The sequence below is a fragment of the Bemisia tabaci genome, chromosome 2 (genome assembly GCF_918797505.1).
Source record: "Bemisia tabaci chromosome 2, PGI_BMITA_v3".
Lineage (NCBI taxonomy): Eukaryota > Metazoa > Arthropoda > Insecta > Hemiptera > Aleyrodidae > Bemisia > Bemisia tabaci.
The window spans coordinates 79,139,096-79,283,274 of record NC_092794.1 but is presented as its reverse complement, the minus strand read 5'-3'; the positions used below and the strand labels follow the sequence as shown (position 1 = coordinate 79,283,274).

The 144,179-nt window shown below is 38.8% G+C and overlaps 2 protein-coding genes and 1 long non-coding RNA gene across 5 annotated transcripts in view; 1 reads left to right on the top strand and 2 right to left on the bottom strand.

Moving 5' to 3' along the window:
• Positions 1–16,073, bottom strand: part of NP15.6 (NADH dehydrogenase [ubiquinone] 1 beta subcomplex subunit NP15.6) — a 17,855-nt gene extending 1,782 nt beyond the window's left edge. Inside the window, exons 1-2 of one of the 3 annotated variants that reach the window (XR_011899194.1) lie at positions 15,295–16,073; positions 5,167–5,261 (exon numbers count right to left, since the gene is read on the bottom strand). Coding sequence is in view for 2 of the 3 variants with exons in the window: in XM_019048780.2 (XP_018904325.1) it covers positions 15,319–15,825 (507 nt within the window). In the remaining variant the exon portion in view is untranslated. Of the gene's footprint in view, positions 1–5,166; positions 5,262–12,487; positions 12,759–15,294 lie in introns of those variants that run through there. The other 2 variants (XM_072296359.1, XM_019048780.2) reach the window with 2 other exon arrangements.
• Positions 16,074–41,805: 25,732 nt separating this feature from the next.
• Ubr3 (Ubr3 ubiquitin ligase) lies at positions 41,806–134,394 on the bottom strand. Its single transcript, XM_019048775.2, is given in 29 exon segments — positions 41,806–42,158; positions 46,676–46,947; positions 56,470–56,814; positions 58,545–58,816; positions 60,217–60,420; positions 62,522–62,783; positions 65,127–65,292; positions 66,922–67,061; positions 72,826–72,975; positions 75,666–75,802; positions 77,676–77,863; positions 79,041–79,348; positions 83,892–84,100; positions 90,678–90,875; positions 97,649–97,799; positions 107,530–107,958; positions 109,117–109,387; positions 110,277–110,458; positions 112,288–112,443; positions 113,683–113,909; positions 116,804–116,983; positions 119,112–119,340; positions 120,493–120,626; positions 123,395–123,527; positions 127,268–127,394; positions 128,115–128,258; positions 128,977–129,190; positions 133,881–133,932; positions 133,934–134,394. Coding segments are annotated over 29 exon segments (5,814 nt in total). The 5' UTR covers positions 134,150–134,394; the 3' UTR covers positions 41,806–42,040.
• On the top strand, positions 42,165–45,640 carry LOC109035216 (uncharacterized). The gene is made up of 2 exons (XR_002009214.2): positions 42,165–43,179; positions 44,035–45,640. It is a non-coding gene; the product is annotated as an uncharacterized lncRNA (long non-coding RNA).
• Positions 134,395–144,179: the final 9,785 nt, after the last annotated feature.

Sequence of the window (144,179 nt, the reverse complement as noted above, 5' to 3'; positions counted from 1 at the left end):
TGCCCGAGGAAAAATAAGATGAAAGGGTGACGGTGACGTCCTAATCATACACCGAAAAAATATGCTGTGGTAAGATCCCAGATGTTACTATAGCAACTTTTTTTTTGGTATACCATTTCGACCATTGAGTATAGAGGGGAAAAGGCATTCAACTTCAGCGCCCGTTGATTTTTTAATTCAAGAACAACGTTAATTCTAAAATGTTGTCATGTATTTTGTAATTTATTTTTAGTAAGTACCCATGAACAATGAACAAGCGCAAAAGTCAGATTTTGCCTAAAATTCAACAAAGATATTTAAATTCAAAATTAATATAAATCAAAAAGTACAATAGCAAAATTTCTAATTAACTTGATATGTATATTAACATCATGAACACACTGAGCGATCAAAACAGGCGACAAACAATGATACTGAAAGAAAAATTATCAATGGCTACGAGAGGAGGTAAATAATCTTGCAGGCAATGATGATCTCATTCTTTATATTCACACAATTACATATTTGGTTCGAACTCTCAGGGGAGCAAATATGGGCTGCAGATTTTTGTCCTAAAATCAAGTGTAGCGTTAGTACTAACTACTAATAGGTCAGCATGCGTGCAAAGTGGCGAATCATATTTATTTTGTGCCATATTCGTGAAATTCCCTGAGGAATATTGGGTATTGTGCTAAGTCTATAGGCTTGTAAGGAATTATGGGCAGGGTAAAAAACGATCATCGCTACGATACTGAGGATTTGAGAAGCCTTTGGATCGATGAAAGATCTATGAAAAATTATTTTTTCATATTCACAGAGAAGCGAGATGTCAAGTGTGCTCCTCAGCGTATCAATTCTGTATTTCTCGAGTACCGATTTTGGATCTCCAGATTTTGAAACCAGATCGTGTTAATAGGTATACTTCGTGAAGCAATTCAACGTTGCAACATCCCTCCCTTCCACCATCCCCCCCCAAAAAATAATCATCAGAAAATTAATATTAGTAAAATCATTGATCGTTCTTAATGATTAATCATTAAATTCATCAAAATTATAATGAGTCAGTTCAGCTCGGGAGGGATTTGCCTGCAAATAGTCGAATCTTACAGTTTTTGGTATGAGAAGAATGATGCGCATGTTGAAATTTCACGAAAAATTGTCTTCGCGGAGATATAACGCTTCCTTTTTAGGGGTCCTCGAAAACGTGTTTGAACTGATCGCCGTGAGTCTTCGAATCCATACGCGTCATAGACGGGAAGATGGCGGCGCCGAAACCGACCTGCTTTCTACCGCCACGCTGCCGATGTTGACATCACGATTTTTCATTTGAGGTTAATTAAGTTCTGTGTGAATGTTTCATATCCTACATACATCTGTATCGCATTCTGATTGAAAAGCTTAGAGAATTAAGAACAATGGATATGAATCTCAAACAAAGTAACTTACATAACCTCCAATTGACCAACAAAAACATACCGCCAACGCGACGCCGCCGTGCATTATTCCACTACGCATTCCGTCGCCATATTGATCGTGACGTGTACATGCGAAACCTACGAGCGCGCAGTTCAAACGCCGTTTCAGGCCTCCCTGATTTTTGCCACTTTCGAATAAACTTTTCTCCCGTTTGCAGTCATCAAAAAAATTTAGGAAAAAAACTGTAAGCTTCGGTCACTTACTACTTTCGAATGACACAATAAAAAAAAAAAAAAAATGACTAAACTGACTCATTTTCAAGCCCTGAGGCAAATAGGTAAATTATAAAACCAGTATAGAGTGTGAATTTTCCATTGTCCGTTTTACCATACTGAAGTCAAAGATAGGGTAAAATTGACTTTAAATTCGTGATCAGCGACCCAAAAAACACCTGCAAACATATACCACCAATAAAGGAAATACTATAATTAATGCCGCCTGAATCGGGCTCTGGAACTGATGTGCGCCGTGACTACCAACTCCCGCTAAGAGCGCACGATAGACGGCTTTTGCGGGTTCCTACCGAGGTCATTTTCGTGACCCGAAGGATCATAGAGAGTGGAAAGTCAAATTGGAGGTTAATGTACCATGATGGATGAAAGAAATGGTAACTTTTTCTCTTGTTTATTGTCCTGAAGATTCATCAACTTCGAGGAAATTTAACGAAATTTGGCCAAAATCGTAAACTTTCAGGCCTCTGAGCGACCTCTAAATTTTCAAATTTTGAGTCGAACTTTTTTTTGGTATATTTTTTCATTTAATGGAACCGATTGAAGATGTGTCGTCATAACAGTTCAGACTTTCCCCGAATGAGCCGCACCCTAGTGGAGGTGCGCAAGATAATTGGAATTTCTCCTTTTAATGTGGTCAAGGGACGAGGGCTTCCCTTGGACGGAAATGCGGATAGCGATAATGAGGATAGGTGTTTTGGGTATATTTTAGAGCAGTCATTATTGGAATATGAATTACATATTTTACTGAAAGAAAACAGAGGACGTGGTCCGACGAGATGTGTTGGCGAACTAGCTAATAAGGGGAAGGGGCTGCTATACGCAGGTGCTTATCAACATTGAAATAGGACTCGCAGTATGAGTCGCCATAAAGCGACGTTGTCAAGATTATGATTAATTACAGGGTTCAACACTCCCCCTTAATCTTGACATTTCTCTAATAAAAACGCTTAGTATAGTATGGGTACTACATTAAAACCTATGTGTCCTTCTTACGGAAGAACTCTACTCCTCATCGTTACAAAAAGAAACTTAATGTTATTACAAGTAAATAAATTTTTAATAGTGTTGTGTAAACATAGAAAAGAAAACATAGAATTATATGAAGATTTCAGAGAGTGTTTGAAATATACACTGAAAAAAAGAAATAATGAAAAGCATGGTAAATAGAATTATTTCAGAAATTATTTCACAACCCTATCTCTGAGTGATATGAATTTTAGTTTCGGGAGGGGTTTGGTGAGCATATCGGCAAGTTGTTCGCTCGATAGACAGTATTGAATTTTGAAAAAACCCTCCGAAAATTTCTCATGCACGTAATGGTAACGGACATCTATGTGCTTGGATCGTCTATTGAATTGACCCTTTTTTACAACTCTTATAGTCCCTTGGTTATCTTCTTTCAAAATGCATCGAACTAGTTTGTCCGTCAATTCTTCTATGAAGGATTTTAAAAACAATAGATTTTTCAAAGTATCCGCCAACGCAATATACTCACTCTCTGTGGTTGACGTGGCAACTATTGGTTGCCTTCGGGATGCCCAGCTGACTGGGTTGTCGTTCAAAAGTACCATATATCCCGAGGTGCTTCGCCGGGTGATTAAATCGTCAGCGTAGCTGGCGTCGCAGAATGCTGATAAAGTTAACTCAGATTCGGTTGACCGTTCAAACATGACACCATCCCCAGTGGTGCCCCTTAAGTATCTCAGTATTCGTTTTATGATATCGATATCAATTTTCTCAGGCTTCTCCATGTGACGACTTGCGTAGCTGACAGCAAAAGAAATGTCAGGACGCGCCTTGTTACTGAGATAAAGCAAACTTCCAACGGCTTGCCTGTATGGGAAATCGTCGGCGGAGTTTCCGGTTCTCTCTATCATCTGACCGGGCTCCATCGGCGTTGAAACAGGTTTACAGTCACTCATGTTAAAGGAATTTATGATTGAGTTCGCATACGCTTCCTGTGACAATTTTAATGTATCGCCCTTGACCTCGATTTTTATGTTTAAGTAACACGTAGGGTTCTCCTCCAATGTGAGCTTAAATTCTCTCTGCATGGCTTTTACTAAATGATTTTTCTCATCAACATTTTTATTCACAACCAGACCATCGTCAACATGAATGGCGAGCCAAAGTGTGCCCTTAGTATTTCTGAAAACGCACCTATCAGATTTCAGCTGTTTTAATCCACATTTCGCAAGAAAGTCAGTCAATCTTTTAAACCATTGTAAAGGCGACTGTTTGAGCCCATAAAGTGCTTTCAGAAGTTTGAAAATTTTATTCTTATACTTAGTATAACCTTCGGGTATTTTCATGAAAACATTCTCCTCTAAATTTCCATACAAGAAAGCACATTTTACATCAAATTTCAGTATTTTATAATTGTATTGGAGAGCTAAAGCAAACATAATTTTTATTGAACTTTCGTTCGTTACGGGACTAAAAATTTCTTCATAGTCGAAGTCGTCTTCTTTTTGCTCATTTCCCCGAACGCATAAATGAGCTTTGTATTGACCATTATCTTTAATTCTAAATACCCATCTATTAGACAGTACTTTTGCCCCTTTTGCTTTTTTTTCGTCCACTAATTTGTAGACTCCGTTTTCTGCTAACGAATTTATTTCGTCTTCGATAGCAGTTTTCCATTTGTGACCATCTGGTCCAGTTACTGCGTCGGAAAATGTCAAAAGGATACAACTACTCGGTACTGGATCTCCATAGAATTGAGATTGTTTTGTAACACGTCCAGCACGTGTTGAGACTTCGTTTTGTTCTTTTTGAAGATTTTCTTCCTCTGTCTCATTTTGAATGTTTTGAAGAGGCTCTCCCTCCGTCTCGTTTGCATTATTTTGATGAATCTCTTCCTCTGTCTCATCTTGATGCATTTCAACCTCATTTGCACTAAAATTTTCTTCTGATTTTTCTGATTCACTCTCCTCTCTTTTAAACAGATCCTCAAATGGATCACACACATTTTCTGCATCCAAAAGTTTATTGTTACTTGGTTTTATATATGCAACGTCTCTTGATACTATTATTTTTTCGTCTTTTTCGTCCCAAAGTCTATATGCATTACTTGCGTAACCAACTAGAGTATACTTTTGACACCTTTCGTCGAGCTTTTTCAAATGTTTTAAATTCTTGGCGTAAGCCATAGAACCAAATATTTGCAGATATTAAGATTTGGAGTTTTATCATACCATTTTTCATATGGTGTACAATTTAACCAAGACTTAGGGCTACGGTTTAGAAGGTGTGTTGCAGTGTAAACTGCCTCACCCCATAATTTCTTATCGACATTCCCTTCAAAAATGAGTGCTCTAGCACGTTCCGGGAGCACTCTGTTTGTTCTCTCTGCTGTCGAGTTTAATTGGGGAGTTGCCGGGGGGCTATAGTCCAAAACTATTCCCTTTTCTCGGCACCAGTCTTTTAAATCTGCACTCATATATTCTCCACCACGGTCACATCTTATTTTACTTACTTTTAGATTAAATTTTGTCTCAGCTTGTGTTACGTAGTCTCTTAAGTTCTCAAAAAGTTCACTCTTGTATGTCAGCAGAGAGACCATCAGAAATCCTGAAAATTCATCAGTAAAAGTTGCAATATAACGTTTATTGTCCCATGTATCAGGCTCAATAGGGCCACACAAGTCTGTATGTATTATTTCTAATTTCCGTTTTGCTCTTTCTCTTTCTTTTCCGAATCGGGTTCGAGTTAGTTTTGCTCGCAAACTAACATCACAATTATCTTCTTTGTCACACATGCTCAGAATGTCCTTTTCAGTTAAATTAATGCCTTCGGCCATTTTTACCAGTTATAACATGTTATTTTTACCCAAATGCCCCATTTTTGCGTGCCAATCTAATGCAGGGCTAGTGAGGAAAGCGGTACCTTTCATATCCTCGTCTTTAATTGCACTTGGTTCACAAACCTCTGTATTTGCAATAAAGAGACCTGATTCATCCTGAGTACCTTTAAATACAAACTTACCATCTTTTTTAATTGTTACTTCATTTTTATCAAAGAATACCTGACCATCCTGCTGGGTTATTACACTTATGGAAATTAGATTTCTAGACGCTTCAGGGATATAATACACATCAAGTAAAATAAATCGATCAAAATGAATCACTCCTATTCCTCTGGCGATCAAAAATTCGCCCTCTTTGGCAACACCAATTTTGTGATCACACTTAACGAATTCAGTGAAATATTCCCTAGAACGACAGATATGTGACGTAGCACCGGAGTCAATGACCCATGTTTTGACGTCACCGCCGTGCAAATTGTTTGCCATAAGCACAGGTTTACCATTCTTATTTCTCTTATTTTTCTCATCACTTTCATTCTTATCTCTAAAAAAACATTGTGCCTCTAGATGATTAGTCTTCTTACAAATTCCACAAGGAGGATGAGACCCTTTATTTTTGTTATCAGTTTTATCACGCGCACTGCCATTTTTATTTCTACAAAATTTGGCAACATGATTCGGTTTGTTACATAGATTACAGACAATTTTATCCCTACATTCTTTCAAACGGTGCCCTACTCTATTACAATTGTAACATTTCAGCACTTGTGCTCTGAAAGCTAAGCCTTCAGGTTCAGCCTTTTGGCTTTTGTGCCAATTTTCCTCAGCCACGAGTCGTGATTTTAAAGTTACCAAAGTTTTACTCTCAGTAGCTGTGGCTTCCCAAGCTGCAGAAAAATAGCTGTAATGACTAGGTAGGGTTGTTATAATTTTAGTTATTAACATTTGCTCAGACACGTTTCCCTTAATAGCATTCAATCTAGTGTAGAGATTCTCCAGAGTACTCACATGGCTCATGATGGAAGTACCTTTCTGATATTTAGCGTTGAAAAATTCCTCCAGAAGTTGGCATCTTTGTTCGGTGTCATCTCGTTCGTAAAGTTTCAAAAGTACATCCCACATTGCTTTTGCGCTGTCCCAGTTCATGAGATGAATCATCACACTTCTCTCCACCGTTTGGACGATCACTTTTTGTGCAAGAGCGTCTCCTTTCTGCCATTCCTTGAGTTGTTTTTGGTCCTTCTTTCCATCTTCTCCATCCGCTGCAGGTTTCACACTTTGTCCCGTCATTATCTCGTACGCATTTCCAGCTTTCAAAACAATTGTAACTTGGAATTTCCAAAACTGAAAATTACTGGTATCTTTCAGTTTTTCAATGTCTCTAAGTTCATCGCGCTTGATGTTATCCATTTTTAATTTTTACTTTAGTCTTTCAGATTTCACAAAGTTCAGAATGATTTTAATTTTTCTTATCTTTCAAAAGTTCAAAGAGTTCCGAATTTTATAAAATTCAAAGTTATTTTAATTTTTCTGAACTTCTAGTTTCACAAAGTTCAGAATTAAGTACTGTCACTTTAGTTCTTCACAAAAAATTTTAATTTTTTTAATTTTAATTTTATTTTTCACACATTGGGTTTTAATTTTTAATTTTTAGGTATTTCATTCCTTCACAAAATTGGTTTTAAATTTTTTAATTTTAGACACAAAGAACGGGGTTTTAGTTTATATTATTCGGTGCACAACATGATGAAAGTAGTTTTCAGTTTCTGCCCTTTTCTGAGCATCGAGTCACATTATTCCACAGGAACCACAAAACACATTAATCCACAGGACGACAATACCGCGTAATCCTGGGCCCATAACCTAATGAGGATAGGTGTTTTGGGTATATTTTAGAGCAGTCATTATTGGAATATGAATTACATATTTTATTGAAAGAAAACAGAGGACGTGGTCCGACGAGATGTGTTGGCGAACTAGCTAATAAGGGGAAGGGGCTGCTATACGCAGGTGCTTATCAACATTGAAATAGGACTCGCAGTATGAGTCGCCATAAAGCGACGTTGTCAAGATTATGATTAATTCCAGGGTTCAACAAGCTTAGATTGAGCTGAGCGGCCTCTCTGCGGATTCACCCGAGTCAGGCACGAAACTTCGTATTTCATTATGTCCATTTTAACTTTGAGATGTGTATTTATCTCATTTTCTTGTGGTGAGTTACCTGGAGTCTCGGCCAAAAGTAGTAATATTTAAGGAGTCATAAAATAGGTAAGGAAATGTTGTCGTACCTCATAGAAAGTCTATAACAAAGGTTACTGCTAGCAACTTTGAAAATACTCGTTGATTTCTAGAAAGTAAGGCAATGTTGTGGTGTGCGAGTTGGACGCTGATTATTTACTTTCAAAGATCTCGGCTGTAGATCTGCAAATCCGATCTGAGTATGGCACATCTACATGAAATCAAACTATTTGCGATTCTCTACTGAGATTATTCCATTCCACTCGATGGATGGGCGATAGATGAGCCGAAATTGGAATACAGTGTTCAAAAACTGAGTTGAGAGAAATATATCCGTTCTAGCCAATCAGAAAACTTGATTCACTGGGCGAAGAAGAAGGAGGGAGTAGGAACCATAAGCCTTAAAGAATAAATTGTTTGCATTTGACTCAGCTCTGACCAGCTACCGTGGCGCAGTGGATAGCGGCGTCGATATTCAGTCGTGATCGATCCATGTGATGGCGGGTTCGGATCCCGCCGCTGCCCTGTCGATTGGGTAATGAGAAACATAGCTTTAATCGATTTTACCGCATCCACTGCCTTAGGTCCGGGGTATCCTTATCTATCAGTGAATCTATGTCCAAATCTATTGAGATTACTTCTGAATTGCTCGGAATCGGTGTCTCATACAGGGTGTTTCAGACCACCCGTACCAGGCCTTTTTCTCGGTTGGTTTAGGTCGTACGAAGTCGGAGACCGCGGGGTTGAATAGGGAATTGACCCCAAGGAATCCGAATATCGTGGTCCCGAACCCCCCCCCCCTCCGACCCCCCTTTGGAGGTAAATGGGGGGTCACGATGCTAAAAGTCACAGGCAGAAAGTAACCCCCTGAGGAGGGGGGCTTCGCCATCTCCAAAAATTTCTCAAGATTCCTCTTTGGTCGTAAAATTGATATCGATTCTCCAGAAAAAGACGGTCTCCCAAGTAATCGACCCCGAGGAGCTCAGGGAACATGAAATATAGAGTCCTCGGAGTCGATTACATGGGAGACCGTCTTTTTCTGGAGAATCGACGTCAATTTTGCGACCAAAGAGGAATCTTGAGAAATTTTTGGCGGGGGCGAGGCCCCCCTCATCTGGAGGTTACTTTCTGCCGTTCAGGTGGGTCAATTAGAACTCTTAGGAGTCACTCAAGATGTAATTGTGTTCTGCTCCTCAATTTGGATGCAATCAATTTGCGATTCGGAAAGGAGGCCCGATTTTTAAAATAGGGCCCCCCCCCCCACGGTGCCCCTGAACTCACTTTAAATGCGACTTTGTTGTACATCAAAAATTCAAGTTGGAGGTTGTAGTGGGGTACCCCCTGATGGGTTTTTGGGCAATTTCGAAATAGGTTGTCGGAGCTCCTCGAAAAATAATCGCATTTTTGTGGTTTTTTAGGGGTAAAATAGCAAAATTGGCCTCGGGGCGACAAATTAAACCCCCTCTCCCTCATCCTTGCTTTGACCGATCTGAATTTTTAGTATGTTTTTACCTGGTATAAGATGGGACTTTTCTGAAATTTTCATGCCCATACAATTTTTTTTGCTCCCGCGGCAGCGTTGCCAAGTTGCGGACTCCAAAATATCGAATTGAATGATAAAATGAAGGTTTCGGAGTGTGATTTCCATTCAAAATCAAAAATTCAAATTGTAAGTTGTAGTAGAGTACTGCCTGATGGGGTTTTGGCCAATTTCGAAGTAGAGTGTTTGAGATTTTTGAAAAATAATCGAATTTTTGCGGTTTTTTAAGGGTAAAATAGCACACTGAGCACGGGGCGGCAAGTTAAACCTTTTCTCTCTCATCCTTGCCGTGACCGATCTGAACTTTTAGTATGTATCAACCTGGTATAAGATGTGACTTTTCTGAAATTTTCATGCCCATACAAAATTTTTTGCCCCCCGCGGCAGCGTTGCCAAGTTGCGGACTCAAAAATATAATTTGTAATTTTTTTATTCTTCAAATTGTCGAAGGTATTTTCTTTACAGTAAGAAGTCTTCTGGATTCGAACTATCCAATCCGCTGTATGAGAGGAGGTCGAATTCAGGGACTTCATAGCGTTATTTGAATCGTTGTTATCCACCCATTTTATTTGTGTTTTTATTTTTCATGTTTTTGGGAAAAATTCGGGGGCAAAATTTCAGATAAGATGTTCAAAGGATTGACTGCAACAGGGATAAGGTTTGGGGGGTGGGAGAAAGTTCTCAAATTCTACTTTCTGGTGATGGAGTAGATTTAAGAACTTTCTGTCAACCCGAACCGCTTGTTTTCCCCCGACTCATCGCTTTATCCGGCCTCTCTTTTTGAGTTAGCTGCACCCATCAAGTAAGTAATGGCATAATTTTCATGGTACCTAAATGCATAGAGTACAGAAGAACCGTAATAACCAATTCTGAACGAAATAAAAATCCAGCGCTTGAGGTTGCAACGGGATTTGGGTCATTTTGACGAATTTTAAATCGAAAGCTGGCAACACTGCAACTCTAAATTGTTCGAATATGCCTTTTCTTATCGAAAACTCTCAGATTGCACATTTTCGTGAAATTTTGGAGGAAATCACACCTCGAAACCTTCATTTTATCATCAAATTCGATATTTTTGAGTCCGCAACTTGGCAACGCTGCCGCGGGGGGCAAAAAATTTTGTATGGGCATGAAAATTTCAGAAAAGTCACATCTTATACCAGGTTGATACATACTAAAAGTTCAGATCGGTCACGGCAAGGATGAGAGAGAAAAGGTTTAACTTGCCGCCCCGTGCTCAGTGTGCTATTTTACCCTTAAAAAACCGCAAAAATTCGATTATTTTTCAAAAATCTCAAACACTCTACTTCGAAATTGGCCAAAACCCCATCAGGCAGTACTCTACTACAACTTACAATTTGAATTTTTGATTTTGAATGGAAATCACACTCCGAAACCTTCATTTTATCATTCAATTCGATATTTTGGAGTCCGCAACTTGGCAACGCTGCCGCGGGAGCAAAAAAAATTGTATGGGCATGAAAATTTCAGAAAAGTCCCATCTTATACCAGGTAAAAACATACTAAAAATTCAGATCGGTCAAAGCAAGGATGAGGGAGAGGGGGTTTAATTTGTCGCCCCGAGGCCAATTTTGCTATTTTACCCCTAAAAAACCACAAAAATGCGATTATTTTTCGAGGAGCTCCGACAACCTATTTCGAAATTGCCCAAAAACCCATCAGGGGGTACCCCACTACAACCTCCAACTTGAATTTTTGATGTACAACAAAGTCGCATTTAGAGTGAGTTCAGGGGCACCGTGCCCCGTTTACCCCCCGAGGGGAGTTAGAGGAGCTTCGAGAACATGTAATTTGGATTTCTCGAGGTCGATTACCTGGGAAACTGTCTTTTTCTGGAGAATTTACGTCAATTTTGAGACCGAAGAGAAATTATGGAGGGGGGTACTGTCCCCCTCTTTAGGGGATCATTTTTGGGCCTTGGATGGTCCGATTTTGGATTTTTAGGGGTCAATTCCACGTGAAATTTTTCGTGCTTTTAAATTCTGATGTGATCTATCCGCAATTCGGTCGGGAACCGTGACTTGTAGCATCGTGACCCCCCATTAACCCCCCAGGGGTGGTGGGGGGGGGGGGGGGTTTCGAGACCACGAAATTCGGATTCCTTGGGGTCAATTGCCTATTCAACCCCGCGGTCTCCGACTTCGTACGACCTATACCAACCGAGAAAAAGGCCTGGTACGGGCGGTCTGAAACACCCTGTAAATACGCAACTCGTATCTGCTATCAAGGTCGATAGATGAAGAAAGTAAATCATCACCCTGTTTTGCTGCTGGGAAGCATCGAACAGAACTGTGCCTCCCCCCCCCCCCCTTTTTACTTTCTCGCTCCCTTAGGGTAGAGAGGAAGTATTGTCATCCTCCAAGAAAAAAAAAAAGAAAAAAATTGAAATTTCATCATTTCTAGACGTTTTAAGGTCCCAGGAGTCAAAATACCCATACTTGAAAAAATGTATGTCCGTCCGTCCGTCCGACGTCCCCCAAAACTGTCTACAGCGATATCTCAGAATCTATCTGTTCGATTTCATCTAAAATTTGCAGAGAACACCATATCTAAGGTCTCCTTATGCACATCAAACGATTTTGGGGTACGCTAAAATTGGGGGGGGGGGGCTAGGGGCCAAGGTCCATTTTTAGCAAAATCAAACGGAAGGCTCCTTTTGAAGGACTGTACATTTTGAAAAATGCCTTTAATTCTTAAACAGTGGGCATCAAGCACATCACGCGTCATATAGCGAGCAGAGTACTTAGATCACACGGAGAGTTCACTTTGACGGACTGTCGATTTTGAAAAAATGCCTTAAATTCTTTGAAAGTTGGCACAAAAGCACCACCTGGATCATTAATTTAAGTTCCTGAAGGATCTTTGGACTAATTTCATAATTGCAGAGGGGCCGATGGCAAACACTCAATTCTCCGATAAATGAGTCGGAACGCTCCTAGGTATTAGCAGCAAAAGCTTTGAGTCAGGTGAAACCTGGGATTTAAAGTACAATCTCCAAAATTACTCCATAAGTATACACCAAGCAAGATAGGTACTTAAATACTGTGAATCATCGAAGCTAACACTAGAACTGAAGCTTAGATCTTTATTGGAAACTGATATGTTTCTTGTTAATGGACTTAGAATCCCGACAGATTCCATCATTCGTGGTTCCTTTTCACGAGGTACTGAACACAGATATAATAATAATAATACTGCACGAACATGATTGATTTAATGATTTATGATTACACAAAAGCGAATTTGTTTACATATCACGGTGTTCCAATTTATTCATGTTGTTGTAGTTTAAAACACGAGGATACGAGCAGCTAAGGAGGTGGCGCTCTCTGTTGTTGTCGTTTTGACTTACGGGGATGGGCGCTAAGGAGGTGGCGCTCTCGGCGGGCGGGTGGTGAACCATTTCCAGCGGGGAAGTGCGACCGCCAACTTTGAAATTTGGGATCGATTGCCCGAGTGTAACCTGTTTTATTTTAAGACTATTTTAACATCGAATAGTAATGCTACCAACTGAAGTAGGTTTTTGATAGCTTTTTACCGTGCTTAAGAACAGATTATAAGATATGATCTATCTAAATTATGATATCAATGAATCCAATAGATCCCAATGAATCGTAGAATAGCTAAGATTTTTAAGGATCGCTGTCTTTACTAGAAAGTATCATAAATCAATTATTTAATTGAAGATTCAGGCTGACCACCCAGAGTAGATTGCTGAACCAACAAAAAAAATTTACTTGAAGCTGCCTCATGATATCGACAAGTTGATTCTAAATATATGAATTCAACACATATCGTGAAGAGATTTATGATAAAGTTTAGTGGTTTCATTAAAAATTTCAAAACTATTATCGTTCGATCAAAATTCCAATCGAACTTAATGATTATGTGAAGTTGGTAGTATTTTTCTGAATAACCCAGTAAAAGCGTCCATGCCGGCGCGGAGCGCTGGCAAAAGCGAGAAAGTCTTGTGCGATCCCCGCACCATGATGGGGGGCGAAGCCCCCCCCATATGCTGGGGCTCGCGCCGCGCATAAATTGGCCGGAGGTCAATTTTTTTTCTATAACATGTCGGGGGTTTCGTATCTTATCTTTTCAAAGAGAAAAACTGAGGCGTCCGAATCTAGGAAAGGCAGGCGTATGATCGAGGGACCAATAAGGATGGAAATAGGGACAAATAACTGGTTTTCTAATGACCTTAAACTCATTCAACCTTCTATACTATAAGCTCCGAGACCTGCTAAATTAGCATACCTGGTGACACTTAGTTCCAGTATTCTACTGGACCGGTTTTTATGATTTTTGCTGCTATCGACAGGCAATGGACCAGTAGACAAGGTACGAATTTTAGCACTCTGATACATGTTTTGTAACTAAAATTTCACGTAGAATACGCTGCGCACGGCAAGAATTACCGAAATTAACTCCTTACGAAAATATTTAATGATTTTTGATGCGTGAATTCAAACTAACCACTCATGAAAACTCAATGGTCTGCGTGATTCACATCGCGCGCTAAAAGTTATCATGACTGTCTCTGCGATATAAAAATCTGGCAACCTCAATCTTGACGCTTTGGCTCAGCTATAGCAAATTGCTAATAGTTTGAAAAACACATGGTGGGAAATGAACATTGCTCGATTGAGAAGCTTGCTGAAACCATTGGAGTGCGCGATTGGACTCACGTAGAGCTTTGAGTTTCTTGTGAGCAGACAGTTCAGATTTCTCGTAACCAATGCGAAATAAAAACGTTAATATCATAGTTAGGAGTTGGGTTCAGTAATTTCCATTGTGCAAATCGTGTTTTAAATAAAATTCTGGTTAGGAAACATGTATCAGATTGGTTAAATTCGTACCTTGTCTAGTGGTCCATTGTCTCTAAATGAGTTCGCTTTATTCAGATTTTGAAAATATGACCCAGCATTTTATAAATTACGTCATCAAGTTTTGAATTCTCCCATTTAAACGATGTAATTTTTTAATGTTTGTCATAGTTTGTTTGAGTGTTTTACTAGGCCGATTTCCATGATTTTTGCGGTTATCGACATGCGATGGTCCGCAAATGAGCCTGCTCCAATCAGATTTTGGAAATAGGCTACCCAGGCAAACCGAGACCCCTTTCAAATTTAAAAGGGAGTGGAAAAGGTTGTGAGGTTCCCACTTATTTATGCTCATGTAACTCGTAACTATTGACTATTTAAGTTTCAATATGTTTTTCTATAAATGTTCGACTGTAACTTAGAATAATTTGTAAGTTAAAATATTTATTTCATATAATGACAACTTTTATCTCGACTCCTCCCGTTTTGAAGATATAACCATGTTAAATTTCTTTTTGTGCGTCAAAACAGCAGAAATTGGAGTCATGGCAACTAATGTTCAATTATAAGACTTTCAATGTTAGATTCAGTGGTGATGTAGGTGTTTATACAGATTCCATCATGAAATGTACTTTTTTTTTGAACAGCGCACCAGTCTGTGTACTTCTCTACGTCACAGCCAATCTTCAAGATGGCTACCTTGCCACCACCTTCTGTAGTTTCTCTATGATTACCACCATCACCATCGAATGGACAGTTCAAGCTTGTAATAGGCACTTTTAAGCAAGAGAATTCAGTTGAGTTCTTGGGTTACCACCAACATCCATTCCAAGAGGACAAAATTCCCTCTAGACAACGGCGCACCAGGAACATTTGATTACTATGTTGGCAGCAAAAATGACAGCACCCAAAATTCCTGACCCACCTCCCGGGGTGAGCTGAAAAGTGAATGGTAGTAAACGTTGTGCAAAATGTAATGATCAGCTGAGTCCTGTTTTTGACTTCAGCGGAGCATTTTCTCTAAAAAATTGTACCTCTGCTGATCTAGTTGAAAAAGTTGACCGAATCTACTCAAAGAAATTCGCCTGATGTCCTTTGAAAAAGAGAGACAGGTGCATAATTGTGTTATGTACTACGAAGTCAATGAAATATTCTAAGCAGATACTTAAGATGACATACCTGAACAAGATAAGAGTATTAAACTTAGATGATTATTTCAACGCCTTCTAGCTCCTCATCTGATGGTAAAGGTATTGTGGCAGGATCCACGTAGTTTGGATCAACATAGGGTAGACCTGCCTTTTCTCTTTCTCGGATCTGTATGTAAGCTTCTCGTTGTGTCCAGTCCAACTCCTGATAATCCGGATAGTAAACCCAACACATAATAATTCCGACGAGGACTACAGAATATGAACAAAACATAGCATGATGATATTCGTTGAGGTCCTCAATTTCATCTTCATCGCTAAAACCATGTGTAACCCAATCCTTTGTAGGAGTAATAGGTTGCTTCAAGATATGGGATGGTGGTGCTAGAATGGGCTCATCAAGTACGGGCACATCTCCATCTTTATTGCTTGTTGACTTAGAAATGAATCTGTTGGGCGGAATTGGTGCAAATTTTGGAATCGCCAAGCTCCTGCTTCTACACTGGGAGAGCTTAGAGAAAAGAGGTCTTGAACTCCTTACAAATCCAGCTAGAGATGCCATGTTGATTAGGTACTTAAAGATGTGGATCTCACTTGGGTGTGATTATTTGGATTTCTTGATTATCTTCCACGGACAACAAAATATCTCGATGTTACTGCAATATAATTGAACACAAAAAAGCCAAAGTAGAGCTTGACATAGCTTGATTAGAACTAAATAACGTTCAAATAACGTAGGTCTCTTGATTCTTTGAGAGGATCTTGACGATAGAGTACCTGTATACATAGGGAGAGTAGCGACAGATCGGTTGATCATGATGGAGGGCTTAGGGCCCAAAAGTGCAGCCACCCTTCTGAGCAACTTCTAACACACAAAATTTCACTGCCAGCCTACAGATTTCAATTCTAACCAAGATGGCTAAGAATGTATATAAATGAGCGTTCTTTCGCAAAAATAAGTAAATTTATGCAAAAAGTAAACCAAATACATGCTTTCTAAACGACGGTTCGTAACGATTGTATTTGTAAATCGCTCTGGACATTCGAAATTCATAGGTTGGCTGCCCTTTTGGGCCCTAACTTTATTCGCGGAGGCATCGGTGCGGTGAAGGCCTGATGGACTTTCGGAGTTTCAGATCTGTCGCTACTCTCCCTCACAGATTAGTCCAGATCGCTAACATCGGCGGAAGAGCGTGAGTAGAGTCCCTTTATACTGAGAGTCAAGACAATTCGGCTCATGGATGTCACAAACGGTAATAAAGATTACAGAAATTGAACGTTTTTCGTAATCTTTGATCGGCCCATTCTCAAATGCCTTTCTCCGTTCCTCCTCTCATTCCGTTTGTTCCTTGCCGAACCCGTAATTCCCTGGTCCATTCCAGATTATAATCTTTGCAATTGGTGAAAATGTAATCTTCATTCCCGTTTGTGACACTGTGGAGGCCTAAAATACGGGAACCAATCAGAAATGGATTCAAATTGTCTTGACTCTCAGTATAAAGGGACTCTAAGCGTGAGTAGTTTTGTGAAAGCCATTTGGCGGGAAAATCCATGGGCATTTAAAACTAGGAACCAAAACTGAAATTTTGGGTATTTTCAGCAGATTTTCGGCGGGAGAATACCCATTTTTCAGATTTTTGTCAGATGAAACGTTCCGAAGAATTCAAGAATTAGTTTCTCAGTAGAATTTATGTGGTTTAGTATTTCCAGATTAAAAGATGCAGCACTTTCCCCCTTAATTTGGAATGTCCATCTCTCATCTATTCTGGATGAATCGATCTTCACCGCCAGATTATTATATATCATATTTTTGAAGTTTAAAGCCTTAGAAACCGAAAATTAAAGAAAAATCCTAGCAAAATGAGACTTTTGGTTCCTAGTTTTGAATTCCCGCCAGGCCCCCATGAGAGCAGTTAATTTGCTACCAACTGTTGTAAGAGTATTGAATCAGAATACTTAGCATAACAGTACTTGATAAAATCTTATTTGATCAAAAACCATTATTACATATTACTATTTATACTTTATTAAAGCTTTATAATCAGATTCAAGAGGAAATTTCTCTCGCCCCGGTCAAGTTCTTTCACTACTGGTAGGGCCATCAATTTTCTAAAGTTGCCTAACCTGTAGCAAAATTACTCACGCTTTCGAAGCATTGCAGAGACAAATAGAGACCGAGCACGTTGGGTTTTCAGTGAGGCACATCTAATTCTCGGGGATCCAACGGAACAACAGTCATGTATTTTCTGATTTCGCCTAAAGTTGACTGATGCTACTCGGCTGTTGGCATTATGGTGGCTTGTTTACATTCTTCCTAATCAATTGCAAAGCGGAAAATTTTCCAATTTTTCATTTGAAACTCTTCCAAATTGTTATAAAATGACCTATTAGAAGGTAAAAAATTAATTCGCCCCTTTTAATCAACATTTGTGATACTTTCGGTGGTTTCACTTTATGTAGTGAGAAGCAGATTCCTCGAGACTCTGAGCCTGGTCCGCAGATTGTTCAACTTCATAATGGATAATTTTAGTTATCGAACTTTCTTTTGACTTTAAATGGTGTATAATTTTTTCTAGACTGTATCAATACCTTGTGATCAAATTCTCAATCTATTAACCTCCATATCATGTCGCAGGATAGAGATATTTTAGCTATTTGAGATCTGTCAAGAACCTGATCACAGCAGCACTGCCAGTCTTACAGATACACTGTATTGAAATTTGACGAAAAAAAATTTACTGTCTATGTCATAAGCTGCTCACTATGATAAGTATTAATCGTGGATCAAATGCTTGATGTCTCCAACATTCTATCTCTAAGCCTGATGTAGTGCGTTGAAAGCGGAGTGTTATGGCTGCGAAGCGTCGATATTTGTTGTTAAGGAGGCGTGTAAATGAAACGTTTGGATAAGCTCGCAAGCTGTACGAATTCTTTTGTGTGTGGAAAATAACTGAATGTCCAGAATTCTAAACATCTGACTGTATCTCAAGTACCTAAAAGAAATGTTGGTCAGGTCAGAGTTTGTGAATCCTTGGCAGCAGTTAATGCAATTCTTCTACTTATTTAAGGCCTTCGCTCATCAAAGTTAGGTAAGTAAGAGACCGCTCAGATCCATCATATTATGCTTGTCAGTATTAGCCCATAACTCCATAGTGTAAAAATCCTTGGAGGGTGAAGTGCCCATCATCTGATGGAGTTCCTGAGATTTGTTTAAGAACTTTTCTTCCTGATTATTCTCTCAATTTTACCAGAATTGTCTCTTCCACCACCATCATAAAGTATTTCAACCTTGCATTAAATGAGAAATGATGTGTACGCTATTAGAATTCCTAAAATTGGGAGTCGTGAAACAAATAAAGTAGCTTCACCGTAAACATTTGCTAGCTCAGTTGGCAGTAAAACTCTCATTAATTCGGTGAAAATAAAAGTAAATGTTTTTTCTTCGCTCATTTCGATGAGGAAACACATTGAATACATATAAATTGTGATACTGGATGCAACTAATACTACTTCCTGTAAAATTGGAAAATGTGTAACTCGAAAAAAGGAAAGAGGATCTCACCAGAGTGCTCTCTTACAACTTATAGATCAAAATTCGTGATATTTCGGCCCTTAAAGGTTCTTTCATCATTCAGAAATAAAGAAACTAAATTTAGTTTGAACAGGCATCTTTCAAGAAAGAAATGTGACAGCTTATTTGCAGTTTTTAGCTTTTTCATAATGCGTCAAATCTACCTCTTGACGAGAACAGGCGAAGATTCAAACCGCGCACTACTTATTGTTGGTTTACATTTCTCACTTACCAAACTTTAATGAGCAAAGTTGTTAAGTACGTAGGAGAATTTCAGTAACTGCTGCCAAGGATTCACAAACTCTGACCTGACCAACATTTCCTTCAGGTACTTGAGATACGGTCAGATGTTTAGAATTCTGGACATTCAGTTATTTTTCACACACAAAAGAAATTGTACTGCTTACAGGCTTATCCAACCGTTTCATTTACACAGCTCCTTAAAGACACATATCGACTCTTCAGTCGAAATGCTCCGCATTCAATGCATTACATCAGGCTTTGGGATAGGATTTTGGAAACAGAATTATTTACAGAGAATTATCTTGAAAAAATTACACACCATTTACAGTCAAAGAACATTTCGATTGCTAAAATAATTATCTATATGGTATATGGAAGTTGAACAATCTGAGGACCAGGCTGTCTCGAGGAATCTGTTTCTCACTGCAAGAAGTGAAACCACCGAAAGTATCACAAATGTTGAGTAGAAGGGGTGAATTAATTATTTACTTGGTAAAAAGTCATTTTATGACAAATTCGGAGAGTTTCAAAGGGAAAATTGGAAAATTTTCCGCTTTGCAAGTGATAAGGAAGAATGTAAACAAATCGCCATATTGCCAAAAGCTCACCAGATGCGACTAGCACCAGTCAACTTTAGGCGAAATCAGAAAAATGATGACCGTTGTTTTGTTGAATCCGCGAGAATTAGATGTGCCTCACTCAAAATACATTGGCGGAATAGGGCGTGCTCGGTCTCTATTTGTCTCTGAAGCATTGGCTAGATTGGACGTTAGCGATCTGGACTAATCTGTGCTCTCCCTATACAGGTACTCTAGTCTTGTTGACGAAATGACGATAGACCTGCAATAGACCAACCATAGAGTACAATAGAGTCGCAAAGTACTGGATCGTCGATGAAGTCACTTTTGGAGGCTGTTTTGTCCAGTTCTCCGGAGACTAGTGTGCGGTGACTCGCGATGTATGGAACGCCGTTAGTGTCAAAACCCTTTTCTTGCGCGCGGAAAGAAAAAACCCGTTTTCGATGAAAATCTCTGAATTTCCGGATTCCGCGCCGGTTTTCGATATATTTGCGCCGTTTGTGTCAAAACTATTTTTGTCGGCGCGCCGCTTCAAATCTGTTCCGCGCGCGGAATTTTCGATATATCGATTCCTACTCGCCGTTTGTGTCAAAACTATTTTTTCCGGCGCGGCGCTCCAAATCTGTTCCACGCGCAGAATTTTCGATATATCGATTCCTGCTCGCCGATCGTGTCAAAACTGTTTTTTCCGGCGCTGCACCAGAAAATAATCCCGCGCGCCACTTTTTCGATGTATCGAAAATTCTGCGCGCGGAACAGATTTGGAGCGCCGCGCCGGAAAAAATAGTTTTGACACAAACGGCGAGCAGGAATCGATATATCGAAAATTCCGCGCGCGGAACAGTTTGAAGTGGCGCGCCGACAAAAATAGATCGTATTCGATACATCAAACGGCTGAGATTGTATCGATATCGATTGGTTCAAAATATAAACATAGCCTCAAAAGTACATTCAGAAATCTGAGAGAACGGGTCTTTTGTAACAGATTTTTTATTCTTTTGCGTACCTAATGCCAATTAAAAGTGAAATTGTTAGGAATTGTCTCATTTTCAGCTTTTCCAACTTAAATCCTTACAGTTTGGTTTGAGGTTATGTGCTATTGTTTTGAACCAAACGATACATCGAACCGTTATCGATTACGGTCTATAGTTTTGACACAAACGGCGAGCAGGAATCGATTTATCGAAAATTCCGCGCGCGGAACAGATTTGAAGCGGCGCGCCGACATGAATAGTTTTGACACAAACGGCGCAAATATATCGAAAACCGGCGCGGAATCCGGAAATTCAGAGATTTTCATCGAAAACGGGTTTTTTCTTTCCGCGCGCCGGAAAAATATTCCGCGCGCCAGAAAAAATTCCGCGCGCGCAAGTAAAGGGTTTTGACACTAACGGCGTTCCATACCGATGGTTGCTGAGAATCGTTGCTGAATTTTGCGCGTCAAAGCGTCCAGCCCACCTCTACAAACTAGGGGCCTCAAAGAGGCTCATCGATGGAACTGTTGACTGTTGCCTTTCAAAGATCGTCGGGCCGACGATCTTTGAGGGTAACCGATGTGTTCGGGATACATCACAGATCAGATCTTGAAAGGGTATCCCGGGATAAGCATGTCAAAATGCCCTTGTGAATGGATTTTTATTTTAACCATTTTAAGTCATCAAGGGGGTCCTAAAACTTAGGTTTTGGGGGGTTTCAGCCCCCCCAACCCCCTCCGCCCCTCCCCTCAGACCCCCAAAACCGCTTTTTTGGGCTATTTTTGACTATGCTAACGTCATTTCCTCAGAACTTTCGTAAATTTTGACTAAATGCACTTAAGTGTCTAATTCATGAGGTAGGACAATAATATCGGGTGTGCCTCTTCTTATTTTTTCACACGGAGTGATAATGGGTGCCGAAATGGGCAATTTCGGCGTTTTGAGGTTAGAAAATTGCGTGCTTGGGTGTTGCGCACCACACTGATCGACTCGAAATTTTGACTCAAGGTACTTAAGTGGATCACTTAAGAGGTGAGACGATAAAACCGGATATTTCTCTCTACATTTCTCCACGCCTAGTCATCAAAGGAGGCTAATGGTGGCATTTAGGCAGTTTTGAGGTTAGGAAATTGCGTTTTTAAGTATGGCGCACCACTCCGATCAACCCGAAATTTTTCCTGTATCTTATTGGATGTATAAATTAAGAAAAGAGACAATTTTTGTTTGTGTGCATGTTTCCATACGCCACCTAGCCGCGAAAAAAGGAAAACAATTATTTTTTCAAAAATTTTACGAATTTTTTTAGGGGCTAAAATATTATCCGATGATAATGATTTTTTTTCTACACAAACTAAGCTAATTGATGTAGATTCTGACAAATTTTGGTTCAATTCTATCGAAAATTACGAAAGTTATGAGGAAATGACGTTAGCATAGTCAAAAATAGCCCAAAAAAAGCGGTTTTGGGGGTCTCAGGGGGGGGCGGAGGGGGTTGGGGGCTGAAACCCCCCAAAACCTAAGTTTTAGGACCCCCTTGATGACTTAAAATGGTTAAAATAAAAATCCATTCACAAGGGTATTTTGACATGCTTATCCCGGGATACCCTTTTCAAGGCATTCCGTGCCGAAATGGCTGAGAAATAGAGGAATTAGTGCCAGTTTGAGAGCCCCAGTTTGTACGTGGGCTGGACGCTTCACGCGCAAAATTCAGGCATTGGGCCGATGACTTCCACATTCAAGCCACATTCAGCTCCCACTCTCAGCGTGTGATTGCGGTGTAACTCTTAGAATTCAGGATTAAACCCTAAAAACTTATGAACTCCTTAAGTCCCGTTATACGCACGTGGTAAACTGTGAAATGGAACTGAAGCAATGCCCAGAAAGTTGAGTAAAACAACAAAAACATAAATTTGAATTTTTTTTCTCAAATTTTGGTTGAACACACAGCCGTACCGGTTGAACAACAAAATAAAGGGGGCGTATCGTTTTGGGCCTTTTCCGGCCCCACCTAGATTTTGCTGAATGTTTCGTATTTTCAAAGTGCTAGTCCTAGGTAGACTTTATGCCAAATATTTTACCGAACGGAGCCCATGCAAAGGTGCAACAACGCCTCAAACCCAGAATCTTGGCATCGAAAAATAGTTATTTTCGTCGACTTTTTCGACTGTTATCACTCTTTCAGCAGATGATTCCTACGTATTTTTTTTCGTACTTTCCGTTTGTGGCCTTTTTAAAGGCCTCCGATAAATTTTAAGAGGCCTTATGGCCCATTATTGCCATTTTGGGCCCATTTGAAGGGTTTTTTTCAATTTTACTCACGCAGAAATCAATTCAAACTAAGAACCGTGTACGTTTTTGGAAAGAACGCAAAAAAACGAATAAATAATGTTCCGTTAAATTTTTTCCTACGCTGCCAAATTTTCGAGAAAAATTGCTCCAAAAAGCCAAAAATGGCAAAAATTCCTATGAATCTATTACCTGCGTTAGGCGTGGGTTACAAGGGGGGGATCACATTATCAGCGTTTACGTTAACGGAACGTCTCCGTAGTCAAGCTAAAGTAACGTGGTCGGATTGGCATGCGATATATCGCATCGAGTAGGTCAAAAATCTCGGTAGATTTAGAATTTTTAGCCTAAAAAAGGACGAAACCCCTGCACACGAGGTTAAAGAATAGACCCAAAAATCGGCAACCTTCAGAGACATAGAGTCCCTTTATACCCAGAGTTAAGACAACTCGATTATCAGCTGACTGGCAGCCGGCCTTGGCTGGCCATGGAGGCCGAAATGAGTGCACTCAAACGAACGATATTGAGGGATAAGGATCAGGAATCCTGCGATGTCTGTCACACAAAAACAACATTAACAAATTGATCAATTAAAAAGAAAATGAGATTAGTTTGTGAATAATTTCTTAATCTATTTTCATTTTGGACCGATGGCAATAACAATTTACTCTTGATAAACCACAATTAGGTAATATTTTCATTATTCTTGTTCACATTCGAGGTACCGCCATCTTGGTGCACTCGTTTCGGCCTCCATGAGCGAGAACCAATCAGAATTGGATTTTTTTTTAGGCCACTTTCAGCCCAACCCTGGCCCAACCAAAAGTGAGTTGTCTTAACTCTGGGTATAAAGGGACTCTACAGAGACATGAAAGCAGGAATAGTGTTTGAAACAAACCTCGAAATTCGATACAGAAATCGATTGCTGAATTGAATGCGAGGTTTTTTTCCAAACGGTATGCTACTTTCGTTTCTCTGAATTTTGCGAATTTTTGGGTTTAGAACGATTGTTTAGGCTCATGCGCGGGGCTATCGTCCTTTGTTCTGCTAGAAGTTCAAAATCTGCCGAGATTTTCGACCAAAAGATGCGATACATCGCATGCCAGTTAGACCACCTCTTTTGAGCTTGACGAATCACCTTCAATGACCAACAAGGCTAGCTGAACTTCGTTTGGCGCCTCTGCCAACGGGAGGGATTTTTGAGACACGAACACCCCCCCGGTTCAAAGGAAGATGTTATGGCTGTTAGAAAAATAGTTCAAAATCACTTTTAAAAACAACAACTTTAACCGATTTTGAGGAGCTCTGTTGGGAACAGTTATATAGACGCCAGAAAAAAAGAATTCTCAAAAATGTTGAGCACCTCAGCATGTTGCACCCCTATTCTATAGCCTAGATAGCCTAATTAGTCCAGTACCACATGTGCATTCGTGTGCAGTTTCGTGAGTAAAATTGTTGTGATATGTCATTCTCTTTTTGAGGATGTCTAGAATCAGAATTTCGATGGTGTCAAGTTCAAAAATTGAAGTGACGCCCAGAATTCAAGATGGCGTCCAAGATGGCCGCCGCCATGGTGAAAGTTTTAAATTTTGCGGATAGCGTCGAGTCAGATGTCGATTCCTATGTAAAATGACACGAGGAATCCGAATATCACATTTAAAAAACACCCTCGACCCAAAGGAGGGCTCCAAATCCAAGATGGCGGCCAAAAATACCACTCAGGGGTACTAATTTGCCTATACGGGTCCAAGTGCATAGTGATGTATCAATTATTAGGTTTTCGGGGTCGTAGAGTCCGAAAATGAGGTCCACTTTTCGCTGCGGCCCTCCAGAGACCCTAAAATCAAATATGGCGCCCAAAATGGCCACCGATTTTACGGCTGAAACACCAATTTTGCGCAGCTATGATAAGCAATACGTTCAAAATTTAGTTTTGTGGGGCAAGGAGTTCGAATAGGAGATCAAATATTTATTCCTACAAAAAATTAAGCCTCCGAATCGAAAATGGCTACCGACATGGTTGCCAGTTAGAGGCGCAGGCCGGTAAATGACTATTGATATTAAGGGGATTTGCCAAAGGAGCTAGGGGTTTCGATAAGGGCCGTTTTTCGGCCCATACACTGAAATTCTTAAATTTTACGATTTTTTTGCTTCTTGGGAGTCTAAATTTTACGGAATGTGTCATGCTTTTGTCATTTTCGGCCTATTTAGGGGTCTTATGCTGGCCTAAACATGAGTCTGAAGGCTAATTTTTGCGGAAAATTCGGGTTTCTTGGCATTCGACGCGCTGCGCCCGCTGTTTCATAACGATCAAATATCATCGGAGGAGCAAATTTTCCTTCAAGTATGTTCATTAAGGGTGTAAGATATAGTCACTCTGGCCAACTTTCGTCGATGGCAACCCTTGCGCTCATAGTTAAAACGAACTTTTTAGAATTTTCTTGTTTTTCATCATCATTATTAAAATGGCATAAATAAGGGCTATTCTATGGAACGCCGTTAGTGTCAAAACCCTTTTCCCTGCAAATTTTCCTTCAAGTATGTTCATTAAGGGTGTAAGATATAGTCACTCTGGCCAACTTTCGTCGAAGGCAACCCTTGTGCTCAGTATTCGAAACTCACAGGCGCCAACGCGCCAAATGCGCCTCAAACATAGGTCATTGCTTCTAAAAAAGAAGGCTCTGCGCCAACGTGGCCCTTAAAAATTGCCCCTTTTCCCAAGTAGCCAAATCCAACCAAAAAGTTGCAACTAAGTTTCAACTTTGTTTCAACTTAGTTGCAACTAAGTTGTAACTTTCTTATCATTAAGTTGCAAGAGGTTTCAACTTTCAAACAACAAAGTGAATACTTCTTCAGATAAGTTGTAACAAAGTTGCAACTTCCGATGCATCCCCCAGGTGACCCACGGGGGGCGGGGGGAGGCGCGGGGGGAGGGGGTGGGGGAGGCGCGGGGGAGGGGGTGGAGCGGGGGAGGGGGGAGCGGGGGGTGGGGGGAGCGGGGGGTGGGGGGAGGAGCGGGGGTGGGGGAGGAGCGGGGGGAGGAGCAGGGGGAGGCGCAGAAATGGAAATATATGGCAGTTTACACTCATCCTTGCACAATGTGATAACTTTAAAGCTACTTTGAAAATTTAATTTTTTCCAATCACTATTTAACATTGTGTATTTTTACGTAAGAGAAAACTCACAGAAGACAAAACTTTACGGGCAAAGATGAACATTTTGAATTGAGAATATTTGTCCTGGTAAAAAAGACAACTACCCCTGTGACTAGGAGGGTACATAAATGGAACGCCCTCAGGTAGTTGCACGACTACACCTATGTAGTCGCACGACTACGACTAGGGTAGTCGCATGAATACATCTCGGGTAGTCGCTTGACTACCTAGATGTAGTCGTGCAACTACCTGTGGGTGTTCCAACTACGTACCCTCCTAATCACAGGGGTCGTCTTGGCGACTACCCAACTTGTGGAGTGCATATGTCATGGAAACATGCTCAATAAAATAGAAAATGAACAAAAATCACTCACCAACTTGCTCGAATCAGTAATCCACTGGGTCAGGAAAATCCAATTGACAACAATTAATCCAAATTTCCAATTAGAACTGGTATAAGTACAGAGAAACACTTGAAAACACTATGGGTGCATGGTAAAAAAATCTTGAGCACTCTTTAGCGTAAGTGAAAAATTAGCACCATGATTTAATAGCTGATCAATACAGAACAGCACTCTCAGAAAAGCACTGACACAACACCATTTTTCAGTTTATTTTTACTTCTAGGAGAAAAATGCATTTTTCAAAAGATCCGACATCATCGGCCATCGCTCGACAGCAATGAATGGGATAAAAATAAAGCTTAAATAATTTCACAATTTACTCCGATCATTGATGATAGTAAGGTAGCCATTGATTCTCTACCCGACGTCCTTGTCACACATAACAAGGAAGGTCAAGAGCACAGAGCAAATGGCACTAAGCAGCGCAATGTACATGTGATATCGCAAGTTCCAGAAGTGTCGATCTGCAAAAATACAAAGCGAGAAACAGATCATCATATTGATCCACCTACAATTAATGACCGTCAATAGAGACAGACATTCAAATACGTTATAATAAATAAGCCACCATTTGTTAACAGAACAGAGTTTTCGTGAGAGTAAGACCCTTCTGTCTGGAGGGACGAGGAACTTCCTTGGACCTTTCCTTCCGAGAAACACTTAAAAATGGACCACTTTACTACTTACAGGTCTGAGCTGCTGAATGAATTACATTACACCAGTCAATAAAATTTTAAACTCACGCCCTCACCGTCGAATGTTGACGGATGACCTGATCTATCGCTGAATATACATAGGATGAGAAGTTGACACATCTGAAATGTTGAGGGGTTCATACTTGTTTCAACTCTAGTGCTACTAGATATTATTAAAATTAGATAACTGCCAGATGTCCTACAGGAGATGAAGTGGGTGCAACAAAACTTTTCGACTTGAGATAGAGCCCGCAACTGCTGTTAGGAATAGCACATGGTAGTAAATGCATACACAAACAAAGAAAATAGAAATCACAATTACTTTGCTAGTTAGGATACCTAAATCAACTGACTCGTAAATCGGCAAAGCCAATTAAACTCAAGTTACTTTATCAGTTGCTTGACAATCGGTGACAGGCTCATTTGTGTGTCCGTCGTCCCGAGTTTAAAGGTGGAAGGAGAAGGGAGAGTATTTACCTGTGTTTGATGAAGTTAGGTACAGTGAGGTGGATGCCGATGATACGAATCACGAAAAGAACTAAGAAGATCAAATATTGGATTAATTATTTCATTTTCAAAGTAACGGCATGAATGGTCGGCCGTTGGGGTTGCTCACGGCTTGGTGATTTGAAATGAATTGGTGTTCCAAGTTGGATACCGGATAGTTGGGCGGTGGACCGTTCCACCTGTTGACTTTTCATCTGGGTTTCGTATGAAAATGAAAATCAGCCTCTAAAAGCATTTAAGAACGCCAGTTTTTGTACTTTAATCCCTGCTTGGAATTATTCTGCTGATAATTTTCTTTGATAATTCTTTTGATAAATATATACGTCCCTTGAAGTATCGGCAAGGAACGATTATTCCTATTCCAGGAACGGGGGCAGATAAATTGTATACAAGATAAATCGTATACTCCCGTCGAAATCAGATAAATCATATACAGATGGATGGTGAGAGGATAATTCATATAATTTGCCAGTTTGTCAAACTGTTGGGCGATCGCGGTTCTGATTTCTGATCATTCATAATTTCCTAGCCCTTCTTGCTCACAAATAATGTAAGGAATTTTTTTTACCTAATACCACCAATAATTCTCATTTGGATTATTATTAATTATTTCTGCACTAATATTTCCAAAGACATACATTTCACATCTAGATAAGGTGGATTGCCAATTATCGATACTATCCACAGACTGTCCAGCTTTTTGGGGTAACGTAACCAGTCTGTTGGCTTAAATTTTAAGCGTCTTTGAGAAGAACTTAGTTCATTCTGACATTGTTGAGTCCATATAAATTTAAAAAATCCTAGTGAAGAACTGTGTGCAACCCGTTTAGGAGTCCCCAATATTTTGTGTCAATCTGTGTGGCAGTGACCGTTCGTCTGTCCTGATTAGGACGGAGGCCAATTTTTAATAATTTTAAATAAGTTAAAGATACAGTCCTACAATTTTAGTAGTGTCTTGCCAGTGGGTCAGCTCTTTTAGTATTTGTGTCTCCAGATATCCGTCGAAGTTCATCCATGTGGAGCTCCTGTACCAAAGTGTCTTGTGTCCCCGTCCTTGACTTCATTCGTATCTGTTTTTTCCGAGTCACTTGAACAGCTTACTCTTATTTTCATTTAAAATCTTCCAAAAGGTCTGATGTTTAATCTCAACAGTTTATTTATCATAATTTAGTCAGGCCAATTTGTTCATCCTGCATGAATCATCTTGTTACGTCTCATTCCTTTCAATACGTGTGTAGTCCTGGCAGCTTGATTTGGCTTGACGCTAGTTTGTTCACACTTTAAATTGAAGACCCCACTAACTCCAGTTGAGAAATCAAGAGATAACGAGAGTATAAGGAGTCTCCGACAAGGAAGCTTAGCCACTGAAAGTTTCTTGATAACCCAGCATTTGGATAAATGATAACAGCAAGTCAAACCGCAGGTTTGCTTGGTTTCAAGAAACCTTATTGGCAGCCTCTAAAACAAGCCACTAATTAGTGGCAATTGCTCCAAATCCTTGGTAACTAACATCATCACTCTATCTTTGAGCAGAGGTAAGTGAAATTGTCGTAACATCTTATGTCGTTAATAACTCTTGTAACTGATGTCGCAGCTGACAATGGAAGTAGAGAAAAATAGTCTCATATTTGAGGTTTTACATTTTCTGCTATCGCTGTCCAAATTACCAGAGACCTGAGTTGTTGGAGAGACCCACAGCTCAGCAAAACTTCGGCCTCTGCCTCCTAAAATTTTTCCTTTTCATCATTGGGCCTTATTTGTACACTTCAGTACCCTGAAAAGCCGCTTTCTGCTGACTTCAACTGGTCAAGGGCATGGAGAAAGGCAACAAAATACGTGATAGAAAGATAACTTCAGCGGCCTCGTCATATCGTTGGGTTTGTTCTAATTATCTTTTGTGAACATTAAAAAAAGTCGCTTGGTACCAAACGTCAAAATAATCAACGACTCTCGGGCCATCCTAGTCACCTTATTGGCTACTAATCCCTCAGTAATGATCACCATCTCTTCTTCCTTGAGGGTCCGAGGGTGAGATGTGTTTCAGATATTCTCAAGAATATCGACATTTCAAATAATAAATGTCAAATTCTGCTATCTATATTGCCCTTTTGCCTTTTCTGAAATGAGGTTAGTTTAAATTGTTGGTAGATTGCTAACAAATCATAACAAGAGTACAGTTTGATGTTCGGTACCCACCAACCAACAATTTGATGCTAGTATGCAATTTACCCATCGGACACCCAGTATATAAATTACCGTGTATGCGATTTATACTAACTCTCCAGGAACACCTTGACAAGTGTTAGGTTATGTCATGTTTATATTATTGTTTATCTCCCACATCTGTTTCTGTTCAAAAGAGTTCTACTGGTTCTACCTTTTTCCTGTAAGTCCTTTTACTCAAAAATTGGCACAATCAGTAAGTAATTTTTCATCATCACACCCTTGTGTACTTTAATTCAGTCTAATGGCATCTATCGATTCCAAGTATTCAAATTAAAAATTGAGAACTCGCTTCTTGCCCAAATAGTTTGCCGACTGTTACCTACTGAGAGACAACAGCTCTTTCACCCGTCCGTTCAATATACTGACATTTAGAAGCATCCTCACTGCGTATCCTCTGTCATTCTCTTGAATTGGCTGGCTAATTTATTAGCAAAAACTTGAAACACCTCATCCCTAGAAATTTGACAAATCGCACATTTGCAGTGGTGCGCTGGTGTTGCACTTATTTCATCCCTTTTAAGGCAACAGATAGTTGTTAAATTTTAAAATACTACCAAAGCTGAAGCAAGAATAAACCGCTCTGCTTTTCAGATGTGCCAACTTCTCATCCTATGTATATTCAGCGATAGATCAGGTCATCCGTCAACATTCGACGGTGAGGGCGTGAGTTTAAAATTTTATTGACTGGTGTAATGTAATTCATTCAGCAGCTCAGACCTGTAAGTAGTAAAGTGGTCCATTTTTAAGTGTTTCTCGGAAGGAAAGGTCCAAGGAAGTTCCTCGTCCCTCCAGACAGAAGGGTCTTACTCTCACGAAAACTCCATAGAGAAAAAAAAGGAGGTGTTTGCATTTCGGGCATCTTGGAATTTTTCATAGAGTATCTATAGCTTTGATGACGTCATTGGGTACAGCGACGTTTTTATCCTGTCGATTTTCTTGGAAATGGTGTAATTTAAGGGAAAAAGTCATTCTATAAAAAGTGCTTGAAATTAAATAAAGAGTTGATTTAAGTAAAAAAATCGGACATTATGGTCCGTTTTTACAGCGTCAACATAACCCTCAACGAGCGTCTTGTTTACATTGATGACGTAGGTGGGTACAAATCCTCAAGATGCAAACACCTCCTTTTTTTTCTCTATGCGAAAACTCTGTTCTGTTAACAAATGGTGGCTTATTTATTATAACGTATTTAAATGTCTGTCTCTATTGACGGTCATTAATTGTAGGTGGATCAATATGATGATCTGTTTCTCGCTTTGTATTTTTGCAGATTGACACTTCCGGAACTTGCGATATCACATGTACATTGCGCTGCTTAGTGCCATTTGCTCTGTGCTCTTGACCTTCCTTGTTATGTGTGATAAGGACGTCGGGTAGAGAATCAATGGCTACCTTAATATCATCAATGATCGGAGTAAATTGTGAAATTATTTAAGCTTTATTTTTATCTCATTCATTGCTGTCGAGTGATGGCCGATGATGTCGGATCTTTTGAAAAATGCATTTTTCTCCTAGAAGTAAAAATAAACTGAAAAATGGTGTTGTGTCAGTGCTTTTCTGAGAGTGCTGTTCTGTATTGATCAGCTATTAAATCATGGTGCTAATTTTTCACTTACGCTAAAGAGTGCTCAAGATTTTTTTTACCATGCACCCATAGTGTTTTCAAGTGTTTCTCTGTACTTATACCAGTTCTAATTGGAAATTTGGATTAATTGTTGTCAATTGGATTTTCCTGACCCAGTGGATTACTGATTCGAGCAAGTTGGTGAGTGGTTTTTGTTCATTTTCTATTTTATTGAGCATGTTCGCATGTCGTGCGTTGAGCATATGTCATCCGTTGTTACCTTGCATGATGCAAATGTAGCTGGAAGATTCTCCTACACATGCGTAGTGGAAGATGATGAACATTCTGAGAATATTCTGAGTTTAGCTGCTGATACAGAATATTCTCAGAATATTCTCTGATTATTAAAAGCTGCTGAAAATGTAGGAACATTGTCGGAATATTCTCAGAACATTGGGTGCTATCTGGCTGGTGTGGCAGTTTCACCGTCGGTATGCTATAATTAAATCATAGTCTGAGGCATAATGTAAAGGTGATGTTAATGTGTAGTTGCACAACTAAGTGTCCCAGAGTTGTGTAGTCACATGTGTAGCGGGTAAAGGTAGGTACATAAACATATGCACCTATGCTTGCGGATACCCACCATTGATCTGCAACTACACATTCATAGCGACCACTAGCCGGTGACCACCTTGCAACTACCTTGCGAATACACTGAGCATACTGATGACTACCCTTGACAACCATGTGACTACACTGCGACTTCTCACATATGCACAAGACTATGCTATATATTCGCAGCATAGTCGTCTTTTTTACCAGGGATGCTCTTTCCACATCTGGGTCTGAGTGTATGAAGCTAGGCAGGGCAGCTAAATTGTGCGATTTGGCATACAATCTGAGATTATTATATATATATTGATTTACTGCCAAATCTGTTCATAGAAAAAATGTAGGATTTCTTTTCAGAAAACTGTGTAGCAGAACTTTTTAGTGAATTAACTGAATATAAAAAGCCAAGATGCACAATTTCCGCAGCATTGTCAACCTCATCGCTCTTTAACCAGAGAAATCACAAATTGCTTCATGAATGCAGAAAAAACAAGTACCTCAAGGAGTTTGTCTTACTTAAATAAATCAAATGGCATATTGGGTACAATTACTATTAACATTTTTCTTGTTACTCATTGTTTGTTGTTCACTTTACTTGTTTAAAATTCCTCCCAAAAAGTTCGAGGAAAAAGTTGCAAAAATATTGAGACTTTGTTCCAACTTTCCTGCCATCTTCTTCCAACAAAGTTGCAACAAAAGTTACGTCAGAAAGTTGCAACTTTTCTATGATGTTGTTGCAACAAGTTGCAACCGTGGCTACTTGGGTTTAAAATCTGAATTTTCATATTAGGTGATCATTCGAAATTTTCAGCATTACAATTAGTGAGAGCTTTTTCTATTCTTCACAATTTCATCCTTAGTGCTTTTGTCTTCACCAAGTCACAGCTACCTACTAGTTCTGTTACAAAAGCATCTAAATTTGCGTCTAATTTTTCACTAAATATGCCGTAATATATAGGCAAAAAGTCAATCTGGCCCCTAAAAAATCTTCAATGGCGCCTAAAATTCAGGCTTGATGCGCCCCATGGCTCCTAAAACTCAAAGGTGAGTTTGGAACACTGCTTGCGCTCATAGTGAAAACGAAATTTTTAGACTTTACTTGTTTTTCATCATTATTTAGATGGCGTCTGATTAGATCACAAATCTTAGAAATGTGTAATCTTATTAGGCGCAGTTCGAAGCTTTCATAGCGCAAATTTATCATAAAATGCAGAAAAACTACGCTTTCGTACCTTTAACACAACATACTTTCGAATTGTTGCATTTAAGAAATCTGAAATCTGTTTGAAATTTTAACTCTGTTTGGACGCATTTCGAGGCTACCGCAACACAGAGCTTCATGAATTTCCGCGGAAAAACTTTTTTTTTACCTTAACACGAAATACTTTCGAATTGTTACAATCAACAAATCGGGAAATTGTTTGAAATGTAAACTGTATTTAGACGCATTTTTTGACGAAAATTTTATAAAATACTAATCAAATGAACACTGCGGTTTCATTTAAGACTCTACATCAAAAGAGATAAATATCTTCGAAGGCCTCAAACTTTTTCTTTTCTCGTCTTTCCTCATCATCTTCTGTCTCCTCTTTCCTTCACTCTTTCCCCCTTTTTTTTGCTTTCGGCGGGGGGGGGGGGGGGGGGGTGGGGGGCTTGAGCCCCTCACCTGAAAGTGACATAGAACCCTGTGGGCATATCCGGGTGGTATTACCAACGGCAGGTGGACGGTAGAGTCGTGGGCTGCCCAGCGCATATTGCATCTGTCATCTAGTACCTCGCTCATTACAGATATGAGGCTGAACTAGAAAAACCAAGCGTTTGCTAGATGAATACGCGTCATTTCTCCAAAATTCTACAATGGTAGCTCCAAATGAGTTGTCTGATGGGAGGAACCTGATGAAGAGGCAACAGATGAGGAAGCGGTAAGGAGGCTAGGCAGGAGTGAACCAGGAAAACCAGAGTTTCCAATTATTTTTGGGAAGTAGAATTCTGATCGATCGCAGGCAATAAAAGTGACGGAGGGCAGGGCTTGTCAGGGTGGGTAAAAAATCAGCATTAAGAACTCGTGATTCTGACACATGGCTTACTTTTTATTCGGATCCCAGATCACGGTCAATGTTTCAAAGTTGCATCTTCGTGCGTAAATATCACGTCAAAAATTCGTAAGATAATGGGTCGCCTACAAGCCCAAGATCATAAAAAAAAACTTTACCTGCAAAAAATATGATCTATTTGCATCCCTGAATACAGTAATTTGAGTCCTGCGTATTTATTTAATGCGCATAATGCGAAATAATGGCTCAAATCTTGGGCCAACTCGGAATAATTTTCTCGATTTTTACCGATGATATGTGGCAATGCCGCGCCGCGATGGGAGTCTCTTTAGATAAATACAAGTAATGAACAAAATAATAATAGATAAATGCATGTGCATATTCACCAGTCATGTGATCGTTACGTATGAAAAATCAAGGGTCTTGAACTTTGCTGAATGAGCTCGACGAAGAACAGCCTCCAAATACTGAAATAATCACAAATAGTTTTCTGTGATTTTAGGCATCAAAATATGGCAACACCGGCTTTTTCTTTGGAGGAGGGGGGGGGGCTTTTAATTCCATAAAGTTTTTTGGAGGGCTATACGTAAATTACCGCCAAGGAATCTATTTCTGGTTCAAGATGAGTAGTATGGAACGCCGTTAGTGTCAAAACCCTTTTCTCGCGCGCGCGGAATTTTTTCTGGCGCGCGGAAAGAAAAAACCCGTTTTCGATGAAAATCTCTGAATTTCCGGATTCCGCGCCGGTTTTCGATATATTTGCGCCGTTTGTGTCAAAACTGTTTATGTCGGCGCACAGTGCAGTGTCCCGTGGACAAAAATCGAAAATTCGACTTTGTCGGAAAATAAAAATGACCGATGAATTGAAGAAATGGATGGATGGGAAGAAAAAATTCGTAGTTTCTTGAAATGAAAATGCTATTGAAGGGGAGGGAGGGGGAGGGGAAATCACGGAACCTGCGTGGATGCACAATTAGCAGAGATCCAGCAGCGGGCATCATGTGTTATGACGGATGATAACTGATATTATCCTAATCAGAACGGAACGAGGTAGAATATTTAGGCATAAGGTATGTTTGTCTATACAAAAACTACGTTGATTATTTTAAATTCTTAAATTAAGGGCCTCGCAGTCCGGTCTTCCGTTGATGATGCCAAAAATTCGATTTATTCCATATACGCATCTTCAAATGCAGATTAAAAAAATATATCAAAATATATCAACGCAATTTTTTGATATGTTGTTCAGAATACCTTCAAGATTCAGAATATGTTTAGTTTTTAGCCCCAAAGTGCCCCAAATCGACGGAATCGTCATTTTTGTGACCTCAAGTCAGGGCTTAGGCGCGCACTGAGCGGCATATTGGCTTGCTTTTATAACAGGCATGCGTGAAACCAAAGAGAGCCAGTGTGCATGCATAAGTTCAGCCGTTTTTTTTGACAAGTTGTTAGAATAATGTTTCAACTCTATTATCTTTTTGATTTCTACGCAATTGGACCTCAAATTTAACGAAAAATATGGCGTCCGTCCTTTCATGTCAGAAATCAACCACGTGATCGATAAATGAGATGTGATGATATCTTTAAACAGAGATTAAAAAAATATATCAGAATATATCAACGCAATTTTTTGATATGTTGTTCAGAATACCCTCCAGATTCAGAATATGTTTAGTTTTTAGCCCCAAAGTGCCCCAAATCGACGGAATCGTCATTTTTGTTACCTTAAGTCAGGGCTCAGGCGCGCAATGAGCGGCATATTGGCTTATGATCGTGTCTTTAAACATAGATTAAAAAAATATATCAAAATATATCAACGCAATTTTTTGATATGTTGTTCAGAATACCCTTCAGATTCAGAATATGTTTAGTTTTTAGCCCCAAAGTGCCCCAAATCGACGGTCGTCATTTTTGTGACCTCAAGTCAGGGCTCAGGCGCGCAATGAGCGGCATATATATTGGCTTATGATCGTGTCTTTAAACATAGATTAAAAAAATATATCAAAATATATCAACGCAATTTTTTGATATGTTGTTCAGAATACCTTCCACATTCAGAATATGTTTAGTTTTAAGCCACTAACTGCCCCAAATCGACGGAATCGCCATTTTTTTGACCTCTAGTCAGGGCTCGCAGGCGCGCACTGAGCGGCATATTGGCTTATGATCGTGTCTTTAAACATAGATTAAAATAATATATCAAAATATATCAACGCAATTTTTTGATATATTGTTCAGAATACCCTCCAGATTCCGAATATGTTTAGTTTTGAGCCACAAACTGCCCCAAATTGACGGAATCGTCATTTTTGTGACCTCAAGTCGGGAATCGGGTATACTCGTTGAACTGAATGATGCGGCCCCTGTTTAAGGCGAACTTCATGATTCCTTTCCGATAAAGAAAATAAAAAAGTTTCATATAAATGTGGTTATTAGACATGATGTTCATTCTATACAATACTCTAATACATACCCCCCTCTCCCCCAAAAAAAAATTCTATCCGTCTTTCCGCATCGTCCTCCAATTTTTCGGAATAGCCGATTTTCCCTCGGATAATCACAGTTTTTGAGCATTTTTTGTTCTTGCGACTTTTTCCTCAGACAAAAATTTAAAAAAATAATTATAGTACATGTTAAAAAGGTTTAATATGGGTAAAGGTAACAGGGCCTGTTGTTAACCAGTAATTTCAGATCAAATCATGGGGAATGTGCCATGACCGTCTTTTTCCGACCTGATTCGATCTCACTATAATTGTTACAGTCCTCCCTTCCCTTCCAGGTGCTGCTTTAAGAATTTAATCCCATCTAACGATGGACTATATGAATAGGAGGTCTCATGTCAAATTTTCCATCTCTATGTCCATCCGTCTTTGAGCTACGAGTTCGGTTCCTACCGCCCGAACGCTCACTATTTAGTAACTTTGCGACCGCTCCCCCCCTCCCCGCCACAAGTGTCATTTAAAAAATTTGACCTTATCTAACGATGACCTATCGGTAGAAGAGGTCGCACCCAAATTTCACTTCTGTATATGCTACCAACTTCGGACTAAAATGTTTGTCCCTACTGCCCAAACACACGTCTTCAAGTATCACTGCATCCGCCCCCCTCACCCCGCCACAAGTGTCATTATGAAATTTTGACCCCATCCGACAATAGCAAATAAGTATAGGAGGTCTCATATCAAATTTCACTTTTCTATGTCTTTCGGTCTTTAAGCTATGAGTTCGGTCTCTACCGCCCAAACACTCGCCTTCAAGTATCAGTACTCCCGCCCCCCTCCTCCCTCCCCAAAGTGTCATTTACAAAATTTGACCTCATCTAACGATAGTCTATATGTTCAAGACCTCTCATACCAAATTTCACCCCTCTATGTGCTTTTGTCTGCGAGCTATGATTTTTGTCCCTACGCGCCATAAGGACACCGCACCGTGCGCGGCGCGCCGCTTCAAATCTGTTCCGCGCGCGGAATTTTCGATATATCGATTCCTGCTCGCCGTTTGTGTCAAAACTATTTTTTCCGGCGCGGCGCTCCAAATCTGTTCCGCGCGCAGAATTTTCGATACATCGAAAAAGTGGCGCGCGGGATTATTTTCTGGTGCAGCGCCGGAAAAAACAGTTTTGACACGATCGGCGAGCAGGAATCGATATATCAAAAATTCTGCGCGCGGAACAGATTTGGAGCGCCGCGCCGGAAAAAATAGTTTTGACACAAACGGCGAGCAGGAATCGATATATCGAAAATTCCGCGCGCAGAACAGATTTGAAGCGGCGCGCCGACAAAAATAGTTTTGACACAAACGGCGCAAATATATCTAAAACCGGCGCGGAATCCGTAAATTCAGAGATTTTCATCGAAAACGGGTTTTTTCTTTCCGCGCGCCAGAAAAAATTCCGCGCGCGCAAGAAAAGGGTTTTGACACTAACGGCGTTCCATAGAGTAGCCCTTATTTATGCCATTTTAATAATGATGATGAAAAACAAGAAAATTCTAAAAAGTTCGTTTTAACTATGAGCGCAAGGGTTGCCATCGACGAAAGTTGGCCAGAGTGACTATATCTTACACCCTTAATGAACATACTTGAAGGAAAATTTGCTCCTCCGATGATATTTGATCGTTATGAAACAGCGGGCGCAGCGCGTCGAATGCCAAGAAACCCGAATTTTCCGCAAAAATTAGCCTTCAGACTCATGTTTAGGCCAGCATAAGACCCCTAAATAGGCCGAAAATGACAAAAGCATGACACATTCCGTAAAATTTAGACTCCCAAGAAGCAAAAAAATCGTAAAATTTAAGAATTTCAGGGTATGGGCCGAAAAACGGCCCTTATCGAAACCCCTAGATCCTTTGGCAAATCCCCTTAATATCAATAGTCATTTACCGGCCTGCGCCTCTAACTGGCAACCATGTCGGTAGCCATTTTCGATTCGGAGGCTTAATTTTTTGTAGGAATAAATATTTGATCTCCTATTCGAACTCCTTGCCCCACAAAACTAAATTTTGAACGTATTGCTTATCATAGCTGCGCAAAATTGGTGTTTCAGCCGTAAAATCGGTGGCCATTTTGGGCGCCATATTTGATTTTAGGGTCTCTGGAGGGCCGCAGCGAAAAGTGGACCTCATTTTCGGACTCTACGACCCCGAAAACCTAATAATTGATACATCACTATGCACTTGGACCCGTATAGGCAAATTAGTACCCCTGAGTGGTATTTTTGGCCGCCATCTTGGATTTGGAGCCCTCCTTTGGGTCGAGGGTGTTTTTAAATGTGATATTCGGATTCCTCGTGTCATTTTACATAGGAATCGACATCTGACTCGACGCTATCCGCAAAATTTAAAACTTTCACCATGGCGGCGGCCATCTTGAATTCTGGGCGTCACTTCAATTTTTGAACTTGACACCATCGAAATTCTGATTCTAGACATCCTAAAGAAGAGAATGACATATCACAACAATTTTACCCACGAAGCTGCACACGGGACCTCTTATTTGTACATGTGGTACTGGACTAAATGGTATGTCCGGTCCTGCTGACCACATTGGACATAGACATATTCAAATTGCATGCTAGCATAGCAGCTACAGAATCTAGCTTTTGCTCACGTAATTTTACATCTAAAAATTCCCTAATTATAGCTAATGATTTCTGAAGAGGATTTTCCTGTTTATCTGTCAATAATCCATTTAACGTAAAAGAAATTTTACTTTCCAGTAGTCATCGATTACTGCCGGAAGAACATTGAGCTCTCTCATGCCATTTGCCATATCAGGTCTTGCAGAATCCCCCTCAAAGTAAAATCAAAAGGGATCTTCCCATTGCCTCCTCAATTACATCTGTTGAATCTAACTTATCTTCAATTCATATTTTTTCAATTGGGAAAAAACTGAAATTTACAGGGGTCAAATGGGAAGATATCAGTGTTCGAAACTCGAAATGCGCCTAAAAAATGAATAAGGCTCTGCACCAACGTGGCCCCTAAAAATCTGAATTTTCATATTAGGTGATTATTAGAAATTTTCATCACTACGAGTGAAGGCTTTTTCTATTCTTCACGATTTCTTCCTTAGTGCTTTTGTCTTCCCCAAGTTGCAGCTATACTTACTAGTTCTGTTACGAAAACATTTTGCGTCTAACTTTTCACTAAATGCGCCGTAAAATATAGGCAAAAAGTCAATTTGGCCCCTGAAAAATCTTCAATGGCGCCTAAAAATCGGGCTTGATGCGCCACATGGCTCCTAAAACTCAAAGGAGAGTTCGAACACTGGAAGATATTAACTTAGTGATCAATAAAACTCCTGCTGAGCTTTTCAAAATTAGACTTATGAAGCCTTGTAGGGTTTTCGTTCTCTGTTAACTACTTTTTCACAAAATACCTTCAACATTATAGTTTTCAAAGAAATCCTTTCTAAGTGACCTTTGTTGCTGGGTTGCCATGTTCCTGTATCATTTCTTCCTTAAACGCAGCGCTCAGACAGTGGCCTGAGAGAATCTGTCCTGAGGGAATCAAAATGATCCTGTTTTCTTCCTATTTATCAGGGATTTTCATCGAAATGAGCTCATCTTGATCTCGCTTGAAAGCTAATGAGTAGTTCTGTATGGTTTCACAAATTGTATGTTCATTTCTTCAGGGGTTTTTCAAAACAAAGTTAGTAAATAATATTGATGGGCCAGTCTTAGTGCATGGCCTCAGATCCAATAAAATAACGATATCCGGAGATATTACCTACCTTTAAACTTGAGGGGAAACTGCTCAACATCGATCATAATAAAAATAACGGACACTGAACTGATCACAGGAGCAGACAAAGAGTGTTAGAAAAGAATTTTATGTCACTTTAGATAGGGTGTCCCAAAAGTACTGCCCCTTTTTCCGCAGAGGGCGAAAGAATGCAGATATCAAAATGCAGTTTGTGTGAGGTTATAGTCCTGGTAATTACCTATAAAACAAGACCAAGTTGAGCTCTGTATCTTAAAATTTGACCGAGATACAGCATTTTGAAAATGACGTGTCAAGGTGGCGCCTACAGGATTTTCAACATTTTTTACAAAAGAAAAAACCAAGTTTAAAAATGAAACGGTTTTAAAAAGAAAAAGAAGCGGCCAGAAACATATGGCAACACTTTTACATATATTTTACATTTTACAACATATGGCTTTTGGCAACGTGTAAGCGCCCCTATGCAGACCAACGACAGGATTAAACGTGTCCGCTAGTGCCATCCAAGTTGGTCAAGCTTTCCCGTCACGTCAGTCTGAGTTCATCCCTCTGTCGTTTTGGAAGTTTCTTTCGCGATGAGTACCGAATTAAGAAAAGAACAACACCACGTTATTCGTTATTGTTTTCGTCGAGGAATGTCAGTAAAAGACACTTTTAATGAAATGAAAGGCGTGTATAAAGACGACTGTTTGGACAGAAGTAGCATTGGTCGTTGGTTTAAATCTTTTTCTGGCGGCCGCGAATCGGCGGAAAGTCTCGCGAAATGGGAAGAACTGATGCGACGCTGCATACAAAGTGAAGGAAGATACTTTGAGAAGGAAGGAAAAACGGAGTCATCTGATGAAGAAGTGTAAATTTTGTCTACCTCGGTAAGAATCTATAAACTCATTCTTAATAAAACCGTTTCATTCTTAAACTTGGTTTTTTCTTTCGTAAAAAATGTTGAAAATCCTGTAGGCGCCACCTTGACACGTCATTTTCAAAATGCTGTATCTCGGTCAAATTTTAAGCTACAGAGCTCAACTTGGTCTTGTTTTATAGGTAATTACTAGGACTATAACCTCACACAAACCGCATTTTGATATCTGCTTTCTTTCGCCCTCTGGGAAAAAGAGGCAGTACTTATGGGACACCCTATGTATTTGACAAAAAATTAATTATTCCCTGTTATAAATTCAGTTTGACAAATTTGTATTTTAAGAGAGGTTTAGGAGCTGGGTTTTTTATTCTGAGACCCCAATCCCTTAATCCTACCTACCATTATAGCAAACCACCATTATAACAAAAAGATTGTGTAACTTGGGAGATACCAGTGAAAGTTGCAATGAACTAAGTCAAAGAAAAAAGCACAAGCATTAAAAAGATGATAGAAGAATAGGATAAAAGGAAAATCCATCAAAAATGGCAAGGAAATTAAAATCCAATTTTTTCAAGCAATTTATGGACAAGTAGTACTGCAAAGTATAATTTTATATTTTTCTTTGAAGATTTAAATACGAACATTTTAAGTTACCCGAGTAATTGATAAATCTAAAGACAAAAATGATAACAAAAAATAAAAATAAGAAAATCTAATACAGTAAATACAGAATATACAAGTGAATATATTTATAAAATTTACACTCATAATAATTAACGGAATTCCAATAACTTCCTAGCTTCTTTATTAACACAGCAAATTTCTCGGCTACAGAGCATCACGATGCCACACCCATTTTTTATTTGTGTGATCAAATCGATGGGCTAACCACTGCTGCTGGAGCAAACGATACCTTTCAGGACTTAAGTACAATGGTTTCCCACGTCTGAAACAAACAACAACAAATTTTCAAATTGTTTAGGCCAGGTGGGCAATTGAGAAAAGAAAGAGGAGAGTCAGTAAGAATGGTTGAAGTGGTTGGTTAATGGTTAAAGTCTTTGAACTCTTTTTTGTGTAAAGTTAGCATGAATTTGAAATAAACAGCATATAAACAAACCCAAAAAGTATTTTCCAGACTCCCATGGTGCCTTAAGACAACCTTGAAGTAACATTTTAAGGCTCCATAGCTCTAGGCGATTGGAACCTGTCAATTTTTTTCAAATTTTTCTTTCAAAAATAGATACACTCTTGGAATTGCAAGAGGTAACTTTTCTGCTACATATTTTTATCCATTCCGAAAAAATTCAGGATAGGACACCACTATGTAAATGACTCCATCAAAGCAAATGATAATTTTTCACGCCTGAATTAATAACATACGCTGAAAACTCATATCTATAAAAACTTACTTTGAATGTAGGATTTCACTCCGAATTCACATATTCTACACAAAAAAACACAGTCCAATAGTATGGCATGATTAATTCTATTATGCCAATGTAATTTTTGAGACAGACAAATGAAGGACACGACTAGAAGCAATCCCAGTTAGCAAGATTGAGCTCCGTCATTTGGATCCATTAGCCCGTACAGGAGCTCGCTCCAATACTCGCGTTATCCACAAAATGTAGCAGTAGATTGAAGATGGCATTGCTAAGCGCGCTCCTTACAGTCTCCGTCCACAGTCTCTAGCGGCAGATTGGAGACTGAGTTGATAAGCGCGCTTCTCACGGTGTTCATCCACCGTCTCTAGCGGTTGAACGAAAATGAGTCGGGAACGAGTCCAGGCGAGCGCATCTAGCCGCGTGTGTAGTGCGTTTGGAGTTGCGGAGAAATGCAGGAGTCTGGATGCGCGCGCCGCGCGTCCTTCAACAGGCAAGTTGTTGTTAGTTGTGATTCAGGGTTCAGTCAGTTGTGATTTGAGTCGTGAGCGCTTATGGAATTGATTGTAAAGTCCACTTGTTAAAGTAAGTATTTTCCCCATGTTTTTATTGCGTTTTCATTTTCTTTACCGGTGTTCAATTCTGCCGCTCGTGCAAGAAACAAAGCCGAAGTATTTATCTCTTAGTTAGTTATTTCGCTGAGGGACGAAAGTTAGTTTTCCTTTTCAGAGCTAACCTCCCTACCACTTCGTACCATGCTCTGTTTGTTTGAATTCAACATATTTCCTTGCGAAAGTGCAGGACAGCTTATCCTCAGTTGTCCTCCAGAATAAATTTGAAGCATAAAACCTTACCCCACCAGACGTTGAACTACTAATGCGGCAAGAACACAATTCAGCTTAATAAGCCAAAATTCTCGTGATTGTAGTCTATTCGAATCTTACTTGGCTAATGCAAGGTACCACTGGCTTATATCTTGTAGACTCGTGTAAGCACTCGAGCAGTGAGCTTGCTTATGAGTTGTCGACGTATATACTTAATCACTGAGTTTCAGACTGCATCTCACTTCTTCTCCGCTAGGTACTTTCATCTGTGCTCAGGGTTGGAATTGTCCTTGTCCATTGTAACCTATCTCTGATGAGATAAGCTGAACTCAATGAGTAATTGATTTTGGTTTCATCCGCTGGGTGGTCCTTGTGAGGTGTGGAGTATTTGTTCACAATAACATACCTCAAGGGGTTGCGGAGTCTCTCAGAAGTCAACGGAAATGAAATGGTGATTTTCACAGAACTTTTATGCGTTGGTTCTGAAGTATTCAATATTTAAATGATAACAATCGCTGATTCGTTTAACAGAGTAAATGTATAAGAACTAAACATAAGTTGGGTTTATTAGGTGTGAAGCTAATGTGTAATGTCATTTTCTTCATCTATTTTTCAGTGGCCTCACTCCAGACGAGCATCTGCACTCAGATTTATTTCCAAGTATTCTGGAATTTCCAAGCGGCTAATATTCTATGATCTGATTGCCCATCCTGTATCTGAGCAATCATTGGTAGAGAGTTAGCAGCAAAATCAAATCACCTCAAAATTCATCATTTAGTGCTTCAAACAACATTGATATCAAGGAAGATTTAGTGTAGGCAACTTAAATAATCATAAACAGTGACTTTCAAAGTTTGATTTGTCCAGATATTAATTTTTTCAAACGAAGAAGGAAAGTGTACTTAAGTTCAGTGTTGGAAATGCCTAAATATCTGAATCAGTAGGTAAAACCAAACTGTTCGGAATTTAAGTTTTAAAGAAGAACTTTATATTTGGTGAGTCTTTTTTTATATAATTTCTTAACGCATACTCTTTCAACACAGAAGCAGCAAGTTTGATGCCCTCTCAAGTCTGAGTTTCATATTTGTGCTGTATATTACCTGAAAATTTTGATTGTATGTAGTTCAAAGCCTTGAAAATTTTCTGTCATACTTTTTAGTGATCTAGCTGTATTTGTTGGCATCATTTAAGTGGATCTGAATGTCATGATTTATCATTATAACTTATTAAGCTTAAATTAAAGACATTGTGTACCTCCATCCCCCCAAAACTGAGGGTCTCGCAGTCAAAATCTCACGATACTTTACACCGGTGACTAATGAAGAGTTACTGGAGTAAGCGTTATTCGGACTAGATGTGGCGCATCAATCAATACTTTGGTATACATTTTCTACATCAAACTTCATTCATCTTTGCAGGGTTCTCTATGGCAAACATGCTCCCTTTGTGCTACCAGCTACATGTGTCTTTCAGTGTCATTGATTATCCTAGGGTGACCAATGACATGTGTCATCCATAATCGTAGGATGACCAATGACATGCGCCGTTTAATGTCATTCATCATCCTAGAATTCCTAACGACATGTTTTAGGATTTTCAATGACATGCATCCTTCGATGTCAGGATTTTCAACAATATATGGAGTTGAATGTCTTTCAATGTCGTTGTGAGGAATGAAGGATATATCCTTGGAACGACATCTGATGATAAAGTGGCAAAAGTTATATTTTCCTTGAAAAAGTGGTGAAGTTTCATTGTCAGCTTTGATGAGATTTGATAGAAAGTATTTGCAGCATCCTATTCTGGACGTATGTTGAGGCTCCATCAAATACGGCTAAAGTCATTAATACTGTTCTTTCGTCCGCTTTCCAATTTTATCGATAATAATTCTTACATCTACTTAATAGTGCCGATTCCGAGAGGAGACTCTTATCAACAGGGTTGTAGAAGAATAATAAGTTACCAAAACCAATGTTTTCAGATATGGCTAGTCTCCAGAATTTCTTTTTTTCATACCAATTATGCTTATTACTTGTGCAATGTGTTCCATAAATAAACTTTTTTAATTAATGAAAAAACTGAACTAGGTAATAAAATTTTCTCTTAAATCTCTAGTTTGCCCTAGAGAAAAGATCATCTTGTACATCATCAATGTACATCTTAAATTTAGAAACGAGTCTATTTGGAATGATATAATGGTAATAAAATATCTTTGTTGGTATACATCTGAGTTTTTTTCTTTTCTTCTTTTTTTCTTGACTTTAAATGTTCTCCTTTGTTACATTGTTGAGAATAAATCTAGTAGCCATAGGGGAAAGAATTATGAGAATTTCTGTTAACGTTCCTGCCATCACATATAATTAGTATTTCAATATAAAAAGTTTTATTAGCGACAAATCGAATTCATCCAAGAGGCAATTTGTCTCCTAGAAAAATAGATTTTCGAGGTAATATGGAAAATAACTTTGGTTAATAACTTTGACTTGGTGTTTTGTGTACCTATCGAAAACACTTTGATATAAGTACATTATAAGTATAGGTCTTTACTGTAAGTTTTCTTTTAAAAAAATTAAGTTTTCTTTTGGGGTTACTTTTAAAAAAATCGGATCCACAGGAAGTACATCTACATCTCTAGAGTGCCTGATTTCTGAAATTTTGAAGCTAAAAAACTGAGGAATAAAGTGAAAAATATACAAGAAAAAATTTCATGGATTGTGAAATTTTTTCAGAGGTATTTTTGACATTTTATTTTTGAGCTTTTTAGCCTCAAAATTTAATTATATTCTCTTGAGATATAGACCTATTTCCTGAAGATCCGATGTTTTGTAGAAGAAATAAAAACCCCGAATAAATTTCATTATCAGTCAGAACTGCCGCTAGGAACGCGCTGCGTGACGCCGCGCGTGGGCCGCTTGCGTCAGTGCTACAAAGCCGCTTCGGATGCCGCGAGTAGCGGCGCCTGGACTCCGATTCCGACGAGGGGTATCCACATTCAAACGGGTGAATATCTCTAGCTACACTGCCGCTCCTCTATGTGGATAAGCGATTCCGCTTTGGCACCGTCCACCGCTAGAATCGGCGATGGAGCTCGATCTTGCTAACTGGGATCCTGTGACAGGATAAAGAAAATTCTGTGCCTCACTACAGAATGACAATTTTTCAATGCTAGTAGGGCATGATTTTATAAACATTTTACAACCACTACTTATTGAATGAGTCCGATTTATTAAGAAGAAGGAAAAATCAGACATACTTACTTTAGCTCCCTATCCTCTTCACCGAAACTATCCAAGTAAACAGAGCCCCAAAGACATGCTCGTTTACCACGGACAACAATGATGTATGATGAGGGTACTACTAAGAACATTGCTGTACCAGCACCACAATCTATTGAATGTTGAATTGCTTCACAGATATTTGATTGCTTGCAGCATGATTCTTTGAGACAAACAAGGGTACCGCACAAGAGACATATACTAGTTTCACGAGGCACACTGTGGCATTGAAAGCACTGTTTCCTATGATAGTACTGTGAACAAAAACAAGGGGAAAAAATCAATCAAATTATATTACAGACTCGTAATTAAACTTAAACTCGGAACAAGCTGGAGTTTAAATACTGATGTAATGAAGGTACTCTGGTTAAAAAGCATTTATTTGAGTAACTTAATGCAAGTATAGTGACGAACATTTAATTCCTGTAAGAATAGCGATAGGAATACCTATTTAAACTTCATGAAAACTTGACGAATTAAAAAATAATTTAAAAAATAAAAAGAATAGGACTACTTCCCACAACAGTGGTAACTTGGCAACATTTCAAACAAGAAGTGAAAAAATACAAAACTGAAGAGAAATGAGAAATCTCTTCCCACATTAGCAGTGGTGCCCGTCCCCCTAAAACCTTTGAATCCATGCGAGTTCCCCCCTTAATCTTAAGTTATTCACCCCCCTCACTGGTGGATCTGAGGGGCATGGAATAACCCCAGTTGCCCGGGGGGGGGGGAAGGGTTTCGGGGGGGTCTCTCCCAGAAAACTATAAAATTGATGATATTGTCTGGGGTAATTTAAGGCAATTCTTACAGATTTTCATTTAAATTTTGCATATATTCAGTCTTTTCTTTTTTGGCCGCGTACTGGCACTTCACGCTGGCATGTGGCAGGGGGGGCCTCGCCCGCCTTTCATGGTGCGAGGATCGCACAAGACACTTTTACTGGATTATTTAATGAAATACTGCCAATTTCACAAAATCATAAAGTTCGATTGGAATTTTGATCGAACAATAATAGATCTGAAATTTTTAATCGAACCACTAAACTTTATCGTAAATCTCTTCACAATATGTGATGAATTCATATATTCAGAATCGACTTGTCGATATTATGAGGCATCTTCAAATAAATAATTGATTAATGATGCCTTCTAGTAAAGACGGCAATCCTTAAAAATCTTAGCTTTTCTATGATTCATTAAGATCTATTGGATTCATTGACATTGTAATTTAGATAGATTATATATTATAATCTTTCCTTGAGCACGGTAAAAAGCCATCAAAAACCTACTTTGATGGGTAGAATCACTATTCGACGTTTATATAGTCTTAAAATAAAACGGGTTATGCCGGGACAATCGATCCCAAATTTCAAAGTTGGCGGTCGAAATCTCCCTGCTGGAAATAGTTCACCACCCGCCCGCCGAGAGCGCCACCTCCTTAGCGCGTATCCCCGTAAGTCGAAACGATGACAACAGAGAGAGCTACCTCCTTAGCTTCTCGTATCCCCGTGTTTTAAACAACAACAACATGAAAAAATTTGAGCAAGTTGTCTGTGATACGTAAACAAATTCGCTTTTGTGTAATCATAAATCATTAAATCAATCATGTTCGTGCAGTGTTATTAATATACTAGCCGTTCTGGACGCGCAAAGCGCGTCCAGAACGGCCAGCCAAGGGGCTGCGCCCCCTGGACCCCCAATCGCTCGCTACGCGAGTGCCAATCGGCTCGCTCAGTGAGCCATTTTTCTCAGTGATTGAACGTTTGATCACTAAGATGTATACATATTGGAGACTCTGGAGGCAAAAATGATTTCGTCATAGAACCTTGTTGCCGGAGCGTGCCATCGTTTGCACATGAATAGATGTGTGGAGATGAATTGATGATGGGGATCGATCATTTCTTCAAAAACGCATTTGACTGGGACGTCATTCCATCGGGTGGCGGAAAAAGACAATCCATGGATCTCCTTCCGCGATTTGACTCGCTGAAGTAGCAAAAGTTCATCTTTACCTCTTAAGAAGATTATCGGTGGCGTAGGGGTCTAAAAACTGCTCAACGATAGTATAGTTCGAGTTCCAAATCGCAATGAGCCCACTCGTGTTTTTTTCTTATATTTTCATCACATATAGATTTCTCTAATGTTTTTGTTTTATTCTCTCTGATTGCATATTAGTAATTATATCCTCATTTCATTTACTTCCCCTTTCCTTTTTCCTTTTCTGTAGCATCTTTGTCCATTTACAATTATTATTTTAAAATAGCTTTCCCCTAGTATACAATTGATGCTTCAAACGGAATCAATTGTTTGTTGTTTGTCCGGCTAAATCATGGGTTTTCCCAGGAAGGCAGCCTCTCGTCCCTCCCGGACTCTCTTGTTGCCAGATAAGTTGCTTTTTTAGCACTTTTTCCAATTCAAATCCATGTAAAATATTCACATTTATCGCACAATCTGGCAACCTGTCGAGTGAAATAGAAAAAGGTAGAATCGCTGAAAGTCTGAATCCTTCGAGGTTTATATTAATGATGATTAGTGCTCAGTACCTCGTAAAAAGGAACCACGAATGATGGAATCTGCAGGGATCCAAAGTTCAGTAACAACAAACATATTAGTTCCCAATAAAGATCTAAGCGTCAGTTCTACTGTTAGCTTCGATGATTCACAGTATTTAAGTACCTATTTTGCTTGGTATATACCTATGGAGTGTTAGCTTCGATGATTCACAGTATCTGAGTACCTATTTTGCTTGGTGTATACCTATGGAGTAATTTTGGAGATTGTATATGGTGCATTATATAATGCATTTAAAATCCTAGGTTTCACCTGACTCAAAGCGTTTGCTGCAAATACCCAGGAGCGTTCCGACTCATTTATCGGAGAATTGAGCGTTTGCTATTGGGCCGATAGCAATTATGAGATTAGTCCAAAGATCCTTTAGAAACTTAAATTAATGATCCAGGTGGTGCTTTTGTGCCAACCTTCAAAGAATTAAAGGCATTTTTCCAAAATCTACAGTCCGTCAAAGTGAGCTCTCTGTTTGATCAAAGTGCTCTCCTCGCTATACAGGGTGTTTCAGACCACCCGTACCAGGCCTTTTTCTCGGTTGTTTTAGGTCGTACGAAGTCGGGGACCGCGGAGTTGAAAAGGGAATCAACCCCAAGGAATCCGAATTTCGTGGTCCCGAAATCCCCCCACTCCCCCTTGGGGGCTAAAGGGGGGGTCACGATGCTAAAAGTCACGGTTCCCGACCGAATTGCGGATCGACCGCATCAGAATTGAAAAGCACGGAAAATTTCACGTGGAATTGACCCTTAAAAATCCAAAATCGGACCATCCAAGGCCTTAAAATGATCCCCTAAAGAGGGGACAGTACCCCCCTCCATAATTTCTCTTTGGTCTCAAAATTGACGTAAATTCTCCAGAAAAAGACGGTTTCCCAGGTAATCGACCTCGAGAAATCCAAATTTCATGGTCCCGAAGCTCCTCTGGCCCCCCTTGGGAAGTAAACGGGGGGGAGGGGGCCCAATTTTCAAAATCGGGCCTCCTTTCCGAATCGCAAATTGATTGCGTCCAAATTGAGGAGCAGAACACTTTTGCATCCTAAGTGACCCCCAAGAGTTTTAACTGATCCCCCTGAACGGCAGAAAGTAACCCCCTGAGGAGAGGGGCTTCGCCCCCCTCCAAGAGTTTCTCAAGATTCCTCTTTGGTCGCAAAATTGACGCCGATTCTCCATAAAAAGACGGTATTCCAGGTAATCGACCCTGAGGACTCTGAATTTCATGGTCCCTAAGCTCCGCTACCCGCCCTTTTGGGCAGAAACCATCTTTTTCTGGAGAATCGATGTCAATTTTGCGACCAAAGAGGAATCTTGAGCAATTTTTGGAGGGAGCGAAGCTCCCCTCCTCAGGCGTTACTTTCTGCCGTTCAAAGGGGTCGATTAAAACTCTTGGGGGTCACTTAAGATGTAAATGTGTTCTGCTCCTCAATTTGGATGCAATCAATTTGCGATTCGGACAGGAGCCCCGATTTTTAAAATTGGGCCCCCTGTTTACCCCTCAAGGGGGGCGAGAGGAGCTTCGAGACCATGAAATTTGGATTTCTCAGGGTCAATTACCTGGGAAACCATCTTTTTCTGGAGAATCTACGTCAATTTTGAGACCAAAGAGAAATTATGGAGGGGGGTACTGGCCCCCTCTTTAGGGGGTCATTTTTGGGCCTTGGATGGGCCGATTATGGATTTTTAAGGGTCGATTTCACGTGAAATTTTCCGTGCTTTTCAATTCTGATGCGATTAATCCGCAATTCGGTCGGGAACCGTGACTTTTAGCATCGTGACCCCCCTTAACCCCCCAAGGGAGGGTGGGGTGGGGGGTTTCGGGACCACAAAATTCAGATTCCTTGGGTTCGATTCCTTATTCAACCCCGCGGTCCCCGACTTCGTACGACCTAAAACAACCGAGAAAAAGGCCTGGTACGGGTGGTCTGAAACACCCTGTATGATGCGTAACCTTTCAATTTATTGTTCAGTCCAAAGATCTATTAGGAACTTAAATTAATGGCTCAGGTGGTCTTTTTATGCCAACTTTCAAAGAATGAAAGGCATTTTTCAAAGTGTACAGCCCTTCAAAATGAACTTTCCGTGTGATTTTGCTAAAAATGGACCATGGCCCCTAGCCCCCCAAATTTTAGTGTACCCCAAAATCGTTTGACGTGCATAAGTAGACCATAGATATGGTGTTCTCTGCAAATTTTGAATGAAATCGAACAGATAGATTCTGAGATATCGCTGTAGACAGATTTGGGGAACGTCAGACGGACAGACACATTTTTTCAAGTATGGTTATTTTGACTCATGGGACCTTAAATTGTCTAGAAATGATGAAATTTCAACTTTTATTTTTTTTCCCTTGGAGGATGACTATACTTCCTCTACCCTAGGGTAGCGAGAAAGTAAAAATTAGCTTTGAGAGTGGTTTGACGAATACTATACAGTGCACGCTAACACACTGAGTAATAGGTACAAATCTGTATTTGCCTAATCTAAGCGGTTCTTATTCTCGATTTTTGAAAAGCAAGTTTCAGATTGAAAATGAAAGAGAAGACTTAGGAGAAAGTCAAAATTCAAGGGGGGGGGGGAGAGGTCAAAATGTAGGAGAAATCCATGGGGCATAGTTCCGGAAAAAGTCCAGGGGAAGTTAAAATCACCGCAGGGGGAGGTCAAAAACCAGAAGCCGTCTTTTATTTCGTCTACAGGATTCTTCGCGGACCGCGGACGATCGGATTTTCGTAGATACTTCAGAGAGCCAATCACAGCGAGGTAGGTGTTCACAGCGCTGACCGCTGGAGGGCGCCACTGCATTTTGTTTATAAGTACCTGATTCTGATAATACTGGGTGTGAAGCTTGCCATAGTGAAGCATCTAATAAAAAATTTCTTAGGAGTGCTCGATAAAAATTTTCGAAAACGAAATAAGATGAGAAATTTGGGCATAAATGCCAACACATTTCAAATGACAACCAAAAAATGGATAAAACCGTAATGGATCACTAGACAAGGTACGAATTTAAGCATTCCGGTACATGTTTCTTAGAGTACCTGTATAGGGAGAGTACCGACAGATCGGTTCATGGAGGGCTTAGGGCCCAAAAGTGCAGCCACCCTTCTAACCAACTTCTAACGCACAAAATTTCACTGCCAGTCTGCAGATTCCAATTTTAGCCAAGAATGTACAGAAATGAGCGTTCTTCCGCGAAATTGAGTAAATTTATGCAAAAACTGAGTCAAACACGTGCTTAATGAAGGACGGTTCGTAACAACAGTATCAGTAAATCGCTCTGGATAATTGAAATTCATAGGTTGGCTGCCCTTTTGGGCCCTAACTTTATTCGCGGAGGCATCGGTGAAGGCCTGATGGACTTTCGGAGTTTCAGATCTGTCGGTACTCTCCCTATACAGGTACTCTAATGTTTCTTAACCAAAATTTCACGTAGAACACGATTCGCGCAACGAAAATTACTGAAACCAACTCCTAACGAAGATATTAACCTTTTCATTTCACATTGGTTACGAGGAATTTGAACTGCCCGCTCACAAGAAACTCAAAGCTCTACGTGAGTCAAATCGCGCATGACAACAGTCTCAGCAAGTTTCTTAATCGAGCAATATTCATTTCCCACCATGCGTTGTTCGAACTATAGGCAATTTGCTATAGCTGAGCCAAAGCGTCAAGATTGAGGTTGCCAGATTTTTACATCGCGCAGAGACTGTCATGATAACGTTTAGCGCGCGATGTGAATCACGTAGAGCATTGAGTTTTCATGAGCGGGTGGTTTGAATTCACGCATCAAGAATCATTAAATATCGTTGTGAGGAGTTGATTTCGATAATTTTCATTGTGCGCATCGTGCTCTACGTGAAATTTTGGTTACGGATCATATATCAGAGTGCTGAAATTCGTACCTTGTCTAGTGGTCCAATATTGGATAGTTATAAAATCCTGATTTGTTTCAACAGATATGAAAGTTCGAAGATCATGGGTCAAAATACAAATAGAGACTAAATAGGATTGACAAATGACAAAATAGAAGGGCACGTGAAGAAGACAGAAGAAGATGATATTGTCGAGAGGTTAGGGTTTCGTCCGTGATCTACGGTCTGCAAACTCCACACCTCGCAGACGGCCGCGGACCGCAAACGTCTGCAGGTGTCCGCATCCAGGCGAATTCTTGTGTCCGCTTCGCATCCTCGAAATTAAGCCCCGCCCACTCCAAGTCATCCGCAAAATAATGAAAGACGATTGCAGACGCCTGCGGACCGTGAAGTGTCCGCTGCAGACGAAATAAAAGACGGCTAGAGATCTATAGGGAGGGGGAGGGGGTGTCAAAATCCAGGCGTGTCCAAAGCTAGGGGGAAAAAAAATCGAACGAAACATCTAGGGGGGGAGGGGAGTCAAAACTTAGGAGAAAGTCTATATCCTAAGAGGGAGGTCAAAATGTAGGAGAAATTGGGTTACTAACATTGTATGTTAGTTCGTGTTACTTACTTAAAAGTATGTACCTTAAGGTTGAGGCAAAGGGGAAAAAACTGGAAACAGTAGTGACTTTTCGTGAGATATATCGGTTGCAGTGTGAAAAATCGGTTTTCTCTGACATTTGTGAGCATATGCGGCCGATTTCCCTTTCCGTTGGGAACCGTAACCAATCGATGCACGTTAGTAAGTCACTAACGTACTTACTCAAAAGTATGTACCTTAAGCTTGAAGCAGAGGGGAAAAAACTGGAAACAGTAGTGACTTTTCGTGAGATACATCGGTTACGGTGTGAAAAATCGGCTTTCTCCGACATTTTTGAGCATTTCCGGCCAATAATTATCTTAGTACAGTCATTAACCGATCAATGAATATCTTTGAATGTTGATAAATTGAATTCATACATTTTGAGGTTGAACTGGAAAAAAAACTTTTTAGGCTCTTAATTGTCAAATATCAGTTGAAAAAGCTAAATCACCCAAAACTATATATCCGAAGCTTAATGTATGAATAAAAATAAAAAATCGAAGAGACTGTTTTTTTGGATAATTCAGTTAGAACATTGCGTGGCAAAAAAATTGTAAATTTTGAAAAACCCTATATTAAGGCCATTTAATAATTGTCACTAAATTTCAATAGTATTTTTCGAATTTACATAAAAATTTGATTCTGAATTATTCTTTAAAAGTATGGATTGATACAGAGTTTTGCTGGGGAGAGTCAAAGAGAGGGAAGTCGAGAAAATTAGAATCGCTAAAACGGGCTTTTCTTGAATATCACTAAAATTCACCCCATCTTTGGGGGCTGATATCTCTCGAACAAGACATCAGATGGGAAAACCCTTCAAATTAGTTGCTAAAAATGATGTTAAGACCCTGTATACCAATTTTCAGCCAAATCAAAGGGGGTTGGGTACCGGGTTTCGTAGAGTTGACGTGGAATGACCCAGGTTCAAACTTTTTCTTACGTAAGGACTTGCTAAATTGGGCTAAAATCATGTGGATCACTTGACTACTTCCAAATGAACCCTGTTCACTGGAATAGCAGCAAAAAGAGGGCTATTTTACAATGCACTGAACAAGAGAAGGAGTGCCCTACCAGAGTGCCCCTTATATGGAGTCCTCTAGAGCTCTGATGGTGCCTAATTCATGGTAAAACAACTTTCACAACAGTAAATACTCCTACTAGGATTGCTCCGTTAGCGGGTAAATTTAAAATCCTTTTTTTAGTTTCTTCACTCAGTTATTATGATTTGGTGTTTTTATTTAAGGTCCTACGTAGCTTGGTTGATTCTCCACCAATTATAGGTTCTTTAAATTGTCATGTTCCTAGTAAACAATTAAGGGACAATGGAATCACATTCTCTTTTCCTCATAGCCATTGCTTTGTCAGGGAGAACTTTAAGGAGTTGAGACTGAGCCTCACAACAAATGAGTTTGGAAACATTGATTAGTTAGTCCTTTTGTATGTTTTCAAAAATGAAGTTATAGATACTGTTTTGTTATGCTATTAGTAGTCTTGAGAAGTCAACAATAGTAAGCTTTTGTTCATAGCTTATATTTTTTGTTTCATTTTTGAGACTCAAACTGTGCTATCACATTTCTTGTTCTTTTTTGGGTCTGTTGTTTTCATGACTGGGACTTCAATTCTGTATAAACTTGAACATTTAGGATTGTCTGAGCATTGGACCATTGAAATGTTTAAAACATGATGAAAAAGTTTTACAAGGCTGAGAATGATTTTGCCTCAAAAGGAACCCGCACACCTCTTATGGGAAGCTGCACCATGACCAATTGTCTTCTGACTTATGTACTTCGATTCTCATAAAGATGCTGATCAAAAGTTATAATTGCGCCAACTTTCTACGATGCACCGTTTTCGCAAAAAATCAAAAAGAAGATTCAATTATTCGGTGATAAAAAGCCAGAAAGATTCCTCATTTCAGTGCTCGATTGACAAGCGGCTGTGTGTCAACAAGGAAATCATGGGGAGTCCCGCACCGAGCGGCAGTCTTATCTCGGATTCTGCACGCCGTTTTGCTCGACCATCCAAATCAGATTCTTCAGGAGCATAAGAACAGGAAAGTCTGAACGTCTACCGGGCGAGTGCAGGAGGGAGGTAGCCCCTGAGTCGGCAGGTACAGATAAGAAGACGGACACATGCTACGTTTTTTCCTTATTCACATTGGGCCTGTTCTCAAATGCTTAGTTCTTTTTTATTCATAGTCGCCGAATAATTGAATCTTCTCTTTGATTTTTTGCGAAAATGGTGCATCGTGAAAAGTTGGCGCAATTATAACTTTTGATCAGCATCTTGAGGAGAATCGAAGTACATAAGTCAGAAGGCAATTGGTCATGGTGCAGCTTCCCATAAGAGGTGTGCGGGGTCCTTTCCCCTATTCTCACTCCGATTAGAAAGACCCACACAACCATCGATAGAAAAAAGTGAAATTAGAGCCAGAAAACGTCCAACAATGTTGATAAATCAACAAATCTAGTACAATACCGCAAAATTGTATTAAATGGGAAATGGTGGGCCGCAAATTGAATTCCGTAGATCAATCATGACCAACATCATTTTCAGATCCCTTTAAGGAAAAGGGTACTACTTCCATTTCTGAGGTTTCTTTGAGGCAAGAATTTCTAATTCTCAAAGAACACGTGGATTTAGAGGTCTGGGGCAGAATTAAAATCATTTTTAAAATCCTACTTTCTACATTCAGTCTGAAAGATGAGAAAAATGCAAATACCTGGAAAATTTTATCGTAAACTGAGGGTAGACTGAGCAAACAGGGTTGATGCCAAGTAATATGTAGCTCAGACAGAAAACTCCTGGCAGCTACTTGACTTCGATTGATGAAAACAGAGAGTTGGTTGATCCAATCGTAAATGAAATCTAGGTTGTTAGTTGGAGAGCTCAAAGCTACGGCAGCATTGAACTGGGATAGATCCATTCCACCAGGGACTAGTTCGAGATAATAAACTAATTTGAGAAACTCCTCAGAGGTTGACAATATTTCCGGAAGGGGTTCTTCATAAAGGTGATGCCGTAGCAGAGTTGCTACTCTCAAAAATGGTAAACACAATTCTTGTATCTAAAACATGAAAATAATGAAAAATATTAGAGAAATGACAGCCTTTCATTCCTCGTATTTACATTTTTTAGATTTCATTCAACACTGATCCTAGACTACCTTTGTTCTTAACTTGAATAAAGGAAGAATATTACAAGGTGACTTTAAATAGAATTTTAGCACTGAAGTAGTGCTTCATTCAGGGTATAAGGAATCCTTTCGGCGAATCTCCATTTAAAGAGTACATACAGTTGGAAAAGTCTTTAATCACTGTGAGTTAAACACATGGCCCACAATGTGAAAGATGTAGAACATACAAAGTATGCATGAAACGTTAGCTAGTCTTAAGGTAAATGAAGGTATTGAAGTAAGCTGGCTCTTGAGGTACTGACTGACTTCATGGGCTTGCGCAAAAATGTTCAGAGACCCAAACAGTACAATGGTTTGCAGTAAAGTAGTTGCAAGATTGAAGTCTTGAGGCTAGTTTGCTTTTCGATGCAAGCTTGCAAATTCAAACCTTTTGAGGCTTAGTTTGCAATTTAGCTGCAAACGTGCAAAATAACTGCTGAATATCAAACTTTCTGCAAGATTGCGAAACAATATTTTCTTCAAGGTTATTAGTCAAATTTGCAGCAAGGTTGCAGAAAAAATGACTGGGAAGACTGTTTTGAAAGCTTGCAACAAGGTTGCCACAATATTGTGTTTTGTTTCCAACATTTTCCAATGAAGTGCTCTTGTATGTTCTTTTTAAACAATTCTTCCTTAGAGCTTAATGTTTTTTTGTTTTCATGAGACCAAAAACAACTTACACGAGAATAAATAAGAGAAACCTAAGAGAATTAATTATAAAGGAGAATTAGAAATTCTAAACTCGATTCGCAGCACTTGCTTCTTCTGTGCGACTCATTTTCGGTTTGCCTCAAGTTCAAATAGTCAGTGTGCTATAGAAAATCTGCTGCAAACTTGGATTACTATGTTGTTGCAAACTTATATTACTATATTTCTGCAAACTTAAATTGTAATGTTGCTATAGCTTATGATACAAAATTTCTGCAAACTTGCCCCAGTCCCTCAAAACTTGTGGAAAAACTAGATCGCAGCAGCCTTTCAGCAAGGCTGAAAGCTGAAGGCTTGCAGCAAGATTGCCCTGCAAGTCAAAATCAATCTTACTGGAAGCATGTAAGTAGTTTGGGGGTAAACTATTGCACACCCACAAATTTTGAGCAAAGCTCTAAAGTGGCCTGTGATGGAAGCATATGTATTTCGAGACAAGTAACTTTTTTTCTAAATGAAAAGTCAACATTTTACGGTCCTTATTGTGCACACTCTAATTGACTTCAAATATGCTCTGATGGTTTATATTTTAAAATCAATTAGAAAGGGTTTATTTAGCCATTTTTTTCAAGGACGAGTTTAACTTAATTTGTCCTCCATTTGCATTTAAAAAAAGGCAGTAAAATATGTCCAAGATTTGCAGGAAAGGTCTCCAGAATTTTGTCCACTGAGATGGAGGTGGGGGTGAAAGAAGTCTTAGGGGTTCTAAAAAGACTTTAAAAAACTCTTGACGATTCTTTCAGTCAGGCGCGCTTATACAGAATGTTTTGCTCATACTAATAATTTAAACTCTTTTAATTTATTGAAAATCATACAAAGATAATTTTGACCAAAACAATTTTTAAAAAAAATGAAAAATAGAAAAATTAAAATTTTGTGCATGCACAAAGTAATTGTAAAAATGCAAGACGGTTCACCTTATTTTCAAGAGCAACTTTGTCCGGCACAAAATTGAAATCAATATTGTGACTGATCATTTCAGCATCATCTTCTAAATAGAGTTGAGTGGGGTCTAACTTGTTAATTGTTACAGATATACATTGCTCTAGTGTATTTAGAGGCCACGAAAGAGCCTTTGAAGAGCATCTCCAGTAGTGCCTTTCTGTTTCACTCATTCCACAGCTGATTTGAGCAGTTATTTGAAAATATAACAAATTGTATAAAAGTTTCACTACGACTGAAAAATAAGCTGAAACAATGATAAAAATTGCATTTTAAAAATTCTGAAAATGAAAGAAGAAAAAAACTGACCAAATACTGTTGAGGGAGTATTTACCACGACACAAGAATAACATTAAGTTAAATATATTCCATGGAATTAGGGGGGGAAAAAGTAAACGGATTACTGGGCTTGAATTTCTTCCTTTATTTCATTTCTTCATGGGCATGTTACCAGATACTTTTTAAGAGATCAGAAGTTTTTGTGAAAAACTTTAAATGAAAATTTATAAAAGGCCAGTTCCGAAAAATTTCAGAAAAATTGATTAAGCCAGGATGATTGCAACATTGCTATAGTTTTTTTCACGGCCAACTGTTGTTCACGAAAACTGAGACTTTTTATTCGGCATTAAAATTCGTAAATGGCAACGCATCAGTCTTGGACTTCAGTGACCGTACCGCTTGCCGGACACCCTCTTTTGTTCAGCGACCATAGGCCTGCAACCCATCCATTGTAAGGGTAAGAACAATAGACACCCTGCACCCCTCCTTAATGGGCCCTAGTACCCGGACCAAAATTATTTTCTCGCTGAAAAAGTCATCTTTTGGCGTGAAAATTTAGCTCCAGCGTGAAGTTATGATAAGAACGCACTAAAATTCAGTGCAATTATCTCAATTTTGAGCTGATATACGGCATTTCGCAGCGAATCGTGGTCACACGCAAATGCCGTATATCAGCTCAAAATTGAGCTAATTGGATTGAATTTTATTGCGTTTTTATCATGATTTCACGCTGGAACTAAATTCTCACGCCAAAAGATGACTTTTTCAGCGAGAAAAAAATTTTGGTCCGGCTACTAGGGCTCATTAAGAAGGGGCGAAGGGTGCCTATTGTTCCTAGCCTTACAATGGATGGGTTGCCAGTCTATGTTTGCTGAACAAAAGAGGGTGTCCGGCGAGCAGTACGATCATCCGAGTCCAAGACTGATGCGTTGCCATTTACGGATTTTAATGCCGAATAAAAAGTCTCCGTTTTCGTGAAACAGACTATAGTTGCTTTTTGTGCTTTTCCGGTAAAATTGTGGTGCGTAGAATTCCATTTAATTTCGGCCTACTAAGACTTTTGAAACGGAGGGATGAATCCTAACACATTCCAAAAATTCAGCAAAATAGCACAGCGGATCACTATTTCATGAGGCTACTTTGTTGGGTTTTTCTTTAAAAAACGAAGCACATTCTTTAGAACTTTAAACTTATCTTAGCAGAATATTTCTGAGCTGAGTGATCGGATATGAGAGCACCAGCCATTTGATTACTGCAAAACCTATGAATGCAGGTCCAATCGACAAACTTGGTAGAAAATGAGTAATATAGAGAGAATGATGTAACAGCATGAAATCCTTTATATTGCGCAAAAACAGCTCTACGTACCTTGATCCAAGTGTAACGGAAGCAATAAGATTAACTGAGTTAGTAAGGCAGTAGGATCACGTAACATTAATGGAACTTCTCTCTCCATGGGAGCGATAGCAGTAACTGAATCATTTTGAATACCAGCCAGTTGCTGCCAAGTTCTCCAGACAGGCCAATGTGCCAGCAAACCTGCGTGCATTGCTAATACGTACAGTAAAGGTGCTGAAAAAAAAAGGAAAAAAGGAATCAGGACTAGGCCTTACATTTTTTGTCATGCATTTTTTTTTTTTAAAAAAGATTAATTTTATTGTAAGCTTCCAATACATGAAATATATACAATTAGCTCAAATTATAAGTAATGTATCTAGAAGTAACAACAGATTAATTACTTAATATCATAAGAGTTAAGAAAGAAAGTGGTAAAAAAATTTACTAACTACAGTTACATAATTACATAATTTTGAATATTTAGAGTTTAGGACTCGGAATCAGTAAAGACATTCATAAAGATTCAATGGATTAATGAGTGAGTTTCAGATGAGATGAGTTGACGTAAATAATTTTATTCTAGAAATAGTTTTGTCTCAGAAATCTGTGTCAGGGTTGGTGACAAGCTCCTGAGGTTTCTTTCTTTTAAGTCTTCTAATCTCTTTTAGACTATTTAGTAACTCATTCGCTGTTTCGTTGGGGTGACGATGAAGCCTGTCTTCGTACCTTTGTGAGATTTTCTGAATATATTTATAAATAGATTCTATGCCTAGGTCCTTGTGAATGTCTCTATTGGTTTCATATCTTTGGCACCACACAATTTTCTTAAAGTTTTAGACCGCATCGATTGCAATAATTTTAAACTAGATTTGGGGGCGTAGCCCCAAATTTGACAGCCATATGCCTATGTGGGTCTTATGATTTGTTTATAAAGTAAAATCTAAGTATCTAAAGAGAGGGAGGACTTCTTACCTAGTAACCAGTTTAATCTAAAAGTTTTAAAATTGCATTCCTTCTTTTTAAGCTTAGTATGATGTTTCCATTTAAGTTTGGTATCTAACATAATTCCTAACTATTTTGCTACTTTGCTTAACGGTATTGCAGTATTACAGAAATTTAGAGAAATTTTTCTAATTTTTTTGTTTGAAAATATGACAAAAACAGTCTTTTTGCAGTCCATCTTGATGTCTTTTCTATCTTGCCACATTTCAACATCCTTGAGATTTTCCTCAAGAATTCTCACTGCAATGTATTGGTTACAATGAGATGATAGGTAGGTGGTGTCATCTGCGAATTTTCCTAAAATAGATCTCTTTTTAGGTTTAGGTATATCAGAAGTAAATAATAGATAAAGAAGGGGGCCTAAGACCGATCCCTGTGGAACTCCGGCTAGGATGTTCCTAGTGGTCGAGAATTCCTCACCTACTCTAACTTTAAAAGTGCGATCTTCAAGATACGATTTTAATAATTTAGCATGGCAAGCGGGTAGGAGTTGTGAGATCAGTTTAATAAGAATCTTGTGAGAGACTCTATAGAACGCTTGGGCTACGTCTAAAAATACTGCAGCATAGTATTCACCTTTCTCCAAGGCTGTTTCAATAAAATTGGTTATACGATGAATTTGTTCGACTGCAGAATGTTTTTGTCTAAAACCGTATTAATGGGATGGAAGTAACTTTTTACTGTTAATAATTTTCAGAAATCTTGAAATATACTTTCTTTCAACTAGTTTACCAATGAATGAGATTAAAGAAATGAGATGAAGTTTTGGTTGCATTTTTGCCTTTTTTGTGGAAAAGGATTATTACTGCCTCTTTAAATTGTTTAGGGATTTTTTGAAAATATAAAATTGTATTGAAAATTTATATTATCTTATGTACTGCTTTGTCTGGTAATTTTTTTAAAATTGTGCCGGTGATTAGATCAGCACCAGGAGAATAAATTACATAAACCATTACATAAACATTAAAAATGTGAAGCTACCCACAGACTTAATAAAATTCTATTTTGCTCCTGTTTAAAGGTCAGGACAGTTTCTGTGATGTTTTGCAGAGAAGCAAAAAATTCTTTCTCCACAAATCCTGCATATAGACGAAATTATATTTCAACAAAACTAAGGAAACTCTAAGGAGGCTCGTTAATCATTTAAATGTTCTTTATGTAATGTTACCACTATATTAGTCGGCCAAACTCGGCTCTTCCCAAGACTGTTTCTGATTCTAGTGCACGCTCCAAAGTGCAATACAGAGAAAAATACAAGTATAAGCACTGAAGAGAACCAACTGCAAAATAATCAAGAAAGAAATGCGTAGTGCATTATAAAATCAAGACTTACTTATGCAAGACCTCTTGGGTATCATTGCACTAAGATTCATTGCATCTAAAGGATTGCTATTTTGTTGCACGACTAAATTTCCACCTCGCTGAACAACTTCAATTTCTAAATTAGTGCGCGCTATTGAGCTGACAAAGAGAAACAGAGTTTGAGGAGGCGTTTGAGGGACAGGTGAGCTACTTTTTTGTCTGAATTTTGGAAACGTTGCGCTATTCATATCTTCCATTGCTTTGCTCATGGCAGCAGCTAGCTTCGACTCCTTCTGGAAACACCAGAAACATTACGTATTAAGAAGTAACATACATAGGATATGATAAAGAGCAAACATTTCTTGGCAACAATCTGATGATATGATGCGTTTAAGATTACTAGAACTCAAACAAAAATGGATAGAGAATTTTACTGGTGCTACTATGAAATTAGACACATTTAAGGACTGGTAATGGCTGCCTAGAAGCTGGTATCTTGCCCAGATACGGGATTCCAACTGGGCTATGCTTGATGTGGCTTGACCTCATGACAGACATATTGCAAGCTACACTGGTGGCTTGAAGGCCTTAAGAGCCAGTTTTGAGCCGACCAAAATTCTGTGGAGACATGCTTGGGGGTTAGATTATCTAATCACCAATATTTTTGCACATGGAATACTCAACACTAAAGAATTGTGGCGGAACATTGTTTGTACAAACGTTTTCAGCGTGACAAGAGCTTTTTAAAAACATACTGCATACAAGGACTTTCTAGTACAGTGGAAACGGTGGCTGTGGAAGCTGTTGTTTGGTAGCTTTCAGATCACTACGTCTGCTTTTTGTCACAAAACTGCACCTTCCTAACAGCACCATAGAGAATACAGCACTGTCATCTTGCAATAAGATTTTTATTCCTTTTCGGTCTCTGCTGTTATCAACTTGACAGTATCTTTGCTCGTTTATATGTCTCGGTGGAGCCAATTATTGCCAGTCTCTGCGTGCTAGTGTGGCAGCTACCGCCCCAGTGTGACAAGATTGGATGTGGAATTTTTATGAAGTTTCTGCAAAAAACTTTCTCTTCATCTGTCACAGGCCAACAGAATCATCGTTCACTATTACAGTTCTCCTTGACTATTATAGTAACCGATCATGAAGCTTGGTGGGGAAACATTAGTGTTTTGTTCTAGATGTCACGTTTACTTGAATTTTAAATTTCCCTGTCTCTTCAAAGATTTTTGAAGGATTTTATACTTGAAAAGACATTTCTAGAGAAACTTTAAAGATTGCATTCTTTGAAAAATGACATTCATGTAAAGTTTGCTATCTTGTTCCTCTTGAGGGAAAATTTTTAAGATTATTGACAGCAAATCTCCTTGGTTTTACCCCAAATTTTCACAGTTGAGTACAACTTTTGATTTGAAGGTTTATTATTATCTTTTAAATGTTTTTATCCTATAATCTTAGACCATCATCAGTTTAGCACAGCTCTCTGATCTTCCTGTTTCAACTCAGAAAAATTGGGAGAGCCTTGTTGAACCTGGCAGACAGCCCATACACAAAGAGAAGTGTTTGCCAAAAAGAAAAGATAAATAAATACATAGGGTGTCCCAAAAGTACTGCCCCTTTTTCCGCAGAGGGCGAAAGAATACAGATGTCAAAATGCAGTTTGTGTGAGGTTATAGTCCTAGTAATTACCTATAAAACAAGACCAAGTTGAGCTCTGTATCTTAAAATTTGACCGACATACAGCATTTTGAAAATGACGTGTCAAGGTGGCGCCTACAGGATTTTCAACATTTTTTACAAAAGAAAAAACCAAGTTTAAGAATGAAACGGTTTTAAAAAGAAAAAGAAGCGGCCAGAAACATATGGCAACACTTTTACATATATTTTACATTTACAACATATGGCATTTGGCAACGTGTAAGCGCCCCTATGCAGACCAACGACAGGATTAAACGTGTCCGCTAGTGCCATCCAAGTTGGTCAAGCTTTCCCGTCACGTCAGTCTGAGTTCATCCCTCTGTCGTTTTGGAAGTTTCTTTCGCGATGAGTACCGAATTAAGAAAAGAACAACACCACGTTATTCGTTATTGTTTTCGTCGAGGAATGTCAGTAAAAGACACTTTTAATGAAATGAAAGGCGTGTATAAAGACGACTGTTTGGACAGAAGTAGCATTGGTCGTTGGTTTAAATCTTTTTCTGGCGGCCGCGAATCGGCGGAAAGTCTCGCGAAATGGGAAGAACTGATGCGACGCTGCATACAAAGTGAAGGAAGATACTTTGAGAAGGAAGGAAAAACGGAGTCATCTGATGAAGAAGTGTAAATTTTGTCTACCTCGGTAAGAATCTATAAACTCATTCTTAATAAAACCGTTTCATTCTTAAACTTGGTTTTTTCTTTCGTAAAAAATGTTGAAAATCCTGTAGGCGCCACCTTGACACGTCATTTTCAAAATGCTGTATCTCGGTCAAATTTTAAGCTACAGAGCTCAACTTGGTCTTGTTTTATAGGTAATTACTAGGACTATAACCTCACACAAACCGCATTTTGATATCTGCTTTCTTTCGCCCTCTGGGAAAAAAGGGGCAGTACGTATGGGACACCCTATGTAGAAAGCACACGAGTACTTACATCAACCTGTTTTGGATTTAGTTTTAAGAAGCCAGTTAACTCTAAAGCCATTGCTCCTATGGACAATGGTCTAGAACGCACCATTGCAGCACCTTCGCCTAACTGAGGCGGGAGAGGCAACACAGAATTTGCCATTTGCCGGCATAAAGGACATTGATATTCACCCCTAGAATCAATCAAATTGAAAAACATTGAAGGTCAACTACATTACCATTGATATTATTTCCTTGTCCTCATCCATTCGTGGAGACTATTGATCTAGTTATCTCAAATTGAAACAGAATGGAAAAAAAAAAAAAAAAAACAGAGGAAAAACATAGAACAAGAAAGATTAAATATAATTAGATGGAAAGAAAAGATTGAGTTGTTTTTCGGCGGTTAAAAGAAAATAAACATTTTCAAGATTTAATTTAGAAACTGGACAAAAGAATTTGAAAGTCCAGGTATATCTACCAATACAGATTGATATATTTATCAAGCGATTTACCAATGTTTGATAGACTAACTTTGGTAAGAATATAATTTTTTTGGCAAATAAAGGCCAAATTAAACGGGAAAAGAACAGTAAGGCAGCAAAATATGTAAAAGAGAGTCAACTATTGAAATATGGGTCAATGCGAGTAAATTCCCTTGTAATGAGTTAACTGGTTACAGCGAGAATTTTAGCGCTTATTCCGAAAATGACCTCTAATGGTCTGGGTTAATTTTCCCCAGAAATCGGAATTTTCCCTAAAAACTGAGCTTTCCCTGAGAAAATTCTATTTTCCGGAAAATTTGTGCTCGATGGAGAAGAACTCAGGTCAATTTCAGATTTTGCAGTCAAAATTACACAGTAAACCATGCACAGCGTACCTATTAAAGATTTCTTTCTGTTCCTAATATGAAGGTTTTTGCGGGCAAGTGACCCTCCCCATCCATATAGTACCGTGTAGAACTCATCCAATAGTTTTGAATCGGAAAGGAGGGGAAATTTTTTTTCTCAGGTAACAACAGGAGTCATTCCCACTTAATTATTGCTGCTGAAGCCAAATAAAATATGATTTTCGTTTTTCTTCAAAATCGTCGGAAAATCAAGATTACAAAAGAGGGATTTTTAGGAGCTAAAAAACGCATTCTTCTTTTAAAAAAACCGATTTTTCAAAAATTTGTTAGATTTTTTAAGAAGAACGTCATTTTCGGCGTCAGAGGCAAAAATCAAGTGGGAATAACTCCCTTTACTAACTGAGAAAAATAACTTTTCCCTCCTTTCCGACGAAAAAAAATCGGGTGAGTTTTTTCACATGGTGTCATAAGGGCTGAGAGGAGCACTTGCCTGGAAAAATCTCGGTATCAGAAACAGAAAGGAAACTTTAATGGGCATGCATCACAAGAATTCTCGTGTTATTTTGGCTGCAGAATCTGAAAATGACCTTAATTTTCTCCAATGTGCACGAATTTTCCGGAAAATTAATTTGACTCTGGAATAGCTCAATTTTTACAGAAAATTCAGGGGGAAAATCGACCTAACCTAGCGGTGGCCATTATCATAATCAGCGCTAAAAATCTACTGGGAATTGGTTGACATATTTTAGGCAAATCTAAAAAAATAACAAAAATCTGTTGAGCGGTGTAGTCTGAAAAGGCATGATCAGGGACTTGTCTTTAGTTTTCCTACAATGAAACCTCCCTCCCACTTTCACTTCCAGTTTCTTCAGATTCAGATGAAATAAACCAGATTGATATGACTTGTGTTCCTCTTTAGGTTCTTTTGGTATTTAAATGGTTTAAGGCATACACAAGCTTTGAAGAAGCTTACCTGTCTGATGCCATGCGATGCTGAGTTCTGACTAATGTGCATAAATAGGACTTCAAGCAGTCGAGATGAAGATGATGACCACATGTTTGAACATGAACTCCTCCTTCCCATCCAAGGTTGACAGAGACCAGCCATGAAAGCTGTGAGACACAGAGCAGATAGTGGAGAATTATGAATCATGTGCTTGAAGAGCACAGATAACCCAGAATGGGTTGGTGGATCAAGCCATTGAGGATACTAACAGCCAAAAAGAAAGGGTTACAGTAACATTAAATGCAGCACTCTCAGAGTAGAGGATTTCAAAAGAGAGTAAAAGGAGGGTATTAAACATTAAAAAAAGGATAATATTTTGACAGATGGATGCGGGGTTTGCTCACAGAAGAAGTGGACCTAGAGTATACTCCTAGCAGCTGACAAGTAGAGGCTCAAAAGTAGGTAGGATGCATCAAGTTCCAAGCCTCCCATGCATTTTTTAACCATTTCCAAAATCATTCGTGAGACTTTTCCTCTGCACACACACACACACCCTCACACACACACATATATATATATACATACATACTCTTAAACAAAAATCACGAGTACTTTCCAACCTTTTTATTATTATTACATTTTGCAATCTTCACACTACATTTTATACACCGACGTTTCGGAGACAATTTTCTCCATCTTCAGGGCAGACGAGTTATCAATAACTGAACGAGGAAAAAAACCCAGTCCAGTCGCAGCAAGAGACCAGTTTAACGATAACAGGAGACATGACAAACATCAACACAAACAATAACAATAAGCCCCCGCCGCAGAGAGGTAGTAGGTACTCATACAGAATGAAAGTTTTCAGAGATTAGAAAAATATTCCTCAAAGTGAGCAAACTCAGTTCTAGAATTTATAGCATTTTGGTTATTTAAAATACATAACCCCTCCAAATTCAACCTAATCTGTTCATTCTTCTCTCTCTTCAACACCCTGGTGTTATTGAAATCAAAGGAATGACCCTTTTCTCTCATGTGTTGCTTTAGCCCCGTCACCTCATGTTGATTAAACTTATGCCCATCCAGCCTTTTATGCAGATATTGGGATGACTGCCCTATATAGACGCCTTGACAATCTCCACACGGTATCTCATACACCACTCCTGACAGCTTTTCAGTTGGGATTTTTGACTTCAAACAAGACTGGAAATTTTGTAAATTTGATTTATTAGAAGTGACTAAAGTGTAGCCATGCGGCTTTAACACTGATCTAATCTTTTCTGAGCAGAAGGAAACGTACGGACATACAACAAATTCGGTTTTTTCGAACAATTTCGGAGGGGGAAAGCCATTATAATAAAATTTCACTACATTCTCAAAAATAGAGTTGACAAGGTGCTTGGGATACCAATTTTCAAATAACAATTTTTTAGCTTCCCTTATTTTTTCCTTGCGGAGCATGGGATGAGTAAGTAGGCATACACGTCTTGCCAAATTCTTAATTACATTGATTTTTTGAGAGAGAGGTTGTGCAGACAAAAAATTCAGATATCTGCCCGAGAAAGTAGGTTTTGTAAACCACGATGTAACAAATTTACTCCCTTGTTTTATAACAAGAACATCCAGGAAAGCTATGGCATCATTGGCTTCATATTCAATTGAGAATTTAATGTTGCTCGAAAACATGTTGAAGAATTGGTAAATACTATTGAGATCGTCCTTATGACAACATAGAATTATGTCATCCGCAAAGCGCTTATAAAATAACATTTTATACGGAAAAACTTCAAACATTTTTTCCTCAAAATATTCCATAACCAAGTTGGCAACACTGGCACTCACCGGTCCACCCATCGCTAGTCCGTCAATCTGTTTGTAGCAATCTTCTCCAAACTTAAAAATTGTTGAGTCTAAACATGCCCTAATGCCCTCTAGGAATTGCTCTTTGGGTAAGGTTGTATGTGGGGCAATTAGTGGCCATTTTTCCGTGATAACGTTCAAAGCTAACCTTATGGGAATATTTGTGTACATTGATTCGACATCAAACGATGCTATAACGAAGTCATCAGGAGGAATTTGGCTTTTTAGAAATTCTATAAATTCATACAAATTTTACCAGAATGATACGGCGGAAAAACACGACTGGAAGGGCTAAAGCTCGCCCGGCAACGCACTTGACACGGGCTCGCTCTGGGGGCGTAAAGAGCGTGAATATTTCGGGGGCGCCTAAAAGGCGAGGTCTCCACCAATCCGCGAATTTTAGGAGCCACGGATAGCTCACATGGTTGAATGATGACAAGACAACAATTAATTGATTAAATGAATGATTGATTGATTTAATGATCGTAGACAGAATACACGAATCAAATTTCAGAACAACGAAACCGAAAAACACAACTAAATCTTCTTCAAAATCTTCCAAACTTCCAAAAACTCTCCAAAACAACCGAAACTCAAAAATAGACAAAAACTACAGCTAGCACACCAGGACTTGGCGGGGGCAACGGTCGGACGACTCTAATGTTCTGATCCTCTATGCCGGGGGTTTCGCGGAGGCTGCTGACGAATTTTCACTCAAAACGTTGACGGAAGGGTTGAACCGCACTCAATGACTTGGCGGGGGCAACGGTCGGACGACTCTAATGTGCTGATCCTCTATTCCAGAGGTCTACGGAGGTTGATTCGACACTGCCGAAAAACACTTTGAGGACTCAGGGATGGAATTTTACGTGCACCTGGACATTACACGGAATCGCGACATTTCCCATCCCGGCGAACATGAGCGACTGAGTTTAGAAATTTTCCGGAAAACGCGCGTCACCGTGCACCGCCGCTTCCTACGTCCCGCGCGTCCTGCCCCTTTACGCCAATAGCATCTCACGAAAAGTGCTGATCAATCTAGGGCTGGCCGCGGTTCACACGGGAAACAAGAGCAAAATCTAACCTATGACGTCACGACATTTCCTCCTCGCTGAGCCGCTGTCCGGCAAGCGATCCGCGCTATTCCCCCAGGACAAGGAGAACATGAATAATTTTTAAGTTTAGGGCTCAATTTTCGTTTCAATCCGTAAAAATCTTAGCTTTTCTACGATTCATTAGAATCCATTAGATTCATTGACATCATACTTCAGATACGATTTTATATTATAATCTCTCCTTAAGCACAGTCAAAAGCCATCAAATATCTACTTTAATGGGTAGAATGACTATTCGATGTTTAAATAGTCTTCAAACTAAACGGTTTTCGCTTAGCATCTCCCAAATTTTAAATTTGGCGGGCGAATCTACCTGCTGGAAGGTTCACCACACGCCCGCCAAGAGCGCCATCTCCTTACCGCGTATCCCCGTAATTCAAAGCAAAAACAATAGAGAGCGCCATCTCCTTGCTGCTGTCGACAAACGTCAACAAACCTCGGGTTAAAACAATTAGAACCTCCTTTATTAACAAGCATTAAATCAGTCATATTTGTGCCGTATTATTATATTTGTGCTTAGTACCTCGTAAAAAGGAGCCGCGAAAGATGGAATCTGCCGGAATTCTAAATTCATTAACAACAAACATATTAGTTTTTAATAAAGATCTAAGTGTCAGTTCTTGCGTTAGCTTGATGATTCATAGTACCTATGTAATGTAAGTATCTAATTAGAGTCTAATTTTGCTTGGTGTATACCTACGGAGTAATTTTGGAAATAGTATATGATGCATTATATAATGCATTTGAATTCCTAGGTTTCACCTGACTCAAAGCGTTTGCTGCTATTATCTAGAAGCGTTCCGACTCATTTATCAGAGAATTGAGCGTTTCCTATCGGCCCCTCTGCAATTATGACATTTGTCCAAGAATCCTTCAGGAACTTAAAGTAATGACTCAGATGGTGCTTTTGAGCCAACTTTCAAAGAATTAAAGGCATTTTTTTCAAAATCTACAGTCCATGAGCTGTCCGTGTGACCGAAGTGCTCTCCTCGCTATATGACGCGTAACCCTTCAATTTTTAGTTTAGTCCAAAGACCTCATAGGAACTTACATTATTGAACCAGGTGGTGCTCTTATGCCAACTTTCGAAGAAATGAAAGGCATTTTTTTTCAAATTTACAGTCTTTGAAAATGAGTTGTTTGTGTGATGTCGCGGAGCGAAGTGCCCTACTTTTGGGCCTCGTAATCCCTTGAATTTTGAGTTTAGTCCAAAGATCTTTTAGGAACTTAAATTAATGACCCAGGTGATATGCTTGATGCCCAATTTTAAAGAATTAAAGGCATTTTTCAAAATTGACAGTCCCTCAAAATGAGCTTTCCGTGTGATTTTGCTGAAAATGGACCTTTAACCCAATTTGACCCTAGCCCCCCAAATTTTAGCGTACCCCAAAATCGTTTGACGTGCATAAGGAGACCATAAATATGGTGTTCTGTGAGAATTTTGAATGAAATCGAACAGATAGATTCTGAGATATCTCTGTAGACAGATTTGGGGGACGTCGGACGGACGGACACACATTTTTTCAAGTATGGTTATTTTGACTCCTGGGACCTTAAAACGTCTAGAAATGATGAAATTTCAACTTTTTTTTTTTCTTGGAGGATGACAATACTTCCTCTCTACCCTAGGGGAGCGAGAAAGTAAAAAAGGGTCTTCCTTTCTCTATATATCTCTCCCTGCCCAGGATTTTTCAAACACCTATTTTTAAAGTGAGCTTCAAATGGTTAATTTATTCAAAAACTTTGGTGCTTTGCATTTGCAATAATCCTAGACACCCGAATTACTTTGAAGAAGAAAATTAAACGGTTAGTGGTTAGTCATCGGTAGTAGTTGAAATTTCAAAGATACACATAGGTCATTTTGCTGGGGGGGGCCTGGCCCCCCACTACCGGGGGGTCTGGCCCCCCACCACCGGGGGGTCTGGGGGGTATGGAATACCCCTCAGGTCAGTGGGGGGTCCGGGGGGCCTCCCCCGCAAAATTTTTGAAATTGTAACTCTATTTTTTTTCGGGGGAGGCCCCCCGGAAAATTTTTGAAATTGTAACTCTATTTGAGCGCATCTCGAGGCACTTGTGGCGCTAATCTTCCTTCAATTTCTGCCTGAAAATCACCCAGTTTTATGCAATTTAAGGTGAAAATACTTTGAAATTGTTGCATTCAACAGGTTATTCTATTTATAGGCATCGTCTCATGGGCCACAGCGACAGAAACTTAGAAGAAGGTGTTCTTGCACCATCCAGAATTTCTGGGGGGGGGGGGGCAGATGATACTATTTCCAATTCTGGGGGGCCAGCCCCCCCCTGGACCCCCTTCCTACGCCTCTGAAAATACACACAAAAACTGGGCATTCCAATTCGCCTTGCTTGTTGCGTTGGTGACCAAATATGGCTGCATAATTTAACTCTTGAATTCATCGCGAGATATGCCGCTTCATCGCAATTTATATTGCATTCAAAACCGAAAAAAGGAAGATTTTAAGCAACTCGTGAAAATTGTCAGTTTTTCCCTGACTTTTAGCTGTTTTTGGTCAAATTCCCTGACTTTTCCAGGTTTTCCAGAGCACTTTTTTTTCCCCTGACTTTGCAGGTTTTCCCTGAATTCCCTGACCGTGGCAACCGTGCCCAAGGTATACAAAAATGCCACTAGACAAACATATCCAATTGTCCGATACTAGCAAAGAACTTCACGTGCTGCTTCTCATCAGCAACTGTGGTGCAGCGAACTGTCAGTCACTTCAGATGTGAGAGGGAGCAGTTTCAAAAGCCATGCCAGTTACCTAATTTCAATACAAAATAGGTAAGAATAGAAAGAAAGGAGATGCAAAATGTTACGAACTTTTTGCAACATTCATGTAAAACTTGAAGGGATTAGAATGGAACGCACTTTTCCTGAGGGCTAAACTCAGTCCTTTCCTTTCCAGTAGTCTCTGAATTAGATTGATGAAAAATTACTCACATTGTCAAACTGCCGTGCAAGTTCTTCCACTTTCCTGTCAAAATCGCTTGCCAGACTATCATCTCGCCTAAGATTTAGCCTTTCTTCATCACATGTAGGTAACATTGTTGGTTCAGGATGTCTTCTTTTATGTCCTAGCACACTGGTTGCCTGTTAGAAACAATAATAAATAAGGTATTGTAATTTACCCTTACCGCAATAAAGATGGTCTTTCGAAACTAGTACACTCAAGTGATCATTTATTTTTTTAATAAATACAATCATTTCAAAGGAGAGAGCAAATAAAAGAGTAAACTAACATCTCATCTTTAAACAAAATATAGAGAGGTCAAGGTACTCTTAGAACCTTGAAAAGGAATTCTCCTTTCACACATCATATTACTATCCCTCTAAACTTACTCCAACTTTGGATCTGATACCACCAAAGATACACACACATCAACGTAATCATCAGGTAAATACCTGGTGACAGATTCCACCTTTGCCGAATTGCACCATCTATTGGTCAGTTGATTCAGAGCAGGTGAACAGAGCACTTGAGAGACCCAGAAAAGACAAAAAAATCGTTTCAAGACTTCACTCTACATAATTCAGGAGATCAGCCTCATCCTCTCGACACACTGACAATATCGACTCTTGCTGGAGTATTTTTCTTAACCTTTTTGGATAATATTTTTTCATCCTAACAAGGAAGTAACTGCGTACAGCCTCTCCTCATTGCCACTACAATACTTGAAAACGGTTAAATTACACTGAAGACAAACTAGTTTAACTAACCAAAAAGTGAATGCCAAAGGCATCGATCAAAATTAAAAAAAATTTGGTGACTTGTAGGGCTGTGTTAATATTCGAAAATCTCGAATATTCGAGTTTGAATGATTTTTTCGATATCTGAATCAAACTCGAACTTAGAACCCTCGAATGATCGAATTATTCGACCACATTAACAAAACTTCGAATATCTAAAAAAAAAAGACCGAATATACATACATTCGGTCATATAGATGACATACTAGAAAGAGCTTGAACAGGCGCGCAGTTCAAACTACTTGTTTTAAGGTTAGGTGGTTAGGTAAACAAAGGATAACTTTCCATTGGTTCATCCAGCGCATGGCACTCGCACTTGACAGGTTAATTCAGCATTTGCGCCACTTGAGTTCCACTGAATAGGCGTACGAATGGGCGAATGTACTGACCTCCATAACCTATCCTCCTGCGCCTCGCGCGGCACCCTGGTCTTTACAATGTTGCTGGACTGTATTTGCAAGATTAACATTGATGTGAAGTAAAACTGAATAAAATGGATTTTCGGACAGTAAGCAGCAATTTTGCAGTTCCACGACAGTTCAATAAATTGCTCGTCCTTGATTAAAGGAAACAATTTTCTCTCCCTTCTTTTTATTCCCCAGCGAATCAAAATGTAAACAAAGCCATTTGATAAGTGAATTGATTAATTCTTGATATTTTTATCTATAATAGTAATATCCTTATTTTAGAAGAAAAAAAAAATTATTTATTCCATCTTTACTTCAAACAACACAGAGGTTGGTTTGGTCAAAAATAGATCAAAGCTAGGATTCGAAACTTTTCCAAAACATTCGATTTGATTTGACATAAAAAAAACCATATTCGCACAGCCTCAGTGACTTGAATAAACAAGAGAATTTCTCCATTAGAGCGATTGGTCGATGAGATGAATGATTAGAGTAGATTTGCTTTCTGTGTGATACAGCCATGCGTAGTACGCATTGCATAAAATAAAGTCTTCCCTCCCAGCTCCCCTCATCCGCACCGAATTGGCTGACCAGCTGGTCACAGTTAGGCAAACTAGAAATCTGTGACTGGGCATTTAGATGATGACTGGAGTATTTGTGTGTCATACAATTTGGTGGTATCATGACTAAGGTCCAGGACATTTTTGACTGAAAGTACATAGCATCATACACTGATTACTTTTGAATTCATTGATGTTTCATTGAAAGTTTTGAAGGATCAAACAGATCATCTATACTATAAGCTCCGAGACCTCCTAATTTTGCATAACTGGTAACGCTTAAATCCAGCATTCTACCGAGCCTATTTTCATGATTTTTGCGGTCATCGACAGGTAATTGGCCCTAAATGAGCCTGCTCTATTCAGATTTTGGAAATAGGACCCAGGTTATTTTACAATCACTTTATAAACTGAGCAAATTTACAGATTGCTCTGGAACTGCTGTCGCTATGCGCAGTGGCCGAGGAGGTTGTGCAGTGGCTGAGTAGCCTGCGCATCAGCTCTACTTATCAACACAAGATTTGCCCCCGTATTACAAGACTAGCGGTGGCCGAGTTGTCTAAAACGTCGGAAACATAATTTTCAAGATGTGGGTTCGATTCCTGACTCCTCAGCTACTTAAAATTATGACCTTCATATCATTATTCGTTGTTTTACGGCAATGTTTCATTAATCAGTCATTGCAAAACGCATGCTTTTGACTTCAAAATTTTTTTTTCTTTATTCACCAAAAACAAAAATCATTTCAATGTAAAAGTAAAGTGTACCTCATATCGTAATTTTTTAGGGGAAAAATAAAACCAACATTGACAGGAGGGTGAAAATAGGGCTGCGGCGGCCCATTGAAGGCGTGGAGCGCCTTCAGGGGGCGTAGCCCCCCAGTGAAATCATATTGAATGATTCATTCACAGCTAGAAGGAATTTTCTCCTTTGAAAGGGTCTCAAAAATACTAAATTCTATTAATTTCATTATTTAAATACTCATGGCCATGTCGTTCTTTCACACAGCAATAATATAACTTGCGATGGAAAAATATTTATACTTGATCAAGAAAAACTTACATACCTGAACTAAAACTGCTAAACCCATGGGTTTATCCTCAGTTGTGGGCGTAGTCTGATTACATATAACACAGTCATATTCTACTTTACTACACAAAGATTTTGTGGGCTCTTCACTGTCCCAATCCATGCCTTCTTCATCTGCAAAAAAAAAGAAAGAAATGTCCCACAATGTTAACACATACCACATGTATTAGACATATTTATGCTAAAAGGAACCTGGTGAAAATTAAATAAATCTAAAGGACAAATGAAGCAAACAAAACCTATCTACATGGTTTTTTTAAGATTTATTTTATTGGTATTTAGTTCCTTAGAGCATAAATATGTCCTGGTATGGGCCACTTGACCTTTTTAGTAATGACAAAACCAACAAACTCCGCTAAATTTTGTTGGCAATTGATGTGAAATTCTTTACAGCTTTCTAGGCTAGACAAACTTTATAAATCTAATTTTCTCCAAGCCAAAGTTGAACAAAACAGACCTGAAGAATAAATTCTCGTGCATTCTTATTTGCGATTTTTTAGGATGTACAAAGTGTTTGAGAAGAAAAAGAACTACTATTCAGGGTTTTCATAATTTCTTCATTTCCCAATTCCTGGACTTTAACTGATTTTCCCTAACTCCAAGGTTTTTGAGGATTTTTTTTAATTTTCACAGGTTTTGATCCAATTAGATTTTTTTTTAACGACCCCGACTTTCCTCTGAACACCCTGACCTTCTTGATTTTCCTAGCCGCTGAAAACCCTATCTCCTATTGAGATGCTACCTTTTTTCCGTTTTTAAAAAACAAAAACAGAAAAAACTTTCAAAACAGTTATCCCAGAAAAGTTACAAAATGATGTCAGTATAACGTTGAAAAAATAAGGGCTTGATCGGTCAATGGTTGGATTCCATCGTGGGACAATATTTTTTAAAAAATCACAACATTAGAGATGAAAAACACATAGAGAATATGGAGCGACCCTATTGGTTGAAACAGGTAGTGGTTATTGACTAAGGGGGGAAATGGTAGGCTAACTGTAGGATTTTTCGTGGGTTGCCGTTGGTTTATCTATTATTTACCTCTTCCGTCCATTGCAACCACCCACTTCCACCGATTGGATCGCTTTGTTTTCAGTTAGTCATCTTTGTCTACAGCTTTGTCTGTCAATTTCAATAGTCAGCCCACTGGTTCATTTGCCAAAAGTGCTACAGGGTGAAGGGAAGGTGCGGTCGGCTCAGAGCTGTCTGCAGCACTCAGCCTTCCCATGCATTCTTGAAGGCTCAACACCATTGTTCATGTGCCGTCAACCTCAATCTTTCATAGCTTCTGAATCGTTCCGTTTTCCCTGAGCCCCTTGACCATTCGTTGGGTGCTAAATTATATGGCCAACTTAAAAAAGAAACTGGTTGTGGTCCTGACAAAAGTTGGGATCTGTACTTTTACTTTGTTTTCAAAAGAACTTATTTGTCTCAAAAACAAAAAGATGCACAGACACAGCTCGAAAATTAACCGTTGGGAATTCCTCTTAAAAATCACAAAAAAGGCAACTTTGGACAATTTCTAGTAAAAAGCGAATTTTTTTATCTTTTCCACCTTTTGAGATATTAAGATATGAGGGTACTTTACCCTTGCCCTTCCCTAATATCTCCCCAAAATTGTTTGAGGGTCTGAAAATTTGGGATGAGACTGAACAGACTGAATTCGAAGGAAATTGCAGAGAAGGGGGAAAAAAATGACATTTATACAACAAATTATCTCGGAGCAATTGAAAAGAACTCATGTTCATGGGAGCTCTTGAAGAAATTATCTAATGTGACATCTCAGAGCCCATTTGATAAAACATTTTCAGGGAAAGGTACCACCTGTTTAGGAGGACACATTGTGCAACAGTCTGAAAAACTTTCAAGAAGAGCAATACCGAATTCATGAAAAAAATAATTTCTCCTTAAAATAACGCACCAATAGGCTAGAGATGCGTATGGGTAACAGACAACAGGAATTTCTCTCAGAAGACAGATAGAGTCTTACCTGTTTCCATGGCTTTTTGTAGGAATTGTTTTTGTTTGGACGCAAATTCTTCCATTAACTTTTGTTGCCTTTCACGAGCTCTCCTCCGCCTTTCTATTTTTTCCAGTTCTTCTCTCACTTTCCGTTTTTTCTCACTTTCACCAGGTTGCCTTGGCCATAGTTTATCACGTGTGGCTATCACATTTTCTCTGATGGCAAAATGGAAAGAAATAAAAAATAATCAAATTAACATCACGAAAAAAAGCCAACGAGAGAAATTGAACATATAAATAAATATTTTAAAGTTGGCATTGATCAAAAGTCTGAAAATAAAACATTAATTGTGAGAAAATGCCCACTACCTTTAGTCATAAAGAAAGATCCAAGAAAGAAAGAAATCAATAAAGAAAGTCCCGCAACACCTTTCAACTTTTTTCCTAATTAAGCCATCAGTTTGAAACTTTGGGTCTGCTCTGAAGTCAAAGCAAACTACTTTTTGGCTTCCCAAAATTTTGGGAACCTCCTTTTAAGAGAAGAATGGACTCTGGTTTTATTTTCTTTAAGTAGCATCCTTTATCTTGTTTAACATGGTGAAAAAGGCAAAATTTAAAAAAAAAAAAAAAAAAATGGTGCAAAGTTGTTTCACTTCAAAATTTTACACAGGAGGCGAATCACAGATCGAGAGCTCTGTAGAGTAATTTCTACCTAAGATATCCGTGTTTACTATTCTCATTAGTTTCATGACAAAAATACAAATGACGTAATTTGTATAATTTGACTTGGTTTGATTTGTGTCAAAAATACTTGTTAATATCTTGTTCAGGAGTCAGGATTGACTTCTGTTATTGTACATCATTTTCTACTTAAGATTTTGAAAAGGAAACATATGCTGTTTTTTTTTTTTTCTAGTTCAGACCTTGTCCAGTTTTCTACTGTTCTTCTGATTCCCATGATGCTGAAGAATTCATTAATGAATTTTCCATGTTACAGTGACAATTGTCCACTGTGACCACATTATCAATGTAGTTTGTGTGTCCTCATCCCTAGAAAATCCATATCATTGCCTAAATAATGTGAAATCAGAACAACTGACTGCATTAGATGCAAAGACAGCAAGAACATCTCATGTGCTCCGCACATCCACAGCCTGAGTGCAATCGCATTTTGTCTTATTGCTTTAAAGCTTGCTTTCCTAAATTCAGTCAATTCTAAGGAAGATTTTAAGCCCAAGTTTTTCTCAAAATTAGTCCACTTTTATAGCTTCTAGAAGATGGGAATGCAACTTATTGAATGATCGTGCGAACATTCATATTATAAGCGGCACTTTAAAAGGGAACCGTAGCAGGAGACAAAAAAGACTTGAAATGTTAACTTCTAGTTATGTACCTGCACAACTCATCTAATTCCATAATCTTCTTCAGAACTTTGGCAATGAAAAAGGGACCATCTCCAATTCGAGAATCATTTGATTCTTGCTTGAGATGAGACTGGCAACTACTGCTGCTGCTTGACGCTCCTGATGTTCCAGGCGTCGGCTTTCCTGAAGTGGAGGACTCCACTACATCCGGAAGAAATGAATCAGGAGCACCAGAGAGATGTGAATGAAGTTTCAGAAGCAACGATATGATGCTTTCATTTGCTTCTACTACTATGCTTCCGGATGGTGTTTTGGTGCCATCCAAGTATGGAGCACCCTGCAATGAGATAGGAAAGGAAAGCGATAGGAAATAATCAATGGGTTGCTAATTCTGCCATGGTAGCCAAGAGCCATAAGAGCAAAGCTGAAGTTTCAAAAAGTGGGCTCAGTAGCATATGAGAAGAAAATATTATTGATAGAAACCTTTATTTGAATCAAATCGCCTTTATCATCTGACAGACTCTCAGAAATCCATGAAACATTGACGAATTTATTTTTCAGCTTTACATGAAGGGTCTTTTTCATTTTCATGTTAGGCTAGTGTTAGGCAAGACAGCCGAAAGTTCTATCTTTTGCATGCTTTCAAGGTTGCATTTTGGACACACAACAAACAAATATTAAATTTAGAAATTTGCAAAAAAGGAAAAGGGGAATTTTACTTTAGAGTACTGCTCTCATTGGCTCTCTGGCAGAATAATGCTCTTGGTAACTGTCTTGTCTGAAACAACATCAATTGTTGCGCACATACAGCTTTCTCATATATCTAGTTTCCATATAAATGAGACAAGTTTCCCTGTTAAAGCAGCATCAAGGATTTCATTTGAATTGTATCAGATCAATTTTGACGAAAACTCGATTTCAATTTGAGAGTTGCTATCACACCAGTATTACTGCCAATATTTTAGGGTATAAAAGTAATTCTACTTAAATGATAGTCAGTATGCAGTCATGGGTAGTTTCAGTGAGGAACACATAGTGGCATTTCTGATGATTTGACACTCCCAATAGTACGAGTTCTGACCAATCATTACTAAACAGAGCACAAGGCTCTTCTTTCATAAATTGTTTCCTCGACCTATTCAACAGATTTTGACATTAGATTTTGCAAACTTCCTGATAATCTCCCACCTCCTGTAGCTTGGCTTGAACGAAAAGGAGCTGCATGTTTCTGATAGACTCTTCGGGAACAGTAAAATCACTTAAAATCAGTTTCAATGTTCTTTTCAACTGTGGTGATGAGGCCAAGCCACTTAGCAAATTAGTTTGGAAACATTGGCTTTTGCTTGTCCTTCCTCTTTTTAGGAAAATGAAGCGAGAGATTCAATTTATTTCGAGATTCGATTTAACCCTTGGCTGAAACTCCTTCTTTGTAATTTGAGGGTTTTTGTAGGAGCAAATACATTTTTTTTTTTTTTTTTTTTTTTTGTAATTTGAGGATTTTAGGTGATGGTTTCAGCACTTCTTTGGGTACTCGTGTGTGTGTGTGTGTGTGTGTGGTGTGCGTGTGTGTGTGTGTGTGTGTGTGTGTGAGAGAGGGTGTGTGTGTGAGAGGGTGTGTGTGAGTGTGTGTGTGTTTCTAGTTTTTTTAAAATATTTTTTTGTTGTCATTGTTAAATCAGACTCAAAGAAATGTAAATATGTTAATACATATCAGCTGACCTCGGGCCTCTTCATCATTTTAAATTACGTATTGGGTCCCTGGATATACAGGGTGTTTCAGACCACCCGTACCAGGCCTTTTTCTCGGTTGGTTTAGGTCGTACGAAGTCGGAGACCGCGGGGTAGAATGGGGAATTGACCCCAAGGAATCCGAATTTTGTGGTCCCGAAACCCCCCCACCCTCCTTGGGGGCTAAAGGGGGGGTCACGATGCTAAAAGTCACGGTTTCCGACCGAATTGCGGATCGACCGCATCAGAATTGAAAAGCACGGAAAATTTCACGTGGAATTGACCCCTAAAAATCCAAAATCGGACCATCTAAGGCCCAAAAATGATCCCCTAAAGAGGGGACAGTACCCCCCTCCATAATTTCTCTTTGGTCTCAAAATTGACGTAAATTCTCCAGAAAAAGACGGTTTCCCAGGTAATCGACCTCGAGGAATCCAAATTTCATGGTCCCGAAGCTCCTCTAGCCCCCCTTGGGGAGTAAACGGGGGGGCCCAATTTTAAAAATCGGGGCTCCTTTCCGAATCGCAAATTGATTGCATCCAAATTGAGGAGCAGAACACATTTACATCTTAAGTGACTCCTAAGAGCTCTAATAGACCTCCTGAACGGCAGAAAGTAACACCCTGAGGAGGGGGGCTTCGCCCCCGCCTAAAATTTCTCAAGATTCCTCAATGGTCGCAAAATTGACGTCGATTCTCCAGAAAAAGACGGTCTCCCACGTAATCGACCCCGAGGACTCTAAATTTCATGTTCCCTGAGCTCCTTGGGGTCGATTACATGGGAGACCGTCTTTTTCTGGTAAATCGACGTCAATTTTGCGACCATTGAGGAATCTTGAGAAATTTTAGGCGGAGGCGAGGCCCCCCTCCTCAGGGGGTTACTTTCTGCCGTTCAGGAGGTCTATTAGAGCTCTTAGGAGTCACTTAAGATGTAAATGTGTTCTGCTTCCCCATTTGGATGCAATCAATTTGCGATTCGGAAAGGAGGCCCGATTTTTAAAATTGGGCCCCCCCGTTTACTCCCCAAGGGGGGCTAGAGGAGCTTCGGGACCATGAAATTTGGATTTCTCGAGGTCGATTACCTGGGAAACCGTCTTTTTCTGGAGAATTTACGTCAATTTTGAGACCAAAGAGAAATTATGGAGGGGGGTAAGGTGAGGTTGGGTAACTGGGCAGGAGTTCGGAGAAAAATGTCAAAATTTCAACTTCATGATTTTTTTCCCATCATTATATTGACAGTGGAGGCTACTTTTAAATTTTTTTTAGTAAGTACAACACCTTGTCTAAATGTAGGAAGAGTCAAAAGTCGAATTTCATCTTTCAATTTTTTCCCACAAATTTTCAAAAATTTCCCGTTTTTTTCACCCAGTTACCCAACGTCGTGGGGTAACTGGACTACCCCCCCTTAATTTTTGAGGGGGGCATTATTTTTAATTCTCATTGGCCAGAAAGTGATGTCCTGCTCATGAAGGTTTAAGAAAATGTCATTTGAATGTATATAAACATGTTTAAGTGGTTAAGAATGATGTCGTAACAGTTAGCGGCAAAAAAACCCTCAAATCTGAGAATTGAATAACGGTAAAAAAAAATTGTTTCCTTGTAGATAAATGCTTAGAACTTTCTGTATTACTACTTATAAAGTAGTATTGTATACCAGGACACTGTTTGGCCACTTTTAGTGAGATTAAGCATGATACATTTTTAAAAAATGAAAAAAAATTAGGTAAGCCGCAAGGCTGATCTGGGATAGTCAGGCGCCAAAAAGTTCCCTTAATTTTTAAGGGGGGCATTATTTGTAATTCTCATTGGCCAGAAAAGAATGTCCTTCTCATGAGGGTTTCAGAGAATTTCATTTGAATTTATATAACCATGTTTAAGTCGTTAAAAGTGATGTCATAACAGTTAGCGGCAAAAATGTAATTAAGTAATGCTTAAGTTATGCTATAATTGACTTAAGTTAGAAGTTTAGTGTGCTGGGAACCCTGATTATTGGTCTTTGGCACTTAAAAGTCCACAATAGTCAATTAGTTTTGACATTTTCAGAAGTAAACAAACACCGAAGCACAGCAACCTTGCAATGGGTAACTGGGCCGGTGCCACCACTGCCACCTGCCCAGTTACCTTGGGGTGGGTGCCCAGTTACCCCACAAAGGGAAAATTTTCAAGGTAACTGGGCATCAACCCTTTGCAGCCAGTATTTTCATCCAATTACGTTGTAATTACTCACGCATTACACAAATACATCATACATGAAGAAGAATTGTCAAAGTTGAATAAAATACTTGCTGGGAGTGAGATATGAGGCTCTTTTCGGGACCACCTCCGGCGTTGTTTTGAAAAAAAAGCTGTCCAATTTTCGGCACTTCACCATTCACCATAAAATTTTTTTTTGAAGTTATGTTTACATGTTCTAGATGGTTTACGTCATAATGAAGGTATGCCAACAGTGAAAACAATTTTTGCACTAATCTGGTAGAAATACAGAGGGTACTGCCCAGTTACCCCACCGCCCAGTTACCCAACCTCACCTTACTGTCCCCTCTTTAGGGGATCATTTTTGGGCCTTGGATGGTCCGATTTTGGATTTTTAGGGGTCAATTCCACGTGAAATTTTCCGTGCTTTTCAATTCTGATGCGGTCGATCCGCAATTCGGTCGGAAACCGTGACTTTTAGCATCGTGACCCCCCCTTTAGCCCCCAAGGAGGGTGGGGGGGTTTCGGGACCACAAAATTCGGATTCCTTGAGGTCAATTCCCTATTCAACCCCGCGGTCTCCGACTTCGTACAACCTAAACCAACCGAGAAAAAGGCCTGGTACGGGTGGTCTGAAACACCCTGTACAGTGCCACAACCAGTAATTTTTATCAGCCATGATTAACTATTTGATTTAATGATTTCTAGGGACACTCCCTGGTTACAACATTGGTCAACAACACAAAAGTACTGGCAGAACATGTTTTTAAATTACGAATGTATTTTTCAATAAAAAAATCCTACTTCAACTGAAATTGGCTATACTTGGGAATTAGCTTTAGTAGGACAAAATCACCAATCTCTTGACCCCCTAAGTCATCAAAATTTCACTGTGCTAACGAAGGTAATTGACAGTATACCTAAATAAAAGGGAGAATTCGATTGTCTTAAAGAGCTTACCTTTGCTCTACGTGTTCCAGTTTTTTGGTGTGAAGTTGGCAACCGAGGAATCATTTCAGTATTGGTGCTTGTGGAAGGTAGCGGAACCACCTCATTACCAATAACTGGTATCATCATTTGCTGATGCTGAGGTGCCATCTCGATTGCAGCCTGATTTCCCGATGGCATGTTACTGCTACTAGAGCCACTGCTAGAGCTTCCTCCAGAGCCTAAACAAATAAAAAGAACACCTAATGTCTAGGGACTCATTCCAACTGAGCAGGGGTGTCTTTAATGATTCTTAAGCAGAATATAAGTGGACGATAAAACTAAAAATCAATTCATTTTGATTAGCAGCATTGCAGATTTTCTGTCACAATTCTTGCTGGAGCAAAAGCAAAAAGTAGCACCAGAATAACAAAAGCGGATTAAAACCTAATTTTTTCTAGCTACATTCTCAGTCTGCTTTCAGGGAAGTATGACGAAGTAATGAATGATCAAGCTAGTAAATACATCGAGATGAGAAAAAGTCAACAAATTCATTAAATTTTAAGAACATTGATTGCGATTGTTCAGACTTCAAAGAAATTGTTGTTGCGGTCATCTTTGAGCACTCTCTCTTATGTTTGGAAACAACAAATTAAGAAGTGGCAGTCTGTTTTTCCTGGTATCTTCCAAGGTTATTTGCTGCTCTTTAATGAGTTATGGGTTATGTTTGATTTAAGTGATGTAATTGTCTCTGTGATAGTTTGTTAAGATTGTGAAATGGTTATTTTGCCTTTGAGCAAAATTTTATCCCAAATTCCCAGCCCATAATTTGCGGCGCGGCCCGGGAGAAACTTAGAATTTTTTCGGGATTCGGAGTTTTCCTCGGGCAGCGCCGCGAATATTTCCACACGCTAGCGGCGGAAACTGAAAGATGGGACGTCGGCAGAGCAAGACATGCGGATGCGTTGCAGCCGCTTGCCTTACACTTTTATGCGTTTGGAGAAAACTGCCTAAGAACCACGCTTCCATCGGTTACCGGCGGACACGCGAAGCTGCCAAGTCGATCAGGGGCCCGCGCTGTTCCCGAGAGAGTTTTTGTAAATTTTGCGGGTCCCTGATAGATTCATGGCACTGTCTGTCCGGCAATTCTCGGAAAGCGTGGTTTGGAGACTGAATTTTGCTGCTTCAGAGTTTCAGAGTCTCTGAAGTCAGTCGTGTTTTCTCAAGCGGATGAGGAAGGTGTCGGAGACAATAGCCAAGTCCTTCCCGCGCTACCGGAAGTCCCGACTCGACCGGCGTTTGCGATCGTGTATTGTTTTGTTTTATTTCGTTGGTGGTTTCTTCATTTTTGAAGGCAGCGAGTGTAAAATTTCCGTTTTGTGTTCCCAAAATTCTGAGAATGTTAGACAAAATTTTTCAGGTAAAATCGGTCCTTATCTTCATTCATGATAAACTACTTTGGCTTATGATATTTTCCAATATGATCTAGTGTTGTGTTTTTTTTTTTGTTCACTGTGAATAAACTTGTGTGGCCTATTGTAACTTTTGGTGTACGGCTCCTGTTTTTTGGTCCTTGCTACATCTTCCCACCCCCTCCAGTTTTGGAACTCGACACCCGTTTGGCGGCTGGAGCGGCTATAAAATTCAGGATCTATTTCTAAGGCCAGCTTTGCCAAAACATCTCAACTCCACAAATATTGAGGCTTGTAGTCCCTTTCTTGAGTCTCTCAGAATCCATTCCAAAGTATTAGACAAATTTAAGTCCAAAAAAAAAATCCTATCAGAGTCGTCAAGGGCTCATTTTACTTTAACCTTGACTGGTGGAAAACGCCCCTTTTATCAACTGTTCATCGCTCCCAGGTCTTTTGGCTAGAAGGGCGATGACCATTCCAATTGTAATAAAATATCTTTGATCATGCATATTATGAGTTGACTCATTGTTGACAAATTGGTTTCTGCTAAGGATGTCCTAATTATGGTGAATGCTGAAAAAAATGCAGAATGTAATACGGCAATGCTTCACCACGAAGCCATACTCATCACTAATGAAGACTCTGTCGATCCATGAGCGCATAGAAATAGTTTGATGATACTGGAAACTAACTTTTCTTGATAAATTTTACTTGTTAAAAGGGAATATCATGAGTTTTTACGAGAAAAATGTAAAAATTCAAGATGATTCTAACCTCAATCTTGTCTGTAAACAGCTAAACGGCCGTAGAGAGAGACAGACCGATGATTTTAGACCTGTTTTCAACTGCGATAACTCAGGTGATATTTGTAGATTTGAGGCGTTTAAAAGGTCGGACCCCCCAATTTTGACGCTTTAGAGTCGATTTCCGGAGTGACCTTAGTGGTACCCGGCGTTTAAAAGGTCGAAAATTCGTTTTGAAATTTGAAAGTCGTTTCTTACGGGGAAACGCCATTAGTGCAACAAGGACAGCCAATTGTTTGGAACCCAAGACCGTAGTCGAAAGAATCAATGCTGGCTGTGACGTAAGACTAAATGAAACCATACACAGGGTACCATCACAGGAGACAAACTGTAGTGCCTCACTGAATACGAAAAAAAAAAAAAAAAATTCTAGATCATCTCCGTGAGGTTATGCAGGAATTCGTGATTCTTATCACGTCCAATGTTGCTAGTCAAGGAAAGCTTTCCTTGACATGATATAACCATTTTCTTTTCATTTTCTTAAGATTTCTGTCTTTTTGTTCTTTTTTTTTCTTTCTTTTTTTTTCCCCCCTACATTTAGGGCAAGGAAAAAGCCTCAGACCCCACAGTACGTTTTAAACACATTAAATGCGGTCAACATACCACCTGCGATTTTTTAGTGGAAATGTCAACTAGAAGGCCTGCTGATTGAGGAACAACAAACCGCGAAATCTGTAGTTTGGCCATTTTTGAGAAAATGCGATTTTTCGCTTTTTGGCGGGAATTTTGGGTCAAGGCGCTGAAAAAGTCAAGTTAGGCTGTTTTTGTGGCTCGTAAATGCATATCCTACACATTGTTAATTGATCAAGTGCCAGTAGGTGGCTATTCGTGCATATTGCCCAAAATTCAAATCCCTAAATCCACGACTTTCAGGTTTTTGGGGGGTTTGTCAAGGAGAAATCCGAAAAAAAGAGGGTTCACCCGGAACAAATTGCTTAACAAACTTTTCCTAGGTAAACGTCTTCAGTAAGTCATATTGAGCAACATACCAAAAGTTTACCACGGTTCGATTCCGGAACAACCCCCCCCCCCATTGCCTAAATTTCAAAATGGCGGCCATAATAAGGCCTCTAACCCCCCCCCCCCCATTGCCTAAATTTCAAAATGGCGGCCATAATAAGGCCTCTGTGAGTTCGATTTATTTTAACATACGCATACAGTGTCATGTGAGATGTCAATTCCTACGTAATTTTGGTCGTAGATTTTAGATGTGAAGTCAAAAAAGTCCCCCGATCAAAAGGGGGTACCCCAAATCCAAGATGGCAGCCAATTTTGAAAGGGTGGATTTTTAAAAAGTTCGCATGATAAGGGAAGTGGTGAGGTATCATTTCGAATGTAATTTTGGTCGTAGATTTCATTTATGAAGTCATAACAGCACTCAAGTCAAAGGGATTGCTCCAAATGCGAAGATGGCAGCCAGATTTGAAAGCCAGGAGGGTGAATTTTTGAAATGTTTACGTGACATCCCTAGTAAAAGTGAATCAACCTGACGTCCGGCTATGTTTCATAAACTACCCTGAGTCAGACTGATATCATCCTGAATTAGTCTGACCCAGCCTAGTATTTTTTTTTCTTTTACAAGCTCCCTCCTGGTACTAGAACTCAAGATGAGTCAGAGCCCTCCACGGCTTGTCTGAACCAACTTAAAATGAAAAGTCGATGACCATAAAAAGTCTCTTCGGGAGCTTGAAGTAGGATGTAAGTACTGTCATTTAAGCCAAAAACGAAAATAATCCGTCGGGCTCTTCGAAAATAAAAGCGATTTTTATGTTAACATGCATAGTTTTTTCAAAAAATTAAGTTTCCCTTATTCCCTAAGTTCGGGGAGGATGATAGCGACAAAAAAGTCAATATTACAACATTATATTCTTACGCCAGACTTTAGCTTTCTGACGAACCATCAATTTTTATTTTTGGACCTCTGGTTTGCGAGATAATCGATTTTTACCAAGACAACTTCATTTCGCTGCGGGTTCACCGACGTCGGTGGACCCTGGGGTGTCCCACTTTGAGGGTCACCTCAGAATTTTAATCATGGTACCCTCTAAATACTCCAACTTACTCAACTCCACTTATAAAAATAAGATTTAACAAAAGAAAAAAAAGATTTTAATTTTTTTTAAGGGTTGCACAAGGCCAAAAACCATCCCCCGGCCTTGGGCCACATTCTGCTTATTGCCCATTTTGACGAATTTTTTTCACAACATTAAAATTGGGCTAGAGCCTCAAAAATAAAAAAAAACTTGCTAAAAACACAAGAATTTCAAGATTTTGTATTTTTGTTATATGACGATTTTTTCGGCTGACAAAGTTACATTAAACATGAAACGTACCATTTACCGCATTTTGATACTTATTTTGACCAAAATTCTTACTTCACTTTATTTACCACCACCCCCCCCCCCCTTATTTTTAACCGTAAATTCAGCGGTTCCTAAGTCGCGATAGGTGCATGGGATTTTTTTATACTTTTTTCCATTAAAGATTGTATTTTTATTCATATTCATACATTTCAAATATCGACGTAATGATTCATTGAAGTGGTACTTACCAATGAAATATGACGGAACATGAATAAAAATATGATCTTTAACTAGTCGTGATTAGCTCGCTTTGCGAGCTGACACGTCTAGCCGGGGAGTGCCCCTGGACCCCGGTTCTACGCTTCGCGACGAACTTGCGACTCGCTCCGCGATCCGCCACCGTCCCGCACAGTTTTTAACATTGATGAGGAGACAACATCTAGGTCTTAATCTTCTTTTTCACCAAGTTTTACAAAAATTGATATTCTAGGAGTCCGGGCCGCGTTTCCGTGCGGGGCCGTCATCTGGGATTTGAAAATGTTGAAAATCTGACCAAAAATACGAGTTTTCGGTCGAAATACACCTCCTCATACCGATTTTCACAATAATCGATGGATCGGAAGCCAAGATAACAATTTAGACCACGTTCGCCATTTTTGATTTTGGAATTTTGAAAATCGGACCTAAAATTCTAATTTCCCGTCGAAATACACCTCCTATTACCGAATTTCACAAAAATCGATGGATCGGAAGCCAAGATAGCAATTTAGACCACGTTCGTCATATTGGATTTTTGAATTTTGAAAATCGGACCTTAAATTCTAATTTCCCGTCGAAATATACCCCCTAATACCTAATTTCACAAAAATCGATCGATATCAGGAAGCGATGTAGCATTTTAGGCCACGGCCGCCATCTTGGATTTTGAAATTTTGAAAATCTAATAAAAAATTCGAGTTCCCCGTCGAAAAGTACCCTGGATCTCCGAGTTTCACAAACATCGATAAAACAGGAGCCGACTTAGCATTTTAGGCCACGGCCGCCATCTTGGATTTGGAAATTTGGAAAATCTGACCAAAAATTCGAGTTTCTCGTCGAAAAATACCCCTGCATACAAAGTTTCACGAAAATCGATAAAACAGGAGCCGACTTAGCATTTTAGGCCACGACCGCCATCTTGGATTTGGAAATTTTGAAAATCTGACCAAAAATTCGAGTTTCTCGTCGAAAGATACCGGTGGATACCGAGTTTCACGAAAATCGATAGAACAGGAGCCGACTTAGCATTTTAGGCCCCGGCCGCCATCTTGGATTTGGAAATTTTGAAAATCTGACCAAAAATTCGAAATCCCCCGAGAAAAATACCCCCGCTTACCAATTTCCACAAACATTCGTCGAAAAATACCTCCTAAAACCTTAAATTTCGTCTATAAGGCAGTGACGTCACGCAACAGGATTGAACCTGTTCGGCGCGATGCGCGTAAACAACCGCGTATCTCCAAAGTAATACTATATGGAGAAATAACTTTTCGCTCTTGCGGGCATCCGGGGCAGCGGATTTGAATGGGAATAATTTTAATCAACTCCTCATTACAATAGCTAAGCGTGTACCAATTTTAAAGGAAATCGCCTTGGCCAATTTTTATGTAGGGGGGGCAGAGTGAGTGGGAACAGCAGCTTTATATAGAGTAATGGAGAAAAGTATAAAAAAATCATATGCACCTGTCGCGACTTAGGAACCGCTGAATTTACGGTTAAAAATTAGGGGGGGGGGGGGGTGGTAAATAAAGTGAAGTAAGAATTTTGGTCAAAATAAGTATCAAAATGCGATAAATGGTACGTTTCATGTTTAATTTAACTTTGTCAGCCGAAAAAATCGTCATAAAACAAAAATACAAAATCTTGAAATTCTTGCGTTTTTAGCAAGTTTTGAGGGTTTATAGCAAAAAACTGGAACGCATGATGACGTCAACAATAATTTTTCCTTAAAATACCCTAACATATGCTCTCACTGTGAAATTTTGAGGCTCTAGCCCAATTTTAATGTTGTGAAAAAAATTCGTCAAAATGGGCAATAAGCAGAATGTGGCCCAAGGCCGGGGGTTGGTTTTTGGCCTTGTGCAACCCTTAAAAAAATTAAAATCTTTTTTTTCTTTTGTATTTTTATAAGTGTAGGTATAGGTAAGGTGTAGGATAAGGTAAGAATGCAGATCTATGTACTTATTGCAGAAAAATATTACTTGAGAGTATTTAATTAACTCCAGGCTGTCAATTAAAATAACAATTAAATCGAGAACTCACTTCCTGTTCCTGCTCTGACGAGAAATTTTGAGGATAGCAATGCAGATGGCGCCAAAGCGACTTCCTGACCAGTGGGACCTGCTTCTTGAGATGATGACTCTATAGGTAGGGCTGAAATATTGGATCCATTTTCAAGAGCAGGGAGAGCTGGTGTCCGCAAAAGATTATCATACATAATTCTCTCCCAATCATCATCAGCTATAAAAGAATATTATTTATGAAAGACCATTGGAAATATTACTTGCCAAACTTTTCCCAACTTAAAATCAGTTAATAATGAGGAAAAATTATAATCTTCCTATTTCTTAGCATGCCAAGAAATGTTAGATACTATCAGTTAAAGTTATTCCATGGATGTGATACCGTTTAACATGCCAGTGTAACCAGTATGTGAGCACCTTATGACCGATTCTATTTTTGCCAATTGGGCGACCTGCTGATTAGCTGCTTAGCTACTGAGGAGAGTGCGGAGCGAAGATTTATTATCACAAACTTCCTGCCACCATGTCTTTCAAGAGAAGACCTTGGAACTTTCCATAGACATAAGAATCGTTTTTTGTGTATTTTCTGGAAGAAATACACTATTCAGATTTCACACGGCTTTTTTCAGCCCATTCTTTCCATGTATTGAAACTGTTAACAATTGCTGGACTTCTTTTGATAGCCAATTTATTTTTTCGATCCTCATAGGAAACTAACTATGTCCATATTTTCCTCTCGGAAAATCCTGTTATCTCTGGAGAAAGCGTGACTACAGGGAAGGCCTATCAGATAAGATACGTAATAAGATTGGTAGATTTGATTAGCCCCCTTCAGCTACTTATTTTTAGTTGATGGTATGATAAGGTCTTTCGTGTTTTACCAGAGGAGCAAAAATATCCTAAATCTGTCCGTTTTTAAAAGTAGCGCTTTTGCCTCAAAACCAATCTTCCAGGTTGTCTGCCTGAAAAATGTCCGATTTCAAGGCAAAATCTGCGTTTCACCTGATTCTCTGAAAGTAATGAACAAAGAGTAAGAGATAAATAATATAAAAGTGACAAAAAGTCACAACTTTTGGAAATGGCCTCACAGATTAAGATTTGCGTTTCGTCTACCACATTTGGAAGATCAAGATATCAGGCAATTTCTGCAGTCTTGTATTTTTCCTCTGCGAAACGTGTTGGATGTTTCCCAGGGTATAGATTTTTAACGGTTAAAAAGCAGTACAAGTAAAATGAAATAATCCCCAAATAATGAAATCAATTTTGGAAGGAGTGAATTGATATGGCATAACATTGTGATGAAAAAGTATCAACATTAAGGGGGTACTACGGTCTAGAAAACTTTTTCTCCCCTTCAAGTCCTATCAACTTGAAACTTTTGCTATGGGTAGGTACATGTAAAACTAAGATTTCCCCAAAAATTGTGCTAAGCGGATTGCATACCCTGCCCCTTAATACACAATTAAGTGATTTTGAAGAGGCATCTTGTGGCAATCATTTCTCGGACTGAGCCGAGCTAGAGACCTGCAATTCGTTTCAAAGTACCAAGAAATGCTCCTGTTATTATTATAGCGCTCGATAGAGGCGCGGACGGCAATAAAGAAGAAAACCTTAAAACTGACAGACAAGTAACAATACAGAGTTAAGAGTATGATTAGATTTATCACTTAATATTGAAGGCTTCAGATGTACACTTACAATACTGGCCTCGTCAGAGTGTATAAATACAAAAATCAACTTAATATCGCATTTTTTGGGCCAAAATGTTCAGTTAAGCGGGCAAAGCTCTTTCACGGCTCAACAAAACCCTTTAACACCATATATGAATCGATGCGTAATGGATTCCCATTGTGCTTTTTCGCAATTAGAACTTTCAAAAGTTTCCCTGTAAAAAGTTATTTGCTTTGCAAAATTTTGAAGGATCGGGAGCATCGATGTATCGATCAATCGAAATCTTTTAACTTGATCTCTAATGAAATATCAATCAATCGATAGTAATCGATTTCAATTCGACCTATGACTGGTTCCATGCCGGTCCGTCGTCGTTCCTCTTTGTTGTTTCGTTCCTCCTTCTTTTTGTTCAAAAACAAAAAGTCAACAAAAATGCATGGCGATTAAAGATAAATGCCGATGTAAGCTTGCTTCGATGTGATTATGGATGCTTTTAAAATTTATTAATGAGGTCAACTGAATAATCTGCTGCAGACGGATCAGATTACCCTAAATGATGAACCAAAGAGAAACAAAGTAGAATACTTCTCATGAAAACTTTCAAGGTAAGTTGTAAACAAATATCTTAGAAGAACTCTTATTTATTTAATCAGTTCTTCTCATCTCCCTAGGTACTTACTAAGTATTTATCCCTAAATTAATTCAAATATCATAGCCATGTGATATTGTCTATTGGGTACCTTCAAAGTTCCTGGTTTGCAAAGATACCTACAGCTTCGGCGGTAAATGTCGATCGGAAGATTATAGCCAATTGTATTCAGCCCTATGTATTGAAATTGGAATTAAGGAGATCAGAAATACATTCTATGTGCACATCTTTCAATCTAATTTGGTTCATCAAACCAACTAGATACACCCAGTCATGGTTGCATGAACTAATAAATATTTGACGCATTTTCAGTCAACATGACTTATGCAGGTTGTTATAACTGTTACAAAAGACTTTAGGAAGGTCCTAAAAAGTGGTCACAAAAGTACGTAGGTTTATAAGTGATTGTGTAATTTAGACTGAATCTGTCATAAAATTTTTTGTGTGAGATTTTAATTTCACTAAATTAATATTCCTCAATAATAAATGTCTGTCACTCGTGATTTTAAAGTGGGACCAGTTAGAAATATAAACACAAAAACAAACAGAAAAAAAGAGAGAAAACGCCTTCAATTTGACTGCACGCAATCCTATATCGCACGAAAGCAGCACTAATTGAAGTTTCCAACTGAAGCCACTTACAGGAGTTCAGGGATCGCTTTGTGATGGTAAATCTAAGAAATCTGCACTGTGAGATCGTGGATGGCGTTATTATTTTCTGAGAAAATTGATTATACTTTTCTGGTAGATTTAAGTAAAATATCTGATGAAAAATGAAGTGATATCCCACAAAAAAACCCTTGGGAGGGTGCCATTCAGACAGCAATAAACCAGAGAACTTGACCGTCCTGATTTTACAGACAAACATATATGATATGAGAAATCGGGACGGCAATTAATTCTAGGGTTTGTCTCATGCTGGTAGGCCAGCCATTTTTCTAAAAATAAATAAATAAAAAAATAAAAAAATAAAAAAATAAAAAACAGGAAAAAATAAAAAAATTGCCGTCATGCTGCAGACATGTTTGACAAATCACTTTAGCATTGGGTACCTATCATTTCTATGATGGGTACCTATTGGAATCTGCTTTTGATTTAGCAGAAGTCAAAATATTCACTTATAGTTGATAAAATTGCAGAAGTTGCTCCTTTTTTACCTCCTACGTTAATTACCGTTTTTAAGTAAACAGTAAGTGCAATTTAACCAAAAATCTATACAGTTCTTTATAAGACCAAATGGACAAAATTACCAAATTTGAATAGGCTAACGACAAATCTAACGATAGTTATCGTGAACGAAAGAATTGACAACATAGGTTGGGTAACTATTATAGGTGGGATATGTTTGTCTGTAAAATCGGGACGGTCAAGTTCTCTGGTTTATTGCCGTCCGAATGGCACCCTCCCAAGGGTTTCTTTGTGGGATCTAATAGAGCCGAATTCATCCATTTTTGACTAAAAGTATTTTTTTAAAGATTTGTATAAAAACATGATTTTTTTCAAAGTTTTTTTTTTTGTTTTTGTTTGTTAAACTAATAAATGATCAATGAGGGAAATGAAAATTTCGGCTCTGTTAGACAATGGGGCATACATTTCTGGTCATTTTTTTAAAAAAACGCAGGTCTCTAACTCAATTAGGGCCTGAGAAACTGATTTTTCAGGAGAGCAATATCGGTAAATGTACGTGAAAAAGTGCAATGTGCAAGTGCATCATTCTGCAAGGGATCATCACTTTCATCGAATTTTTTCAAGTTTTTGTGATCATGATAATTACATAGTGGATACATCATCATCTCCTATTGACTCTCCTGTATAAAGTTAGTGAAAAAACGCAAAAACTACAAAAAAGAAAAAGAAAAAAAATGGACCATTTTTAGACTGGAGTATCCCCTTAGGAGCTTTGCATCATCTATACAGAATGTAATTCATTAAGTTTCTCATAGCCTTCCACTGTCTAAAAGTAAAGACTTTATTACTATCCTCATCACGCTGGCATAAAATTAATTGCAACAAGCCTCACTGCATTTTCATCCCTGTGCTCTGATGCAATTTTCCCGATCCAGAGGAATGGTTGTATCACTTCAGCAGGGCTGTTAAGAGCACCAAATATTTCTGGCTTTGCATTATATTCACTCCCTGTTTATCACTTCTATTATTAATATATTATGATATAATCATACAAAGTGAGACATTTCATATTTTTCAGCTTTGGAACCAAGCAAAATAGATAGATTTATTTAGGACCTGTTGCATCACCGTTACCATAGAAATGCAGTTTTTTGACCATCTTTTCAGTGTGCATCAGAGTGGTAGCTTGAGTGGTTTTTGATTGTCCTTGCTTCGTACATTTTCTACTTTATCATCCCTTTGAAGTCAAGATATCCTCAGTCTCTTATGTTCAGTATTTTTCATTGCAGTATCTGTCATTAAACTACGTGTGTTCTGTAAGTCAATGGCATTATTTCTTATGGTATTATGGCACTAAAGCTCATGTTCTTAGTATGATATTGGAAGGGGAGATAACCTCATCTTTTTGGAATAAAACATGGAGAAACAGGACCTATTCCTTAGCGATCCAAGACTGTTCACCAAAGGACAACGCTAAAAAAAAAAACTTAAATTGCAGTTTAGGCGAACTGCTTGTTATGTTCTCCTTTTCTACCCAAGTAGCAGAGGTTGCAACAACTTGCAACAAAATCGTTGAATTCTTGCAACTAATAGATTGACGTGCGGATTGCCTACTCTTTCCCCCGAAGGAGCTATCATTGTTGGAACTTGTTGCAATTAAGTTGAAACATGTTCCAAATTCAATATCGTTCCCGGTCCTTACATTTGGCTAAAATTTGAAAATCACGGCCTTCTTCCCAAACTGGTAAGGACGTCACGTGACTGGTCATTACTTAATATAATAAATATAATATAGTAAATTATAATATAATATAATAAATCATAATATATTAAAATAAATTATAATATATTAAAATTATTTATAATGTATTAATAATATTATTCACTTTTCATTAATTTATATTATTTATTTATCTTATTTCGTTTTTAATAATTATTTATCCGTCCATATTTTATTTTATTTATTTCATGTGTTGTTCGTACTCCTCTCTTTCAAATACTTGATCTACTTTATATTATTTTCGTATCCTTCATTGTGCAACTGAATGATGTACAGAATTACAGGAATGTCATTGCTTCTAATCATTGAACCAGATCTGGGGACGCTTATTAGTGCTAAATTAGCCATCTTTGCCATGCAAACGTCCGTGGCGGAGTGGCAGCGACACTCGAGCGATCACCGAACTTCAGCAACGTCGGGCGTAGTTAGTACTTCGATGGGTGACCGCTTGGGAACTCGGGCGCAGCGCAGCTTAATTCTGGCGAACATTGGTTGTCGGGTTCTCTCAGCGGCACTTCTCTGGTGTCCGCGATGAAAATTATGCCTAAGAACGTGTAGCGCGCCTAAATTTAAGCATTTTGGCATTTTGGAACTTTTTTTTTCAGTGTGTGATATCATATTGGTATCATGTTGATATCATGGTGCTAACATGTTGATATCATATATGATAACAGGTTCCAATCACCCTGTTGCTACCGTGTTGGGCCAGACCAACTTGTTACCAACATGGTCATTTTTAGCAGGGATGATTTAAGCAACGTCGATAAGTTGCAAGATTCATGCAATTCAATTGCTATAAGTTGCGACTTTTCTTCCGATCAGATCGCCGAAAATCGGCACTTATCGACCAAATGTTGGCTGAGCGTTGCAACTAAGTTGCAACTTAGTTGCAACTTTTGACCAATAATGTTTCAACTTCTTGCAACTTTAACTTTGAAAAATGCTACTTGGGTAGGAGTAGCTTTATACTTCACTACACTCATCACAACAAAATTGGACGTCGTTTCGCATTAACGAACTAAAACTTCTGCCAAATCCGGAAAAACACCTATCTGCATAGAGAAACTAATGGCACATACGTTGTTTCTAAAATGAGCCAAAACTTGTGGTTCCTCATTGCAAATCACAATCAAATTGTACCAGCTTTTAGAGGAATTGACCAATTTGGCTTTCAAGACAACTGTTGTGGCCAACCGGTAAAACAACGAAAAAATCGAATTCCAATGACATTTTCAGGGGCTTGAACAGCATTACTATCTCCATCCTACATAGCCAGGGTAAACAAAAAACTTCTGATCTACCTATCAAGAGCATCAAGCAAGTCACTATCTCTACAATACCATCCTGGAGGTGCAGGGTTTTCTTCTAGCAATCCCTCGGCCTATAGCACATCAGTTTGACTGACTTATTGTAAAAAAACTTGAGAATCGGCCCAGGAAATAAATTTAAGTTATGTACATTTCCAATTCGTACGAAAGACAACCCCCCCCCCCCCCCCAATTTTCAGACAGTAAATTACATTGTTAACACAGAGAAACAGACATGATCCGTAAAAGAATCAGACGTATCTAGATTTCACCGCATCTGTTCTCCCTCCCCTGTTGAGATGGAGGTCTCTTTTCAAGATCTAAATATAAGATAAGACTTACTGTCGGAGCTTTCCAAGTAAAGAGGTTCAACCATTAACGTAACAGATCCAATGATAGTTCTAAGGTTGAGATGGAGGTCTCTTTTCAAGATCTAAATATAAGATAAGACTTACTGTCAGAGCTTTCCAAGTAAAGAGGTTCAACCATTAACGTAACAGATCCAATGATAGTTCTAAGGTTGTCAGACAGCCAATCTGAAATAAACCAATCTGCTAAATCTAAATCTTTGACATCACGTCTATCACAGGGAGCAGTAGAACAAACCTGAAAAAGAAAAAGCGAAATTCCATTGAAAATTCTGTGATAGGCCCGACTTACTACAGATGAGTTTTCACCGATATTACTGGTGACATGACACCAAAGACATTGAATAGAGTAGACCGTGCACTCCTATTTCCGCCGTGTCAGCTGAGCGCGGCCACTTCGGCGGGACTCCGTAATGGGCGGGTAGAATGAAAATTCGCGACTGAGCCCCACGTAGCACGAGCTGGCGTTCGGGCGTACCTGGAAAAATCAGTTGCACGCTCGGATTTTCGCGAATTACTCATTTTCACTTCATTTTTCGGCAAAATTTACAGGACCACATATTAAGAGCATGAAATTTACTATTTCTCTAAACAATTTTCGTTTCTTCATAGTCATTACTGACTAAGAAAATCGTTTCATGATTGAAAATATGAAGATAGTGACCTGCATATCAGACGGACGTTCATAATGCGCGCAGCTTGTAAAAATGATGGCGTTGATAAGAAGTAATTTTGTAAAAGGTACAAAAAGGATTTAAAATGAGGTCAATCATAAAAATCAAGCGTAAAAACGAGGAATCCTGTTATATATTGAACATAACAAGTAGCAAAAGCTACCTGCTGAGGGGGCGCCGCCCCCCCCCAGACCCCCCCCCCTTTCAAATTATATATGTGAGACTTTCAGTATCATAGAAGTCGTGCGGCGACATGCCGAATGAAATGCCACAATTAAAATTATTGGATCAGATGATGAGCTGATAAAAGCCTTACCCAGTAATTTGGGAACATTTCTGACACAGTTTGGTTGCTTTAACTATCACTTTGATTTGCGAAATACAAATCGTTTTCACTTCGTATGTAGTTAAATTTGATTTTGACTGACTTAGTTTCTGATGGATTCAAACTCATAATATACATTTAGGTTCCAGGGAAAGAAAAATGCAGATGAGCTACACTTCACATGAATATAGATTGATTAAAAATAAATAATCCGAAGAAGTGATGGAATAAATGATAATTGTTTACTACAGTAAATACTATACCTAGGATTCATAGGAATTTTAAATAAAATCCCACCCATCACTAAAATAACCCATATGTATATACTCGTGGTGCCTGCTCTCGGCTCGATTTCGCCGAATGGAATTCTTTATCATTGCGGTTGTCCTTGATGCGTGCGGGAGGAAATGAAGGCGCGCTCGCAGTAGCAAGAAGCAGACGCGCCAGGTTGCTTGCGACGCGTGAATGTAGCATAACCTCCACAGATTAACAAACCGTCGAGCAGCCACGCGAAAAGTCCAAAGACATAAAGACGGAGGGCTAAAAGCAAAAAATGAAGCTTCTTTTCAACCACCTCTACTATTGGCTAGAGGATTGGCGGCGAAATCGGGACAAGTTTGAGATTCAAATGTAGGGCGGGAACTAAATAAAATCGCGGAAACAAAGTAGTCTAAGTTGATTTTTGCCCAAATTCACTTGCCCACTCATATTTCTTTAACTCTAGGTTAGCTTTGGTCCGTCGTCGACCGATTAATTTCATTTGGGAGTAACGTTCATCTAGAACTGTAACGGCCTGTTTGAACCAGCAGAACCACCATGAGCAGAAGAAAAACTAACTTTATCTGAGATTACTGCCTATTACCGAGCAAAAGTAGGTGTGTTATATTAGGACGCAGTCCCAACTTTCTTAATATAATCGTTCCAGGCATTTAACACACGTTTAAAAGAAGAAATGAGGAAAAATCAAGAGGACAAGTTCAAATCAAATTTCCGTTTGCCGCCATGGATTCCCGCGCTCATTTACACACTCACACAAGCACCCAGCGCCAAACTAGGCTTCACCTTTTCCCCGTGCTTTTAGATACGAGCACTCCGTCTTTATGTCTTTGGAAAAGTCCTATACCTACATAGAGAAAAAAAAGGAGGTATTTGCATCTTGAGGTTTGTTTACACTGTAACGTAGGTCTGTACAACCTGGCCAGCGAAATCCGAAATTCGTACTATGAAAAATTGACCATAATTTCCGATTTTCCGAGGTGTAAAATACACAACTCAGCAGAAGGAAGAAAGAAAAATCGATTCGATATTTCTGGAGATAAATGTATCGATACGGACGATATATCAACGTTGAAATATCGATACAATATTTTGGTCTAAAATATCGATAGTCTGGTGGCGTGGAGCGTCTTTGGGGGGGGGGGGGGTTTGGGCGCGTAGCGGCCAGTCGCAAGACGATAGAATATCGCACCCGAAGCCCGAACCCAAATTGAGCCTCATTCGAGCGGGTCTCAATGCGGGGCCCAAGGCTGCAATCGCGGCCGAGCGCCCCGAGCGGGCCTCACAGCGGCCCCGCTAGGCTAGCGGCCACCGACCCTCGGAAAAGTCATAAAAACGAATGACGCTGATCAATGTTCCCACAAAAATGACGCGGCGCAACGGCTGCGGCCACACCGGAGCGTGACTGTAAGAGGAGGAAGGGGGGAGGGGAGGGCCCCCTTCGGCCCTGGGCAGACCGACCCTGACGAGAGTAATAAAAACGAGCATTGGAGCCAAATTGGTCTGTTAGTTATTTAGGGATAGTGTCCTAGCCTAAGTTTATTTAAAAAACAATTAAATAAGAGGAAGGATTTCAACCCTGAAAAATGTGTTGAGACCACGGACAGCCTGTGACCCTGGGATCTTTGTCAGTTTTGGTGAGCACAGTTACAGAGATGGACCATTTTTTTTAGGGAGCGAACAAATCAAAATTTTGAGCCTTAAGTTGGTCGCAACCATATCCGGAAGTCGTTACAGTGACATTTTTGTGCAATATGCTTCTGTGGAAAGTGCAATACTTAATGAATACTTTTGACAAATCGTGTTTTATCCGGTTTGCGCTTCAAACGTGATTTATTTGTGGAGTGTCATACGTTCCTTTTTGAATTGAAAAACTCGTCAGATGCATTGGGTAATAAAGTACAGCATCTCTCATTTCTTAACGCAGGGGGCGGCAAATTTTGCAATTTTTTAAAATGTAGGTTTAAAAAAAATCGGATTCAGAAAAAAAAAAAATTACAAACGAGAAAGCGTCTTTCGGTAACACAAGAGACAGCACCTTTAATTAGTCGAGTTAAGAGAGAAACTAAACACGCAATTTGGCATGGAGCGGTGCAGCAGTGATGATGAGGACTTGAGATAAAAAGGAGAAGCCCTCAGCGCGGCGCACGGTGAATCGAGTCAATGAGAGAGGTCGGAAAAAATTTGGGAACTTAAAACGCTCATAACTCCGTTTATACAAGAATCTAATGTTCTGCAAGCTCTTCCACTCGTTTTCTCGTGATATTTTCTTCCAGTATCACCCCTTGAACTTTAAAATGTGACGAAATAAACATCAACATTTGCAGTTTTTGTCAAAAATTTCATGTCCGACCCCTCTAATTGACTCAATCCACTGTGCGGCGGTCGGCGTGAAACGCATAGCGCCTACAAGACTGTAGGAATACTTCACGCATTGCGCCAAACACAGTGCGGTCAGCGCGGCGCGCCGGCGGAAGTTAAGATTATTAAACCACATTTATGTTTGTTCTTGCATAATTTTTACCTTCATTTCTTACAAATGGAAGGCCTTGTTCACACATATGTAGAAAGGTTTACGGAACTTAACTTTCACACAAAGTTCTGTGCGAACTTTTGCTAGTAGTGAGGGGCATAGTGTCCTTTCTTTTAATTTTTCTTGTTTTGCCGGTTGAAAATGCGGGTGTGATCCCTGCGAAACGTCCCGGGTTTCTTATTATATTTTATGTGTTTCTTTTTTTATTATTTGCGGCCTTAGTCCCGTTTTAAGTTGTTTCTCTGTTACTGTTTCGGGCCGATTAAGTTGTTTTTTATTGATGTTTCGAAACGAATGAGAAGGGGGCGGCAAAATACAGGTGACCCATAGGCAGCAAGTAGGTAATTCCGGCCCATGGGCGGCAAGTAGGTAAATCCGGCCCTGTTTTTTAAATGAATTTCGAGTCAAATTTACAAGAGAAATTGATTTACCAAGATTATTTTTCTTAATTAAAATTAACTTTCTTTTTAATACAGTTTTTACGTAAATACATTTGTTCTTAATTTCCAATACTTTTTACGAAATTTTTATGTTAATTTAATTAACATGTAAATTTGACTTCCTTTTCCGACTTTTTTCTTTTTTCGCGTTTTTCTGTGACTTTTAACAATTTTAGACTTTCTTTCCTTACTCTAGTAAGGATCTGGTTGTCAGAATCTATCCTGAACGACAACTTACATTCTTGGAAAATAAAGCTTTAACTGTTCCTGACCATTTTTTACCATCCAAACTCACTAGAACACATTGTATAGGTATGTGAAAAAGAGGGTTATTCATATAGGCGAAAAATGTACCCAGCCCGGAATGTACGAAACTTTGTGAGCTGATAGTACTAGTTGAGAGAGGCTTATCCCTAGCTCCGTTTTTGTAGGAACCCCAGGGAAACAGCGTTGCCATTTTTTAAAGTCGTAACCTTCAAACACCCATAACTTTCGGAGAAATGCAGTTACAGAGCTCGTATTTATACCAAAAGATGCAAAAAATTACGTTCTATCGACCAATGCCAAAGAAATTTTAATTTGACTCCATTGTTGCCACGTTTTGGCCATTTTTTTAATTTTCGTAATTATTTAAAATCACGTTACCGCCTTAAAAAGTGTTTGCGGTTGGTGGGGATTGAATAAAAACCTGTCGAAATTATTGTTCGTTCGATTCCGCATCCATCGATATATTATACTTTTCTGAGAGACTTAGGGAACACGAGTTATAGCGATTTAAAAATTCGGCAACACGCCCTATACCCCGATATTGACGCTCGTTTAGGTACGTTTCGCAACTCCGTGTTAAAGCAAAACGCCTAGAACAAACAAAATTCGAAAAGTCAGTTCATGTTTTGCGCTTTTTTGAAACTCTCACATGATTTTTAGGAATTCAAGGAGCGGCGGTGTTGCCGGTTTTCAATGAAAACCACCGCTGCCATCACAATTTAAAGTAGTACTCATTTAATCTTATCCAGCTACATTTGCTAACCTAAACTGACCATTTGCGACATGGTGTTGACAACATTGCCTAATTTCCGTCGGAATTCGCGTAGAGGCGGGGTTGCCAGTTTTCATGGAGACCGCCACCGCAATCACAAAAAAAATGTATTACTTATTTAATCACGTTCACCCTTATTCTGTAGTTGGAATTGTTTATTTATCGGATTGATGGTTTCATCTATCTCTCTGCAACGGCAGTGGTGCCTGACAGTACCGAGATATCGATATTGTATAGAAATCAAGAGCAATGGATCTAGGCCCCTCGCCAAAACTACTCATCGGACCGCTTGAGTGATTCGGTAGCTTTAAATTTCGATATCTCGTTACTGTCGGTCACCACTGCCGTTGCAGAGGGATAGAAGAAACCATCAATCCGATAAATAAACAATTCCAACTACAGAATAAGGGTGAACGTGATTAAATAAGTAATACATTTTTTTTGTGATTGCGGTGGCGGTCTCCATGAAAACTGGCAACCCCGCCTCTACGCGAATTCCGACGGAAATTAGGCAATGTTGTCAACACCATGTCGCAAATGGTCAGTTTAGGTTAGCAAATGTAGCTGGATAAGATTAAATGAGTACTACTTTAAATTGTGATGGCAGCGGTGGTTTTCATTGAAAACCGGCAACACCGCCGCTCCTTGAATTCCTAAAAATCATGTGAGAGTTTCAAAAAAGCGCAAAACATGAACTGACTTTTCGAATTTTGTTTGTTCTAGGCGTTTTGCTTTAACACGGAGTTGCGAAACGTACCTAAACGAGCGTCAATATCGGGGTATAGGGCGTGTTGCCGAATTTTTAAATCGCTATAACTCGTGTTCCCTAAGTCTCTCAGAAAAGTATAATATATCGATGGATGCGGAATCGAACGAACAATAATTTCGACAGGTTTTTATTCAATCCCCACCAACCGCAAACACTTTTTAAGGCGGTAACGTGATTTTAAATAATTACGAAAATTAAAAAAATGGCCAAAACGTGGCAACAATGGAGTCAAATTAAAATTTCTTTGGCATTGGTCGATAGAACGTAATTTTTTGCATCTTTTGGTATAAATACGAGCTCTGTAACTGCATTTCTCCGAAAGTTATGGGTGTTTGAAGGTTACGACTTTAAAAAATGGCAACGCTGTTTCCCTGGGGTTCCTACAAAAACGGAGCTAGGGATAAGCCTCTCTCAACTAGTACTATCAGCTCACAAAGTTTCGTACATTCCGGGCTGGGTACATTTTTCGCCTATATGAATAACCCTCTTTGAAGAGCATCGCTGTCAAAAGCTAAGTTCTCCTTCAATTTAGCTCTTTTTGTATGGTCTATGGGTAAGGACAAAACTAACTGTTTTTGCTAAACGCTTACTGTTTTTTATTCATAAAATTTGAAAGTCTCAATGAAAGCAAAGCTATGTCCAATCACAGCTAGGTATTTTTATTTTGAAACTGCACATCCCAACTTCTCCCACTTTTTCAGCCGAATTATTTTTTTTTTGGGCTAGATTTTGGTTGGTGCAGTAATGCTGATGGTTATTTTTAGAAGACTATGATGGTGAAACCTAAAGTTTCCAATGATATTTTATCAGCATAGTAAACTCAACCACGACTTCAATCATAAATAATTCCATTTAGGAAAATCAAGCTGAAAGGCACAAGTAAGGGTTCATGAAAGTTGAAGTCATAGCTCAACATTATAGGGTGGGTTCAAGTAACTTTTAACGTGTTTAAGACTTTTTTTCTTACCGTAGACCCTGAAAAACCACTTAAATTCAAGGAAAATAAAGGCTTAAATGTTCATACCCATTTTTAAATGTCAGAACTCACTAGACCATATTATATTCATGATAAATTTGAAGAATATCGCTGTGGAAAGTTGAGTTTTCCGTAGATTTAGCACTTTCCGTATGGTCTTTAAGGTAATGACAAAAAGTGCTAAATTGAAGGAGAACTCAACTTTTGACAGCGATATTCTTTAAATTCATCATGAATATAATGTGGTCTAGTGAGTTCCGACATTTAAAAAATCGTTATGAACATTGAAAACTTTTAGTTCGATGAATTGAAGTTGTCCCTTAGGGTCCATTAGCGCTAAGGAAAAAAATTCTAAAACTTGTTTGAGCCAACCCTATAATATTCTCCCACAGGATTCACTTTCAGACAGTAATAATTAATCAACATAAACACCAACCATTACTGATAAATCATCAAAGATCCTATTGGGCGAAATTCAGCCAAAAAGCACCAGTTTGGAGTCTGGACATTTTGGCCACCATTGGTTGCTTATTTACGCTATTAAACTGTGACTCGATGATAAAGAATGCCATAGGGCGACATTCAGCCGAAAGGCACCTGTGTGGGTTCTTTACATTATGGTCACAGTTGATTACTAAACGCTACCAAATCATGGCTAAATGATCAGAAATTCCATTTGGCGACACATGTTAACACTCTTTGAACATCTGAGGTATGAGTTCTGGAAATTTTGGCTATACTTGGTTGCTAAACGCTATTTAACAGTAAATGTTCAACAGTGACTTGATGATAAAGAATGCCATAGGGCGACATTCAGCCGAAAGGCACCTGTGTGGGTTCTTTACATTATGGTCACAGTTGATTGCTAAACGCTACCAAACCATGGCTAAATGATCAGAAATTCCATTTGGCATAATGGAGATGTTGCATGTGTGAGGAATTTGCGATTTAACTATTAAATCTTGTGTAAAAGGTCACGAGAAACACAATGGTGCCACTGGTTTTCTCTGAAATCATCTCCCAAGCTTAAAAAAAAGCACTTAAGTTGAGGCCAAAATGGAGGGAATATCCCACCCTACCCTGAGAGTCCAAGTCTAGATCAAGACCAACTCTCCATGCAGAGATAGGGAGCTAATACATTGACAGGGCTACCAATTTATCTGGGGACTCCAAAACTGAAAACATGGCAACCCTGCTAATGTATTTGCTCCCTATCTTTGCATGGAGAGTTTGTCTTCATGTAGACGTGGACTCTCAGGGTAGGGTGGGATACCCCCTCAATTTTGGCCTCAACTTGAGAGCTTTTTTTGAGCTTGGGAGATGATTTCAGAGAAAACCAGTGGCACCATCGTGTTCCTCGCGAACTTTTATACAAGAATCAACAGGCAAATTGCAAATACCTCGCACATGTAACATCTCCATTGGGCCAAAATGCACCGATATCAATACTTCATATGTTACTTGGTTCCTCGAAAATTCTCCTCTTGGACTTAGCCTAAAAGTGTGAACATTTTTTAGCCTCTGGCGAAACCTAGAGTCTATACGGCTTCGCCGCACGACTAAAAAGGCATATAAAAGTTACGCGAGAGTTACTTAGAGCTATTGTCCATCTTGGTCTATGAGAAGGAATTGATGGAAAGCTGAAAAAAGGGGGCAACGATTTTGGCTGTTTCAAAGTACCGTGATTTAAGATTATTCCACTGAAAAAGGTTATGTTCAAGCATTACTATCAAATTAATTTGCGAGTCGCAACTTAATGTTACTTAAGCTGCTCAAGAATTTCAAAATCAATGCTTCAGTCACATGTTTGTGACTGGCGATCGTGGATACTGTTTAATTTCAAAAAGTATGAGTATGTAATTGTTCTTAATTCCTTTGCATTTTTAGGCGGCTCTGTGATTAAGTCGCTGCGCTCGAGAAGGGCATCTCTTAGTAACGATGTTCCAGAATCTATGTCGCTCATATTTGTTTAGTAGAGAGGTTCCCAACGGTGTCAATTTTCCAGGATTTTTTCCACAGAATATTGCAGAATCATGAAAAATAACTCAGTAGAAATTTCAACGAAATCCATGCATTCCTTTCACTGATGAAATATTAGTAGAGATTTTGAATCACCGCAATCAAGATGTGCCATTCTTGCACCCAGTGCCTCAATTTTTCTGCACAGTGCAGTGCAGTGGATTCTATGAAATGAGTTTTTACAATGCCCTTACTTTCCTCTATAAAATTAAAAAAACATAGCACTTACGCTATGCTTTCAGCAAAATACTGGGGGCATACGATACATTAGGTGTTCAAGATGATCCAAAAGTATGAAACTGATCAAAGAACCACCATCACCATCAAAGAACTGATTTATGTAAGGCTTTATAAAATCCTCGTTAGCATGCATTTCACACACACATCAGCTGAAAATATTCACACAAATCTATTAATAATTAAACATTTTGAAGCCAAAACCGTACCAACTTCATATACCCGCAATGTTTGTTAACCTCGAGCTGGGGCTCACTACCTCACCGGTGCCATTTCGTTGTTCCCGCACTCATCGGTCGGTGCGCCATGCAAATGGAGGAGAGGTGGACACCTCTCAATTTTACAGTACATGGTCTAATCTATTCAATGTCTTTGCATGACATGAAAGATGAAAAGGATGATTTATAAAATAACTCTCCTTCATTTCCTCTCAATCGCATTCAAGCTGAAAACCATTAATTAATACCACTGAAAAAATACGCATCATACTTACTACGCTCATGCAGAAACTTCCAGACTTTTCTCTAAAGTTTTGGAATTTTCCTGGGTTTAAGGAAGCTCTCAAATCTTTAAAATGTTCCTAACAATTTTGGAATTTTTTTGGAGGAGAGTACAATGTTGATTTTTCCATCAGAAAAAACACCGATGATGCATATACGATTTGAGAGGTTTAAAATTACCTGTCCATACTGTTGAGTGGGATCCACAACACTTAGTGCCATTTCTAGCAGGTAAACAATTAATGCCATCACATTTTCTGAAATTGTGGACTGGTGGACTGCTTTGTACAGACCAATCCATATTACAGCATGAAATATTTTTGTGGTTAAAATCCTGCGAGGATCTTTGTAGGCCTCTAAAACAGGCCCAGGCGGTCTAAAAGGAGGCCAGAGTTTATTGTCAAGGGTCGGCTTCCCTTGCTGCTGATTCTTCTGTGTGACATACTCAGTAAACCTATCTAATGATGTTTGATATTCTGGCCGATGGACAGCTCTGAGAAGAATATGAATTGGATCATACAGTTCTTCCCAAACTCTGCCTTTTGGGATGTACATCCCTTGTTGCATGTTGCCACTGGCTTCAAAATTTGGAGCTCTATAGTCTGCAACCTGTAAAACACACACATATATAAAAATAACATCCGCAATTAATTTAAAGGATTGAATACATTCAACACTGAATTTTTAAAGCATTCTACGCAGTGCATCTTGAATAAAAAAAAAATCAGAAAATGTATCGAGCCATGGTGTAAGATGGTGAGAAAGCATATTCAGAAGTAAGGATCTTGGATTATTGATCAAATATATCAACTGACATGAACAAACCTTTCAAATGACGGTAGGCAAGTATGTTTGGAGGATGAGTGTGAAATTACTTTGAAGAATTTTAGCTTCAACCAAACATCACTCGCCTCTTTGGTGAGTGTTTGTGCCTATTGTGCTGACCAAACAATGAGCCTACACAGACAGTGCCCGCTTATATTCTGCGTGACTTGACAGACATATGTTTTGACAAGGGGAAGAGGGAGGGTATAGGTCAGTGGCACCCTCTTTTATCATTTATTTTCGTTCACTAAGCACAAGGAATTTTTTCAAATTTTCTTAACTTTGGGGGGCAAGGAAACTCAGTTTTGAAAATGGCAAAAATGAGACCCTTCCAAAACGCTATTTTCTGCCGGCTCTGGTGACGTAGCCGGACGGGCGAAACCTGATTGGCTGCACTTAGCTGGAGGCATTGCCTTGCTACGGCAACTTGACTGTCAGCTTTTAATTGCTCAGATTTTGATTAGTCTTTTCTTCCCTTCAAAACAACTTTTTTTTAAACTTCTAAAAGAATTTTTTGGTTTTTTCACAAAATTTTACTGATAACAAACTATATTACAACTCTGTAAAAATTCCTTGCCACTGCCCTCTTGTCTTAAACCAAGAAGAAAAAGTATTGTTCACTGCTGAAAGACTCAAAATTGGCTTATTAATATTCTGCTTCACAAACTTTCCAATTTGGTCCCCTGAAATTGGTTTAAGTTTAAGCTCTGCTGGAAATTTCCAAAGAAAAAGATGAAAAAATGTATTTCTGGTGCTTAGTTCCGGATGATACGGACTTAAAAATGAGTTCAATATGCAAATTTTTTGGATAATTGAGTGAGAGGGGTTTGGATGCACTAGGAGCCTAAACTTATAGATGGGCTAGAGGCAAGAACTTTCAAAGAGTGGAAGAAAGAGATCTATAAAACTAGACACAGTGCACAAATAAGGTCTTCCAATTACCTCAGCTAAAATTGCTTCAAAATCCCGGCTCTGATCAGTGCCACATCTTTCTGGCATCAACTCCATTAACTGAGAATGAGTAGTATCGCCTTTGCACAAAAGTGTGACCATTTCAAGCTGTGAGAGCTGCATCTGACAAGTTCCAAGGTTTGTTCTTATACTAATTAGAGAAGCTATGAAAATTAAAAAACTCTCAAACATAAGACTATCAATTTCAGTTGAATCACTACTCGAAGTGGACGTGAAGCTAAAACATTCCTGAATATGAAACCTGCAACAAAGAAAAGAGGAAGGCCTTGAAAGTCAAAGATAAGTCACAACATGGATTTCTTCAGAAAGAACTACATCTAAACCACTAGTTTGATTACATTCAATTATCAGTCAAATCTTTATCAGAAAATTCCATATGACTCAATTAAGGAAAGGAGATGATATAACTATATCAATTGTGTAGTCAACAAAATTTTTGAGACCTGCACCAGAAAACAGACCAATTAAAAATACTTGAACTCACTTGCAAGTAAAGTTTTACTAGTGGACACGTTTAGCCGCTCTCCCTCCAGCATCCTTGGTGCAACTCTCGACTTAGGTTAAGTCGAGTCATGCTGAGGATACAGGAGGGAGAGCCGGCGAAATGTGCCTGCTAGTAAAAGTTTTACGTGCAAGTGAGTTTAAGTATTTTTTATTGTTCAAATGTGTAGTGTTTGACCATGTGGCGGCTGCTAAACATGACAAAAAACAGCAGGCTGATTTCCGAAATTTTGTGTTTGACAACTGATTAAAACAAGAAAAAGGTGAAATTGAGTTAAATGATTAGTTGAATATGTCCATTGGGTGATCAAGAACTTCAAGGGGAGCCCTTTATCAGGCCAAATAACGAGTGGTTGTCAGCACGCAAGAAGGTATCTTTAGTTAGTCAATACTACAGCCCCAGAAAAGGGTCCCGATGATGTACTTGATTGCCTGAACGACATAGTCAACCAACCATATTACATAAAACACTATAGTCTTGTGTGGTCTAGTCAGCAAACACAAAATGTCAATAACCAGCCTGCTACAGCATTGAGATGATGTCAACTCTAATACTGAATAATATTCCTTCGCATCAAAACAATACAGCTCCTGTAATAAATTGCTGTTTCGACTGCTAGAAATCTTACTTATCAATCACTGTTTGCATAAAAACATCAGTTGGAAGTTGCATTGCACATATTTGAAGAAGGTAAAGATCAGCATCCACCATTGAGTTGCAAAAGTTGCACTGTATGTACGTCATAGCTTGTCCTTTGATTTGCAGACCGTTTCTCACCCACAGTCCATTGATGATTTCATAAAAGGCAACCTGCGGATGAAGAGTAAATTATTGCATTAAAATGATGAAATTATGAGTAAAAATTAAGGAAATGATTATTATAATAAAGACTAGCTGCTTCAGCTTGCTACACTCGCTTGCGCCGCTAGCCGGTGGCTTCGCCCCCTAGACCCCCCGTCACTCGCTCCGCGAGTGAATGTTTTGCTACTACAAGTAATTATCTTGTACTAGTAATACTAGTAATTCTCTTTTCCTACCTCACATACTATATTGTATCAATGCCTGGTCAACTTGCAATAATAAAAAGATCGAGAAATTATTCATAACTCAAAAAAAAGCTATTAGAACTATGCTTAAATTAAAAATAAATTATTAAAAATTAATATTAATTAAAATAATAAAGCCTACAGAATCTTGCAAGGAACATTTTAAAAAATTACAAATCTTAACTGTTCCGGCATTGATCATATACTCATCTTTGAAATTATACAACAACAAGAAACTACAGGAATCGAGAGTGGTGCACAACCACAACACCAGAAACAGAACAGAAAGTCTAATCATAAAAATTAATAAAACAGCGGCCCGAGGCCATAACTTTTTCTGTAAACTACCACCAAACATAAGGAAAAAAATTAAAGATGAGCCCCGAAGCCACAATGCCCTGGTCAGACAATATCTACTTGAGCAATGTCCCTATTCCATCAACAAGTTTATAAATGGGACAGGTTGAAATCATTGTCGTTTTTTTTTTATATACATATATTTATTCTTGTTTTTTGTTAGAAAAATTCGACGCATTTGTAGAAGCCATGTGCAAGCCAAACAACAAATAAAGATATTATTATTATTATTAGTGGACTTCCTGGAGGCAAAATGATAAATTCAAAAACAAAGAATAAAAAACTAAACATGATAACCACCTACTTCTAGAAAAAGAAACATCCTTGAAAAATAAAAAACACTCCTGTAAAAGAAAATCAAGATACTTTGTGAAAATTTAACAGTGCAAAAGGGTGAAGATTAATCACTGATTCTCTTGGAAGAATACATAAGCTGCTGTAAAAAAGTTAATTATTAATAAAACCTGTGCTGCCGTAAAACGGAAAATAATCCCGTGAAAATACACATCAAAATTAAGTAATTTTCATGTAAAAAAACTGAAGACAAAATCAAGAAAGCGAAACTCTAGACGCACTGATAAGAAACATGGACAAACCGAGAACTCATTACGAGCAATGCGACGAAGGAAATGCGTAGCAGGTGTTCCGAGTCGGACAGCATAAGGAAGGGAGTGATACTGCCCTAGGACCCATGCCAGGGTAGAAGGCTGACACGTGTTGTGAGCAGGTAGGGATGGGTTTACGTGGAGAGGGAAATGGAAAATCAGAGGGTGGGAGGTCCCCCAACCATATGACTCGTCCAGCGTCAAAAAAGCAAATATGTCGTTATCAAATCGAGCTAACTTTTGCAACATCGGTCGCGCAAATCAAAAAACCAAGGGGTGCTGACACATCTACAGCCTAAGAGCTTTCATTTAAAACAAATCCGAGGAAAATCGGTCCAGTAGTTTCCGAGATCGAATTAGGACAAACTGTCCAGCGGCAAAAAGGGAAATATGTCGGTATCAAATCGAGGTAAATTTTGCAACATCGGTCGTGCAAATCGAAAAACCAAGGAGTGCCTGCACATTTACAGCCTAAGAGCTTCCATTTAAAACAAATCCGAGGAAAATCGGTCCAGTAGTTTCCGAGATCGAATTAGGACAAACCGTCCAAAGTGAAGGAGGACAAAAAAAGCCTTAGGGTATTAAATATATAGATGTTGCTCATAGATAAAATAAGATCGACAAAAATTACCTGAACCCTCAGAGGGTGCATCATGATTAGATGTAGCATATCTAAAGGTGGCAAGACTTCAGACAGCGGCACCCCTTGGACATTTACTGCTTGACACATGAAGACTGACAGGTGTCTGTGAAGAGGGAGATGAAAAGACACTTGGCGAGCATCATTCTGGAAAAACAAATGAATCATAAATTATGAAATTCTCACACTAGATGTGATGAAGAATACAGTGATTGCGCTGTAATATCTTCCTATAAAATACAAAACAAATTTTTGGTTGCATTTAAAATCGCAATTAAGGCATAACTTACATTCTGGGCTAAAGTCAAAACCATTTATGTGTTCCATTCACTCGCTGCTCTTCCTTTTACTACGAAAGTATAATACTTTGATCACTTAGTGAGGTAGAGGGGGAAATTAATACTTCCCAATAAAGACTTTTTGGGAAAAGTTTCAAGGATTTTTTTCCCATACTTGCAGTTTTCTCCCCGTATCAAAAGGGTTGTCAAGCCTGCACAAGCAATGATGAGGAGAAAAGGGAATCTCAAATGAAAATTGGCACCGAAGTAATGCCCATTGGCAGTTCCAGAGTGTCAACAGTTCAACACCTGGTTGACGAGTAGTAGTAAGAACATACATAGTTATAAGTCAAATTTTTTGTGAATCTGCCTGTACATATAAGAACTGAATAAATTTATATATATATATATATATATAAAAAAAGATTGAGGCTCTCACCAATTTCAGAACTTGAATTTAACGAGGCAAAAGAAATAAAAACTGGGTTAACTGGATTGAAGCTGCGAAGGGTCTGATCTTATTTTTGCTTCAGCTGTTTCTGATGGAATGTGGCACAAATGAAGCACCAATTTCGGAAACGTAGCCAACCCCCCTCCCCCCCTCCACCTTTAACTTCTTGAAGAGGCCTGAGAGTAGGAGTTCTTCAGAATGAGACCATGAAATTAGGATTCTTCAGTGTTGATGAACCAAAAAGCAGTCCATATCTGAAAATCCTTAGTTGTTTTTGCGGCAAAATATTATATCGCAAAGAGACAATCAGCTTTTGGTACAGAATGAGCCGAGTTTAAACTTTTGGGTGTTCAGTAAATTTCAAATCTGACCTGCTTTTAGCATATTATAATTAAACTTCAATTTGGAACCCTGAATTTAAGGGTTGCGACCTCTTTTAAAGCCTTGGGGAGACCTAAAGAGCCTTTATCACTATGAAACCTGAGTTCCATGAGATCAATTCCCTGCGCAACTTTCCCTCTGACCCCCCCCCCCCCCCCCCAATTTCTAAGTTGGTAAGAGCTAAGGAAACCAAGATAAAAGCTTGAAGCAGATGGATTACTCTGAACAAGTTGATGGGTGTGGGAAAAACTGGTTTTGAAACCAAAAAATACCTACCAAGTTTGGATGTGACATTCCGATGGCATCAAACCAGTCTTGTAAAGCAGTCAAACAATTGTCAAGGACACGCTTGGTGTAACTGACAGTGGAGCTGTCGTGCAAATGAGAGACAAGTGCCCACATCGGATAGGCGCTTGCTTCCAGCTCAGCAGAGAAAGCAGCATAGTAAGTATTTGGTTCAAACTCAACATGCTGTGACATTTCTTGCTGATTCACATTCATCCCTGGGGTAAAAATTAAGCTTAGATTAGTAATTTAAAGCAATTTCGAAATTTTTCCACGCCAGAGAATATAACTATAAAACAAAGTTCAATGCTCGGGAGTTCTAAGTGAATTATGGCAGGATTGATTTGCAATAGTAACATAACGTTCTTTTCAATGGTGAATATATCTTGAGCATGTTCTCAGTGAAAAAACTGTGCTTCTGGCCGGATTTAAAACGAAGATTGAGTGCACCAGTAGTAGGAAATAAAGAACTCTCATTGCATGGGAAGGGTTATGAAAGGTTTCCAGATAACATCAGAGTGTTTTGGTATGGTGAATATTTTGAAAGGAATAAAGAAAATATTGCCACTTCTTTTTCTATCTTTTTTTGCAATTGTTGCCATTTTATTTTCTTCTTTTCGGGGAGTATTTGTTAATTTGTAATAATGTAAACCCAGAACGAATCATTCTTTTGCAGAGAGAGGGTGTTTAGGGTTCTAAACAGGCAGAAAAAAAAATTCACCGAAAAATTCCACCAGGAACTCTTTCAAATCACAATTCTTTTTAAGATGACTGCCGAACACGATTTTCTGATGGTCCATTCAGAAGGTTTTTCCATTACAATTCAAAAACCAAGCATGCCAACAGAAAAAATGCATGAAATCACTTTTAGAGATCCTATAGTTCTGTTTGAGAATAAAGAGGGTGATCGTAAAGTCCCTTCCACCCCCTTTAACTTTTTACCTAATTGAGATAAAGATTTGAAACTTGGGGGATATTCCTAGGTCAAAGGGAGCTACTTTTTGGCCCCCCTGGGGGGGGGGGGGGGCAACGGCCCCCAACTTTTAATTTTCAAATGGGAAGACCCCCTTTGTGACAGCTCGTTCGAAAGAGCTTAAAAAAAGAAAACTTTTCGCGCAAACCCGAGGTCAATATCTCAAACCGTTTCAAAATGGCGGCCGGTTAAAGTTCAAAATGGCCAAAAATTCACACCCGTTATTTGTCGATGGATTTGCGCAGAAATCGGTATGTAGGGGTATTTGACACGAGAAAAACGAATTTGTCGTTAGATTTTCAAAAAACCGAAATTTCCAAGATGGCCGCCGGTTAAAGTTCAAAATGACCAAAAATTAATTTTTTTTCGAAATCTAAGTTCAAATTTGTTTATATTATGCCAAAATACTCTCAAATTCCAAGTTTTAGGCAAATCCATCAGGAACAAACCGAGGTGAAAATTTTTGGCCATTTTAAACTTTAACCGGCGGCCATTTTGGAAATTTTGGTTTTTTTTAAAATCTGACGTCAAATTCGTTTTTCTCGTGTCAAATACCCCTGGGTACCGATTTTCGCGCAAATCCATCGACAAAAAACCGGTGTGAATTTTCGGCCATTTTGAACTTTAACCGGCCGCCATTTTGAAACGGTTTGAGATATTGACTTCGGGTTTGCGCGAAAATTTTTCTTTTTTTATGCTCTTTCGAACGAGCTATCACAAAGGGGGTCTTCTCATTTGAAAATTAAAAGTTGGGGGCCGTTCCCCCCCCTCCCCCCAGGGACGCCCCCTGAAAATTTTAGGGGTCCAAAAAGTAGCTCCCTTGGACCTAGGAATATCCCCCAAGTTTCAAATCTTTACCTCAATTAGGTAAAAAGTTAGAGGGGGTGGAAGGGACTTTACGATCACCCTGTAATTATTGTACGAGGGGCGTTCAATAAGTAACCATCCCCCCTCTCTAAAATCCATAAGAATGGACCAATTTTAAAAAACTTGGGCTCAAAATCTTCCTTAGGATATTTTGAGTTCAACGAAACAAACCGCAACAAAATCGGACCATGTGCGGCCGAACGCGAGCCGTTTGAACGCGCCGAGGTGCTCGACGCTCCCGCCGAATCCGCGAGGATTTGAAGTCCGCTACAGGAGAAGAGCTTCTCTGCCAAAGCCTTAGTCGTTCATCACTGACGAAAAATCAAAGAAATTTTTGTAGAATAAGGGGCTTACCTCACTTCTCCACATAACCAGCTCGATCCAAGCAAGTCTGATACTGAGACTAAGACTAAGAGAACAGCTTTTGGATGCCTCGTGCGTGGAAGTCTTTCAGCTCACCGCGGATGAAAGAGTGGACGGCTTGTTTGACCTCTTCCACTGATTCAAAATGAGTTACCCCGAGTTCAGATTATAGAAAGGGGAATAAATGGTGGTCTTTTTTGCCATTTATTACCGTATCTAGTATCTGAACGCGGGGGAGTTCATTTTGAATCAGTGGAAGAGGTCAAACAAGCCGTCCACTCTTTCATCCGCGGTCAGCTGAAAGACTTCCACGCACGAGGCATCCAAAAGCTGTTCTCTTAGTCTTAGTCTCAGTATCAGACTTGCTTGGATCGAGCTGGTTATGTGGAGAAGTGAGATAAGCCCCTTATTCTACAAAAATTTCTTTGATTTTTCGTCAGTGATGAACGACTAAGGCTTTGGCAGAGAAGCTCTTCTCCTGTAGCGGACTTCAAATCCTCGCGGATTCGGCGGGAGCGTCGAGCACCTCGGCGCGTTCAAACGGCTCGCGTTCGGCCGCACATGGTCCGATTTTGTTGCGGTTTGTTTCGTTGAACTCAAAATATCCTAAGGAAGATTTTGAGCCCAAGTTTTTTAAAATTGGTCCATTCTTATGGATTTTAGAGAGGGGGGATACTTACTTATTGAACGCCCCTCGTAGATGGCTTTGCTGTTTGTCCCCTTCTAAACTCAGCAGTTATAGTAAGATGATGGTATGAGAGTTGTTCTTTTGATCGTGGCCTTGAGAGGGGCCGTTAGATAGACATGCTGGCCAGCAGTGATGATGTTGCAGAGCCTGTGAGACTCATCCAAGGAGTAGATGATGAAAAAAAAATGCACTCTTTATGAAATAAACAATGTACAAGTTACCTTGAAACATGGATAAGAAGACAAACCACATCTCTAAAAGAGAATCGTCACTCATAAACTGCTGGGCAACTGGTTGATGAGATAATACGTTGTTTAAATCTGATACAAGGGGCCAATAACAATGGTCTTTCATCACTTGTTGACTACAATCTACCACAAAATGCATGTTTTTCTCTGCATCTGGATGATTTTGAAGAGGAGAAGACAATTAAACAGAAGCAAAAAAAAATTGGTAAAAATTGAATGGTCTTGTATAGGGTTTGAAAAATCTAAATTTAAAAAACCCATGAATGCAAAATTTCCTCAGGTAAAATACGAGTTCCGTTGGTGAAAAGATTCGAGCTTAGCTGTTTTCAGGCCAAATTTTGTCTTCTTTCAAAGTGATTCTTGTAATATTTGGCAGCATTTATTTATTTTAAAATATATTTGCTAAATACAAACTCAATGCTGAGCTATGACATTATTTTAGCATGATCTTTACACGTGCTTCCACTATGCTTCCCGTTGTTTCGGAAATTTTACTTTAGCCCGAGCTAAAAAAGAAGTCCTCTTTCAAAAAAAGACTTTGTGTCAGATCAGCCCTTAAAAAGATATCGGCGAGAAAAAAACACGCTACATCGACTCTTCCATAAGAGCACATGTTATACTGCGGTTGCCACTCATCCTTTACGATGACATTACAACAACATAATTACAGTCTCCCGCTTCTTGTGCGCAATGATACAAATAAACCACAGTTAATTGGACTGCACTTTGCAATTGGGAGCCATAATTTCTGGCTCATCTGTAAAGCTACTTATGTGCATTGAAAAACTGATGATACAAGCATTGTTCCAAAACTGAGCCAAAAATTGTAGTTCCTAATGGCAAAATTAATTCCAATTAATGCCTTTTAAAAAGGAGTTCCACTGCATGAGAAGTACAATAGGAATGAATTCCACAGTGAATTCAATGATTCCACTGAACCTAAGGCTGAGCTGACAAATACTGCTCATCCCTCTGCTGCGACATTGCGTTGTATTGCTGATTTTTTTGAGTGGTTTACAATGACTCCTATGTGTTCCCAAACCCATCTCTACTCATCAACTTTTTACGCACTTCCAAATTCAGCTACTTCCTTGCAGTAATTGGAAACTCACAGGTTTCAGAATCAACAGTTATCCTTCCTCATGTGCATCTTATTGACAGTGAAGAATTGGGCATAGAACATTTCAAAGTGGAAATAACTTCAAGAAGCATTATGCGTTTGACATCCTATTTCCAAAAAGTGGAAACATAAATATAAAAAGTCATACATTTATGTCTGCATAAAACATTTCCACTACACAGCCACTAAAGATGCAGCCAGCTGAATGGACAGAGAGGACTGATACCGTCAGTCCGAAAACAACCGGAATCCATCCAATTGCATTTCATGTCGCCTAATTCGTCACATGTAGTATTTTGTCAGCAGAAATCTAAATAACATCACGCCTTAAAACTTTCCTCGAAATCTCTGTTTATTATCCAAAATGGACTCACGAAATTTCAACACTGAATGTGACTTAATTTAAAATAAGAAGAGTAGATGAATTAAAAAATAGAATAAAAGAGGAAATTGGACGGGATCTTATGTAGTTCTGTTGATTCAGCTTGAATCTGATCAATATGGAGTGTAGGATAATAAAGTTCAAAACAGAAAAATGTACTACATAATTTTTTCCAAGTCAAACTACAAGTCTCCCTCTGTTGAAATGTTCTTTCATTAAAGACCATAGCCCATCACTTCAATTGGCGCTTCTTGAGACTACATTATTAGAATAAAAAAAATACATCACATAAGGTACACCTTTATATTGGAGCGTTTCTAGTTCATCTGGCAGAATTAATCTTAGCCAAATTCAGAGGAGGGGTTTCTTGTTAATTTTCAAAGAATGCAGATTTTAGATTAAATTTGTTTCAACACATTGACTGCTGCGCCAGTCCATTTGAATGGTATTGATGTATTCCGCAGGGAGCCAACCAGTCTTCTAAAATAACCCACGCTTGCAAGGCCGATTTTTTTCATTCGCCTAAGCCTTGTGCAGTACACTATCTCTCAGCATTTAAGTTAACTAGCAGCACCACTAAATGCTCTACAGAGGGCGCTACAGTCGTTCTCCTCAAAGAATTGGTCAGAGCACACCCTTCGGATTTCTAAGGGGCGTTTTTTGTGTGTTTCTGTGCGCCCCCAGGAAGTAAGTGCTAAAACACAATCGCAGTTAAAAAGTTAATATGATCAGATTTGCTTTGAATAAAGAGGAAACAAATTAAAAAGAAAATAGCTTACTGTGTAATACGTTGGGAATGAGAATTTTTTGCATCATATACTTGAGACTTATAACCATGACATGCAACAAATATAAATTCTCAACCATGGTTGATGCTATTGTTTTGTTAGAGAATAACTGTACACTGACATGGACTACTCGATTAGATAAAGTATCTGGATCGGAGGAGCGTTCAAGCATCATTGAAATTCGACTATAGTGAAGAACGAAAGCATGAGTGAGCGATTCCTGGAAAAATTAAGTCAAATACAAGATGAAAAATAAGTGAGAACAAGAATTTCAAATTACTCTTGTGGACAGTTTTTCCATAAAAATAAAGTTCAGGCACTTGGCTGTGATCCGTAAGTTATTTTTCTTATTCTGTGTGAAATCCTACTAATTCATGTGCATTGGTGATATATGTAGGAGTCAAGAGTGCGCAAAATTCTACGATAAAGGAGGAGTCAGTTCAATCAATTTTTTTTAATTGCATCATTTAAAAGCAAAAAGTTATATAGAGGCAATATAACAAGCGCAAACTATTATTTTCCCTATTTTTGATGTTAGCAAAACTCGGTACAGCTGTAAAACAGGTTAAAATTATATTGAAAAACACATGCACTGTGCATATACAAGGGGCATTTGATAAGTTTCTGTACCCCCCTTACATGTTACACACCAAAAAAAAAAAAAAAAAAATTATTAAGGTATACAGCCCTCAGAGGGTGATCATATCACATCCTCTATGTTTCTCACATTTGGCTCAATCGGATTACTATTCATTACCGGATGTAAAATCTGAGCTTGGTGGTGTGCATTTCCTAACTTTGAAAGATGTGAAACAAACTGTGCACAAATTGGTCTCAACCCAGTTAAGAATTTCTTTGCATGCAGGATCAAGGTTTGTTACACACAACCAAAAGTGCTTAGATCTAAAGGAAGACTATGTTTACGAGTAAAGTGCCTCAAATTATCAACATTGTGTTTCATTCATGTTCCTCAGCACTCATTTTTGGTCAATTTGTGATGAGCAAAATATAGTAGAAAGAGCGGTAAAAAATTATACTGCTCATTTATACAAAATTATACAGGCAAGGGACATTTTTCTCAGGACATGCAGACATACGTCACATTGAGATCTGAGGATCTGAACTGCAATTTTCAACACAGCTAGGCAGAGTGCGCTCCAATTTATATGCATGACAACTGGTCTTTGATGTGGGGCATGAGCACACGGGCGCTAAACTGGTATTAAGATGTTTAACTCTGCAGTCAAATTTTTACTTGAAGTCATGTGTATTACTTACTCATTGAAGTAACATTTTATTCGTTTTTGACTGATTTTTTCACTCAGGCAATCAGTGTTCCACAAGTAGAAAGTAACAGAATCACAATGCATACCTTATATTCCTGATCAGGGAGCATGTTCAAGAGCAAGCAGACAATTTTTTGAGGGAACTCAAACTTGACTGTCCAAAAAACTAATTCCTCTAAAAATGTAGAGTGACTCAGATTTTCTTGCAAACCAGGAATATCTAAAAAATAAATTAAGACATCCGTAAACAGCAGTACTGATCTTGTATACCAGTAATGCAAATAATTCATTACCCAAAGAATAAGAAGTTCCATTCACAAATTTGCAACAAGAGCAGTAAGTATGAGTTCTCAAAGGATACACTTCACTTGATCACAAGAGAAATGTACTGTTACTTCGGGCAGTTTCTGATAATATTTATTACCGATTTTGATGTTATTTACAGCTGATTGTAAGCCTTAGAAAAATCAGATTTCAAGGAGGAAATTTCAAACGGGGGTTTTACCAAAGTGAAGTGTCATGGGGGGGGGGGGGAGAGGAAGGGGTTGTCAGCAGGTCTTCATATGACTAAGGTATCCCAGCAGGGATATTGTTTGTTGCCGACATTATTTAAAGCATATTTTAAGTACGTCCCAAACGAGAGGAAGAAAAACAATTACTGTTAGATGTACCCTTGGATGATTTTGAAACTCTATTCACTCAATGCTTTGCTGGTGATGATCGCAAAAGTCCATGAGGCACAAGTTGACGGTAACAAAAGAGTGGTTTGGAGGTCATTCTATTTAAAATGGCAAAGCTGACTTCAGGGAAAAAAGTCCCAGACTTTGCCAAGTTTACTTTACATTATTACATGTAATTTAAAGCAAATATCTGAAGAAATGACCCGGTTCTTACCGGAATTTGAAGAAGGACAGAGGTGAGCATGTTTTCTTTACAATACTAGACACTGTTACCTGCCAGCATAATTCAACACGTGTGTTAAATCACAATTCTTTGATACCAACAATTTTGAGTTCATGGTACACTGTTGTCACAACTTTGACAATTGCAAATACTCAAACTTATTAAACAGGACTGCAGGCAGAATAAATGCAAAGTCAATACCCTGGGAAGAAACTGAGCTGAAATGGGGGTGACATGTCTATTGAGTCGATTTTTGGTCACCTAATCCTTTAATCGCTCGATGAATCAAGGTAAAAATCAAAGTAGAGTAATTAATTGAATGAAAAATGACCGCTCCTGCGATTAATTCGTTCTGACACTGTTTATATCCTAAAAAATGGTGAAAGACTGGGACAGAGATCAGATTTTCTGCCGTATTTTGCTTCCGCCAAGAAATGAAGAATGTTTAGCGATGTCTAAGTGAGTGTTTTAAGCTCACAGAACCACCCTGCTTTAAAAAAAAACCGTCAACTAAAAAGCCTTTGTAAAATACAGGGTGATTCAAAAGTCCCTTCCACCCCCTCTAACTTTTTACCTAATTGAGGTAAAGATTTAAAACTTGGGGAATGTTCTTAGGTCAAAAGGAGTTACTTTTTCAGCCCCCCTAAAATATTAAGGGGGCCCCCTTGAGGAGGCAACGGACCCCAACTTCTTTTTTTTCCAATGGGAAGACCCCCTTTGCGATACCTTGTTCAGAAAAGCATAAAAAAAGAAAACTTTTCGCGCAAACCCGAAATCAGTACCTCAAACCTTTTCAAAATGGCGGCCGGTTAAAGTTCAAAATAGCCGAAAATTAGCACCTAGGTTTTTTGTCGATGGATTTGCGCAAAAATCTGTATCAGGTGGTATTTGGACACAAGAAAAGCGAATTTAATGCTAGACTGTTAAGAAAACGAAAATTTCCAAAATGGCCGAAAATGATTTTTTCTTAGGAAATCTAATTTCAAATGTGTTAATCTCATGCCAAAGTACCTCTAAGTCCCAAGTTTCAGCAAATCCATCAGCAAAAAACTGAGTTGGCAATTTCTGAACTTGAACCGGCGGCCATATTGAAACGGTTTGAGATACTGACTTCGGGTTTGAGCGAAAAGTTTTATTTATGTATACCCTTTCGAACGAGGTATCACAAAGGAAGTCTTCCCATTTGAAAAAAAAGTTGGGGTCCGTTGTCCCCTCAAAGGAGCCCCCCTGAAAATTTAAGGGGGGCTAAAAAGTAGCTCCCTCTGACCTAAGAACATCCCCTAAGTTTCAAATATTTACCTCAATTAGGAAAAAAGTTAGAGGGGGTGGAAGGGACCTTTGGATCATCCTGTAGAAGACTGAAAAGTCAAAGGTACAGAAAAATTAACATTTCCCATTTGTGAAAATAAAAATCATTGTTCTCTTCAAAAACGAAAGGAAAGTTCAAAAAGCACATTAAAAATAAAAAAGGGTTCAGTAAATAAAAGAAGCATGAAGCATTCATAGAAAAAATGTCCAGCCTCTTTCAAAAAATTCCCCAACTTCTTCCTGATTCTCCTGACCTCATGAAATTCCCTGAAAATTCCTGGGTTTCCAGACATGTAGATACCCTGAATTAGAACATTGTGAGGACTGAGAGAAAGAGAGCTCTTCATAATTTTCTAACTGCAAGTTGCAAACGCACTTTTTGTGTCTTCCAGGATTTGGAAAATTGGCGTTATACTACGGTAGGTTTATGCAAATTCTCTTGAATCTCAATTTGCCAATGCAGTTTTCATGGTTTAATTTTTGTTGTGGAACACAACAAAACTTTTTTTTTGCCGGATTGTCAACTCTTGAGAGTTTAGAGAGCAAAAATCTGTAAGCTTGTTTTGGAGGTATGCTTTGACAAGCCTGAAACAGATGGTACCTATTAAATTAAATTGAGAGACTAACTTAATAGCAAGTTCATTTCAGGAGAGGAAGGTTCATCTCGACATTCTCTGATTGCCTTCTTTGATTTACAACGTTTAATTCAGTGAACATTAAAAGCTGAAAAAAGTCTAGTTCATTAAGTCTACAAGTGAGATTCTTGATCCTACTTACATTTGTATTCGGGCGGAGGAGGGGGATTTGGTAGGGTTTTCAGTGCTTCTTCATACGTATTTTGACTGTCTACAAGATAAGATGCATATTCACTCTCGTCTGAAGGCAGTAACTCTGTTAGGTTCTTGTAAATCTGTGGGAAAACAAAATACAAAATCTTCAGAGGTTAGTAGAGAGACTTAGAGTATAACTACATACATATGTATAAAAACATAGAGAGAGAGAGAGAGAGAGAGAGAGAGGGGGGGGGGAGAGAGAGGGAGAGAGAGAGAGGGAGAGAGAGAGGGAGAGAGGGAGAGGGGGAGAGAGAGAGAGACATTTCAGTGATTTTTGTAAAGAGCTTGATGCAACAACGACTTTTTTTCCCCCCTCTGAAATTTCTTAAAACTTTGTCTACTGATTACTCATACTTGAGCGCTTCTTTCCTCAAATTTTCAGACCCCAAAAATTTTGAGTGGCCGGTCGGCGCTCAGTGGGTTTCTAAAGTAGCGCTAAGGAGGTGTAAAATTAAAAAGGAGAATTTTTTTTGAAGTATCTGTAATTTCTAAACTCAACGACCCCCAAGAATCCTTGAAAACTTATTTAGCATGGTTCGAATATTCAATCTGTTTTAATAACACCCAAATCCGGCTTTGGAACCATAGTTTACAAGCAAAAATCGGTCGGCGCGTGTAGAGCGGAAACTTCAATCGTCCATTACTCTCTGACCCTTTGGTTCCCTTTCTTAATGGACCACTCGTTGGATGCGGAAAAAGACGAATAATTTTAAAAAACTAGTTTTGGTTCAGATGAAAAATTGAGATCTTGGTGTATCCTTTGTTTAAAAGAAATTTACTAGACTCAAAACCTGAAAAAAAGCACATATATTAATAATGTGATTTCGAGATTTTGAACTAAAGAGTCTTAAAGATACGATTTTAGACGATTTTTCGTCCAAACTGGACCTCGATATCTTTCTTCATTGGAAAGATATCGAGGTTCACAGGTTTTGACTCCCCCCCCCCCCCCCCCCAATTTGTTGAGGGTCTGAAAATCTGGGAAAAGAAGCGCTGAAGTGTGAGTAATCAATAGCCAAAGTTTGAAGAAATTCCAGAAGGGGGGGGGGGGGCGCGCAAAGCCACGCAAAAAGCCGTTTTTGCATCAAACTCTTTTCCTGATGATAAATGGACTCGGTTGCCTGTAACTCTTGAGTGCAAGATATCAATTAAAGCAAAAAGTAATTTCTTTATTTAAGTTGTGCTGTACCTCAGTAATGGGGACCTATCAGTATACCTTGGAAGAATAAAAATAAATTGATAGATAAGGAAGGAAGAGATTAGAGTGCGGCTGATTTCTGTCTTTTTTGTAAGTAGTCAGTCAACTGAGAAATTATTTTTATTGTTCAAAACAAAATTGATGGCTAAGGAACAACACCGCCTGTATACAAACTAACAATTTTACATGAAAAGGAAAAAACTTCGCCTTCTGTAATTTTGAGGTTATTTTTGTTATTTTCTTACATAAATTACTATGTCATTACAGCACTCCCATGCGGAACTGAAAAAAAAAAAACTAAAAACATCAGCTTGCATATTGTATATTTTATGCGACAAAGTCCCTAACTGCCGCCATAATTGCCAGTTTGGCAGTATTGTTCCGTAGCCCTCGAAATAAGTCTTATGAAATTTGAGCTCATTTGGAGCGTTTTAATGTTAAGAGCAGAGCCACCTATTTTCAGAAAAAAAATACATTGGTTTGAATGGGCGATGATGTACTAGATGTTTCAGAGCACCCATTACCCATATCTTTTCTCTAAAACGGCCGAAAATTGAGCAAAGGGACAAAAACTTGCTGGGGTGAATCAACCTGCAATTTCGAATGAAAACATTTAACCCTAACCCCCCAAAACCCCATCCTGGGGCGGGGGGGGGGGGGGAAACTTTAATTGGATTATCCCCTGTTTCTCGCATATTTCAAATGGGAAGGGTGTGTTTTGACTTCTGATTCAAAGTTTATGGCCAAAAATAAGAACTTATGGTTTTAAGCACTTTTTCCTTAAATTCCAATTTTCAGTAGTTACGAGGACTTTTGCAGCATTTTTGGGGGAAATTTTCAATAGACACTGTAGACGTTATAATTATCCGATTTTCAAAATCTAAAAGTTTCCTGGGAAAAAATCTCGATACTTCTTTATTGAAGTGCCACACGACCCCTATTGATCCAATATTATAGGGGCCCGCGACACTCCAAAAATTTTTGTGCTTTGGAGGGCCGTAAGTCAAAAATTTCAAACAGCAAGGGTACATTCCTACTTCAGATTTGGATTTTACGCGAAAAGTTACGTAAAATTGCTATGGCATACGGCCTATTTGCCCCAAATTACCATAGGGCCCCATTTCCTCATAAGGAGCCGCGTATTTTTGGAGGAAAACAGAGGCAAACAAAGGGGCAAATAGGCCATATGCCATACCAAATCTACGTAAATTCTTGGGTAGAACCCAAATCTGAAGTAAAAGCAGACCCTTACCATTTGAAAGGGGATTATTCAACATAGGCTATTTGGCCCCCTCATAGATTTTTTCCAGAGTTGCATACATTGTTCCCTATTACAAAACACGCCTTTTCCGGCAACGGCAAGTTCACCAAAACATTTTCCGGCGCGCTACAGCGTTGCCAAGTTGAAAACGTGACAATTCCGTAAAGGGCATTAAAATTAAGCTATGAAGTCGCGGTTTCGACGAAAATTCTCTAAAAATTGCGCACTTTATAGAAATGTCACTGTCTTTAATGGCAATTTGAACATACATTGTTGCCAATTTTTCCATTTTTAAATTCATCAACTTTTACAATGAGTCAGTTAAGTCATTTTTTTAGTAGTAAGTAAGTGACCGAAGCTTAAATTTTTTTCCGAATTTTTTTTGATGACTGCAAACAGAAGGACAATTTATTTGAAAATGCCAAAAATTAGGGAGGCCTATAACGGAAATTTTTGTTCGCGAGATATGGTCGTTTTAGTAACGACTTTTTGGAGCGACAACGCTTGTTGAGTACAGGCAGATAGAAATTTTAGCCTTTAAAGACACCAGGTGACATTAATTCTAAGGTTTCCTGTGTGATGCTTGACGCTGAATTCGAATTCCAAATATTTTTCACAAAATTGGTGCCCCAAAGTTGCCAAAATCGGCAAAAATGACTTAAAATCGACCTTTTCTGCGGATTATAGTCTGTGACTTGCCAAGTGTTGATCTGACAACAAAATCGGTTATTTTCCAAGGTAAAGCTCGTTAAATTTTCTATTAAGTGAATTCAATACTTTGTACTCATAGCAAAATTTAACACCTTGACAAGCGGCAAATGGAAAAAAGCACCGAAATCAGCGCTTTTTAGCAAACGCTTCCTGTTCACTGACTTGATGAAAATTGCTCATGAAAATCTCAATGACACAGTGAAACGAATAATTATTAAATTGTTACATACATAGATAAAAACCGCTTTTGCAGCGCTTGCTAGCCATCTGCGATGCCTAACCGCCTCAGTACCTTGTCCTTCCTTAGCTACTCAGGGGTTGGGGACTCCCTCAATCCATTATAAACCCCCTCCTGCCCATTCCTGAACATCTTCTTCACGTGAGCATTATTACTTCTCTTGATTGAAAGTCAAGAGACCTAGCAAATTTTGCGTCAACTTAATGATTATGTGCAAATTTTTATATTCAAACTCCCTAGTTTTGAGATGTTTTTTAATTCAAATATGTGAGATTCGCCAAGAATTGTCTACCCCTTGTTTGAGAAAACTCAATTTGAAGAATCTACAACTGCTCCATTTATCCCGATTTTCCCTTCAATTTCACAGAATATACTGTTAGCATGCAAACATTTTTTGTTTTAAGCATACCTGAGGATTTGTAAGAGCACCTATTAGAACACGTCGCATTGGGGCTCCCATTCTGCTTAGGTCGTGCAACATAGTTAAAAAGTCATCGTGGTCTTGAATCAAATGAGCATCGAAGGTGTTCAATTTGCTGAAAATAAACAAGAATGATAGTAGATAATTTAAACAGAAGGAAAATTTCTGTTTCCTTGCATACTGAAAATGTCCCAAAACACAGAGTATAGGCACGCATGCAGAGTTTGAAGTATTTAAATCAAAAGGAACTAGGTTCATCATGATAAAGGCCCTGTCATGCATACATTTTCATGGGTGTCAGGGCCCATGTCATAATGGAATAAGTTCCTTTTAAGTTAATTCATGGTTGAATTAATTTTAATATCTTCAAATTCCCTGACAATTCCTGACCTAGGGACAAAATTTCCACTTTTCTTTTTGTTTTATTTAAAAATACACTGGCTTTTGCCAAAAACTTTGGACAAAGTTTCCTTCTTGAGAGATTAAATTATAGAAAGAGGCATTCCGTAGCCGGTTAAAAGATGATAAGCCTTCAAATTGATCAGAAAGGATAAACAGTTGGGAGATCGGTGATATTTATGCTTTTAGTAATTTTCTTGTCTCTATTCAAACAGGGGATTGACTGAAATTCCAATATTACATCAGGTGCCAAAAGAGCAATGAAAGTTTTTCCACCTTTATTAACAAAATTTAACTTGCTAACGAACAGTTGAAATTGAGGCACTCAATGCTAAGTGATTTTAAATAATTCTCCGTTATTCTCCTCTGAAGAACAAACCAGGTTCGATTTTGCTTGGGAAACATTAAGTACCAGGGAATCAAAGAAATTACAAACCTTTTTTCCCTTAAATGTTGTATAAGACGTAGAATTATTCTAGGCATAACTGCTTCAGCAACACACATTAAATCCGGAGGGGCACTTAAACTATCGACAGACTGCCTGTTTACTTGTGCTTGCAAGCCATGCCTTTCACAAAACCTGTAGAAAAGAATGCAAAACTTACAAATTACTCAAGTTTATTTTCAATGGTAATGACACTATATGAATAAACATAATAGAGATGATAAATTACGGTCTAGTTCATCTAGCATTCTTCGAGAACACCTCTAAAACCATCAAACAGTTGGTTTTTGTTTTTTTTTTTTTTTTGGGGGGGGGGGGGGGTTAAAAATACCAGGATAAAATTGAAAGTGATTAAAGATTTTGGAGATGATGTGATCGGTGTGAGAAAAGGGATAGGGAGACATTGAACTGCGGTCACATTTCCTCATTATATATGAAGGCATTTTGATGGACCTTTCTTTCTCTTGAAAGCTTTCCTGGGAAATTTTCTGAAACAGGAGCGAAGTTTTTTTTTTTTGATGATGAGGGGAAAAATTCGCTACAGTGCCCCCATCATGAGGGTCGCCAAAACGCCCCCCATGAAAGGGGCCCACCGAATACCGGGACGGCAACGGCTATCAGCTGGTGAAGAGCTGCCAAAGCGACCCCTAACCGACCCGACCGCTGTGAGATGGAAAAAAGGAGCGACATATTACGAAGCATTTTTGGGAGGAGGAAAGTTCCCGCTCCAATCTGTAGGAAGAACACCTGACAAAATAACATAATTTAAACACAATTAGAGAGAAAAAAATACTTGAACAACTTGAATGTTCCATCAGCTAGTGTAAGAAGAAATACATTTTTAAAACTTTACCCAGAGACTTGCATGACAGATGCATCACCACAATCACATGCACCACCAGCTTGGCTTCTGAACATATTGAAGTCATGGCCATCATGATCACCTTTCTGGAAACAATCTGCACAAAGTGACATGCAGGGTGATATCCCGCAAGTTCGACATCTGTACGCCACAAAATTTGCTGTCCAGACTAGGCCACATTTTGTGGCATGATCGTAGCGCCTTACTGAAACACAATTTAACAGGAGAGAAGGTAAGTATGAAAGGTGGCCTCTGAAAGCAAACATTTGTAAAACAGATAGAATTCTGGAGAGTATGATAGTGTGATGATGCCTCACTGTGTGCTGATACTTGAAGTTTCCTGGTAACTAAAATCAAAGGCATATTTGTATATTACAAAGTATTTCTTTGAAGGTAAAATTTGCAAACAAAAAACATCATTCGACTAAATTTGAAGTTGCATGTTAACAGGCCAATCTTGAGGAGTTGACAATTTTTGACATCTCCTGACAAGGGGAAATCGAGTCTGAGCTTGCATTACGGGTGCACTCTGGACGGGTGTGTGTGTGTGTGTGTGTGTGTGTGAGGGTGTGTGTGTATGTGTGTGAGGGTGTGTATGAGCGTGTGAGGGTGTGTGTGAGGGTGTGTGTGTGTGTGTTGGAGTTTAGGGCTACAGGTGACGGTAGAATGGGTGAATGATGCCGATTGTTCGAAAATCTACTATGAAAAACAATCTTAGCTGGAAATTATTTTCCATCCAAAATTCAACCCAAAGGGTGAAACAAAGAGGAAGGGGGGGGGGGGGGGTCCAACAAAGCGCTGTGTTACTTTTTAAAGCAGTGCAGACCTGTGACCAGTGTTATGGGCGCATTGTAAAACTTTATGAAACCACAGCAGTAAGAGCACGGATCTACTGATTCAACTTCCTAAAAGATCCATGTAATATTTTCGGATACCATTTGCATGCTAGAGCTACAATTGGACCATGTTAATTACGACAAAGAACTTGTATTTCTGGCTCATCCATAAAAGAACGTATCTACAAAGGAAAACGAATGGCACGGCACATATGCTGTCTCTAAAAAAAAACTGAAATTGTAATTCTTGAGTTCCAGTTGCACTTGGAGTACTGGGTCACAGTTGGATTACATTTTGCAGTATGAAGTACCATTTTCGACTCAGTTTACTAGTTCTTCTGAGCAGTTAGATTCTTTTGCAGATGAGCCCGAGGAATCACGGTTTTCATGGCAAAACAAAGTCCAATTTTGTTTCGGAATGGTTCCAATGGATTTGCATCATTGCAGAGAACAAAAAGAGAAAAAAGTATCCATTTTTCAGCTAAGGCTTTCTGAATGTGTGAAAACTCAAAGATGTTCATGAATTTATGTACAGAAAGAGCTTTCATCTAGAAATGACAATACGACAATCTCCTTTCCTCATAGATCTGCCGTTGAGTAGAAACTATCCGAGTAGTTGAGGTGACTTGCTTAAAGAATTGTTGTGTTTGAACTTCTAACAACTGACAGTTAGGCACTATTCTTACTATTTGCATACCAATTTAGGATAAGGAAACAATCATGAGCGTGTTAGTAAGAAATCCTTTAAAAGTGGACACCCACCCAGAGGATTGAGAGCACTCAAGTACACAAAACTAAATAATAGGGCCTAGGTGTGCACAAATAAAAGGTGAGGTTTGAAATAAATGAAGATTTATCTGTTCATGTCTGGGTCTATAATTAGATGTCATGTAAAGATCACAGTAAATCATGACATCTTGGCACACTTGCCGAGGAGGAGTCACCGTAAAAAGAAGAGAACAGAAGCTATCTGCTACATTGATCGGCTGTGATCATGTTCATGTGTTAGGAGTCATCTGCCGTTTAGAATTCTCTATTGCTATTCCTATGCACTTATTTAAGAACATTTGGGAGTTACAACAGTTATGGAGAAGCTAAATTATCAAGGGGCAGGAGCCACCTTTACTTGGTGTGTCTGTGCAATGTGCAGCCAATGTTTTTAAGAGGGAATAATTCTCATCACCAACAAATTTATGTAAGAAACTGAACCATAATAAATAGCACCATTAATACTGAGTAATATGAGAACAAATTTGTGCAGATTTATTGCATCAGACATTGCTCATTGACTGAAAGTGTAAGAGAGAGTGTTATGGTGTCCCTATCCATCTCTTACCCATTTAGTAAACAAGTAACATCCGTTTCCCTAATCTTACATAAAAATGGCCAAACAATCTTCACAAACTTACTCTCATTATACTCTGTATTACTAAATGCTGTTTTACGTTAGGGTTCAGTATTTTTCTAAAATTATAAGTTTGTGATGCATATTTTCTCTCAAGATACTGATCAGGTAGCAGTACATCATGGTGGTGCTTCTTGCCACTCAGTTATTTATATTCACCTGAAGAATTAGGAGCGTTTGAGTCGTAAGTCACGGAAAACATTTTTCAATAATTGATGAATGAAGTGGAAGAGAACATACAGATAGTATAGTAATGGTTCGTAATGAATCTAACATCTTATCTTATACGTACTGCGCACATACGTTGACTAGCTTGTGGAACATTTTCCAATTTTTTTCCAATCTTCATTTTTCACATGCCTACTACGAACAGCCTCTATCTTGTCGTCTTCCCAGAGATAAGGCCAATAATTGCTCTTCTTCCATTTTCTTGCTTATAAAGTTAGATGTTTCGCATTATCTTTGGATGATTCTTCAGCACTTGGAAGTACCATTCGAAAGCCCGTCAATCAATTGATAATTTCTAGATTTTACTTGGGTCATTCCCTGAGAATTTCTGAGCATCACACCTCCCGGTAGTATATCAGGTGTTTGAACACAAAATTTGACAAAGAAACAATTTGAAATCATTCCGAAAGTATGTCCAGAGTGAATATTGCAAATGAAAGGCAAAATAATTTAAACTATTCACTCGGAACATAATTTTAAAGCTGATTCAAAATGTTTCCTGGTGAAATTTTTTATACTGATTTCTGATGTAGGTACTACGGTATCATGTGATGCTCAGAAATTCTACAGGTAGGTATGTTTTAAAATCAAGAAACTATCGATTGATTGACCAGCTATCGAATCCAAAGTGTTGCGGATCCACCTTTAAACTACAAAGAGCAAAAACAAAGGCAGGGATGCAAAAAGTTCATCAATGTACGTTTTCACCAGCAAAGCGCAAATTTTCCCTGCGCACTATTAAGTACACAGCGTAATTGAAGTAATTTTATCAAAAATCAATGTGGTTGAAGGAAATCTGACAAAAAATCAACACTGTCTTTGGAATTTTAACAAAAAATCAATGCGGCTACCACTGGAGTGTACACTGTGTTTTGCAGTGTACACCGTTCACCAGCGAGAAACATCTCACCAGATCGTGAGCATTCCGCACCCCTGAATGAAGGTTATCACTCTCTGAGAAGGTGGTCAGAATTGAAGAGACTTGAAAAATTTCTAACCCTTGCTTTCAAAACGCCTGTTTATTTCGGTTGACTATCCTATTTAATGAACTTAAGGGACACAACATTTTCGGATTTTTCAAGCATTTTGAGCGTGAGTATGTTTCATCAATACTTAGTTTTTACAAATTTTAAGTTCTGCCAACAGGAAGCAAGAATCCAATCTAACATTTTTATGGAGCACAAAAATTCATACATACATCTGCATGTTAGCTTAGGGTATAAGTAAGCATCTAAAGTGGGGTTCACCCTTATCCATCCGCTAGTTTGTCAGAAATAGTGCTGCTAAGGATTTGGCTTGTAGGTGGCTATAAAGTACGATGGGTTAGAGGAGGGGGAGCATCCCTGGCAAGAATCAAAGGAACTACTTGAAGGGACGCCACAAGTCAAATGTGATAAAAATAAAATTTTCTGCTACTCACATGCAGTGATATTTATACTAACACGAACGTTCATGTATTCACTTCGTTTAAGAAGAATATCATCGCAAAAGAGAATCAGAAAATTTTTATTTTATATTAAGAATGGAAGGGCTGTCTTCTTATCCGAATCACAAAGGACACATATGAACCGTGTCACTTTTCTATCACAGTCTACTGTCGCAGTCTAGCCCATTCCATGCATTAGACCACTTTTCTGAGATGGTCAAGCAGTTACATACAATTCTAACTTCAAGCAAAACCGCTTTTAACTGCAGGTAACCTGATCCATCACATTCTATTAAGAGAAAAAAGAGGTCCTCAAAACAAACTATTCATAGCCACCAGGCCGTTGGTTTCTAAGCTATCATGCAAGTTCCCAGGATGACAGGGAGTCTTACTTCTTTTGGAATTGACTTCAACAGTTCCGATTGTAACAGTCATTTCTTAGTGCTCACATGCGGTAGTAGGTAATTCAAAAGTTGCCACCCCACCACTAGTAACTTCATCGTTCCAGGTGCTTCAAGCCAGCTTAGAAGATGTAATGGGCTAAGGAGGCAACGAAACCATCTTTGTCACCTGGGTTTAAGCCCTTGCATACATCACACAGGCGCACAATGCTAGAGCAGCTGTACTTCTCTTCTGTACTTTTGGGTACAAATACTCCGTCTAAGTGTGATGGCATTGATTTTGAAAGATGGATGATAAGGGGCCTTCAGTTCATCGATCTTGCTTCTAAATGTCAGTTCCAAAAAGATATTATGACAGAATCACACATATGTGTAAGGCTGACAGTAATTAGGAACAAAGTAATCTATGGTAAATATAACATGAAACTGGCACATTCCCAACTATTAGTGAGAGTTCTACTCTCGGATGCTCTAACCTATCGCACTCGGTGACGCAAGCTTATCAAAACCAATTTACAAGGTGCAAGGTGCCATCATGCTGTAATTGATAAGGTGAATGGCTGCAATGAGGCAAATACACAAGGAGAGGAGCGACTTACCTAGATTAGAGAATTCGTCAGGGGTTTTTCCTCCAGCCATGAGCCATTTTAAACCAGTCAATGGTCTCCCATTCATTGATAGATTTTCTTGGATTTAGAAGAATATCAAGGACTTCGTTCAGTAGGCGATTGGATCCTTTAATGGCACAATCTGAGTGGACATACGCTGCTGCACCTCTTTTCCCTTTCTTCATTAACACATGTGCAGCAGGAGAAGGATTTTCCATCGCGAGAAAATTTGATTTCTGTGGCCTCCACCACAACTTCATGCACTTGAAATCACCTCAGTAGCGGAAACCAGGTTGATATAAGTCACCACCTTTGACCACTTGCCACATACATACGAAACATTTTCACTGCGATTCCCACATAGTAAGCACATTAAAATTACAAAATTTGATGGCATTAATGAGTAAAATATAGCACATTCCCACAACACAATCCGTACCATTTCTTCACTAACCCTCTGCCTCTGCCTCCAGCCTCCACCTCTAACCAAAAATAGTTCTGTTGTACTTGTATTCGCTATTCGCTAGACTTGTTGTGTAGTGTAGTGCCTACGTCATGACCAGCATTGCCTTATTCGACCAAGCGCTGTCATGTAATCCACAAAAGCCCTAGAGTACCTATAGAAAGAGAGTATGGCCACATGAGTTACCACCTCTGATTGGCTCAGCCATCTTAGGCTGAATGGAGCCCTCAGGACCCAAAAATGGCGGACGCCATAAGTTAAGGTGAATCTACACCCAGTAGTTGGGAAATTTTTCCGTCAAGAGATAGCGGCACAGTCGATTTTCAGGGGGGGGACCGTTCTGATGAGGATATTTTTGAAAATATAGCGAATATCATAAAAAATCGACCGAATACGCGTAGATAATTTTTTTCTTTGAATGGTTTGACGTATAAATCATTGAAATCCGTGATGTTTGGCGAGCGAAATTATGCAGACCGTTTTCGGACACTTGCAAAACGGCAACGCCATAGAGAAAAAAAAGGAGGTGTTTGCATTTCGGGCATCTTGGAATTTTTTGATGACTTGATGACGTAGGTGGGTACAGCGTGAAGGGGACGTTGCTGTACCCAGCTGTACCCACCTACGTCATCAAGTCATCAAAAAACTTCCAAGATGCCCGAAATGCAAACACCTCCTTTTTTTTCTCTATGCGGCAACGCTGCCGTCTTGGTGATATGTTTACGATTGAGCGTTTTTGCAGGCAAAGACCCCCTACGATGTGCAGGCGATCACAGAGCGGGAGTAGCTGGTGGAGCGTGCGTGCAGCTCGCTCGGACTCCATGATTCTGCTCTGTTGCTCTCTCCTCTCCCCTACTCTTTGCTCCTAATGGCGCCAAGCACAAATTTCACTCGCGGAGAAAAATTAAACTGCTCAGCTCAGGGAATTGGCATTTTTGATTGAGATTAAATTTCTAAAACGAGTCCAACCCAAGTCTACCAGGGTAATTCTCAAAATACTTTGGCAAGATATTTTTCTGATATAATTTAAGGATATAATATAATTATTGACATAATTATTATGATATAATTTATTTAAGGATTGAGGATGGAGAATCTTTAGAATTTATGGAGAAATCACAAGCTTGTGTGGGGGCCCCAGCGTTCTGAGGCATTGAAATTAATCTTAAACGTACCTATTTACATTTTGAATTTTGGTGGAAAATACGGGGGGGGGGAGGGGGGCTTTAATTTATATCTGAGCCATGTATGTTTGATGATTAGAGGATTTACTTATTGCTAAATAGGCAGAGGATGCCAGATGATAAGGGATGAGTTTGAGGATTGGTATGCGCACAAGGTATAAATGTTTTCAGGATAAAGCTATGGCAGCTAAAAACTAAGATAGCATCCTTCCTTCCTTATTGGAATCAGGCGTAGATCTCAGGAAAAATTTAAAAAATAAAAGGAGGCTATCTACGTGTGGGAGAAACACACAAGTTACTTAGAGTAAGAGTTAAATTTTAGGTAAAAAAGATGTGTAGTTGGTCGGTAAAGACGCAGAGTTGTACTTACGTATTTGCCAGGCTGTGTACATGCATGCAGCACCCACTGCAGCCTCCTCCGGAGAATACTATCGGTGCTTAATATTATCTCAAAAATGCTTCAGATGTCAAATTTTGAAATCATCCATGTTGTGAATAGGTACCTATCTATTAATTATACCTGTATCTTTCCCTCTGCTTTATGCTGCTTAGGTATTAGTACATTCTGTGCGCATTGGGGGAACTAGTTGCGAGGAGGAAGGGGGGGGGGGATAAATCTTACCCTCACATCTGACTTAATTCCTAAGAAATATGAGGGATTTTGCTAAGTTAGCTGTGTTGCCAGACGTTCATTGTGGAAATTATAATTGTACCAAAAATATTTCCATGTAAAGATGAACCATCAGCTAAAACTTTTACTAAACATTCGCACAAATTTATCAATTTCTTTTTGTGGCACAATGGCACAACTTCTGGAAACTTCCTGTTAATAGGTAAATACGAGGCACTTAGCACATTTCTTGAAAAAATTGCTAAAACAATATCTTACCGACCAACTACACATCTTTTTTACCTAAAATTTAACTCTTACTCTAAGTAACTTGTGTGTTTCTCCCACACGTAGATAGCCTCCTTTTATTTTTTAAATTTTTCCTGAGATCTACGCCTGATTCCAATAAGGAAGGAAGGATGCTATCTTAGTTTTTAGCTGCCATAGCTTTATCCTGAAAACATTTATACCTTGTGCGCATACAATCCTCAAACTCATCCCTTATCATCTGGCATCCTCTGCCTATTTAGCAATAAGTAAATCCTCTAATCATCAAACATACATGGCTCAGATATAAATTAAAGCCCCCCTCCCCCCCCCGTATTTTCCACCAAAATTCAAAATGTAAATAGGTACGTTTAAGATTAATTTCAATGCCTCAGAACGCTGGGGCCCCCACACAAGCTTGTGATTTCTCCATAAATTCTAAAGATTCTCCATCCTCAATCCTTAAATAAATTATATCATAATAATTATGTCAATAATTATATTATATCTTTAAATTATATCAGAAAAATATCTTGCCAAAGTATTTTGAGAATTACGAGCTGGGTGGGGTAGGGAGGCGGCGGACGATAGGATGGGTTAGAGTAGGTATTGGGAAGAGAGTGCTCGAACTGCCCTGAGTTCCCGTCGCGCGACGCAGCCATCTTGCCTGCACATCGTAGGGGGTCTTTGCCTGCAAAAAGTAAACATCATATGGATACACTCCCGGTTCTAACCTATAAAACAAACATGTATTTTTGATAGACCACAAAATTTTAACTTGAGAATTTAGAATGCTAAGTTCCTCCCCACCCGTTTTAATATGCCAGTGATCATGTTGTGAGGCGTCCTATCCAAAGTCAACTGAATACATATATTGTAGATTGTTGTTAAAATACCAATAAAAAAAAAAAAAAAAAAAAAAAAAATTAATTACAATTGTGTCGTGGAAGTAGTCTTTGATTGTTAATTTATCGAAAATAAGTTATTATGCTATAGTTCTTTTCCTGGTGGCTCAGTTCAGTCTGGTTCAGTCCACGTTTTGACCATTCCGTACCTCTATTGTCACCGTGCAACCTGTCCATCAATTGGCATAATGAAGAAAATATGTTTTGAGGTAAGTTGATATCTGGTTTTCCCACCTAAAACTTGGCTCATGGTTACATAATTTCACATACTCTGCCAACACTTCAGTTGGAATCTCTAAGGGCGAACGAGTTATACCATTGACATTGCCCCTAAATCTGGAAGTCAAATTCCATCAATCGAAGCTGCTGTTTTGACCTGAACACACGTCTATTTTTGTTGCCATGTGTTTATGTCACTGTTTTTTTTACACAAGTTAGAATTCACACTTAACCCTGTACTAAAAAATACGGTGTAGGGTGAATAACTCATGATCTTAATCCAAACAAGGAAATCATCCGTTGATGAGATGAACCCTTCTGGCAGTGCTTATCTGGAGAGTAAAGCATAACGCCTGAGGCGCAAAGGGCTTGAGGGTGTTGGACAGTAAGCCCCGTAGTATCCATGAAACTGCAATTTAATGGTTAAACTCCCAGAGTACATTCTCTGTTTGCGATGTAGCAGACTTCCTGTAATACTTTATTTTTTAATGCAAAACTATCAGTGTCACTTCTTGAAAATTTCTGTGACTTTTCTCTTCTGCACAAAGAAAATTCTGTGAAAACCTCAAAGAATGACATTGATTTTTTCTCCTCAATAAAAATAAAGTGGGAGCAGAGATTTTTTAAACACTGCAAACGAGATAGGTGCTTTGGGAGTTTCATCGTCGAAATGTTCCTATCCAGACTAGGACCGTCATTTGACAAAGCACTATCAGCATCATCTGTGCCTGTTTTCCACATAAGACGGGGCAAAAACTGTATTTTTCAGTTTCAAGAGAGCTCTTCAAAAATTCTAATTCTAACGATAAAATCTCCTGCATCACAATGGAAAAGTTACACCGATCTATAAGTATTTTTGAAGAAAGAAAACTGCAATTTTATGAACATTTGGAAATTTCATTCTAGATGAAGAGCCTGAAATCTAGGGAATTTTTTTCAACAGATAAAATTTGTACATCAAGTGTAATTAGAATCTGAGAGCTGAAGGGTCACCACCTCTTTGAATTGACACCAAATGACCCATTATACAATTCAAATGCATGGGATACAGAATAATGCTGTTTAATTGTCTGTTTTCAGTTTTTTGGAGCGCTTCCTACACCTCAGCCTGCTCCTCTTTATTCTGGATTCAGAAAGCGGCTACTATCCTATGACATGGCTGTCAGTTTCTCATCTGAGCAGTCAAGCGATAGGAAATTAGCAGCAACTACAAATCATCTGGTTTTGAGAACTTCACCATGAGTCACCTCAAAAAAAAATCATCACAAGAAGTTGTAGTGTGTTCAGAGTAAATAAACATATACCTAGTTCTCCTAAATTTTTTATCTGTGACCAGAAATTATCTAAGAAATTTAAAGTGGCGTGAAGTTCAAATAGCTACCCCTTACATTCATTCCTCTAATTCTAAATGAGAAAATAAATGAAAGTGTAAGTGCTGTGTTGAAAGTATCCTAAGTAGCTTCATCGGTGTTTTTATTCAGCTTATATTTCTGATGAAGGATTAACTGAATTTGGTGAGTCGTTACCATCATATTTTCTTCTTGCATCCAATTTTGCCACAAGTAACCATCAACAGCTGAGTCCCCAAATTTGTTCATTAAGGTATTAAAAGAATACTTTTTACAAAACCCTCTCTACACCTTGCAAGAGTTTTTAAATTTGTAAGAGAACTCTTTTTTGTAACTTTTTCTAATGTGACTTGTATTGAGCCTTTCTGTTCAGGGTAATGTACTAATCTTTACAAATAGCAAAATAACAGATTATGTAAAATGCAAAAGTGCCTTGAAATTGAATAAATATTGCATTTTTTTCTGAGTTTGTTGGCTCCTTAAGTCTAAATGATGTACTTACGTTTTTATTTTGTTTTACCAGCATTTATTTGTGTGTACATTGTCATGAAGCGCACCGAAACTATTTCAGGTGTCACGGAAAGGCTTTCTTTTCCTCTTTGAAAAATGTGCAAATTGGTAGAGTGCCAAACATCTAAAATCCACACCCTGATTGACAATGATGTTTTGAATGTAGTAAATATGTAAACTTGAAGATCAATTATTTTTCTCTTTCTTTGGAGAAGTCTTGCAGAATTTTTCGCTCTGAGAGAAGAAAATCTACTCATGCATGTAAAACTTGACTTTTTATTAATTTACATTTTTCATCCAATTCCACTGTTTTCTAATTGCCTAAAGTATGTTTTACTTTTTTTCGCCAAAAATAATTTAATGACTAGATCGGGAGAAAAAAGTCTGTACCGAGTGGTCTGCATCACCCTCTAAAATGTCGCACCACAGGACTGCAGCTAACAAGCCTCGTGCCTATACTGAAGCTGCTAACATCTACAGGGCCCTTCCTATGATTGTCGCAAAGGTTCTTCACTAACTTAATCTGTTTTGCTCATTGATCCCAATGGACAGCCTTGAGACCATCTTTCATAAATCTGTGGTTGCCGTTCGTTTTTCTACAACTGGAAGTTTTTCCTCCAAAAAGTAACCAAGAAGCTGTAAAAAAATCGTTTAAGAAAACTTGCTCTCCATATTTTCCTCGAGTAGTAGAAAAAGGAACGAAAAATTTCTCAGCAGATACTCAAGCAATGTGCAAAATCTTGAAAGCTTTTGAAAAATCTTATGCTTGAGGATTTTGCATCTTATTCAGGTGAGAGTATGCATTTGAGCTGAATGAAACTGGAAAAAATCTGGATATTTTTAAGAATTCTCACTATAGTTAAAAGAGGCCCCCCTGACAAATTCCCCTAAAAATAGGATAGGTAATTTACTTGCATATTATTTTATTACAAAGGCGTTTGAGGCCTTCAGTTTCAGGTTTAAATGTTGTGAACTCATCTTTAAATAGCTTTGATACATGTACAGATATTAATGTTCAAATTACTTTTGATAGTGGAATTTTTTTATTTTGGCTGAATTGAATGAAGATTTGTTGAGACTTTGCGACCAGAAGTTGAAAATGCCCGAGCAAGTGCAGGCGGGAAGAGGAAAAATTTTAAACTTTAAAAGTTTAAAGTCAAAGGTCATATCTAAGGAAAAAAAATTGTCATTTAGCAATCGGTGGGAAATTTTATGGAAAGCCGGAGGGCAAGTGTTAAGGGGGTAGTCTACCCAAACCATCTCAATTTTTTTTTTTTTTGTTTTTTTTTTTTTGGTGCATTTCAACAGTATACTTTGTCTGGAAAACAGGAAAAAGTGATCAGATCATCACCTTTTTTTTAGGCTTTCACGAGCCTTGTGGGAGATATCTCGGGTTCTACAATAGCTATATACTTCTTTTTTTGTAAAAAGAAAAACTCATGATTCAGGCTACAACATGTCAGAAAAACATTTCAATATTCTTTCTTTTTCATTTTCAAAAATTATGAATAAGCTCAGATGATTAAAAATAAGATAAAAAAATTAGAAATCTTTCTTTATAACAAACTTCCATTCATGAAACAAAAAATCCTTTGGACACTTTGTAATAAACATACTTAGACACATAATGAGCCAAAGAATATTGAAATTCATTCATCTAGTCTTGAGAAATCTCTGTCACAAAATGACCCTATTTTTTCAATCTTTTGTGGTTTTAAGGGGAAGGAGTGCCCCCACCCCCCCCCCCAAATTTTATTGGGGGAATCATAGTTTGAGGTTACTACCCACCTTATGCCAAAGTTTCAAGCCAAAAGCTTAAAAACTTAACAATTTTTTTTTGGGAGGGGGGGGGGTAGACTACCCTCTGAAATGTGAATGTGTGGAAGATTTTGCACCCCTGTTTGCAACATTTCAAGCAGTCTCTCAGAATTACAGTTTGAGAGAGTAAATATTTTTACTAAAGCTCATTGTTGGAGTAAAATATTTTATTTATAGGTAGTTAATGACTTCTGCAAGAGGCAGGAGTGAAGGTTTCGGATTTTTTTTCTTTAGAATGAGAGGGACCGTATACAAAGTAATGCAGCAGGTACGATGAAAGAATATTTTGTATTATTTGAATTTAAATACAGGAGTGTACTAAAGTAATACTTATCATCTAGTTGATGCAGAGCTTTTTAGACATGTTACATAAATGTAGCAAATTGTTAAAGTGTTACATCTCAGCCAGAGAATTGATCTTGTTTGGGAATCCGAAAAGAAAAGGCATCCTTCTAGCAAGACCTGAGAAGCATTAGTAGGCTGGTATCCACAATCCTAGAAAGAAGAGACCAGAAACTGTGTAATATGAAAAATAAGAACTATGAATCAAGGATATGAAAGAAATAGATTGTTGCCTGTAGCAACTTGGAGACATTCTACAAAAATGTGGTTCGAGGAGACCTAATTCACTTAGTCTCATTTGACATTCAAATAATGCATCGGTTCATGTTAACAACAGTCATAAGTTTTTCACCTGGCCTAAAGTCACCAAGGCTCAAAGACTCTTGCTGCTTTCCAAACTTGCTTGAAAAGGCACACAATTCGTCTAAGAAGCAGTTGCATTCTAGCTGTTCAGTCGAAAAGGAATTTTGAAGGTGAGAGGGCACTCAAAGGGGCCTAACATTGGCAAAAATCCTATCTTTAGAACCGGCAAAAGAAGAGAATGAACAAACGTCACATCAAATGATAGCACCATTCAACATAAATGTAAAGGTTAACCATTGCAGATATGGGACCGCTGATGAATAATGCACCCAGGTTGATATGACATTTGTTGCTTCTTTTCTTTCCCTAGTTCTAAAACAGTCATCCCTGATTGAACTTTTCACAAGTCCAACTATGAGAGTCGATTATTACTTACTTTTAATTTCTCTACCTACAAAAGTATAATCCGGAAAACTTGCTTATCTACTCAATAAATCGCCCTGAATCGCAACCGTGTGAATGGGTATAACTCTGCATGGATAAATCTTAGGGATGCAAATAGAGCTTGAAAAAGAGTAAATAGCTGTTGGCAGTATACAATGCCAAACTGGTTCAGCAGGATTGAAGTTTTAATCATTGCTGCATGGATTTCGGCAAGAAGTTCCAATCATTGATGCTGGAAAAAAATCTTCATGCTATCCTTTAACATCTGCTGCAGATTCAGTTCTAAGTAAGTAGATACAAAACTTGTGAAATATTTACGAGTTCAGGATATTACATACCTGTGCATGTCATGTTTCCATCATTTGTGGGTACAGTTTCTTGAAAGGAAATCCTTAGATGTTGCACAATTATTTAGCTGGATGAATAAAAGTACAAAGTAGGTAATTCAAATTCACCCCAGATTCACGACTGTAAAATATTCCCACAACACTTCAGCACTCTGATGAAATTGTTTTCTTTTCGATAAAATCTTCGTTCAAATACAAATCATCTAACCTCACATTGAACACACTTTGATAACAACAGAACCCGATCTCAGGTCTCCGAGGCTAGGAAAGGAATTTCATCCATCGCCGCGGGCCGAACTTCCTTGCTTTCCTCAAGGGGGGGGAGGGAAGCGACCAGATGTAAACAAACGTCACAACATGCTATCTCTCTCTTACACATTGAGCCGCCCATAAAGAAATCGGTCTGCATAAATTCGGGTATATTTTTGCAAATAATACCCACAAATTTGGTATCATTCTACTCAAAATGTATGCTGCTACGCGTATTCGGTCGATTTTTTGCATGAATTTCAAGTCTTAGTTAATTATTCACTCTCAAAGACTCGCTCACGTAGCAGCGCGACGTGGTGGCGGTTTCTGTCCCTAAATCGCTAGAGATTCACCTTAATGTAATGCAAAATGACTCAAAATGTAGTTTTCTTTGCTTAGCGTAACGAGAAATTTACCAAAATGCACTATTGCGACCTCGTTACATATTTTTAAGGCTAATCGTGTGCAATTTTCGAGAAAAATTATCTTGGATGTAGTAAGGTTGGCAGCGAGTGCGGTTGGTGATATCCGTCAAAAGTTGGCAATGACCCCCCTCTCATCCACAAAAACCAAAACAAAGCACCGCCATTTTTGGGTCCTAAGCCTCTCCATGGGACATGGGACCCAGTGGCCATCTGAGTTCGCCCTTGAAATTTCAAGCGTATTTTTCACTGAAATTTCAAAAGGCTTTTTATTTTTCAATTTTTTTGAAAAATTGAATTTTTGATACCAAAAATACACAAAATAAGACTTGCACATGAATTAGTGTAAGTTGAACCTCTCTGGGGAAATTTGGATAAATATTAAGTCGTGTGAAGTGTATTTTGGTATTGTTAGGTTGCTCCGCCATAATCCTTGCGCCACTTCCGCTCCCCTCACAAAGACATAAAGACGGAGCACTAAGAGCAAAAAATGAAGCTTCTAGAGCTTCTTTTCAATCACCTCTACTATTGGCTAGAGGATTGGCGGCGAAATCAGGACAAGTTTGAATTCAAATGTAAGGCGGGAACTAATAAATAAAATTGCGGAAACAAAGTATTTTAGGTTGATTTTTGCCCAAATTCAGGTACACACTCATATTTTTTTAACTTTAGGTTAGTTTCAGTCCGTCGTCAACCGATTAATTTCATTTGGGAGTAACGTTGATCTAGAACTGTAACGGCCTGTTTGAACCTGCAGAACCACCATAAGCAGAAGAAAAACTAACTTTATCTGAGATTACTGCCTGTTACCGAGCAAAAGTAGGTGTATTATATTAGGACGCAGACCGAACTTTCTTA